Here is a 133,038-nt window from a genome sequence, read left to right on the forward strand (position 1 = left end):
ACACTAGGAAAGATGCCATCCCTTTAAAGAAACAAGCACCATAAACGTGTTAATAATTACACCTGAGATTATTTTCCCGGAACAGGTTGTTCATATCTTATTGACTTGTCACCCTTTATACCTGCAATTCACAACAACCTCTTACCAAACCACCAAAACACATTTTAAATCAATGCTGAGCTCAGAGCTGTCAGCTGCAACACAGGAAAGAGATCACGGCAGTGTCGGTGACAGTTCTCTGAGCCAGCGGCTCAGGGTGCAACGGCAGCCGAGAAAGCCGGCTGAACGCTGGCTGCTTTCAGGAGGGATACTGAGGTGAGGCCAAAGGCCTCGGTTTGCTGTTACAGAAATCCTCGGAGCACTCGCAGCCGGAGTGCAGTTCCGGCCTCAACTGCTCACGAAGAATGTGATGGAGTTACGGAGGGTCCAGAGGAGGGGAGGGATGAGCTGCCTTAACAAGGAGCCACCAAGAAGGCTGGGACACTCCAATTAAGGGAGAAGCCAGCTGAGAAGGATCTCACTGAGGTTTACAGCATTGTGAAGGCAGTAGAAGTGAATGCAGACTTGGTATTCACAGAAACCTGCTACAGAAGAACAAGGAGGCGCACTTTGAAACTACAGGATTAGTTTAAAAGAGAAGGAAGTATTTTTTTGACACGAGTCTGGAACCTGGTGTCACAGAAGACTGTGGAGACAGTATCAACAAGTTTAAAAGGGATTACAGAAATTCACAAGCGACAGGTCCATAAATGGCTGCTAAAAGGGCAAAGACGCACCCTGTAACATCTCTACGACGTGCAGGATGCTGGAGAGGGAAATGGGCAGCACCAAGTACCCTGGCTCACATGCTTGCCCAAACAGCATCTCCTGTTGCCACTACTAGAGACAGGCTACTGGGCTAGAGGTGTCATTGGTCTGACCCAGGAGGATGTTTTTAACATTCTAAATTAAATCTCGAAAACCTTACACACGATCAATTAACGCAACGTGGTACCTTCTAACTGCTACTCTCAGCTGCCTCTCAGCCCATCCTTGCTGGCGTGGCCTCGTTTGGACACTAATCCTCCAGGCAGATCCCTTTGCCACATGGAGCTCTCCTGAAACCAGCACAGCCAGACACTGCTGGGGAGAGGAAGCTGCCCATGTGGCATAAGCACCGAGGCTGAGGCTTTAGACTACCTTTGATGCACAGTTTGACTTTTTTTCTACGTTATTATTCATCACTGATTTTGATTAGCAATCTGTGAGCTGCTGTAATGTACATAAGTAGTGAGATGCATTGTTTTATCCTTGATACTTGGATAATTAAACTTACAAGCACTAACGCAGTATATTTTGTATTCCCAACATTTCCAAAGAACTCCTCCATCATACGTATGTAACTCTTAAAATGATCACTTTTATAAGTATGTATTCATAGAGAAGGATGACGACTTCTCCCTTTTGTTAAGTCTATTGAAATAATAATATTTTCTGTATAACCCTTAGTCAAAACAAATCACTACGGCATTTCTATGGATGAGGCTGCACATCGGTAAAGCGGGAATGGCTTGCAAAAGTGCCTAAACGTTGGCGTCTGGTGTCATTTGAGATGCCCCGTGGTGTTCCCATCACGAGAAAAAGGGGGGAAGCCAGCCCAGAGGGGTGCAAGCCTGTAGCGGTCCTGTGTTGTACCAGCCAGCCCTGTGCTGATGTCTCAGGCAGTGGAGAGCATCTGAAATGGCAGCAGATACCTCTCCTTAGGCAACCGAATCAAGCTTGAAATGTCCTGCTCACATAACCTAGATAAACATGCAATTTCCTGTACAAGTCATGCATTTAATAACAGCACAAATAAGTTTATCTGCCATGCTCTAATAACAGTGTCACATCAGCTCCACCTGGACATACCTTCAGCCCTCCAGTACACAGATCGCTATGCCATTTGTTTAAGCTATGAAGCCTGTAATTTATGAAGTGTATGTATTTTCTGGGCCATAATTCAGGCTTTTTACTGGAATGAGTAAATTTCACATGTCAATGCTGAGATTCCCGTACAAGTAATACCAGCATGTTAATTTTAATTAGTGACTTCCTGTCCTAATGGTCAGGGGATCTGGTGGAGGCTCGTGAGCTGCTCCGCAAGCGCAGAACAAGGCTGCTGGGAATTTGGGACAGCTCGAAGTAGAAGCGAGCTGTGCGTATGACGAAGCCCATGTTAAACTCCTGGCCTGATTAACAGCAGCAGTGAGGAGACGGAGCTATAGCACTGGTTACATGCAATTATTTTTTTTTTAAGTCAGGAATTTGGTACTTTACACATTATGAAGAATAACATGGAGAGAAAAATAAGGAAACACCTAAAGCTATTCCTGAAAGTACATTGTTCAGATAAACATCTTGAGGAGCCGCTGCGCTGGCTGGAGAGCGAGCGCTCGTGTCATGCTAATGAAGATACACAAACTTTCCAGTATCTCAGGAATGCAGGTTATCTAGTTTGGCTGCTGAAAACCCTTTTTCTTGTTTTCAAACAAACTACATCTGTGGGGGACACCAACACCTAGCACAGGCACTCATTCCTCTCGGCACACAGCCCTTTCTTACAACCTAGCGCCTTCCAGACACCGGTGAATCACGGGGCCGCTTCTGGAGGAGGCAACAAGCCGTGGCTCCAAGGCCCTTCACGCCACCCTGGCCTCGCCAGCTCCTGCGGGCCGCCGGAGCCCCAGCCTGCCCGTGTGCTGCTCAGGGCCGTACGTACCAGCTGCCAGGACACACCTGCGCGGGAGCAGCCCAGAAGCGGGGCCGGGAAACACCGAAAGCCCCCGTTTCCTCACGGCAGAGGAGGCCCTCGAGCAGCCGCCCACGCCCGCCGCCCTCAGCACCGCCGGGCAAAAGGCGGGAAGCCCACGCGCGGGAAGGAGACCCCCCGCAGAGCCGGGCGGGGGGCGGGGAAGAGCACCCCCAGCACCGGGGAGGGGGCGTGGCCCGAGGCGGCGGGGCGGGGCCGGGGGCGGGGCGGTGGCGGCTGCCCGGCGCCGCCGCCGGCGCGGAGGTGCAGTCGCCGCCTCAGTCGCGACAGGTGTGCGCGCGGGACCCGCCTCCTGGCCGCCGCAGGTGCGTGGGGCTGGGGGGGGGGGGGCAGGACCGCCGGGCCGGCGGGGGGCGCGCTGCCGCCAGCGGCCCTGTCAGCGGGGCCGGGGCGGGGGGGCCCTGCCAGCGCGGGGCCGGGGCCGGGGCCGCCGCGGGGCTGCCCGGAGCGGGACCGGCGCCGGTGGCTCCCGCCGGGCCGCGGCAGCCCGGTGGGGGGGTGCGAGCCGTGCCGGGCTGTGTGGGTGCCTGGGGCCCGTTACCCGCCCCAGAGGCGGGCTCGAGTGCGCCCCTCCGGGCTTCCCCTCCGGTGCCCGGCCCCGCCGGCAGCGCCCGCGGGGGGCAGCGCGGCTCTGTCGGCTCGCACGGTCCGGCACTGAAGGGGCTGGGCCGGCGGCGGCACCCCGGGAGCTCCGCTGCTCAGCCCAGCGCCTCCCCCGGGGCGGGGGGCGCGGTGCCCTGCTCCAGCGGGGCGGGAAGCGGGAAGAGCCCCGGCGCGCACGGCCCGGCGGGGGTTCCCTCGGGAAGGGTGCTGCAGGGGCACGAAGGCTCGGAGGGGCCTGCGGGCGGGCGGGCAGAGCCGGAGCCCGCTGGCGGCCGGCCGGCCCGTGCCCCAGCCGCTCTGGGCTGCCGAGCCGTTTCAGCAGGTGTCCCGTTCTGCGGAGGCTTCAGCCGTCCGTAAACCAACCGGTTCCACCTCGGGGCAGGTGTTAACCAAAAGTTTTTCTTTCAGAACCTTTCCAGATGTATGGATTTTTATTCTACTGTTAAACTCTTAGTTAAAGGTACTGGAGCTAGATTTGCTGCTAAATCGCAGCCCTTCCCTTCCTTAACATCTTGCACAACGCCACATTCCCCGTCCCCGTCCCCTCCTCCGGACGCCATGCTATCTTCAACATAACCTGTCTCTATTGCAATATGCAGAATGCTCGCGATCTCCTTTAAATTTTAATACGTACAATAAAGGGCTATTTCCAGAAATGACTGGGAATAAATTATTCAGAAGGAGCAGCGAAAAAAGTACAGAGATGCTTGAACGTGATGAGACTATAAACGTATGGGAAAGTGCTAAGAATGTGGAATGGCGTTGAAAACGTGGGAGCACAAGTTTCAGGGCGTCTTAGTGTTCTGTTTTATGTCTTTTCTAGTGACTGAGATTCCAAATATGCTACTTAACTTTCCATTTGAACATCCTAGCAGTAGCTACTGCCTTTATAAAGAGATTTTTGCCAAAACAGGCCTGATTGTCTTGAGGTACCCATGGCTTTAATGGAGAAAATGGTAGGGAAACTGGACAAAAACATCACAGGGGAGAAAATGCATCCACAAACAGCGATCGCTACAGGCTGCGATGGAATGCTTGCGCATCAAACCCGGGCTTATTTTCTGCACAATTAAACTAGATTTTGTTTTCTCACTATTTTACTGAATCTGTCCTTCCGTGTAAGGTGCGTGTCAAGGAGCAAGCTGTTATCTCTGCCAGGGGAGGCTCCTAGTGAATGCCCTGCTACCGTTTCCTGGGCAAAACTGGCTCCGTTTTGTGAAAGGCAATTAAAACTGCAAACTGGGGCTTCAGGTGATCTCCCCTTGGCTCGAGATTAATCATAAACCAAAGCTTAAACTGTGGCATGATTCAGAATTCTTTTTTAACACGGACTTTTTTTTTCAGGAGTAAATTCTATCTATCATCTCTGCATCTGTATTCTGCGGCTTTATTAGATCTATATGCTAAATGTTTGCTACTGGGCATGAGCACCAGGGACTACATCCTGTAATCACAGGAATGCTTATTTACTTGCATGTGCAATATGCTTTTTAAAAAGGGAGAAAATCAAGCGTTCCTATTGTATTCTAATTAGATCCTTGTTCTTTGTGGGTGATCATTTGTGCAGCTGGCAAAGGCTGGTAACTATTTTAAGCCAGCCAAATGGAGAGCATCCTTCTCTTAGTTCAGTCTGGACAAAAGTTTGCAGGTTAACAGAAGAGGGTAATGTGGAGATGCAAAATGTTTTCAAGAAAGCATGAATTTCAGAAAGTAACTCTGCAGCCTGAGTTTCTCTTGCCAGTTGAAGGGGCAATGGATGCGTTTCAGAGACGGCCTTAAGCGGAGATGCGAGTCTGAGGCTGCGGTAAGCTGCAACTGGAAACGTAACGATAAGTAGTTTCAGTGTGTTTCAACATGACAACAAAAATAGCCTAACTTTTCTCGTTTGCCACGACAGTTCCACCTGTGCGTCTAAAAGCACCATCTAAATCACTATCTTGAAAAAACACGTACTGGCATGGTGTGTCATTCTCTCCATTACATCAGGTGAATTAAGTAAGGAATGGTAGAGAAAGTCCCATTCTGCCTGCCTGTACCCACCAAGACAGCGACGTGTTCGTCTGCTGCCTGTTTTATCTCTAGGCAGCGGCAGGGTGCAGCACTAGAGAGGTTCCTCTGGTCCCAGCACCAACTGGGCACTTCACAGACCCAGAGCTCCCCTCCCAGCACTGGAAATCGCTGGGACTCACAACTCACAAAAGCGGTGAGACTCCGCTTGCTGCAGCTGAATTCTTTTGGACTGAGGCGTTGCAGAATCCCGAGTCTTTGTCATGTTTAAGCAAGCAGTTGCATTCTATGAGGATTCCAGAAATGTGGTCTTTCCTACCTTTGATGGACCGTTTATGTCAAGGTGTCTTAAGGTGCTTCCATTTGCAGTGTAACTAGTGGTCAAGCAGACCCGTACTCAGACTTGCAGAGTTCTGTGGCCTAATGGTGCAAATCAGTTAAAGAAATGGATGGAAAATATGAGAAAGAGATCAGCCTGCCCGATGGTAGCATTGTAGGATCAGTTAGTGCACTTGCTACAGGCATTGTGTGACATAAGACCAGGGATAAAAGAAAAGAGGAAAAAAGGAAAGGCGTTGCCCTACAAGCTTTATTTTTGTCTTATCAGAGAACTCTTTAAATTAATCTCCCCTCCTTTCCTCCTCCACAAAAGAAAACGAAGTATGTAAAAAGAAAAATCTGATGTAGTCTTGTTGGCTTCTGTGGTGAAAAGCTGTACAAAATCTCTTTCCCTTTACAGCAGGACAGGGTAGTTAAAACTATTCCTTTAGGTAACTGATAGCTATTGCAACATGAGGTTTACAGCTGCCTCCACGAACAAATGGCTTGTTTCAGCTCACAGAGGAAACGGCTGCTGCGTTAAGAATGAACAGCACAAGAGTGAATGAAAAATGTTTGCATAGGAATTACATCCTCTTAGGTTTCATAACTCAAGCCTTCTTACATAAATGCCAGCACATTTGGTTTAGAAACCAGAACAAGAGAGGGCATATTAGGGCTTCCTGGAGGCCGTGTGTGTATGGGAAACGCAGAGCTTCGCATTAGCATCCTCTTCAATCACAGCTCGCTTCTTACTCCTGTTCTGGCTTATGGCTTCTCTCTCACGCCTTTCACTGTGGCTAGTGTTTTTATCAAGGGCACCATCTCAATGGCATCGGCAGAGGAAATTATGATTTTAATCTGATGCCTTTTTTGGAGTCAGTTGATGGACAAGATCCTGAATGAGCAGGGCTTAGTGGCACTAGTATGCTGGGGCACCTGAATGGTGACTTAGTGTCGAATCCCTTTGTGAAACTGCTTTTCTGCTCACATAATTCCTATTGCTGACACTGTCCTTTCTTCCTGAGCAGGTATTTGTGGTGATAAGATGGAGCCTTCCCCGTTTAACAGGAAACAATGGACTTCGCAGTCTTTGAAAATCACTGCGAAAGAGCTTTCTCTAGTCAACAAGAATAAGTCATCAGCTCTTGCGGAGAGGTTCTCCAAGTAAGTGCCGTGAGGCTGCTGAGCGCAAGCTGTGTGTGTAGGTTGACAGCTGGTACCTTGAACGAGGACTGCTTCACTGACAGTTGCTTTGCTTCTTAAAAATAATATAGCTCTGTAGGCATCTAAGTTTCTGGTTTAATATGTGCCGGGCAAAAGTTTTTCCAGTGGCTGACATTGTATTGTTTCAGCAATTGGAATTATAACATCTTTTTTCTGCTGTCGGAAAATAAAGTAGAACGTTTTCTGTCAAACTACAAATTGCAATTTGTTTTTGAGGGCAGAGTATTGGAATGTAGGCGGCTATTGCCATTAGGGTTTTACTTCATCAGAAATGGTCTTTAACTGCTTGAGCATGAACTACATAGGTTTCTCTGCTAACATGGCATTTCCTGCCTGGTACTATGAAAAGTAGCAGTAATGCTTTACCAGTTAACTGGAGACCAGTTAGGAACGGCAGTTCTGTCAACTGCGGGTGCTAGATGTAACCCTCTAGTCAGAGTTCTGTCCGAGAATTTCACAGTAGCTATGTTCTTCACGGATGTCCCTTCCAGATGTCTCGCAAAACTTGTGTAGAGAAGGAATATTACCCTTCCCTTTCCTCTGAGAGGTGGGTGATGGGTTGCAGTCAAATCATCAAGTAATATTTTATACACTGAGAAAGCTGCGTGGTGGTAGCCTGTACATGTTTTCTGGAAAAGCTTTTATTTCCTTAAGGAAACATATAGACTACAGCTTGGATTTTCAGTGGGATTTGGGCAACCAGGTCTCCTAGGCTATTGCATTAATAGCGTAGCAAGGTTTTGGAGTATTTAAATCTTGAGTGTGGGAGAAACTTTATGGAGTCTATAGGGGAAGGATAATTGCAATCTGGACTTTACACAAACATAGCTCTTTAAGTACTCTGGCCTAAGGAGAAGCTGCTTGCTTTGACCACTCTTGTTAAGGTAATTTATTCACCCATTGAAGCTTGATTACAAAACCTGGTCATCTTGCTAAATGTTGATAATCCTTTGAAAAGGGCTTAGTGGAAGTAATCCAAACTGCTATTCCTTAATCAAGTAGGGTCCCTCTGCATAAGCGGTGTCAGTTCCTTGGAAAAACACAGTCCTACTTACTGGCTTTGCCAACACCGACACTCATAGTGAGGAGTATAATTTTTCTAAATTGCTGTTCCCTAAATATTTGTATGTGAAAACATTTTTTTCATTCCATGTAGTGTTTAGATTATCGGTTTTGTCAGGTCAGAGACACGCAAATTGCAACAGCAGAGACTTAAACAGTGTGCTGTGCTGTGCTAACTTCCAGAGTGAGCGCTGTCTGGGACTCTTCAATCCTTGTTTGTTTTCCAGTGTGGTACTTGACTTTCATCCCCGTGTTTCTCTCTGTTACTTCTTCCAGTATTGATCTCTTTTCCTCCATAAACTAACTTTCTCAGCATCTCGTTCAAATTTTGGAACCTTTATAGTACAGAGACATAGGTTCGTGTGTTTGTATTGATTAAAGAGGGCCAGCTACACTCCTTCAGCAGCTTTCAGTCTGTACAGTAAATGCAGCTTATAGAGCAGAAATAAGTAAGGGTACAATTTGCCTACTCTCTAGTGTAACAAGAGGAGAAATCTACATAGGAGCACACCAGTCACAGCAGAAAAAAAACCCAAACAATTGTTATAAAGAAAAATGAGTAATAGAGCAGGTATCTGCACGTAGGAACTTTTTTCTTAGAAGGAACTGAGCCCGTGATATACATTAGTTATTGGTCTGATACCAGCAATTATTTAAAGTCTGAAGCTGATGACTATTATGATATTAGCGTCTCGTTTACTGCCTGTAACATATTCACAGTTGCCTCAAAAGTAGAATTCCATGGCTAAGAAAGACAGAAACATTGATTGCCTGAGGAGACGTTGGGTGACATTTCTTCTCTCTGACAAGCAGAGCTCTACTTATAAATGGCAAAATTTGTCACATCTGACTAATTTGTGCATTTCAAAAGCAACGTGCAATCACCTTGCGCAGTACAGCAATCGGCACGGTCCGTGTGCTCCTAGCTGTGGAGGTACTTATGCCCAGTGGAGTGGTGTGCAGATTGCTGGGAGTTTTCTATAGCTTCTTAAAGGACTTTGATTCATGATCCAGGGTGGCTTATCTTCAGAGGGCTGTGATTACTGTTTCCACTGCAGGGATGGTTCAGCTGCTCATGAAGCAACTGCTGAATTGGTGCCGTTTACAACCCAGCACAGTAAAATAAACTGGCACTTATGTAGATTTTCTGCTTATGCCAAGCTGTAATTTGTTACGGTTCAGCAGCTGCTGTATAAATAGCTGAGTTATTCCTGCAAGGGGGCACAGCAGACAGCTGGGTGGCGGAAACAATACAGCTATTCCAAGGTAAATGGTCTATATTTGAGAATCGGAGTGCTTAGGTAATGAAAAATATTAATGTATGCTATTATTATAAACTGAATGAATTAAAATATGTCTGTCACTTTGCATTGTTCTGGTAGTATTTGCTACTATTTTTCCAGCCTGTGGTTTTATTTGATAGGTCTGGGAAGTGCACAGAATCCTTGGTGGGGGGAAAAAAATCTCAGCTGACTTCAAGAGCCTTAAGTATTCTCGTTAAAAACTGTTTGTGTTTCCCCCCCCCCCCCCTTTCCTCTTTCTCAAAGGTATCAGAAAGCTGCTGAAGAAGCCACTGCTGAGAAAAAAAGAAGTGTAAGTATTTGTTTCCTAGGCAATAAGCAACAGCCTGCAGTCAGAACCGATCACCTACATGCAATGTTTTGTGACAGTTGATTTTTGGAATATCAAAATTGCTGGCGTGTATCCTACAAAAAACTTGGCTTAGACATAGTGTTTGCTTTTGACTCCTTCCCCCTACCCTTTCTCAGTGCGAATGAAAGAAAATCAAATGCCTTCCCCAAAGCTACATCTTGAATCACCAATTCGCTCCTCAGCAAAAGGCAAAACAGGTTAGCCACAACGCATGAATATCCACCTCTTTGTTCTTAGCTGTAGGCAGTTGTGTGGTGCCTCTTCCTTTCTTAACTAAATTTAAAAATCTGCTTAAAAGAAGCTACCAGCCTCTCTGAAATCTAACGTGTGTATCTTTGATAGCCGTAGAATCCGTTAAGGGGGATCTTCTCTGAAGTGGCTTACAGGGTTCAAAATGGCCCTGGATGAAGGAGAGCCATCCTTTTTGGCTGTGTTACAGCCTCGCATTCCCTCCTGTGAGCTACATTCCACTTACTGTTCTGGGGTCAGGGACCCTGGCTGAAATACCAGGCACTAAGATTGCAGGTCTTTGTATAAGCAGATCCTCAGTTTAATTTTTATTTGAAAAGACCGGCAATATTTTCAGGATATGTAGGTAAGTCTTTGTTAGACCATGCTGCCTTGATCTCTTTAAAGCTTGGGGCGTCATTCTTTTTCTGTTTGGGATATAGGTGTGATAAAATAAGCATTCTAAACATTACTCTCGGGTCTTAAATTTTCTTTGTTGCTTGTGTGATCAGGGAACAGGCGAGTCCCAAGCGAGAATGACTTGTGTTTATGAAGTATGCTGGGACTCCATGGGCATGGCGTCCAGAGGTGTTCCTGTGGAAACCTGCGGCGCAATTTTCAGTACTTCTGTTACATTACAACATTTGCCTTATAACTTTAGTACTTTCTTTTAAACACAGTCAGCAAGCAAGCCGATCTTTTTTTGAAGTCTAGGTGGATTCAAGTTAATTTGCAAAGCAGCATTCAAAATGTGACCAGAAGAGTAATAGGGTGAGAGACTTAAATCCTAATATAGCTGCTAATCCTGTTTAATTCCTGTAAGCCTTGCAGACCTGTTCCACTTGCAATGAGTTCGATACGTAGTGGTCTGCATAACGGAGAGAGCGCAGAAGTGCACTGGTGGCAGGTATTAGACTTGAATGAATCGAACGTGGGCTGGTCTGTTACTCTGGGGAGAGGCAATTACCTGTAAGCAAAACGAGTCTGAAAAGCGCTTGAATGTGAGGGGTGCTACTGCTCCACGTGTTACCGTCGAGCTCACAGTGGTAAGGCAGCGCTTGTGACTTGGGTGCATGTTTCCTGCCGAGAGCTTTCGATGTGTTGAGTGAAATAGAAGAAAAATTCCAGCAAATGATCTGGTATTCGTAAATGGGAGCAAAAAACCATTTGTTGTCAGCGCTGGCTTGAGCCTTACACTGCATGGTATAAAATGCCGAAGACAGATCTCTTGTAACTAAAACGCTACTGTTAACTGATGGTAGAAATACATAACTCCCCCAAAGTAGTGGTTTCTGAAAGCTAATCTGTAGCTTTTGGGAAGGCCTACTAATTGTCTTCTGAACCAGCTGGAAGACATTGCGACATTTGGCACACCACCCACCTCTCAGATGGCTGCTTTCGCTATTGTTTGCTTGCTCTAGGGCTAGAGACCCTTCTTGTGGGGATTTTGGTCCCCTTTCCTTCATGTGTGGATTCAAGCCTTTTGTGTGTCATTTAACTCATTAGAGCTTGACTCCCTTTTTCCTTATAAGGCCATCCTGTTTGCTCACTTCCTGCTTTAGCTCCTGACTTTTCTCTTCTCCCCCCTCCTTCCTTTCCTATCCTGGATGCTTTCTCCATGTGGCACAGTTGTAACTATTCACAGCTGTCTGAAAAAGCAGAGAGCTGAGATCAGAACTGAGCCTTTAGCTTCCTTTCGCATAGAAAGGAAGTGCTTGAATGCTTCATCAGGCATATAACTGGAATTAACTTCTTGTTCTTTGTAGAACACAGAAAATCTTCCCCCTCATTTTAAAAGGGGGAATCTGAGTGTACTAAAGAAGAAGTGGGAAAATCCAGTGCTGGGAACGGAGTCTCGGAAGGAAACGCTACAAAGCAGCTGTGCTGAGGTTAGGCACAAGGTCGCCAGCCCCGGGCTCGCAGTCGGGAGCAGCCCTGCTTCTTCCCCAGACGCGGAGCAAACCCCGGGGGCTGGTGCTACGTCTGACGCCCAGGCCCCTTCCAGCACCCCTGGCCAGCTGCAGTGTGCGGGTGGTGACAGCGGAAAGTTTAAAAGCCACTCACCAGAGAGCAGTAACATGGAAAACTGTCTGAGAGAGTCCAGAGAAGTGGAAAAGCCTGAAGCCAGCGAAAACACGGACTCTTCGGGGAAGATCGAGAAATACAACGTTCCGCTGAACAAACTCAAGATGATGTTTGAAAAGGGTGAAGCGACTCAGACCAAGGTAAGGATCTGTCCCTTCAAATCTTAAGAGAAACTAAAACTCTGCTGCCTCTTGGGCATCAGGAAAAGTCCCTGGAGGGAGTGGCTCCAAACTATTGACTCTGCAAATAATTGTATTCATTGTTTTAGTTGAAACATAATGTAGGTGGTGTTAATAACTTACTTGAGCTATACAAATATGTGCAGAGTGCTTATATTTGTGGCTATTTGTGATTGCTCACTGGAGATGTAAAATGAATTTGCTTCTGAAAGGGGTACAATTTAAGAGGGAAAAATAAGTATGGAATTTATTAAGATTTTTTTTTTTAAAGGAAGTTGGGACTGTTTATATCTTGTCTTTAGATTAAGATGAGTTATGCAAGTATGAATTGTGTAAAAATATATATATGTGTATACTTATATATTTATAAAAGAAAAAGTAACTGTTTGAAGTGAGCTCAACAGTCTCAGGCGGTTGCAGTGGAGATGGAAGCGCTGCCGGAGTTAAGAGGTTTTTTTATATACGTATCAGTATGTGAGTCACACATAGGCACATACAGAGAGAGATACAAGTCCTGCAAAATACTCCCATCTTTTTCTTGCTATTCTCTCATCTTTGTATCTTAACAAATGTTTCTTATCAGAAAAAAACTCCTCACGGGGAAAAATAAGCAGAGATAGCCAGACAAGCTCCTGCCTTCACTAGTTTTGACTTGCAAATGCACAGGGCTTGCATTTTCTTACAACTGCTCATGAAATCTGATCCTGCATGTGGACTGCAGACTGTGTGTCCCCGGGGAGAATTGCTTAGCTAGAAAATGAGTTGCATATGCTAGTGACTTGCAACATAGTCCTGAGGCCTTGATGCTGGTGGATTTTCCAGTTTTCTCATAGTTTCCTATACTTCTGGCTTTGTTTTACTGCGGGTGGTTTTCTTGCAGTATTGAGTAAAACAAGCAAAATTTGTAGAAAAGTTGTCTAAATGTGTAACAATTAAGGGCTTCAGAGGAGCACTTCTGTGTTAAAGTGAGTTTTGGGTCTGTATATAGTAATTTCACAACTTAGATTTTCGTAGTCTTTGTCATTATGTAAGAGCTGCCCGTACTATCACCTCCGCTGAAAGGGTGGGCTGTGGCGGGTGATCTCCCGATAGCGCTCCTCTGAACTCTTGCTGTAGGATTAATCAGTCAGGATTCCACAGGAAAGTACCGTTTTGCAGATGGGCTTCAAGTAACTTTATCTTAGCCTGGGGAATAAATTGTTTCAGAGCTGACTGAATCTGGAACTGATGTTTCTGTCAAGCTTAGTAATTCAAATATTGTTGAAAACCAATTGAACACAGTAAATACCATACAGTAGGTATGAAACTGTTCAGGTTAGGTTCAAATTATATTCCTGTTCCAAGTTCGTCTGGTTACTTTTTAATTTTAGAAGGGAAAAGGCACGAAGCGCTCTAGAGTTTAAGCGTATGGGGGGGAGGGAGTGTCTTTGTAGTTAGAAAGCACTATTGTAAGATTTCTGGTTGTGGGAATTTATCTGAGGACTGGAGGATGATGTCATGCAGTCACGTACAATGAAGATAGTTAGGCGCCGTGGGGACACATCTTTTTCACTAAGGTAGGAAGCAACTGCGGCAGTGGTGTAAGTTCGGCTAGCTGCAAGCTCTGCAGTCGCCTCTTCCATTTATGCTTTTCCTGAGCTCTCCATTGATAAACCCCTGGTTTAAGTGCAAGCCAGGCTTCAGCTGAGAGATGGCAATTTTCCTTGGTATTTACTTCAGCCTTAAGGTGTAACTGCTGTCAGAGCTTTGCTGATGAAACATCTGTATAAGCTAAGTAGCAACATGGCAGTAACTTCATGGCAGTAAAGATAAAATGACTTGCCTGGTTGCGGAGCAAGTCTGTGGCAAGAATCCAGATTAGAGCCTGGATTTCCTGACTTAATCACCCACCCTAAACGAACCTATTCTCATTTTCAGGGTTATAAGCAAAACCTCGTAGTTTATTCATTTATTCATTCAGATCTTGTGCTGTCTTCTGCAATTTAGATACAAAGCAGGTATTTTTTAATTGCATCTTCATTGACAAAAATGCTCTAACCATGTCAGAGGCAGGCATGTCGGTCGAGATTGGTTCAGCACTAAGCAAAGACTGAACATCAGGTCTTTTATCAGTTTCAAAGAATTCTTCCTGTAAACAATAGTGAAAGCTTACACAAGGAAGACCAGAAGAAAAGAAAGAGCGAGCAGATCTGCAATACTTCTTAACAAGTTGTCTCCAGGTTGGTTTGTGTTTTTCCTTTAAGGCAAAAACTTAGTGTCTTGTGTAGCTAACCTTATGTGCAGGGTCACATTTGACACAGTTAGTATATAATGAAATAGGTGTAACTTGTATTTGGTCTTTTGCCCAACAACTCTTTGTGCCCCAGGCGAAATGCTGTTAAATCTGTTTGTGGTACCTCTGCACTCGCTTCTTTTGTCTTAGAACCTTGAGGCTTTCCAGACATGAGGAATATTTTATCTCATTTTGCAAGTAGCAGAAGCTGTGGCGTGGGAATTGTGGCCCAGCCAGGGCTGTAAAGGGAACTGAGTGGCATAGGCTAAAGCTGGGAGTCAGGGATTCCTTCATGTGAAAGGTGTTACCTTCCATGAGCCATAATCACCCTAATTACTTGTGGTTGGTCAGTCTATTGATTGTAATGGGAAAAGTCCCTCATCTTCCCTTTGTTAAACTGGTTTTTTTTTTTCCCCTATTACTCTGCTTTTTTTCCCAACAATATAAAACTGTTGATATAAAATCTACACAACATTGACTTTATATCTGTAGGTTTTAGTTCTAAGACGTGTACAGAAATATCTCTGAATTCTAACCAAAGCTTTTGTATTTTGGTGGCTTGGATTTTTACTCTCAAGACCTAGGCTAATTGTGTTATACAACTTAATCTACAGAAAAGTTCTTCAGGTGAAATTGTAGTGCCTGTAGATGTCTGAGGTGGCAAAGAGGACAGGAGGAGAGGAGCTGGCAGGCCTGCGGAGGTGATTCAGTTGACAGTTGGAGTACTCATTAACTCAGCCTGTTTTAGCTGGTCATGAGACGGCTGCCTCTTGTAACAGAACTTCTCCTGCTGCGGGGGATTGCACAGCAAGGTGGTACAATGGGGGGAAAGCTCTTTGCTCTTGAGTCGGAACTCGCCAGCCTTCAGGAAGGTCCTACCGAGTCAAGCAGAAGAGTCTGTTTCTGATGAATATTGAATCCTTCGCTGCTGCTAAAAATATGGAGGTTTTGGGTTGCTTGGAAGAAAACATTGATTTTGTGCATGCATCTAGATGAGGTAGGTGCTGGACCCTGCTCCAGAATTCCTGCTGGTCATAGCTGACCGAACACTTGTCATAATTGTTTGACAATGCACTGGCCCCTTGACAAGTCTTATTTAGAGGTTGAATTTGTTTAATAATTAATTTCAGCCGTAATTCAGAATTCTTTGTCTTCTAAACATGAGGGCAGTTCAGCATGATATTACTGGAGAAAGACTACAGTGAAAATAAATTGAAATGAGATTCTGAAACAAAGGAGGATGAGAAGAGGCAACCCAAACAAGTTTCCAGTCTTGATTTCTAACTGTCTTTTGCTCCTGAAAAGTGCTGATGGTTTCTTTCAGTGAGGTTGCAGTCCCAGATGCTGGATCTAAATTACTTGAATTTAAGACCTTTGTTCCCTAGTAGTGAAAACTTCCTTATGCACTCTGCTGCCAGTTAAACCTCCCATGTGTCTATATGGCAAATTTGTTTTTTCGTTTGTAGCTTTGTCACTCCTGCTGTGTGCAAGAAAATGTGTGTGGTGCCATATTATTAAAAAAAAAACAACGAAAAAATAAAACCACCAACAACAAAAATAAAAAAACCCAAACCCAGGGCAGCAATAAAATAGCTGGGGGTTTCAAGTGGGCTAATAAACATGTTTTCTCTTCTGCATCCTCAAAGGACCTTGTCTTCAAGTGCATTCTGCCTACAATGATCTTCTTTGTATACTAGTCAAAAGCTAGACCCTTTGAGCAACAAATTTGTGAGTTGTAAGAACTTCAGACTTGTGGGCTCAAGGTGACATTAAAGCCAACGTAGGCTGAATAAGAATCATCTAAGGATAGTTTGCACAGAATGAGGAATCTGCAAGTCCTTACAAGTGTGCAGACACTCCCAAACTGAACCTATCAACACATTCAATGGAAGGAAAAGACTTGTCATAGCTAAGCTCTTTTCCAGTAAGAAAAGTTACCAAAGTCTTAAACCACAGAAATAGAAAATATTTCCCATGCTAATGGAAAAAGAAGTTTTCCAGCTGCATTTTCCTTTCCTGGTAAAGTTGCTGTTTTGTATGCCAAAGCAGCCTGATTTTTCACAGTGATTATCTTACAGTGCAGTTCTGTTAAAATAAAACTTTGGAATTTCCTTCAGTTTGGTGACCAGCAAATAAGAAACTCGTTGGAAGTTGGGGGGTGAGGGGGGGGAATGTGTGGTTGGAGCATCTTGCCAAACCTGCCTTTTTCCCTACATTAGCCTCAATCTTCATTTCCAACTGGCTCTGTGATTTAACTCTTCCTAGGGAGGAACATTCTAGTATTTTATAGTTGACTTTCAGCTGTGAAAACGTCCTATCTTGACGAAGTCAAATTAAACTCTGCACTTCATGAGCATTTATCAAAGCTGCTGAAATTTCTTTTCACAATTTCTTATATTGAGCATTAGATTTTGGGGAGTTGGTCTCACCAAATGAGTATCAAATCTGATTGAGCCAGCCAGAGCATCTGTGTGGTAGTGCTACGAAACACCCTGTCCAGCACCGCATTGCCGATAGTGATTGTCCTGGGTATCTGAGAGTATTTATCTCTAGCGCTCTCCTGCTTAAGCTTCAGCCTTATCAGACCTAATTAGGGAATTTTTTGGTACCAAATGCGTGAGCTATCCAAATCAAAACAAGTAACTTTAGATAACTTTTATTACAATAGTATTCTTCTTTCTGTTGCTGAAAATCAATGCAAGTTTTTGATAGCTCACTCCTTTCATCCTTTTTCTGATTTTAAATCTTCATAAAATGGCCTTGAACATCAGCTTCAAAAGAAATTGTACGAAATGCAAAAATCTAGACTGAAGTTTTGTATTTGCAGTGGTAAATGCCTAAAAATCTGATCTTTGTGGTTCTCTGACTTTTCAACAAAGATAACTAATCAAAGGGCATCTACTGACCTCTTCAAGAAAGTGTTTTCCAGGTGACAGAGGGTCAGGTATTCTGTGATCAAACTTTTATATTGGTTAAATAAGATGTCACCTGCTAGACTTGTTTATTCCAGTAAAGCAGATTTGCTAGTGACACCTGTGCATCTTAAAGGATTATACGCAACAATCTTTGTTTGTCCGGGCAGCTGACGGGTGGGTCTTGTCTCTAACAGGTCCCTAGAGACCAGAGGAAGACAGCAGTCGGCAGGCGGATCTCTGAAAACAGCCTCTCTTCGGAGGACTTTGATGTTGGCCAAGGAGAGAAGAGCCATAGCACATCAGGTCAGTAAACCTCATCGTTTGTGTTTTGTTTTGTTTTTTAGTTTATAAAATAAAACTACTTTATACAATACAATGGAAATAACTTTTGCCTTTCAGAAATGGAAGAAAGTGCAGCCATCTTCTATCTGTAAAGTCCATGCAAGCATCGCATTTAATGAAATAAGTCTTGCTGTGAATTTTAAACCATTATACTCTTAAGCATGGGAAACCAAGGCACAGGAGATAACTAGCAAGTTAAGGAATGGAACCCATTTTTTCCCTGTGTCTTAATCCTAGAACAATCTTAGAACTACTTTTAATAGTCAAGCTAATTTAGAAAGTAGCGCACAGACAGACAAGACAATATGCTGCCTTCCTTCTTGCATTAATTGTTATCCCTCCTACCCCGTCCAGACACGGGTAACTACAGCTAACCTTATGACTTGAGCAAAATTATGTATTTCTTCATATGTTTGGAGACTCTTTTCTAAGAAAGCATTTACAATCTTTTGTGTTTTCAGCCTATGGCTAATATTATAGCTCACTGCTTAGTGATGCACATTCTGTTCTTATTTGAGCAATACTGGAGAGAATGGCAAGGACTGCTTACATTTGTTTATTGTCTTCAAGAGGGACCGTAATGATTCATAGAACTTTTTAGTCATTCAAGGCCACTAGCTAGTGAAAGGTTGGGGTTTTTTTATCATTTTTTATTGAAAAACTAAGCTATTACTGAAGACCTGACCATTATACAAGGAAGCTGGATAGCAGAGCAGCCACAGGAGCTGGCTTTTTGAAGTTATTTGTCTAACATCTGATAGCAAAAATGAAAGATGGATGGCAAGCAATGGGGCATAGTTCTGAGAGTCAGGAGATCTGCACCTATGCAAAGTCTTAAGGTCCCAAATGTTTCTTTCCTCTTGAGATAAAAACAGATGCTTCAAATGATTCTGTGAGACTAAACAGAATTATTTCATAACATGTTTGTTCTCAAAATCCTCATCTGTAACATGTCACGCAATAAATTATTTTCATGGAGAAGGTGGGAGTGGCAGGTGAGACTTCCTTCCTCACTTCCCATGTTTTCCCCAGCTATCCCCCTGCAGGAATGATGCATATTTCCATTTAGCCCCCGTAGCAGCTGCTTTCATTTGACAATAACAGCAAAACAATCTTCCCTGTTAGAACTGTTTGCTCTCATTACTTCTGAGACCACTGGCTGGACACTGCATCTGGTGAATATGCTACTTCTGAAACTAGCTGGGTTAAATATGAGACTTGGAGCATAAACCTTTGACTGAAGCATTTCTGTGCTCTTCAGATCTGGAATTTCTGTGGCCTTGGGCGTGGTGAAGGGATGGGATTTGTAAATCTTTCTGTAGACAGGTCTACTGGTGTTCCTGAAAGTTACCCTTCACTCATGTAGTTCTTTTTCCAGGGCATCTTGTAGATACCAGTCCAGCGCTCAGCCCAGATAAGGCAGAGACCAAGAAAAGCCTGGAGATGCCTCGCTTAACAGAAACTTCAATAAAGGATAGGCTGGCGAAGTATCAGGCAGCTGTGTCCAAGCAGGGCAGTTCCGCAGGCCTCATTACCACGGTAAGTCTGTTCTTTGGCTTGCGTAGAAGTGAGTTTTTGTCCCAACCTGAGACTGGAAAGAAGATCTTATGGGAACCAGGCTTTTTGAAGATAATGCCATCTTCTTTTGAAAAGAACTTTGTGCCCATAGGCGTAGTTTCTAATGAAGGGTTGCCTCTACATACTGCAGGAAGAAATAAGTATTTGCATCTTCCTGGAATAATCTTGAAAGTTTTCCAAGGAATTAATTGCTGGCACCCTGACTGAGTTCCTTCTGAAACATAGCTGACATTCTTTTTCTTTCTGCATGTCTGTAGCTCTCTGCATGCAAAACAAACTCAATTCTCTATTGTACATTAGCTATAAGCTAGGGGAAACTGAGGCACAGTAAGATGGAGCGCCTTTCAGTGTCATACAGTGCACAGAACCTGGATCTCTTGGCCTGCAGCTTTGGGATCTCCAGTCAGTTTTCCTCCCTTTCGCTTTTCACCTCCCTTCAAATCTTCTCACCCATTATCCGAATCCAATTAGACTCTTGCAGTGAATGAATCCGTGCCAATTTTGCAGATATTTGATCGGGAAACGAGCAATTAATGAATCATGGTACAGTATTGCAGCTGAAGAGACTGCAAGAATCTAAGCTTTTGTTAAAAAAATGCTTAAGTACATTTGCTGGAACTGTCTGATGCTTTTGCTTAATGATGGGAACTTTTATTGCTTAAGAGTGACTTTTATTAACCAGAGTAATAAATTTTAAGAGGACAGGCCCTTTTAAGTTAGGAAACTTGCACTGGAAATAAAAACCAAACATGATGATTCTAAGCTTTGGAAGAGTGCATGCTTCCTGTGTATCTTTCTAGAGAGGCAGAAGTCCCTACCCAGCTGAAATGATTTCTGAATTTCATATGCAGTGTGGGTCTACTTCTCCAGCCCTTGGGAGGAAAGTCGAGTAAACTTCACTGCATGAATGGAAAGTAATTGCAGCCAGTGCAACAAATCTGATTAACTGCTAATTGCTGATTTCTGCATCCTGTTTCTCGCCTGGATTCAGTTTGCTAGATTGCCTTTTCCAGTTTGTGCCTGGGAGTGGTAGCTGATCCACTAAATTATGTCCTAATGGCAAGAGATTTACTATAGATGTCTCTTGAGACTCTTGTTTGCAAATCCCCAACGCTATCAGTTTGAGTGTCAGTCCAGCCTGATGCTCTTAGGATGTCCCATTTGGCAAAATCTCTTTCGATTTCGACCTGGTACATCGACAAGGGCAGCACATAAGACGGAGCAAATAAGGGTTTCGGAGGCCAATGTTTGCAGTATTTCTGTGTTCCAATAGCAGCCATAACTCTTGGGTATTCCCCTTCCCTGCTGACAAAGCAACTAGGGCTCCTTTGATATGGTAGTGTGGTATTGGTACTTCCCTTCTCTTAAAATGTGTCACATCTGTGCTACAAAGGAAAGCCATAATCTCTCTTGGGAACAACTATTTTGAGGGCATTGTGGTGCAATTAGGCCTGGATTAAAACTGATAGACACTTTTACAGTTGGTTAGAGTAAGGGTGAGAAGCAATCATTTCTATGCATTGCAAGTGATAGAGGGAGAGAGGATGGACGGCATATTTGGAGATCGATACATTAAAATTCTAACATTCAGTTACATACCTGTTAGACGTGGTTGGTTCTGTGCAGACTTGTTTACGAAATCCGGTAAGATGCTGGTGCTGGCATTTGGCTGTTCCTCTTTCACAGCGAAGGTGCCTTGTGAAAGGCACAAGTCTTTCTCCGATTATCTTGTGTCCTGTGGCAATGAAAGAAAGATGAGGTTTCACTGGATTTTGTTTGTTTTTTAAGTCTGAAAGATTCTTTTGTGAAAATCTTAAACAAGCCAGTTTGTGAAGAACAAAAATCTCGGTAAATAACAGAATTATGTTTTTGACTAGTATTGAAGCAAGGGTAGGATTTGCTTTTATGTCAAATTGTATTTTCCAATTACACAGTGCTTTAGATAGTGCTTGTCTTGAAATCCTTGTACTTTCCAATGAAAAGATAACATTTCTGGAAAAGTAAGATGTGGATTGAGCAGGGGAAATGAGAGTTGATTTTAAACAGGAATCTGGACGTAGAGAAAAGGGGTTGTTTAGAAAAATGCTGGCATTACTTCTGTAGAGTATAGCAAAATTCTACAGCCCCATCTTTTTTCTTCATTGGAATGTATCGCTTACCAAGTTTGTATAGATTTTTATGCCCCTTCCTTTAATTATCACTCTCTATACTAGGAAAATAGTTTAAGAAAGATTTTAAGGAAAATAGAAAGCAAGTACTTTCCTAGGGGAAAAGAACCTGTCAACTTTCAAGTGCTTTGTTCTGTAGAATGAGATTCAAGCCAGTGAAAGTGAACTCAAGAATTACAAATCTGAGCAGAAGGAGAATATGCCACCAAGTCTTGAGGACTCCATTTCCTATCAGGATGGGGAGAAGGTAAGATGCTCATGCTGGTGAAGATGAAGGACTTCACTTTAAGTGGAACTAGTTGTAGGAGCGCAGCTGATAGACTTGTTCCACATGCCATCTAGAAATTGAATATGAGCAGCTGATACAGATTATTTACATGCTGCAGAATCCTGATTTTAATTATTTTTTTTAGACTGTATCTGAATTATAAGCTAGCAAGTCTCTGTGGAAGACTTTTAAGCAGATGTAGAGAATGTCTAGAGACAAATCTTGAATTTTCTCTGAGAGTTGCCCTGTCTTCTCAATCATGACATGCCTGTAGTGTGACAGAATCCTTCAATATCGTGCTTATGATTTTCTGATGGCTTCAGCAGCTGACTAGGGCTGAAACCTCTGATGCTTTTGGGGGGGGTTTTGTCCTGTGGTGGGTTTTTTTTTTTACTCTGCCATTAATTTTTGATGACTATGATGAAGCCACCTAAACTTTTTTGTGTCATATTTCCTAACTGTAAAAAGATGATTCACAGCTAGGTATTTGGGTTTTTTGTGGGTTTTGGTGGGGGTTGGTTTTTTGTTGGTTTGTTTTTCTTTTTTTTTTAATAAAGCAAAAAGGAAACCACACCAGAAAAAAAACCCATGAGAAGCTGTGTGTGACACAAGTAAAATGAGTTTGTCACTACTACTTCTGCATTTAGTGGCTAAATTTTGATTAAGGTAACTGAGAATGCCAGTTTGGGTTTGTTCCTGGTTTTGAGCTGTAAATTGAGACTAAATTACTCTGTGAATTAGAGACAATAAAGCACGCTCAAGCATTTGTATACTAAACTGGGGACAGCAGACGGGATAAAAGTAGCTGAATAATAATTGGGGTACTGTGTATTCCAGCCATTCTGAACACGTGGCAGCCTAATGCCAGGAGGGCTTTTAGAGCTTTCCAGCCTTCCTCGGGCAAGGGGCCAAATTGTTGCTTTCAGCTGTTCCTCACTGACAGCTGAGCAGCTTCATGTTTAACTGGTCGAGGCTGCTTTTTGCTAAAAGGTGAGTTAATTAAAGGAACACCTGTTAAATCAGAATACTTCCCTATTGTTGAATGGAAGATTTGAATAAAATTTCTTGTATTCAGCTGTAATTGTGAAGTTACTTGTTGAGGTGTCCAGGTGCAATAAAGAACCTGAATAGAACATTGTTTGAGAGCCAGGATTGTCCTTTTGAAATGACATGATGAACTTGGGAAATAAGCCTAATTAAAACTACTAGTAGTAAATGTCAGAAATGGGAATCTTCTGGCAAAAAGGAAACAAAAGAAACTTGCTAACCTTCTCTGTCACTTTTCACACTGAATCCGTGAAAGCTTTAGTAGCCAGACACGTGTGACTCTAACAGCCACAGAACACGCTGATGCACTTCCCAGTACGCTAGTGTTACAGTTATTTTACCACAGTATGTTAATATATGTAACAGTATGTTAATATATGTAACTTGCTTCCTCGTTACCTCATGAATTTGCAAACTTCAGTTGCTTGCAATGGACCTTCCAATCATTAAAGTGAAATAGTGATGATTTGCAGTTAATCTTGTCACAGTACTTTAGTTTCTCAGTGTAGCTATTTACAACTCTTTGATTTAATAGCAATAGTGCCAAATTTAATAAAGAAATATACATCAAGAGCGTTATCTGTAACATGTTTAGTATCTGAAACTGGTTTATATCCAACTCTTCTAAAAAGATTCTTTTAAAAAATATGAATCTGTTTCTGAAGGAGGATGAACAGGATAGGTCTAGGCGTGTTTGGCCCAGCCTGGGAACTGCAGACTTCTGGTTCTACAAAAGCTTTATTAACATTCAGCTGCTCTTTTTTTATATTTTTTTTTTCCCCAAAAGCACTGTCTTTGCTGGATGTTTAAATGCCATAGATTTGTCAAACGTTGGAGGGAGCCATGAGATTTCCAGTAAATGTGTACTGCTTGGTGTCAGGGGGTTTCTAAGTAAGAAAACCTGGACTGTACATCAACGAAATCAACAAGGATTTCCGAAGACTAATAGATAAAGGTGTACGAGCTGCAGGTGTTTGGGAAAACAAAATAATATGATGTTTGGGTGAGTGAACACTATGGCAGATGATCTGAATATTGCAAGAGCTGTAGAATTGAGGATGTCTACCTTGTAGCTAGGATTACCATTCTTGCCAGTCAGCTGGACTCTGCCTTGTGCCTTACAAAACAAAAAGTAGCTTCATGTGCGCCTCAATGTGGCCAGTGTCTTCCTGTTTAAGCACTTACAGTGTCAGTCTGCCTGTTGTGTTACTCAGGCCATGACTGCTCAGACTTCAGAAGGTCAAAGGCGCTCATGGTCTAATATTCTCTTGCAGGTTTCTGTAGGTGAGAACAGCTTGTCTTTCCACTCTGGTCTTCTAGAGGATGGCAATGGTAAGCACTTGTTCTCCTGCCTCAACAAGAGTAAAGCACACGGCTGAGGAAGAGCACTAACCCTGCCCAGTCGTGCGTAGGATGCTTCAGATCAGTCCTGTCAAATGATGAATTTGACCCAATAAAAATCTGTCTTGTACTAAAAATCTGTCCTGTGCCTAACTCAAACTTTATAAGAATTTCTCTCAGGTTTAGCAGTTCATTTGCAATTGTAATTCTAAGACATCTGTAACTCTTGTTTGCTCTGATTGAACATATTTAAGTGTAGCTTCCCCACCATTTGGACTTAAACTTATAGCTCTGGCAACTACTACCTCAGTCAATAGGCTGAAGTACTTATTAATGCAGGACAATTACCAAGTGTCTCCGGTGTTGTCCAGAGATAGCCGAGATCCTATTCAGCGAAGTACGTAAGCACGTTCTCATGTTGCCTTAGCTTTACGCCTAAATTCAAGCCCACACGTGGGCACTTTGCAGAAATGAAGAACAGTTCCTGGAAGTTAGATGTTGGATCCCTTTATATTAATTTCCTTTATATATCAGCTGAACTTTCCTAGTAAATTAGAAAAGTAGAATGATCATGTTTAAATATCTAGATCTAAAGGTTTAATAGCTCAAGAAAAAAATGCGTTAGCCCTTAGCTGGTAGGACTGCTGTCTGGTCTTATGAACACAAGCCTTCCATGGTTTTAAAGTCATTGTAATTACCTTTTCTTCTCCCTCTGCTCCCTTAGTTGGACAAAACTTGGAGAGCAAGACAGAAATTCAGAAACCTGTCAGCACAAAGCAGCAAAACTTTGGTTCTAAACCAGCTGGCCAGACAGATGCATCTCTGCCAAAAGCAGTGAAGGTAAAGCAGTGATTTATTCTCAAACATTGGCGATGGTTAAAACCAACTCACTTCTCTACTTAATATTGAAAAGCCTTAATGCAACCAGTGCGGTCACAAAGGGTCTGGCGGTAACTGTATCAATATCTGATCTGTCTTCATCAGACTGTGTTCATGAGGGAACTTTAATTCAGAATGGAAAAGCATCTCAAAACTGTCAGTTTTTCTTCAAAGACTAAGTTTGAGTTGCTTGCTGGGAGTTGCCCTGCTGCTGTTACAACAGTGTGCCCCTGCGACAGAGGCAGCTTCTCTTCAGTGTGGGAGAAGGGGTTTGAGCAGGGGATCGTATCGGGGCTTGTCTCTGCCTCTTGTAAAGTCAGTGCTCCTAGAGACTGGCACTGAGGTCCTGATACTGCTCTTCAGAGCCTTTAGGAGGCTGGGACTTGGCTTTCCACCCTCCTCTTCCAGCTCTTCCCAAGGTAACTGCAACTGGTAGCAACTTTCTAGTAAGGGCGCTGCGTTGATTGACTCCACAAAGACTGAGTCTGGCATTCTGAATAGCAAATCCTTAATGTTACATTTTCTTTAGCGGGAGCTATAAAGCGTAAAGCAGACGGAGAACTTCTTGGATAGGAATGTATTTGCTAATCTTATTAGACACACAAACAGCAGCGCTGAACGTTTTGATCACACTGAACTCTCTTGTCACGTGTGCTGTCTGGAGTTAGGATGCCTGTTCCCTGGGCTGCCACAGACTTCCTGGCTCACTCCTGAGGAAACAACTGTGCTTTTGTTGTTTTCCCCATCTTTGAGAGGAACAGCACTGACCTCACGAAGACCAGCGAGATGTGGCTTCCTAGTGTTCTGGAGTATAAATGCCAGTACGCGGAATTAGAGCTGCCTATAACGTTTTTGTAATCTCAGTCTGTTACAGCGTGCAAGATACACAGAACCTGTGTGTCTTGGTCCTCTGTGCTGTCTCTTTATATTATTAGAACCATTTTAGTCCTCTACCTTGTTACTGCTTTAGATGCTGCACTGCCGAGATAGAAACCTGCTGTTTATTCATGTAAGGTTCCTTTTTGTCTCTTCCAGCTTCTGTTTCCTGTTCTTGGTTCCTAACCTCTACTCCTGCCTTCTGCTTCCCTCCCAATGTGAGCTCAACTCTCAGCTTTCTCTCAAGTTTTTTAATATTTATTGGGCTTCACCTTCCTCCTGTAGCTCCTATTTGTAGTATGCCTGGAAAGGAGTTTCTCTCTCTTCACACCCCAAAACGCCTCTCCATCAGACAATAGGGCTCATTGTTATACAAGTAAGTTCCTCTTGTTAGATGGGGATGTGCATTGCAGAAGCACATGCCAGCACCGTAATGTCATCTTGCAAAATGAAGCTTTCAGGGAGAGTGGCTTTTTGATGGGCAAGCAAATTGTTGCTGCCTTACTCCCTGTGGCAAGCATGGATGGTTAGATTTGTTCGCAACAGTAAACCGTCATTTTTTGAGATTCCGTTTAGTGACTCAAAATTCAGAATTCATATGCAGTTTTGGCAGCACCTAGAAATTGTAGATTTTTTTTTTTCCCCCAAAAGGAACCCTGAACTTTTGTTCGTCAAGCTGTCATCATAATTAGAACTTTAATCTACAGTAACTTCAAGCAATGCCTTAACAAAATTGAAATACCTATTAAACTGGAATTAAATTGGCAGCAAACTTTATGGTTGTGACAAACTGGCTTCAGCTGGCTCTGTCTTCAGCAATCTGTCCCTCATGTATTCTAACTTTCATTGCCTAACCATTGTTTCTGGTCTGTTATAAATAAATTGCTGTAATTATGTCTTCCTGTGACCTTCCTGTTTTTTCTTTAGCCATCATATTTTTCCGTAAAGCTTTTTAGTAAGTTTGTAGCAGGTAATTCTTTGTCAAAGGAAAGCTACAATGTCAATGTGTCTGTGCAACCCCATGGTGCCTAGGCACTCTTTTACCCTGCTGCTAAAGTAGTTGTAATCAACATGCAGCCTGAGACTGCCAAATTTTCAACTGTAAGTTATTTAATTTTTTCCTTTAAAGCGTCTTCCCTATTGGCCAAGCTTAATAGATTCCAAGAAGTGAATGGCATTGAGTGACCCTTTTTCACGGACAATGTACTTGCTTCCTTGATGCTGTCTGAAAACAAAATCTGAAATCGTTCCCATGCAGTGCAGCAGTGACACTTGACTCCTTAGCATTTAAGTTGAGCCTTGCACTAAACTCTCAGGAAACTCTCTTAGTGAGCACATAAACAATTTTAGCTGTTTAACCTCAAAGCCCTGCTCACTTTAAGTCTTGAGCAAGTTTGAGGGCTGCGTGTCCTGAAACCTGAGTATCGTTTCTTTGCGATAGAACTGGAATTGCTTACAAATGAAGTCAGAAGTGTTTCCTGCTGCCTGCATCTGTGCTGAGACTATCTCCTCCCCTTTAAGAGAGGAGAGCATTTAGCAAAAGTGGATCATTTCAAGCTGTTGAGCAGCCTGTTCCACTCCTTTCCTCTCCCACCCTCTACCTTTTATTTTGAGGTTATTTCAGCTCTTTTCCTACGCTATTTTTGTTTTATTTTGGTAAGTCTCATACTGACTGTAATCTACCTGAATATTTCTTCATCATTTTCCTATAAAGAAAAATTGAGGTTGCAGAAATAGATTAGACAGCTTTTTGGGAACTGCTCAGTCAAAGTTATAACTGAGTTCCAGTATTTTCATTGTTCCCTCTCAACCATTGCTCAACTTGTGATGCTTCAGCTCTGGAATTCATTGGGGCAAAACCCTGGCTCGCTGTCAAGCCACAGCAATCCTGTGGGCCTGCCATAGCCTCTTCCTCGCTCGTTGCCCACCAGAACCCACTCTGCCATAATTAGCGCTGAGTTGCAGAAAGTGAATTGCTGCAATTTTTCTGAGAACTCTGGAAGCCGTGCGTGAACCCAAGCCAAGTCCCCTAGCAGTTGATTCATTTTCCAGTTAATAAGCTTTCTCTTCTTCCCGTAGAAGTTTCAGTTGCCAATGAAGGAAACCTGTGTTGGGTGTCAGAAGACTGTGTACCCGATGGAAAGGCTCTTTGCCAACCAGCAGGTGTTTCACATCAGCTGTTTCCGCTGTTCCTATTGCAACAGTAAACTCAGGTAAACACACTGCTCCATTTGGCTGCCATCTAGGAAGTGTAGCTTTCCTCTTCAGCAGCTGAGGAAGATGCTGTTCAGGCTTAGCTGAGCTGAAGACAACCATAATCCAGTGAGCTGGAGAGGAGCGTAGGAGTGGTAATACAGTCCTAGCTCTGCCAGTGGCTTTTGCACTTGGTGCAGTCTATTTTTAAACTCTTAATGTAATTTTACGTGGGGAAAAATATAATGTCCAGCTTTGTAAAGAACTTCTGACGTTTGAAAAGAGGGCCATACAAACTCATGAAAGCTGTAAGCTTGTCTTTTCTAAACACGTTGGAAGACTGAAATTGAATCTCTTCAGTAACATAACTAAAATATACCCCCATCTCGGTGGCTGAGACAGGGAATGCTAACATTTGACTTTGTATTTTCCTGAACAGTCTTGGGACATACGCGTCTCTGCGCGGGAATATTTACTGCAAGCCTCACTTCAATCAGCTCTTCAAATCTAAAGGCAATTATGATGAAGGCTTTGGACACAAACAGCATAAGGAATTATGGGGAGGCAAAACTGAATGTGAAGAATCCCTGGAGAAAACTGTCCACGGTGTAAATGCAGCAGAAAGTCCGCAAAGCTCAGGAGTGGAGGATGCCCCAATTGCAAAAGTAGGAGTGCTGGCAGCAAGCATGGAAGCAAAAGCTTCAGCTTTGCCTGAAAGAGAAGAGAGACCGGCAGAAACAAAAAAGCTCAGGATTGCCTGGCCGCCTCCATCTGACCAAAGTATTCAAGGCAGTGCCTTAGATGAGGGCATCAAAGTATTAAAACCCAAATGGCCCCCGGAAGAAGAGATTTCCAAGCCAGATGTGCTGGAGGATGTGGATCTGGATCTCAAAAAGTTAAGAAGATCTTCCTCGCTGAAGGAAAGAAGTCGTCCCTTTACAGTAGCAGCCTCATTTAGAACAATGTCTGTTAAAGGCCATAAAACAGAGAATTCGTCTTCCCCTTCTAAGGCAGAGAGAGACATGTTGAAAAGAAGTGAGGAACTGGAGAGAGAGGTCATGGTAGACAAAAAGCAAAAGGAGAAGAAGGTTGAGAACAGGAACATCCAGAGTGCTGAAGAGAAAAATGTAGAGGAAGAACGGGAATTGTCTGGTATCAAAACAGTAGAGCATAACTTTGTAGAAAATGGCCAGGTGAATGCAGAGACAGATGAGGAAGAACATGCTATGGAAGAGCAGGAAATTGCAAACGAAGAATTCCTTGAACCAAGTTCTCCTAAGCATTCCAGCTTAGCCAATGTTGTGACTGCTAAGGAATCATCTCCTAACCAGAATCGCAAATCCCAAGATGTTGGCTTCTGGGAGGGTGAAGATATGGAAGACCTATCTGTGGAAGAACAGATCAAAAGGAATCGTTACTATGAAGAAGATGATGAAGAATAAATTGGCCTTTTACTAGAAAACTTGCTGCAAGGTGCTGGGCCTTTTTAAATCGGTGTTCTTAGCTTTAACAAACAGCTGTCCTCCATGAAAGTGATGCTATGCTGCACATCGACATTAAGGGAATCCTAAGTACAAATTATCTCAACTAGAAGAATACTCTGGAAACCTGCAAAGAGTGTATTTAGGTGCATGGAAACAAGTATCTGGCTGTGGGATAGCTTCAACAGGTAATCTCTGTCCGCAGCACGAGAACAGGGCTGTTCTGTACTCCTACTGTCTTTTCCTTTTTGAGCTCCAATACATATTTCACTAACAATTTACAGAATTTCACTGTACTCACAATGGTGGTGTGAAACAGGCTTTCTGTCATACACTACTTTTGCCACTACAAATGCTACTGCAGTGCTTAGGGACCAATTTCAAAGGGACTTTCTGGCCTGCTTTAAAAATGGTGACTAAATGCACTTTAATACATGTAAAGGGCACAACTGGGATTTTTTTAATAATAAAAACTTTTATGTTTGTGCTTAATATCCAACAACTAAAGCGTCTTAAACCGAGTGCAACCTGATTTTCTTTCTCAAAACTGCCTATGATCAATTGAAGGCTCCCTACTCTCTGTATTTTTCTCTGTGCAACTGGAATGGTGTACCCGTTGCTGGAACATATGTATTTTGGTGCTTATCCAGAAGCTGTGCTGACTGACAGATCTCTTTGAGGACAAGTTAACAATTTGCAGTAGCCTGCAGGGCATTACTTTTGCATTTCATACGCATTTGAAGTGGGTTTTTTTGGTTTGGTTTTTTTTTGTTTGTTTGTTTGTTTGTTTTCCTTGGAGCTCATCATCATACATTTTAAACTGCAGATAATATTTTTAAGGCCTTTTGACAACAAATCCTACTTGTATCAAGCTGCCATAAATCTTTTCATTATGGCTGTGAAATTATGCTGCATTGCAAAAATCTCTGGAATAAAACCATCTGAACAGTGAAACTTTCTGATTGCTAGCATTGAAGCTTAGTACATTTTTAAACTTGACTTCATTTATTTTACAAATAATGAAACCTTGAATGGTGGAAGGAGGATGCCCTTTTATATTAGCTTTTATTTGTACTGTATTCTCATGAGAATTAGCTCTTAACTATACTTGAGGTGTAAAATATTCTGCTTTCTTAACAGTCCTGCTAACTACAAAACCTTCAATAAAGTTCGGTCATTTACATTAAAATTTAAGTCTGAAGACTGGATTCATATGGGTTTCACAAAGAGGCGGCATTTTAAAAAGGCCATGGGAAAAGGTGGGTGAAATACTGGTGTTCTTACTGGAAGCTGGAGACCAGACAGTGATTTTTCTGGTGCCACTAGGTGACACTGTGTGTCCACTTTTTTTTTCTGGTTGACTGTCAAACGGGCAGACTGAGCTCTCATGTGCAAGAGGGAGGGATTAGAACAGGATGGGCAAAAAAAATAAGGACGTGCAGGTATTTTACACTTCCAGTTCTGCCTTCAGGTGGTTCTCAGGCATGGTAGCTAAGGACAACTGAGGGTTCCTCCCCCCTCTTCCTATAAGCTTCTTTGTATTGCAGTTATCTTTGCTTAACCCTGAGGTGGGTTTGGTTCGGATAGACAGGGGCTAAGACCTGGAAGAAATGCAGTGAGTGTCCTGCAGCAGCATGAGAAAATGCACGTGTGTGACCTGTATATAGGGGAAGGAGGGGGAGAGAAGGGAAAAGAAGCCTGCTGTCTAGCTGGAAGGTATTAGCAGTTGCACATCACGAGGTGTACAACCTACTGCTAATTTTTCTTTCTTTTTAAGGGAGAAGTAAGACTTGATTTGTACAGATAGTGGTATTGCAAAGCTAAGAAGGCTGATGTGCAAGCACATGTTGCTTTCTGTAACCTTTCTCTCTTCCTAAAAAAATCCATTTGGTCTCCAGTTTCCTCAGATTACTAAGCAATTGGAGATCTTTCTGACTGGAAATTGTGCTAAGTGTATTTGAAAAGGAAGGGAGGAGTATTTGTTGTGGACTTGGATTTATTGAATATGCCTATTACTTGTTTCTTAGAAAATGCAATTTAATTTTACAATGCACCCCCAGTTACATGATACTAAAGCAATACTGGCTGCAGTTTCCAGAGACTTTAACATCGTTAGTTCTAGTTAAATCTGAGGCGTCTGTGAGTCTCTGAGATACAAGGACCCTTCACTCAGACTGGCTGAACATCTTCAAGGAGAAATTAGCACAAGTGGTACTTTTAAAGAAAGTCGTTGATTTAAAAAAAAAAATAAAATAAAAATGAACAGATCATGAACTAGCCTGTCCTTGAATCTATTAGTTATCATAGTATTTGAGTGCTTAATGGGCCATTTAATTTGCTCTCAACTGGACAGATGCCAAAAGAGCTATTATATGAGCTGGATCGTTTGCTACAATGTACAAGGAAGTTGATGCTGACCCACCTTTATGGAGTTTGACAACCTAATTGAAAAGCTTACACAAAGGCTAGGCTTTGTTACTTGGTAACCCTCATCTCAAGACTGTTGAGCTAAACCAGGGATTTTTCTGAATGTTTTAAAAGCTGTAAGGAATATCTTAAACTTTGCCAACCAGTGTACCTCTCGCTCTCTGTTTTGTGCTTAAATGTTAAACCACGTCGCCATTAATGTTAGTAAAGCTAATCCTTGGTATCTTACCATAAACTCTTCACATGAGCAGTTGCACTGTCCCGCTTGCAGCTCTGGGGCCCTTCCCTTCAGAGAGAGGTGAGTGAAACGGGCTGAGCCCGCCTGAGGAATCCTGCCCCTCGGGGGCGAGCGGGAGGTGGTTTATCTGCCGGAGCTGAGTAGCAACCGCCTCCACAGTGTTCAGGCTGGGCTCGGCGCCTGCCTCAGCCGGGGCCTTCCCTCAGGGGTCCCCCTCAGGAGCGCGTCCTTTAGGCCCCATTAAAGACGGTCTTGAGGACTTTTTTTTTTTTTCAGTCAGAACAACTCGTCTCTGTTCGTGGAAACCCCCCCCGAGGGCTCGGAAGCGCCTGACCGCCCGCCTTCGCGCCGCGTCCCCTCAGCGAGCCCTGAGGCGGCGGCGGCAGCGCGCGGGCGCCGCACTGCGCCTGCTCCGAGCTAACGGTCCGCGCGGAGGGGCGGGGCCTGGGGAGCCCCGCCCCCGTCCCGCGCAGGCGCCCTCGCCGCCGGGAGGGGAGGGGCGGGGCGGTGCTGGCGCGCGGCGCCGCCCCGCTGTGGGCTGCGGTGGCCGCCTGAGCTGCGGCCGCCGGGAGGGAGGCGGAGGGAGGCAGGCGGCGGCGGCGGCGGAGGAAGATGGCGGCGGCCGCGGCGGCGACGCTGCGGGCCTGGTTCTGGAATGAACGGTTCTGGCTGCCGCACAACGTGACGTGGGCGGACTTGGCCGGGGAGCCGGGCCCGCCGGGCAGCGGGCTGCAGTACCCGCGGGCGGGCCACGTCCTCTCCGCCTTCCCGCTGGCGCTCGGCATCTTCGCCGTGCGGCTGCTCTTCGAGAGGTAAGCGCGGGACCGCCCCCGCCGCGGGGCGCCCCCTCGGGCGGCTGAGGCGGCCGGGACGCCGCCCGTTCCCGCCTCGGGGCCGAGCGCGCGGCGAGGCCGCCGGTGTCTCTTAGCAACCGGCCGTGGAGCGCCCGGAGGGGAGCGGCGGGCGGCCGCGGGGCCGGGCCGGGGCCCGCGGGGCGGCTCGGCGGGGCTCCCGGCTCGGCGGGGCTCCCCGCTCGCCCCTCAGGCAGCGCCGAGGCCTTCCGCGGAGGCCGTGGCGGGCTTTCCGCCCGCGGCGTCTCCCGAGGCGCTTTTTGCGTGGAAAGAAGGGGAATATTGTGTAACCCGGCAGCCCCGTCCCGGGAACCGCTCTCCGTCTGTCGCGACATACACAAGCCCGTAGGGCTCCTCTCTCCCTCGGCTTTGGATCCCGAGAGGCTCCTCCAGTGCTAGCGGTACCTTATGCTGAGGCAGCGCAAGAAGAAAGGCTGGGGAATTCACTTTTTTTTCCTCTCCCGTCCAGGAGAACCTCGGCTGGGCAAGTGCAAGACAACTGCTGCTGCTCTGCAGTTGGGTTGCTTGTGTTGCAGGTCTCTGCCTTTATGGTACTTTCCACGCGAGTTCCTGGATGAGGAAATAGGACCGGTTCACATGGCCTAGTATATTATTAAACAATTTGCGGATCCCATGCATCTCGGGCACGATGGAAGTGCGTGCAGATCATCGTATCTGCCCGTAAACAGGTGTAATACAGTATTTCTCATTTACTGGCGTATCCATAAACATATGATATTAACTCTTCCCTGGGGCAGAGGTTTATCCTTTCCATGATGTATATCTCTTAGAGCCACACGCAGGGCAGACTGCGTGGGTGACATAGATACTAATTAGTAAAGCAGCTTATTTAGGGAAACCGTTAGGTGAAGCAGAGCAAAGACACCTTGTATTCCTCTTCAAGTAGTTCATTAAAGATTGATTTAATCTTAAATTTCTACATCGAAAGGGCAGAAGTATTTCTGAGCCTGAAAAGGGCTGTAGGACTAAAATGAGTAGGAGTCGAGTTGGTTTTGTTTTGTGGGTTTTCTGTAAGAAGCATGAATTTTCTTGAGCTTTCAGAAGTTAAATAAGAGGGGACTGGGGTGAAGTAAACAGCTAGGCAAACTGTGGAGAAAAATGAAGCAGGTCAGCAGAGTAGGAGAGAAATTTGAGAGGCTCTTTGTTTCTCCATCTTATCTTTTTGCCCTCAGAAGAAAAAAAAAAAAAAAAAAAGCTTCAGGAAACTACTGGCAGCTTAAACCAGTGCAGAGGACCCAGGAACACACGTGGCGGTGCCAAAATCTCATCTCAGCTTGGCGTGCTACTGCTAGTCTTGGCCAAATGTTCACGCTTGCCAGCAGACAAGGAAAGGAAGCTGTGAGACAGAACGATACCCCTGAAAGGGATATTGTAGGAAGGTCTCCTCGCTTTCCAAGCCCTGTTTGGTGCAGGTGTCTTAGTCTGGGGAAGAAGTGCAGAAGATTCTCTTTTTTCTGGAGTATGAGATGTTAGGAGAGATACAGTGCATCCTACCACACCTAGCAACACAGTCCTCCTGGTAGCAATTACTTTATCCTGATGATGTCTACCTGGTTTGTGAAATTTATTTTGCAGTTTTAATTTAGGGAGGAGTCAAATGACAGATTAAGTCCTCCGCCTACACAGCAAAACCTAGAGACCATGGCCTGGTTCCTGAGAGGGTTGTTCCTTTTTTTCAGCTGAGTCTTTGCTATAGTGTGTCTCAATGATGGTATCCTGAAGTGAAAACAGATTGTGAGAGCAACATCGAGGGCAGTTTCTAGTATGTTTATTTTAAAAGACCGTATTTTTTAAGAAATGCTTTTCTCTTTCCTCCTGCCACTTTGAATGTGTCATAAAAGTTCAGATTTGTCTTAATAAAATCCTGTTGTGCGCATACCCGGATTCAGGCTTTGGGGATGATTGTGTCAAATATCTTCCTTGCCACACAATTGGCAATTGGACTCGATGACTCAGAACTTGAATTATATACTTGTGCAGCTCTTTGTTTTAGCTTCTCTTCATTTCTTTTTCTCTCTCCTTTTGCTACAGATCTTCAGTGTGAGGAAGTGCTTTTGTGACACTGACGCTTGTAACGCTGACACGTATTTCTGTTAGTGAATGCTCCTATAAATTAACCTTTGCATCATGATGTTTGTAAAATATTCATTAGGCTGACTGTCCGTGGGAAGTATATGACTATAGGGATGAGGCAAGACTCGCAGAGGAAGGTAGAGTCCTGACTCAGTGGTAGGGGGGCGGATTTTTGTGCAGGCGAGATAAAGAAGGACTTCTGCCCACAAGCTTTTTTGGGTTTGGTTTTTGTTTTTTTTTCTTGGTTATACTTGCTGTTATTTCTCCTTACACATCTTGTCCCACTGCAGGCACAAAAAGAAAAAAAATCCCAGGTATTTGTGAAAACCTGGAGCCTCTTATTCATATGATGTGTTTATAATTACACTGGAATGCCCTTCAGTAACAGATATGCTTGTTACTCTACAGGTTTGAGGAAGGATCTGCAACTTGCTGCAGCTTGTGCTCAAGCTGGGGGGGAGAAAAAAGTGATTTTAGATGTTACTTCATCAGGTCTGCCTGGAAAATTGGGGACAGTTGTGGGATGAGGTGGCTTAATCACAGTGAAACGGAGAGATTTTAGAAAGACGAACTCTTACTTTGAGTGCATACTTTATAAACCTTACTGTTTCGCAGATTGTTCTTCCTCTTCAGAGCTCTCATAGGGAGTCACCAAACTTGAATGCTCCATAAAGAAGGCTTCTGCCTTTGGGTTTGTGAAGTACAAGATGCCTGAGAAATATTTGTTATAACGTATGCGTCTGTGTACTTGAAAATCGGTGTTGGTTTCAAAATCAGCCTATCTTGATAACTAGCGTGAAAGAGGTAGCTTGGTAGGTATGACTTAAGCCACTGAGCAGATACGTGTTCAGAAAAGTGTAACGCAAGTATTTAAGTGATGATAATTCCTTGCTGGGAAGGTGTGGCAGTAAGTTGGCCTTGGGAATAGTTGCTGCAGTTAAGATTTCTGTGGAATCATAAAATAATTTAGATTAAAAGGGACCTCTGGAGGTAACCTTGTCCAATCCTCTCCTCAAAGCAAGGCCGACATCGTAGTCAAGTCAGGTTGCTCATGGTCTTGTGCTGTTCAGTTTTGAATATCCCCAAGAATGGAAATCTGGGCAGCCTTTTTTTTTTTTTTTTTTTTTTGGTGCTTAACTGCTGTAGCTATGCAGAATTTTTTCTCTGTGGGATGCAGTGCAAAACTTGCACATCTGAAAATGTGTTCTGGGGCCAAAAATATAAAATGCCACAGAGGTTTTAAGTGTGAGTTTTCCTTAACGGACACCTAAAGGAAATAGCATGTCATCTTGATATTTTTCTGACTGACAAGAGGATTGATCATTCACGTCATATTCCACCTGCAAGGTAGTAACTGGTCAAAGCAATGGGACCGCGGGTGCTCAGCGGATTCAGGAGCGTGCGCCAGCCGTGCCCAGCCCAGGTAACACCACCTTGCACGGCTGGTCAGGCAGCCCTGCGGAAGGACAGTTGTCATTTGCGCTTCCATTGCGCGAGGCCATTATTTGTGGAGTTAGAGAAGCTACGTTATGGCGTTGGGTTAGACTTCCTTAAAAGTAATTGCTGCCATCCTTTTTCCTTCCTCTTTCTGTGTCTGGGACAACCTCTGTTGCCTCCATTGTTGAGACTCGTCTGTTCGCTTGCGTTGATGCCTGTCTGCTTCTGTGCACCTAGAAATGTTAGCGGGTTTTTTTTCGTTTGCTCTTTGGTCACCCGCATGCTTCACTGAGTAACTTGAGTCCTGCGCTCTATCTGTAGCCTGTGGCTTACTCTTCATTTTTTTTTTTTTTTTTTTTTTTCCCCCTGATTTCTGGAAACATCTGTATTTTTTCCCTAAGCCTGCTCGTGAAGGAAGCCTACTACTCAGGAATAGTTTCATGCAAAGTTTTGAGGGGTTTGGGTTTTGTTGTCGGTGGGTGTCGTCCCCCCCCCCCCCCAATCTTTGGGTCCCAAAGTGAATTATTTCTGCATCTTTTTTTTCCTGAGGAGATACTGTTTCTTCTTTCTTTAATGCTTCAGGCTTTGAATTCTAGAATAATGCCAACACTTTGTATGGATCACTATGAGCTTTCTTAACCATTCCTTCTCTTCTTTACTTGTTCTTAAAACAAAAGAAGACTCTTCTGAATAATAAATGAATTGAATGTGCAGATTTTTAGATTTTTTCAGGTTTCCTCTCTTACCTGAGGAAACAGACTCGAACTGAGTATCTTCAGGTCAGGATTTTTTTCATAGTGCTGTAAGCACTGTGTCCCAGAAAATGAAATAAAAATATTTGTCATCCTGTAATTCCACATGTGTACTTCTTTGCTGTTGTTGTGGTATATCCTGTAGGAAAGAAGAGTACACTTTTATGGGGGTCTAGCCAAATGTTTCGTAACATCAGAACACGATTTCTGGCTGGTGGTCTAGATTATAGAGGAAGCAGTGAGCCTTTTGAGCGAAGCTGAAAGGAAATCACCCTTTTCCTTTTTTTTTTTTTTTTTTTTTTTTTTAAGCTATGACTGTTGAAGTGAACAGGACGTATGAAGAAATGGGGCAGGACAGTGAAACCTGGGGCCACAGTGTCTATTACTTGTTTAGTATTGTCTGAGAGCAGGGGAGTTCCTTTAGGATTAGTCATGAGCTCATCTGTAATTTCTCAAGGGGAAAACCCTACAACCTGTGTCTTGAACACAGTCATAGCCATTCGTTACTGAAGTACTAACAATGTACTCCCAAGAATGATTGCTGTTGGAACACTTATAGTCGTGATTCTCCTGAATTTAAGCTCTCCTTTTAAACACAAGGAGAAATGGTAACAAATGTAGTGGTTGGAAAAAGCATTTTCTGCTTGATGGCACTCTGAGTCTGCTAAATGGAATACATGTGTGTAATTTGTTGTCTTCAATTCAGTTGTCTCTGAAACAAGCTTTGTTTCGAAGCAAAATAGATTTAATGATGCAAATGTTGGGTCCTTTTCAAAATCAGTTTTGAGAATCAGGTTCTTTATGCGTGCTCTCTCAAAATAATTGATTAAAAAAAACAATAAAAATTGCTCCCTGAAGCCCCCCTCTGTTGCCCACCAACAGGAGAGAAAACAATTCACATGTTCAGGTAACACATGCATTTTCCTTAGAATCCTGTGGCCATTTTGACACAAAGGTACAGCAAAACCTAATCATTTTTGAACATGTTTGCATTCATTTTAGCAGCAAAACCAGGCTTGTTTTCAGAGTGTCTGTGCTATAAAATTCACAAAGTGTTAGATCAGCTTTTGGAATATGTGGTGCATACAGGGCTGAGTGCGATACTGAGATCTTGGGTCTTTCAGACTGAGTGACTTCTGACGTCTTCCTCACTCTCCCGAAGGAAACAAACCACTTTATTTTCTGTCTTTGGGAAAAATAACCTGAAAAAAATGTGTGTCTTTTAGGAACTGTGTCGCTTGAACTTCCCTTTTTTTCTGAGCTATGTGACACCAAGGCACATTCTGGAAATAAGGCATTTTGTTCATAGGGCTACAAGGGCTCTAGCATTTATGCTCGCAGAGGACTCCTATCAGCTATCTATTATTTTATTTCTGAGTAATGAGAATCACCCTGGGGGAACACATTCTGATCCTTCCAAGCCAAGGACATTAAGATATAATTTTTCATTTTAGATGTGCGTACTGTATGTGCTGTCTGTAATTACCGTTTGATATTACTTCACCGGTGAAGTTTCTTTAAGGAAAGTGAGTGGAGATCTTCAAAAGTTTTTTGGATAGGTTTTGCAGTTGGTGACAAGTCAGGGTCCTTGTGATTTAGGCAGAGGAGGGAAATAGATATCTTGTTTTAATCTAGCTCTTTGGAACTCTTTCAGGTTTATTGCCAAGCCATGTGCCATAAACCTTGGCATTCAAGACAGTGGACCTCACAGAGCCCAGCCCAATGCAATTTTAGAGAAAGTGTTTACATCTATCACTAAGGTGAGTCATGCTTCAAATTCTGCTAGAAATGGAGGCCTGTCAGTAAGGGGGAGAGGGGGGCGGCTTTTTGCTTCCACTTTTCTAGTTTGAGAGCAATGCATTTCACACTGTGCATGCACAACGAGTGTGCTCTTTCTTATGTTACTTTGCCTCTGGCATGTCCTTCTTGTAGCAAAGTAAATTCTCTTTATGGCTGACCTATGTTTTTGTGCGCAGAAGAATCTTTTTTTTTGAATAAAAAAATGTTCTCTTTTTAGAAAGGTATGAGGCTTCTTCCCTGCCTTTGTCCAAATTGTAACTCCTGTAACAGGTGGTAATTCTTGGTTTAACAAGACGTTTCCCAGTACCTTTCACTTTCTCTTGGAAAAGTGCTACTCTTTTCCTTGAGATCTGTTCCTTTGCTGGCTTTATTGGCCAGCTGTGTCAATGCCTTCCTCTTACTTTTGCCATCTACTGTGGAACTGGACAACAGCTGTCACAGTGGAAGTCAGTTATTGAAGGAAAGCGTTCAATGGAAGCGTGCCCTGATAAGGGGTAGGACATTTAATGTTGACAGTAGGTGTTTCTTTTGATTGTTGCATGGCCTTTCTTTCACTTAAGCTGACAGTGCTCCTTCACTTCAGAATTACAGAATTCCACACTGTCTGTACTCTATTGAATGTTGACAGTGAAATCCATGCAGACAGCACGATAGATTTTCATTAAAGATAATGAAATGGAAAGTTTTATGTTCTGATTTGGTGATGCTGAACTTCGTTCTGAGTGGAGCAGATAAAGCACTCAGTGAATGGAAGGGAAATTCTATAAAAACCTTGCTAAAACTCGCCTCATGGGAACATTAAAGTTTGGAGGTATTTGGAATGACGTGTGAACTGAAAAGTCCCTATGATTTGATGCCGTTTGTGGGAAGGACTTTTATGTAGGGGATGTCCTTGAAATTAATGTTTAGGAAACCCATGAGGACGCATGCTGTGCAGAATTTATCTAGTTTATGAAAACAGAGCTGCGTTTAACTGTACCAGTATGCTTGTGTCTGCTGTTGGATTGGGAGAATCAGAATGTAGGGTGGCACTGATGCAGGGGAAGGATGTCTTTGCTGTTCTGAAATCGGAGCTCTGTAAATTCTCCTTTGAGGCAGGTTTACTTCCAATGCAGAAGTCTCAGGTAGCCTGAAGCGTTAAAGCCTCGTGAAGTGCAGAGAGATCTGGTTGTGCTGGAATTACAGGGAAGTCATGGTCTCAATACCGAAAATCAAATGGCAGATGATTTTGCTTTTCAGTTGAACAGTCTGGTGCCTCTTTATTAAATCAGCATTCTGCATAGTTTTTTGGGTTTGTATGTAACTCAAGTAGTAAAATGTGTTTATCATCTTTCAGTTGTAAGAGCTCCCTGGCAGAGCTTGTTAAAAGGACACTGGTCTGAAACTAACGTGGCTTATCTCACCACTGGGCCATTTTAGAGGTAGTTATCAGGTTTTGTTCACTTTGTCTCTTATAAATCCATTTATGTCATTATTCAAACAGATAAACTGCCAGTAGAGTTTCCAGTCAGAGAACAGTGATATATTCTTTATCATACAATTATTTCAGCTTGCAAATTGAGTTTTATTTATAAACTTTGGTAACGGAAATAACGCCATCTCTACGATGCCCTTTTGGAATATACAAAAATCTAGTATGTTAAACCAACTTTTACTTTAAAGTTTCCCTAAACTTGCAGCGAGTAGCAACCCTTAAATGTATTCAGCTTTGATCCTCCTGAGTTCTGGACTGTTTGAATTGATGTGCAAGTTTTAACAGGTAGGACAGGACATTTTAAAAGCTCCTCCCCCCAAATTAAGACGCAGAACAATTGCTTCCTTTGTCATGATGTGCTGTCAAATGATGAAATAGATGAGGAAATGTTAAACCAAAAGCATTCTGAATAATTAAGTAATTAGTGACTGATGAAGGTTAAACTTGAACGAACATTTGTGGCAACGTGTTCCTGCTTCTAGCCTATACGTAGTGCCTTCCTAGTGTGTGTTTTGTTATCTGTGCATCACTTCTGTCATAGTACAGAGGGGATCTCAGGCTGAAAGTAGGTTGAGAAGTAGGAGAAATGACACTTGTTTCATTTTCCTTCAGTCTCCAGATGGAAAAAGGTTAGAAGGCTTGTCAAAGCAGCTAGACTGGGATGTTCGAAAGATCCAGCGCTGGTTTCGGCATCGGAGGAACCAGGACAAACCCACCACCCTCACTAAATTTTGTGAGAGCATGTATGTTTGTGCAGAGGCCAAGATGTGGCTTCATCTTAAAGCTCCAGCTGTATGTTCTCTTTTCTAACTGAAACTGTGGTCAGCTGCTAATTTAAAATAGTGTCTTGGGGTTGGCTGGTGGAAGATAAATTCTTATATAAGCAAATGAAAGAAGTTAGAAGGGCTTTTTAGAATTCAGTATTCGAAAATATTTTGTATATGTGCATGAGAGACCAGAACGCATGCACAGGAGTTACTGCTGTCAACGATGAGCAGCTCTAGATAGTGGACCAGGTCCGTCATGCAAACGTAGCACTTCAGCGTGCATGTGTGTGCATGTACGCATATGCATGTGCACAACTTGAGTAATTATACTGAAGACAAGTCTGCTGTCTGCACAGTTATGTTGTAGACCAGCATTTGTTCCCAGACAGAATGACCTTATGGCTTACACAATGATGTATATACTTTTATACAGACACTTCTTGGATTCCTGTTCTTTTCATTTCAGTTCATTCCTTTGTTCTGTGTTTCTTTCTGAATGCTTGCAGTTACCTCTGTTAGTGTAGTAGCATCTGAATATTTTTTCCTGACTTGTTATTTCTTCTGTGCTGGTTTCTTTCCTTTCCAGTAACTTTCTTCATATTAATTCTTCCCCCCAGTATGGTTTTGTCTACTTAAAGCCACAAGGTAAGAGGGACAAATATATATATTAGGATACCTTCTGGATAACAATGGCTTATCTTGTTGTTATCTTGTTATTGTATATTAAAGCATATGAATGATGCATGTTCACTCTGAACTTTATTTCAAACTTGGCTGTTGATGCAAACTCGTGTGTGGTGTGAAAACTCTTAAATAGGTTTATCCTTACGTGAAATGTTTACAAATGAAGGATTACCATTTGGTGGGTGAAAGCTTTTCAGGTGTCAGAATTGGGTTTTTTCGCAATTGTTCCAGTTTTTATTACAAACGTTAACCAGAAGCTATTTCTATTTCTTAAGTTTAATTTTTCCTTCTTTTTCCAGGTGGAGATTTACATTTTATTTAAGTATATTTTTTTATGGAATCAGGTTTCTCTGGACGGTGAGTTGGTCTCTCATCCCCCCCCTTGTTGTTCTGTGTGGCGTGCAGCTGGGTTATGGCTGTCCTGCTGGAATACCGGGGGTTTGACTGCCTGTGCCACTTCTTCAGTGCTTGCACCTAGCTTAAAACAAGGGGGTTTAGTGGTGATAGTCATCTTTATGTTCCCTGATTTGAGACCCTGGGGTTTCTGTTTAAGGACCTTCTTCGCACTATAGGAAAGCTTTTGTACAGATCTGTCATTATGGAAATATTAGAAACTTATTTGTCCTGTTAGAATGGGACAGAACTGGTGATTTTTTTGCTGTGGAGAGCTGCTTATTTTTTTTCTCATCTCGCTTTTGAAGGGATACAGATTCATCTCTTTGGGTCTTTATTATTATTAGAGCTGTGTGATTATTCTTTGCATTTCCATTGCAGTATAGCTTGCCTTTGACTGCAGAAAGAATATTTTAAACCACTAGGATGTTTTACAATAAATATAGCTTGAATGGTAGAATCAAGATAAAATTTCAGTGAAACAGTACTGTAGTGATCAACTGCCTTAGATGATAGGGAAGGAAAAACCCAGTAGAATAATAACTTATCTTTTTCCCGTTAGGCACCCTGGTTTTGGGACACACGACAGTGCTGGTACAACTACCCTTTTCAGGTAGGAGATAAACACTTACTAGATTCCAACTTTTTGCACAATTTCAGTTTTTATTTTTTGTTAATGATAGCAGATTGAAACTCAGTAGACTTGAGTGCTTCTCATTATTCTGCGGGGTGGATGCTGCACAGGCTGCAACCTGGTAAGCTCTCTAGTGAGTGAATGGCCGTCCCTTTTGGAAGGCACAAAGATGGCATTTGCTCTTTGTCTTCAGATCCTGGTTAGGTTTGTCAACAGCAGTGTTTCCTCAGATAGAACTGACTTAGTTCATATTCATTTTATGTTTACTTGCTGCTGAGATTATTCAAAGTGAAAAAAAAAAAAAATTATGCATGAAATTATACCGGTAACTTATTTACAGCGTTGTTTTCATTATGCAGCAGGGATGATTGTAGAGAGGCCAACCAGTCTGTTTCAGTGCCTGGTTTTCCTAATCCAAGAGGCTGCAGTATGAGTTGTAATATTGACAAGGGAATTTTACTCCTTTTGAATAACGCTCAAACACACAAGTATGTTTGTGTGACTAAGCCTAGAGTAAGACGTCTGTTGCTTAAGCTTATTTTTACTAAACCTTAATTCTGGATCTTTTAACTTACGCCTCAGCATTCTGGGGGAACAGAGTGGGATGGGAAGGAAGGAAGGAAGGAAAAAGTCAATTTTAATGTAAATTTTAAAGTACTTTGTCTTCTAACTGTGCTATCTTTGTTTGTTTTCCAGCCTCTAACAACCAGGCTTTATTATTACTATATCTTGGAGCTGGCCTTCTATTGGTCTCTCATGTTTTCTCAGTTTACAGACATTAAACGGAAGGTGAGATTAACCAGAATTGCACTAACCACTTTGCTAAATAGATAGGACTAACAAAAAATGTGAGTGAGCCTGGCCAGTAAAGCTAAAGCGCACAGTAATAACTGTATTTTCTTCTTCATTGACATCTCTGTGTAGCCTACCTCCTTCTGTAATCACTACCCGGTCCTGGGGAAAAGGGAGGAGCGAGCCTGATATGCAAGCTGGTATATCCTTGAGAGTCTCTTTCACCTTCCAGGGGAAAGAACAGAATCACTCAATACCTCCCAATAAAAAGTTATCAAATCATTGCATAAAGATAGATTTATTTAGAAGGCTTGCAAGAAAACTTGAAAATGAGATGCTCAAAGCAGTACCTTGCTGAGCTGGATGAGAAAATGGCAAACATTAAAGCAAGAATAAATGTTGTTTTGAAAGTAATTTTTCATCTGTGTGTGTAGCGGAATGATGACTGGTTGCGATTGCCGGAATCTAATTCCGTTGCACTACATTCTGGGATTTGGCTTATTGTTGCTGTTGGAAAACAGTTCATAGTAAATCATGGTTTATTGCTTCTGTTACACAAACTGCAAAGTAGCAAATTATCCCAATTCTTGCATTGACTGTTCAAAAAGAAAAGTTTGCCTGGGATTTTTTCTCTGTACTGAAATACGAGCAGGTGAGGCACTACAGAATATCTGGGAGCTGCAGGAAGGGAGTGATTAACGGCATCTGTGATACTGTTTATAATGTTTAAGTTTGTACTCTGACTTCAACAAAGTGGATTACATTCCCCACTGCCAGCACGGTAAGGTGCATCGACACGGAAGTGGTGTAGCCAGGGCGCTAAACTGGAAAACAGCCCTGAATGTATGTGCACTGTAAACGTTTTTTAAATGAAGTGGCCTAGTTCTTGCTGTTGGGTTATCTTGTGTTCTGTGCCCGCTATGCTCTGGCAGGCTTTTGCATGCTGACAGCAGTAACAGCAGCATACTTAAAATTTGTGCCAAGAGCGGAAGGGACTAGCAGTATGACTGTAAAACCAAAAGGAGCCAAACCCAAGGGCCGTGTCTTGTCCCGTCAATCTTTTCAGTGGGGTCTGCGGGCATGCTTATCTTTACCTTGCATGCGTGTGCCAAAGAGACTGTGCTGTGCCTGTGTATGCAGAGTTCTGACTTCACAGGAGCACAGATGCTGGGAGAGACCTTTCTGGAACCTTTAGAGATGATGGTTGATGTGTGATGAGCTGTGCTTTATGTAAACAGGAGTCAGAGTCTGAACTAAAGTAATCCTATGACCCCAGTTAGTCAGTTTTGTGGCTCTGTTCCAAACCTTTGTATTTGTTTGACAGCCAAAGAGTCTTCATTCATTTTTTTTCTGTTTCCAGGACTTCCTGATCATGTTCGTCCATCATTTGGCTACAATTGGACTCATTACATTCTCGTATATGAATAATATGGTGCGGGTTGGAACTCTGGTGCTGTGCCTCCATGATGCATCAGATTTCCTTTTAGAGGTGAGTTTCCTTGCAGATCTTTGTGTACCTCATGCTAGTGTGGTCTCAGGGGAGCGAGCTGACTTTCCCATTCTTGATAAACTGCATTAAATATGCCATAAGACTTGTGCTGCTGATCCTGCCTTGTCAGCTTTTCCTCATAACTGCTTTAGTGCTGAGAATAATCCCTAAATGTTCCAAACTCCTTACAAATGTGATGGCTTCAGGGTTTTTGAAGCTCTACAGCCTGGTAATTATACATGAGTGCGCAAAGGGAATAATATTCTCATGTTTCTTGTCTCTTTTAGGCTGCAAAGCTAGCCAATTATGCCAAGTACCAACGTCTATGTGATGCTTTCTTCATGCTCTTTGGTGTCGTATTCATTGTTACACGGTTGGGCATTTATCCTTTCTGGTAAGCACCTTGAGCTGTAAGGTGGTGTTTGTTCTTCCGATCCTTTAAGCAAAGCCTTTGTATTTAGACTTCTTGCAAGCATTCCAGCCCGTCCCTCAAGGCAGCCTGAAGCTGCAGACAACCCAAGTACTGTTTGGAGCAGTACGTTCAACTAGGCGTATGAAGAAACCTCTCAACAGTCAGCTGAGGGAGTGTGAAAAGTGTCTAGAATCCTAATGCACAGCTGGCCCCTCTCCTCTTACTGCAAAGTGATGACAGTGCTCCGAGCTGGAGCCAAGGCAGCCGGTATCTGCTCTGAAAGACTTGAAGGGTTGTTTGCTTCTCTTAAGAACTTTTGGAAATAGTTACAAATGAGGCATGGTCTCTTGAGGTAAATTTGATTTTTGAGTATCTGGCTTAGTCACTGTTGCAGTTTCTGATTCTTACGACAGTCATGCCCTATCCTTGTGTCGTGACTGTTCAGAGCCTGAAATAGGTTTCTTGGGAGGTAAAACCCCAGCTAAATGGCTTACAGCTAATCATCCTATAATGAGATTCCCTCTCACCTCAATAGGTCAGGCTTGCTGAGGTTCTTCTGTTGATGAGCTGTTATCCACTTCTTGTTTCTGCTGAAAGAGCATGCTGAATATCTGGTTACACCTGATCATTACTCAGTTTATTTCAGTTTTACTGCGTATATTTATTTCCTAGGCAATGGACAGCTTGCATGCCCATTCTTTTTGGGTACCTTGACGGTAGGCGGAAACAATACTTACGCTTTGGTATCAGCATTGCGATTAAAGCTCTTGCTTGTTTTCCAGTAAAATGCATCAAAGGAGTCTGGATAAGGAAGAGCTTTAATTCTTACGTCTTCATAGGCTCCTTCCAGTGACAGATGAGATCGTTGTCATTGTTTTTATTGCTGTTGTCTGTCATGAGGTGATGCTCTTGCATCATGCTATTGCTCAGCTGTCCTGTAAATCTTTAATGTGTTTTCCACTGGCTGTAATGTAATTCCTCAACTTTGTAGAGAAATCTGGCAAGCTTGCAGTGGTATTGCAGAGCCTATGCTATTTCACTTCACGTATATTCCCTTCCCTAATTAGTAGCATAAACCATCAACAGATCTGTGGAACTGCATTTAGTTCATCCATAGACTGGCTATGAGTTAGATGTTTCTGTAGCTGCATTTTGGGGGACTTGGGTTCTTCCCTGAAAGGCTTGTTTTTCTTTTCCTGTGAAATGTTAAAAGCTATGTGAAATTAATGACGTCTTTAAAGGTCTCTCCATACCTCTCTACTCCATAAAAACTAAAGTGTTTATTAAATTACTTAAGTACTGGCAATAACTCCCAGCGACAAGAACAGCAAAACAGTAATGAAAGAAAGCACAAAGCTTTGTCCATAAAGCAGTTTCTAGTCCTCCAGCTTGGCAGGAGGAATCTATAAAAATCTGAGGGAAGAGAATAGCGCGCAGGGAGGGAGGCCTACTGGGAACAAAATTCCTTCCTGATATTTAAATATGGGTGAAGACTGCCCAAGTATGAATGTGTTAACAGTTGTTTTGATGACCAGTGCAGCTTGACATCACTTCCTGTAAAGCTGTTATAAACGCTCATGCTTTTGAGAAGGAAATTGGCAGCAGATCTGTATGTGTAACCGAATTGCAGAACATTCATATCTTCTCCTGTTTGTTGCTCAGTTCAAATGTTTCTAATTAGCTTTAGTCTGTCTCCTAACTCTGGCAAGAGACTAGCTGCATCGCCGCCCTGACAGGAGCAAAGCAACAGATGCTTAAAGGAGACACAAACTGTTGTGCATCTGGCCAGTCATCTTAATTTAGAGCTGGAAGCCATGTTACCAGCACAGCCGATCTGTAATGTGTTTCTGGATCTCTTTTAGGATTTTGAATACAACCCTATTTGAAAGCTGGGAGTTGATTGGTCCTTACCCTTCATGGTGGCTATTCAATGGGCTTTTGATAACCTTGCAGATCTTGCATATCATCTGGTCTTATCTCATCATTCGCACTGCCTCCAAGGCCCTCGTGCGGGGAAAGGTAAGATTGCTGGTGACTGGTTTGGGTCCTCTTTCCTATAAGCCCCATTAAGCGATCATGAGAAACTGGGCCCTTCAGTGAGGGCTGGTACTAGTTTTCGAGGGACTTGCATCAGGAGTGTTTTGTAGAATGGTGGTAGTTGTTTTGTTTTTTTTTACCTTGGTTGCTCTGCAGACTTGAGTTGCCAGGTGCATACAAAGGCAGGGACGCTTTCCTCTCTGTTCTGGTCACCAGGGAAATAACACCATTTTCCAGTATGTTCAGATGTTGTAATAATAGCGATGACGACAGACTTGTTATGTACTTTGTTTGGAGTTTAAGGTGGTAGTAGGCTCTTTTTTGAACAATCGTATAGGATGTTTTCCAACTTCCCAGCTTCAGCTGGTTCTTGGGACATGATCTCCCGCTTGTTAGCCCTAACACGGGCTTCTGGCTGTCAGTGCAGGCCAGGCATTGAGCTGCAGCGTGCAGAGGAGAAAGGGTTATCAGAGCTGCAGTGGAGTTTGCTGGTTGCCACTGGGCTCATAGGGTGCAGTCTAGCTTCAGTCCTGAGTATTCTAATTTTAAGTTGTGTTGGGAGTCTTAGGGAGAGGGAGGGTGCAACTACAGCAGCTGGTTAGCAACGGATACTGCCCTAAGAGTGAACAGTGCTGACTTTCAGCTGCAACCTCCGTTGCCAAGCAAAAAGGTGTAGTTCAACTTAAGTAGCATGAGACAGGGCAAGCCAGTCTAGGAACTCATTTGACACCCAGCCTCCCCATCAAGAGAAGCCACTTCCTTTGCAGCTACCAGAGAGCAACAGCTGATTTCATACCACAAATGCTTTTTTTTTTTTTTTTTTTTTAATTAGCGATTTGGTATTCTGATCTGAGTTTCTCTCATGGCTCTACTTTATTTTGTGTTTGACTTCTTAGCTGCCCCTACAGATGGAATGTAACCTTGAAAAATATTTATATCGTAGTTGTCTGTGGCAGTGATTGTCAGGGGAAGGCATGTTTCAGAGTATGCACAGAATCTTTTCATCTGTTCCCCACAGCTGCTACTGCACATGTCTTATTTTCTGTCTGCGCAGCTGTTTCTGTATCCTGAGGTCTACTTCTTTTCCCTTTCCTTGGTTCTCTCCTGCCCAGGTGACCTAGCCAGAGAAAGGACTCTAAGCTCTGTCTTCTTCATTCTTTTCTCCTTTTCTCTGTGCCAGATTGGAGCTGGACAGTTTCATCCTTTGCATGTAAGTGTGATCCCTGCTTCTGTTTGTCCACTGAAACACATCTGTGTCTGTGTCAAGGCTAAGACAAGCAAAGCTATGGTCTTGGGGCTTTAGATGGCTGGTGCCTTCTCTTAAAATGTTTCTCTCCCTGGTTGATACGGTGCTGGTTCTGACAGTATGCTAAAATGCAGGTTTTTCCAAAGGTCAAAGCAATGTCCTGGGGTTTGTTCTTATCTGCTGTCAGCTGGCTGCATGACCTTCACCTTTCTGCTTTTGTACACCCACAGAGACTCTGGTATCTGTCTCTAGTGCTCATTAACACTGTGCTGAGTGGAAGAGGACAGGAGAAATGCAATGCTTTTTGCGAAAAGGAGTAGAACAGTCACGTGTCCCCCAAATAATGGGAAAAATGTCAAGGGACTTCTGCTTCCTTCCAGTGACCCTTTGAACTTCCAACATAGCAGGAGAGTGGGGAAAGATACCAAAAGTTCTGGCAACAGACAGAAGCCAGTACATCCAACAGGCCTCTCAAAACCGATCCTGGAGATCATTAACTTCACTTGGCTTTCCGCCAGATCTTCCCTAGAGTTCAAAAACTTCCTGCCTGGTGCTATTCGAAAGCCCTAACCCTGACTCAAAGCAAGCAGAGCCGAATGAAATCCTCAAATCCTTGGATTTGCTAGCCGCAAAGTGCTTGCGCATTAAGTAAATGAGGGCTATTAGCTGCAGAGGCAGAAGTGTGGAGAGCTTGCCTTGGGGCACGCAAAGCCCGGGCCGATCTCGCAGTCGCTGCTCGGCACTGCTGAGTTTATGGCTCTGGCACCCCGCCACCAGCCAAGGTGCTTGTTTGCAGTTAGGGCCGGGCTTAGGATCTCTTCCCTTCACCTTCTGGAGCCGTTGGCTCTGCGGTGCTGGTACAGTGCCCTCCTGCGGCAAAGTGCGCCTGGATCTGCTTCGAGAGGTTCAAAATCCCACGTACAAATCAAATTGAGCTGGATTTGCAGTCAGTCTTTTAACTAAAGGCATAACTCTGTAAAGCAGATCTAGATCTCTGGGCTGAGGTGCTCCTTCTGCTCCTGAACGGCTGTTTGCTGGATTAGATAGTTGTCTTTGTTCTACAGCCCACTGCCCAAACAGGCTTTTGCTTATAAATGAGTTCTCATGCATGAACCACAAGCTGTGAAAATGAGAGGCACTTTGTGCAAACAGTAATGTGATAAATATAGCTAGTTAATTTTTAAAACATCAAAGCTGCTTCCTGTAGGACTGAATGTTCTCTATAAAACTGATAGATACATGCTTTTTGGTCATCATACCCACTGATGATTATGGTGTGAGAAGGTTTTTGATTCAAAACAGATTTGTTGTTTGGAAAAGCGGCCTTTAACCAATCTAGAACGCAGCTCTTGGAAGGCAAGAACAACCAAACATCTATGGTGTCCTCTGATCTGGTGAGAGCAAAAAAAGTGTAGTGCTTTCACAGATGTACAGAGTAGCTGGAAAATGGAACTCGTATTTCCAAACTGTCATTTTCGGTGTCTGTCTTGCACTCTGTATGTGATGACAGGTTCCCCCCTCTGAGTTTGAAGTGATTCAGGATCAAATGTAGAAGGTAAATGCAACTGACTGAAGCTGGTTAATCACACGGACACAACCTTCTAACTGCTGTTTTCTGTGAATTTTTCAACTTTCCCTTTCCACTACCAAATGTCATTTGAAATGTTTAGGTATCAAAAGATGACCGCAGTGATGTAGAGAGCAGCTCTGAAGAGGAGGATGTGACTTCTAACAGCACAAAAGGAGTTTTCAGCACTTCGAGTAACGGCTCCAACCGCATTAATGGCCACGTGGCTAGTGGCCAGTGGACAGAAGAGGAGTAAGGCTGTGGGTTGGCCTTGAGCAAACACGAACTTATCTTTAAATATCAAAATGTGTTGAGCTCCACATTCCCAAGTGATCTTTAATCAAGATACCCCTTCCCCAGAAACCTCCAGCAAAGCTGAGATGGGCACAATCCAGACCAGTCAGAGGCTTTGCACAACAGAAGGGTTAAAGCCAATGACTAGGGCAAAAACAAAGCTGCAGATTTCACTTTAAGCCATTTCATACTTAAATCTTAGTCCCATCGGTATTTGCAAGAGGTATCTATCTTTGTGACAAACTGGTTTTTACTAGGATCAACTCAAGGTGGGACAAGTTTGGACTGGGCTGGCTGCCGACCGCAGGAGGGTTTCGGTGCCATTTCAGTGACGGTTTGCTCCAGCGCAGGTTCACCATCTCTCCTTGACGCACTCCAGAAGCAACTCAAGAGCACGGAGAGCGCAGGGGCCCGTGGTTCCACGTCCAAGCTACCCTGGCTGTAGCAGAGACTTTTTCTCGGTCCTGTGAGCGCTCTGGACTACAGCCAAGCTTTGAATTGGACTGTGCTACAACAGAAACGTTGTTCGAACTTGCCACGGGGGTGCTATATGCTAAGGAGGTTATAGCTTCCATCTCTGCTGTCACGAGGGACCAGGCCAGCGTTTGCTGCCTATTTTGGTGCTGCAAGCCCCGCTGGAGTCTGGACTACAGCCTTCTGAAACGGGGGAGGGGGTTGGTTATTGCCCCTGAGACAACTATCACAATACATGCCTTTTAAATTTTTTTTTCTGTTGCAACTTGTGGTTTTGAAGATGTTTCTAGACCTCCTGGATCCACTTGGCTGAGCTAGGCCTCGAGGGTGGACCAGTACTGGTGGGCTGTGCTTAGCTTTCCAGAAAATAAGATGTTTTCAGGCCTGCTTGTCTGTATTCCAGGACAGAAGGGAATGTTGCTGCTCTGATGTTACAACTGTGCGGAGGGATCACGGGGCTGGAAAGGCAGCCGCACCACAGGCTTCGCTTCTTTTTTTTTACTCAATGGTACTTGGGGGCAATGGAAGACCCGTGTGTCAATCATGAGCAGAAATTGGGAAACTTCTTGAGTTGTTACCATTTTATACCATTGTTTACTCTTATCTCCGATTAAAAGATGCTTCAGAAACTTAGTTGATAGGTTGCATCTTGAGAACATAAAATGAAGGACCCTGTCTGCCCCTTTTCGGTCATTCTGAGCAGCTGGACCGCTGCCTGACCCTCAGAGAGGGGCACCAGGGAGCTGTTCCGCGCTGCCGTTAAAGACACCACCCCGCTTTCCCGTTTTCACACGGTTTTTATTGCGCTCCGTCCCCTCCCGCTGCCCGGGGGGGCCCTGGGGCCGTTTCCCCGCTCCCCCCAGCCGGGAAACGCGGTACGGGGTCCCCGGCCGCCCTCAGGTGTCGGGGCCGGCCGCGGCCTGCCGCTCCCGGCGGCGCTGGAGGAGGCGGTGGGCGCGGACGCCGCAGAGGTACCCGCCGTACACCGTCAGCAGCACCATGGAACCGGAGAAGGCCTTGTAGCCGAAGTCGGCCAGCTGCTTGGCGGACACCATGGCTTCGCCTGCAACAACAAGGCGGCGGTCAGCGGGGCCGGGAGCGCTCCCTCCGCCGCCCCATCCCGCCGGGACGCCCCCCCCGCCCCCCCCACCCCCGTACCTGCGCCGTGGGGATCCGGTACCGCCGGCCCGCGCCTCCGTTGCCGTACGCTTCCGGCCAGCGCCCCGCCTCCTCCCGTCACGTGGGAGGGCGGGGATCCGGCGCCGCTGCCGCGCTGCCTGCTGGGAGGTGTAGTCCGCGGAGGCGGGAAGCTCAGGCGGGAGCTGCAGCGCCCCCTCGCGGCGGGCGGTGGCGCCGCCGCTCTTCCACCTCAGGCGTCGCTCCCGGCGCCCACCGCAGCCGTCGGGGCCGCGGCCGCCCGCTCCGCAGGCGCCCCCCGGCCCCGCTCTCCTCAGCGCGTCCCTCCATCCCGGCCTTTCTCAGCGGGGCCTTTCACCAGGAGGCACACCGCGGGTCACCCCGCGCGAGGCGGAGGCGCCAGCAGCCCTGAGGCCTGTCCTCAGCCGCGCCGGGGATGGAGCCCAGGCCGCGCGAGTCCGGCTGAGGCCTCGCCGCCCTCCCCCAGGGCCCAGCCTGCGCTCGCAGCCAGCGAGGCTCCTTCAAGAGGGCTTTCGGAGGCCGCGCTCCTCCAAAAGCAGTAGGGCAGCTGCGGGCACCGAGCGGTGCTCTGCTCCCAAGCCCCCAGCTCCTTGCTAGCGTTCGAAAAGTGCTGCGACAGCACGGCTCCGCTCCGCCGGCTCTGTCAAGCACTGAGGCTGCAAGAGGCTGCCCCCCTCGCCCTTGTCCTTTCCCCAGGCCCCTGCACAGCAGCAGCTCCCCAGGCTGCAGAGCCCTGCAGTGCCTGGATGTGCTGAGGCTGCAGAACATAACTCCAAATGGCAAAGGGAAGACTTTTTATAGCTCGTGAACTCTAGCACTAGTGCAAGGCATGGGGTGGCTAAAAGCAAGAGACTTGTGCACTGGCCACCCTCAGGTGAGACTTGGGACCTCCAGCGAATGCTGGGAGGGCCTGCAGGGACGCGGCGCTGCCAGCAGCACGTGGTGTCAAAGAAACCCACAGGAGGAGGGATGCACAAAGCACTTCCGTGGCCGAGGAGCTACGTGCAAGTCCAAAACACAATTCCAGAACCTGCTGCAGCTCCAGGCAGGTGCTGGGAAGAGTTTAGCAAGCCAAGGTGAGGGACTGCCGTGTGTCGAGGAGAGCTCAGAGACCCGCTCTCCTCCACGAGCCTCACGTCCAAACACTCGAGCTGGGATTCCTGAAGCACTTCAAGACAAAAAGAGAACTAGAAGTTGTGCCAGCCCTGCAGGAACACGCTGGACTTCCTTTATCCTCCCTCCAACCTCAACAAAAAGTTCCTCATTAGAGGAAGCCGATGCTGGCTACTTTCCGTACGATAGCTCAGTTGAATTTAAAGGTCGTAGGGTGCCTAGTGAGAAAGCGTGTCTAATAAAAGGCACAGAAACAACTGCAGTGCCAGCAGATTAAATTCCCCTAGCAAGAGGCTGAGTGGAGGGCTAACAGTCCTGGAAAGGTCACTCAGTACGAGATGCATTTCAAAGAAAGACAGGGACAAGGCAAGGCCAGGAAAAGCAGTTGGGAAGCGATGAATAAAACAACACAGCATGTCCCAAGAAGCCAAGCCATCAGAGAAGGGGAGGCCTGGGGTACTTGGGGCGCAGTGGGGCCCTGGCCCGGCTCCTGCAGGCCCCAGGTAGAAGAGGTAGGAGTCTGTACCCAGTTCAACATTGCAGTCTCAACCCTCTTCGGTCCTACAGCCAAACTTTAACACTGGAACCACTGCTGAGAAAAAGCAAGTGGGACACTGCGTTATGTTGTGACTGAACAGTGACCTGCAGGGGCATTCTTGCTGTTTCTGGGACAGCGCACAAGGGTGCAGAGCCAGGAGGGAACTGACAGTGCCCTGTTCTGCACTCTTAGCAAGTCCAGCAGGCACCAACCCAAAGACAATGATGCACCAGAGCCACAGAGCAAAGAGCGTGTCTTCCCTCTCCTCTCCGAGTTTATTATTATTTTAAGCGTTCATAAAGCACACTGCTAGTCAGAGAGCCAGCAGCGCTAGGACCCGGAACGGGGGTGGACAGCAAGACCTGCAGCAGCTCTGGCCTGCCAGCCCAGACAGGGATCAGTGAACCACCGGACACGCTGGCCTGAGCAAACACGAGCGGAGTGAGCCAGCTTCAGAGGACCGGAGAGGCACGTGGCACCCGGCCGGACAAGGGGCAAGTTTCAAAGGCACAGCACGAGGCATGAGACCTCTGTCCTCTCCTGTGATGTTGGAGGTCTCCTTGTACCTCCTGTGGATCACATGTCCATCGCTGCCCCGTGTGCTAGCGGCAGTTTCCAGCACCCTCGCAGGAGCGGCAGCAGGGAAAGTGTGGAACCTGCTCTCTTAGCTCCTATAAAGCCATGTAGAAGCAAAGACCGGGCCAAGGCACAGACTGGAGCGAGGCAGAGAGAAGGCAAAAAGCTGCTGTGGATAGTTCATCTAAAAGTGACATGACCCACCTGCTTTGTCAGGTACGCTGCCAAGGGCTACACAGCCTGCCAGCTGCTCAGAAAGACTTGGGGGCAGTTGGTCCCTGCATTGCCAAAGCCAGCCAGAGGACAAACCGATTCGAGGGAGAAAGGCTGTCCAGGGACAGTCAATGGGCACGGAATTAGCGCAGGCAAATCTGTGACAACAGGGGAGCTCGCCGGGTGCAGGGGCCAGGTTTGATCACGAGAGCAAAAAATCTAAATAAATAAGTAAGTTCTAAAGTCTTGCTCTGGGGCTGCCCTCACACGCAAAGCATTGGCCGTACCGTTCGGCAGGAGCAGCTGGCGGTGGCTGGGGAAGCAGTGCATGGCAGGGTGGCAAAGAAAGAATGCTGTTTTCTGTGCTGGTGCTTCTTCGAAAGAAGAGTGATTCTCAGCCCCTTTGAAAGTCCTTAGGAGCGTCATTCGCCCTGGTGGAGCCTGGCAGGGAACTGTGCCCTCTCCTCGAGACGGTTAAGCCAAAAGCAACAGCAGCAAGCAGGAAAGGGCTGGTATCACGCAAAGTGGCCCCACAGGGCTAACAGCAAAGCTTGTCCTCCCAGGCAGCGCCTCCTGCACAGCCCGTATCGATCAAGACGACCTGGCAGAGTCCCTCCAAGAACTGAATCCATCACGGCGAGAGAAAGTGAAAGGAGGAAGATGCTCAGCCCCGCGCAGGACAGACCCTAGACAGCAGCAGAAGCTAAACGAGCCCTTCAGAGAGAGAGGGAGATCAGCAGGTACCTCTGTGCAGATGCCAGGCTCAGGCTGGCAGTGTCCAGGGCTGAGAAAGGGAACCTCTGCCCTTCCAGCACTTTGCAAAGGCTCCCAGGAAATCCAGACTCCTTACAAAGCTGTAGCAGCAGAGCAAGTCGGTGCGGGCGGGAGCTCTCCGCTCATCTCAGCAGGATCAGTGGTTTTGCAGGCAGTTTTGCAGCACTTACATGTGCTCAGGGTGGTTCTGGAGACACTTGATGACATCAGTAACAGGTTTGCCCTCGTAGCAGATCCGATACACAGCTGTGAAGAGGGGGAACCTGTGGGCAGATGAACAAAGTCACCCCTTGCCCTGCCACCACAGCCGGCAGAGTCAGAACACTTCAACTTCTGTTGCGACGAGCAGGACCACTGGGCCGGAGCAGGCGGGACGGTGGCGCGGTGCCTCATCAACAGGCCGTTCCTGCCCAGCTGGTTTGGTGTGGGCAGCGCAGAGATTGACCTGACCAGCAGAGACACCGCGGGTGGGTATCCCCTCCCACAGCTGCAGGAAAGATCCCAGCCCCACCCCAAAAGAGCAGCCAAGGGAGATGAGAGCACTCACTTCTCCACTATGTTCTTGCTTTTAAGGATGCGATGCAGCTCAGCAGACGTCGGGGGACCCTGCAGCTTCTGCCCATTCAACATCTCCTTCTCCAGCTGCTCAATAGACTGAAACAACCCAACAGTGAGGGAGCTGGACCCTACAGCCCCATCCGCCGCCCCACGCTCCTTCCCTGGAGCCAGGCTGCGGCACTCAGCGAGTGAGGGCACGTTGCCGTGGTTCTAATTAGGTCCATCCTGCTGCCAGCTCAGCAGGTTGATGCCGATATCGATGTTGCCCGCTCCCCGCTCCGCTTACCTTCCCAGTCTTGGCAAAAGCCTCAGCCACCTTGCGGTTGCGGCCACCATAGCAGGTAGTGATGAGGTCAGCGACCCCGCAGCTCTCCAGGAAGGTGGAGGAGGTGACAGGGCCCTTGCAGAAGAGTTTGGCAAAGGCAATCATCTCCATCAGTCCCAGACGGATCACGGCAGCCTTCGTGTTGTCTCCATAGCCGAGCCCATCACAGAAACCAGCTCCTACAGCCACAACGTTCTGGAAAACGACAGCAGCATGGAGGGATCTGTTCCCAGCGGAGCTCAGGGCTTTGCTGTCTCCATGAGCTGCCTGTGTAATCACAAGCACAGGCTCCTGCCTGTGCCAGTGATCGTCATCCCTCCCAGCAGCTGCAGGACACAACCACGGTTCCCTCCAAAGTCTGGCCTTTGACCAGCGAGCCACCGTGCAATATCCAGGGGGGTTCATTCAGCTGGCAGCCTCCTCCCCAGGGCTCCCTGCAGAGCCCTGGAGAACCGCAGGCTCTGCTCGCCAAGACCTGCAAGCCCCAGTGAGCGGCTCACCCACCTTGAGAGCCCCGCAGATCTCTACGGTGTCAGCTTCCTGCACCACCGTCACGCGGAAGTTCGGTGTCTGCATCAGGTCCTTCAGCGTCTGCCCGTGCTGCATGTTCTTGCAGCCTGATGAGACAAAGGGAGGAGGAGGAAGACGATGGGGGAGGCCCTAAGGTAGGACTGTGCTGCTCTCTTGCCCGGTGCTGCGTTCCTGCCCTTACACCTAGTGCAGCGAGAGGAACCTATTGCCCAACTGACGGACATTGCTAAACATTTGCAGGTCCACAAAGTGCCAAGCACACACAGCCTGGCAGATAAGCAAGGTTCAACTTTGGAATTCCCAGAAGACAGGGACAATCCCTACCGCTGTGTCAAGCCAGACAGAAATGACATGCCCAGTAAAGGCATCTTCAAAGGTTGCAGATTTGGGTTTGGAGACCGCTGTTCTCTCTGTTCCTGCAGTGTTTCGGTGTGCTCGCAGTGATAGCATGCTCTGCTTACACCTCTCCCATCTCTGCAGCCTCCTGCACGGCATGTTTGCTTTTCTTTAAAATACAGACACTTTGAATCCCATAACTTCTAACCCAGCAAACTGTTCTGTTGGTTTTGGCTGCCGTGCGTGATTTACAAACAGTGCGGAGGATGTTAGGAACAGTCACCAGATGAACTTTCGAGCAGCCCTGGCTGGCTGAGCTCCAGGTGAGCGTCCCTTGAAGCCCAAGGAAATGAAGGCAGGAACTCTATTTCTAAAGGGCTTCTTGGTGTCCACCCCTTCAATTTGTGCCAGGCAGACTGCCTGATGCTCGGAGTCCGTGCTGGCAGGAACTTTTAGACACACAACTGTTTTTAATGAAGCGAGCACTCACATCGTAAACCCTGTGAATGAGTTCATCCAGCTCCTATGGAGTCTCACTGCCTCCGCAGGGAAAAAGGGCCGGCTCACCCTAGGCAGCAGTGGTTTAAGCTGCACCACACTCACGCCTTTGCCTCTTCCTACTCGTCAGAAACGAAGGCTGCTAACGAGGAGGGATGCTGGCTCCTTACCGATGGTTGTTTCACAGAACTTCTCTTCTGCCACTTCACTAGCAATGTTGGCCCCCATGAGGACGCTCATCTCTATTCCCAGTTTCTCGTGGATAATGTCCGAGATCAGCCTCAGCCCATCTGGTCCTTCATCCACCCCCTGGGAGACGACCAGGGACAGAGGTGAGCACCTGCCCCAATCCCGTCATTCCCTGTGCTGGAACGCTCCGACTCTCATCCCAACGGCCCCCAGGGCTCCGTTGCACCCCGCTCCTCAGCGCTTGAGATCCCCCACATGCCCTCACCCTTCTCCTCCACCAGTACCCCTCCAAATCCCCACAAAGACTCTGCCCCCACTTCCCACTCTCCCCATGCCCCCCCATAACCCTGCAGCCCCGTTTCTACTCCAAAACCCTGGGATTCCCCTTTGCGGCCTCTCTGAGCCAGGCTGCTTCCAGCTAAGCCCCCTTGGGCCAGCGCTCCTCCTGCTCCCACCTTGATGAGCGACACCCCAACAGCATCTTTCTTCACGTGGCCCTTGAGCTGGTCACAGACTTTGCCGATAAACTGGTGGGGCACCACGAACAGGAGGACGTCAGCCCCAGCACAGGCTTTCAGCAGGTCTGGCTCTGCTACCTGAAGAGAGTATGACTGTCATCAGGGACCTGTGTCTGTAGTTGTGCGTGTCCTGAATCCAGGAGAAGGGGAGCAGGGGCTTGAGAGCAACTGCCGGGGGCTTCCCTGGAAGGGAAGGAAGGGCACAAAGTCGCTGCCCCGAGGTCCCCTTCCAGGGCTGGCAGGGCAGAGGGGCTGGGGCAGAGCAGGGCGAAAGCAGCCCGAGCTGGTCCCACAGGGGTGGTGCAAAGAGCTGGGATCCTCCTGGGAGCCCGAGCAGGGCAGTGCCAGCCGAGGGGCTGAGCGCGCAGCCGGGGCAGCAGCTCCGCGGGCTCCCTGCACGCTGCCGACGCCAGCTCGGAGGCAGCCACGCAGCCTCACACCCAGCCCGTGGGATGCCAGAGCGGGGGCAAAGCGGGGCAGCGAGAGCAGCCAGGGCTGCAGCTCGTCCAAGCACAGATCGAGGTCGCCGGGAAGGCGTAACCGGGTCCCGTGCAGCCCGGTGCATCCCCTACCTTCGCACACCCAGGACAGCAGGGCTCCGGCAGCTCCCGGCAGAGCTAGTTATTACCTCTCACCAGAGAGCCCGGCTCTCAGCACCGGAGCTTGTGCTCAGCGGAGAGGCCGCCGGCGAGCCACACTCACCACGTTGGGGGGCAGCTTGTGCCCTGGCAGGTACTTGACATTTTCGTGCTCCGTGTTGATGATGTCCGTGAGCCGCCGGCCGCCCACCTCCTCCTCCAGCACCCACATGTTCACCTGGTTCTCGAAGGTGCTCAGCCGTGCCGCATTGCTGCCGGCGATCTTGGCGATGGCTGAGCCCCTGCGTGGGCAGAGCAGAGCCGTAGGCAGCGGGCACCGAGGCCGCTGGCACCAGGGAGCCCAGCACACCACAGGTGACTGGGGTCCTGGTGAAACGGGGATGGCTGCACCGGGTACCGTGGGCACCGGGGAGGACGGGGACCGCGCCGTGCTCGAATTTGGGCGCCGGGCGCCCAGGCGGGAGGTGCTCACCAGTTGCCGGAGCCCACGATGCAGACTTTCTTGCCACCCATGGTGCAGGGAGCCAGGGCGCTGTGTAGCGCTGAGCCCGCCGCTGGTATTTCAAGGTCGCCCGGAGCAGGGGCGGCCCCGTCCCGCCTCCGGCCCCGCCTCGCCCCGGGGGGAACCGGGCACCCCGGGGTGGCCCAGCCGCCGCTCTCCCAGGCACAGCCGGTGCCCGCAGCTCGGCGTGCGGCGACGCGGGGCTGCGCCGTGGGTGCAAATTGCTCCCCTGAAGCCAAGGTGAAATAGCTCGGATCGCAGAACTGGGAGTCCTGACTGCTGAGCCTCTCTCCCCCTTTTTCTGCATAAAAGCATTTTCTTTTCCCCCTCGTCCCAAGAAGCGCCGTTTCCAACCCCAAGAAAGGAATATGAACCATCTGGTTGCAGACCCGGGACACAACTCCCGCCCTGATCTCACAGCCCCGAGCAGCGCACGACCTGCCTGGCCTTAGGCAAACTGCCCTTCTACGTACAGAGGATCTCCTCCCCTCGCAACAAGGGCTTCCAGGTTTTCTGCAAAGCATTACATTTCCACTTTTGCAACCAAGGCAGGGTGAAGAGCGCAATGCCCCTTTTGCATAGTTTTAAACCCTTGCATGTAAACTTTAATACAGTTTTCTCAAAATTATGCCCGACCCCCATGGGGCTTGTAACACAGCGCTGCAAGGCAGCGGCGTGGAAACCGGGCTGTCTACATTTTACCAGCAGCTTGGCCACTGGATTTCCAGTTTTGCTCAAGTTACTTTGTTTACCACAAAAGCACTTTGCAAAGGCTCAGCAGACTCTGCAAGCCAGGAGATCCTTACATGAAAAGCTCTCTATAAAAGGCCAAAACATGAAGAACATTTTCTCTCCAGTCTCTTAACCCAGTTGGCTTTGTTAAAAAAAACACACAAAAGTACAGACGAGTACATGAAGTGTCATCCACCAAGGCAGCTGCTGAGAGAAAGCGTGCTGTCAGCACAGAAGGAGGGAGGACAGCTTCCTTCACAGGAGGCTTTTATTAAAACTGGGTGACGTCTACAAGGATACAGTACAAAAAAGAAATTTTGGTCCATGGAAAAAAACATAATATTCAGTTAAGAAAAGCAGTTATTCTGCAACAGCTATGTTTGCCTACGCAGTACTCAGCATCCTTCACGTGTGATTACCCTGAGGAGTCAGTGGGCTGCTTCGTCAGCACCAAGACCTTCACCCCAGTACCACAGAGGAGCCATTTCCTAAAGGGGCAAAGAAGGGAAGTCGAGAGTCTATTACTCACAGACATGTAGTAACACAGACACGAGGAGTAGGGCCACCCAGGCTCCCAAACTCATAGCAACCTTCCCAACCCCACCAAAGCTGGGTGTGGGGATGAGGGGGGTTTGTCAGTAACACGATTTTGCAGCTATTCCAAGAGAATATGACCAACTTTCAAGTCCGTTTGCATTACAGTCCCGAGCAGAAATACTGAGATCCGGGTTAAGAGAAGCCGTTCTCTTACACCTGACCGCTAGTTCGCTAGTAATTCATTCCATGAAGAGGCGTCTGGGCTGCTACTCCCCACAGTAGAGAAAATCTACTTGTACATTCCTGAACCATGCTGGGCCTTGTGGCAGCCCCAGAACCTAAAACTTGACTAAAAACCACAGGAGCTTCAGCATGGCAACACCTACTAACTCGCATATGCTTGGAGCTCCGTCCATTCCCAAGGACTGTCCCGTTACACCCTCAGATCCACACGAAGGAGGCTCTGGTCCCCACAGCAAGTGACACAGGATAACTGTCCCGAAGGAATGAGCCTACACCGCTGCGCCCCTGCACAATTCCACCAGGCAGCTGCTGCATCCCCTCGCCCTGGTACGGGGAGAACAAGCAGCCGGATGGCTTGCTGGAACCACAAGCGTAGGTCTTTCGAAGTGCAGAGAAGTCTCACCACGCCACAATGCCTCATCTCCCCTGTGATCCCGGCCTACGACAGTCTGTCAAAGAACACGAAGGGAACGGGGCAGGGAAAAAGGGACAAGGGAAGAAGCGATTCTCTACACAGTCCAGTAACTTCCTCAAGGAGGAGAGTGACCTGTGAGGCAGCCCAGTGCAGCAGCACCCTCCGAGCGAGGGAGTAAGGGCAGGGAGGTATGTCAGCTCACGGCATCCTGCCCACTACGTCTCCTGGCACCTTGCTATAGAACGAGGCAGGGAAGAGACCCGCGCCAGAACTCCACCCTTCCAGCAGATCCAGGCTTCCCAGACCCAGGTCTCACATGTGCCACAACTAGATGCTAGTTGGGGAGGAATGGGCTGTGGTTTCTGAAATCGAGAAAGGCTCCAAGTCAGCAGTCGTACTGGCTACCGGGGACACTACGGGCAGCGCGGAGTCAAGGGGAGGCTCTGGGGAGCCTTGGGACTGACAAGGCAACAGTCAGGAAGAAAACCAGGTAGAAATGTGTGCTCGTTGGAGCCCGTCTGCTCGCCACACCCCAGAAGACCCCAGGTGTCCTGGAGTTGCCCCAACAGGGACAATGCCAGGATGAATAATGATGTGGGCCTTGCTGCCGGAGTGGGATTACGTGAGCCTTAACAGCGTACTCTGCAGCTCTCTGTCTCCACAAATAGCTGTGATGCCTTCTGGCTGGGGAGGAGCGGAGCAGCCTATGTGTTACGGATGCCCAGGGCCTGCTCCAATTCCTGTCGTCTTTGCTGCACCTGCAAGAGAAGCCAGAATCACAGCATTAACATACTCAGATGGTGCAGCACCACAGCATCTGAGTAACACAGGACCCAGCTGGAAAAGGGTGAACTCAAACCGGGACCAAGATGCAGCAGCAGCGTCTTAGTGAAGCCTGGCACTGCCAATTTCCACCGTCAGCACGGAGCGGCAGGTACTCTGAGCCACTGCGTATGGAGAGGGACCCCTGCTCGGGGACGCTCACCTTGGAGTAGAAGTATCTGCAGACGGCTTCCTGAGCCCACGGCTGGAAGTAGAACTCAGCTCTACGCTCCTCTTCAGGATTCCCAACAACATCAGTCATTGTCTGCAGAGCACAAAGGACAAAACAGTTCAGGGAGCGCAAAAGCTGTGGCTGTGCTGAGCAAACCCACCCCCCCCCCCCCCTTTCCTCAAAGACATTTCAGTACAGTCAGGTCAGGTTCTTACGCTTGACTCCAATTCTAGTCTTGCTTTCTGAGCAGGAAATTGCTTCTCTCTCTCTGTGGGAGCTGGTTATAATGAGGGAAGCGTGTGACTGGATCCACCTTCCACACAAGACAAAGCTTTTACCTTTAAATCCCGGCACTGGGACTGTAGCCAGTCGTTGATGAAGCCCTGAGGATCTCGGGCAAAGCTCAGCATGAACTCACGCTGGGTCTTCAGCTGGTTAATTGTCTCTATTGTTTCATGAATCTGAAGGAGATAAGCACAGCAACTGAACTGCTGAATAGGGGAAAAAGTCAGACAGAAACATCAAGAGACCCAACACATGAAGGTGAATTCTTATACTCCCTGCTTGACTTATACCTATCAGATAGGATTTTCAATTCCCAGTTTCCTGCTCTAAATATTACCTATTGTCCCACTGACCGTTTGCCTGAAACCTACGCTTCCAGGTAAAACCACCTGTTTGTAAGCGTGGCTGACCCCGCTCCAGCTTCCAAATGCACAACAGAGCAAAGCCGAACTCCTGTCCTGTTCGGGGCTGGCCTCCAGAGACACGTTCCTACCCAGCAGCGAGGAGGGCAGAGCTGAGGGAGCTCTTCCTACCTTGTTATCCAGAGCAGCAATTTCCTGTTGACTGGCTGTGGACAGCAGAAAGGAATTCATCTGAGTTTTCAAGGTATCATCCACCTCCACATCAATGTCATAGCAAGCTGTTTTCTTCTGGTCATTTGGGTCAACACTAGGGGCATCGACAAGAAAGAAGCCAAAATAAGCGAGTAGCTCAAGAAAGCCCCAAATTGTAGCTCCTCCGGGATGACGCAGCATACGGACTGCAGGCAGGGACAAGCCACAGGGCGTTCAGCTCTGACACCAAGCAGCAAAGCTCCACCGATGGCTTTGCTGCACAAGGACCAAGCGATTGCTCCAAGCAGATTTCTATCTACCAAAGTGTAATGCAAAGGACAGCATGAACGTGGGAGTGCCTTGTGGAAAAGAGGGATGTGGTAAACGAAAGAGGCGGCTGTTCTTGTACAAAGAAACAATGACAGGCAACATGGGAACTGCTGCTGAAAATCAGAACGTTACATCGTCTTCCTGTGCCAGCCTCATCCACCCCTTCCACTCTTCTTCCTAGAAATGGGAAGTCAAGTGGACCCGTCTCACCTGATCACATGATTAATGATGATCGGTTCTGGGGGCATAAGCAACGCGTGCAGTCTTTGTGGGATTTCGGAGAACTTCATCCGCTGGGATTCAAATATCTGTGACAGAAACACAGGGCTAAGGAAAGGAAGGGGAGCTCAGGGCCAGCGATCCCTGGCTGCTGGCAAAGGCAAGCTGAAACAGTCGCTTGTTCCAGCCACGCTGTTACCTGCTGGAGGTATTTGTCACAGATGACATACTCCCGTTCGTGGGGGTCCTGGAGCTTGTGGGTCTTGATATATTGCCACAGTGCCTGGATGATCACTGGACGGGTCTGAGTGTGAATCCCCAGGAGACGAGCCAAGCGGGGATCCAATTTGAACTGGGGAGGCTGAAACAAAGAGCACAGAAAGGTGAGATGGCCACAGGCACAGCAAACAGTACACGCCCAGCACTGCTACTCCCAACATCTTACCTGGTAATCCAGCATCAGAAGGACAGTACAGCGCACGTTGACATCTCCTGGCCTCTTCACCTGGAAGCCATCCGTCTCCTGAGTTGTAGCAGTCCTGTGCCACTGGAACAGGAGAGGGCATTGAGAAGCACCCTCACACTTGGTTCCCTTTGCTCCTGCTGCTTGGTATCCAACAAGCTTGCCAGTAAATCCCACCCACCTAGAGAAAGGTCACCTTATTCCCACTTACAGCTTGAAACAAGAGTTAACACATTTGTTCAGCCCCCCAGCAAGTCAAGGAAAAGCTAAGATAAGAAGTCAAGAGCTCCTGGCTCCCAGCCACATGTTCAAGCCTTAAGTATCCCCACCTCTCAAGTTACAAATGATATACAAACCCCGTCTGCTGAAACACCAACCCATTTTAGAGGTAACACAGCAAAAAGAAGCTCACCTCTACTAGGTGATTGTCAGGGCCATACAGGTCTTTATCAAGTTCAATGACCAGAGATTTAAAGAAGGATGAGAACTTTCTTTTCTGCTTGGTGGCATCATATTTGGACAAAGCAGACTGCAAGCAACACAGGAAGGAAAAGTGTTAGGACAGCAAGTCTCAGCACTCAAGCACAGCCACCGTGCATGACAGTGTTCCTTTAAGTTCTGAACACCTAAATTCACCAACGTGTGCTTGAAAATCAAGTTCCAAGACAGAAAGTGAAAGACTGAGTTGAAGATGAGCTTGCAGGAATTAAATCGCTCAGCAATTACATACAACGCAAGTGCCCTGGTTCTCAGAGCCAGGGTACACAAGTGCCACTGATAGGCTCTCACCAGTAATTCTTATAGCTATAAGAACTTTGTATAACTCATGTCCTGCCATGGGGATACCCATCGGTCTCCAAGTTGGGCTCTCGGTCTCGTCACCATCAGACTCCTTGGAAAACAGAGATGAAGGAGGATATCAAGCCCTTCGCTATGCTCTCAGACACTAAGAAACTGGTTTCATTGCCAATTCCAGATCCATAAAGTCACCTCTGTGGTTGGGTATTTCACACTTACATCTTCCAGCAGCCGTCCTTCCACCCGAAGCTCCCAGGAGGCGACTGTTCCTTCACCATCCTCTGCGTCCGACTTGGCTGGATTGAAGGTATTGGAGATAAAAATACGTAGCTTTCGTTTTTGCTAAGAGAAAAAGCATCGGCTCGGTGTTAATTCTGAAATAAAGGGCTGACTATCTTGCTTATCTTTTGCTAAAACGAAGCTCCATGTTTTAGCTGCCTCATATTCCCCCTCTCCCAGGGCAGACAGCAAGGAAAGAGGCATTTCTGGTTCCACTCCTTGGTCATGTCTGGAGCGTTAAAATTCCTGATACGCCACGCTTACAGGGACACGACCCAAGCTGCAGTGCCCTCCTGCTGTCTTAACTAAAGTAAGAGCCTCCAAACCTTGCTTACGATAACCATGAACGCAGCCCTCCCCTACCTTAATGGGTCGCTTCAAAGCCTCCTGGATATCCAGGCGTTTCCTCATGATCGTCTGGTCCAACTTCCTTTCAAAGGCCAGCAAGTCCATATAGGCCTGAGACTCGGGTACGAGTTCACGAATCTACAGCCAATCAAGAATGCAAATCACCGTCAGCTCGCCCGCACTTCTCCCGTCTACTTCGCATCAACACGGGCTGCAACTGCATGAGCCACTCACCCTCTGAGGTAGAATTTTGTCAGCCATCTTCTTCTTTTTAGCGCTGTTAAGGAAGGAGATGCACACACAGGCATTAAAATGGCAACCACTTTGTGCAAATTAACTGTAGGTATTCACAAGGGGAGCAAGAGGACGGCTTATTCTCTGGTTTAGTACTGCAGCATTAGCAGTGCCCTCAGCCGGGATGCCAGTCTCGGGCCCAGGCTCTCGTTTTCAGAGGCACTCGTCGTTACCGTCAGTGCACGCAGAGCCGGGCTCTTTATTCCCCCCAGCCCCTGCCAGGCCTCCAGCACCGCAGAGCTGACGAACCCTGCAGCAGTGTGACTAACCGACTACCTGAACGTTTCACATCCCCTGCGAGAGCTTCGAAAGCGGGGTTACATCACGTTGGAAAGGGCCTAATCAAAGTGACTCTCTAGCCTCAATTACCTTTAGATTGACTTTTCTAGGAGACGCATTTTAGATCAAGGGATGAATTACCGGTGCTACTGGGGAATCACATTATACTGCCAGAAACGTTACATAAACTTGCTCTTGCCTAGCAGCTGCACGTTAAGTCTTTTATCTGCTGGAAGCTCCCCCCTCCCAGAGAGGAGGCTGCGGGAGAAGGCTGACGGCCCTTTCAGCCACCCAACGAAACGAAGCCGTGAGAAGCCCAGCACGAAGGGAGAGCGCCCCGACACAGCCGAACAGAAGTGCTTTGTGCCCCATGACCCCCAGCCGGTGACCGACGCTTCCCGCTGCCCCAGGCCCGGCCCGGGCCCCGCTTCAGCGAGGACTCACCACTCCCTCTCCCATTTCGGGGGTGCCTGTCCGCAACCCCCAAACCCGGCCTCTCCCCGCGGGGCCTTTGGGGAGAGAGGCAACGCGTCTGTGCCCCTGCCTGGGGATGCCCTGGGACACCGGGGATGCCCTGGATGCCTGGGATGCCCCCGCTGCCCGAGATGCCTCGGGACGCCCTGGGACACCGGGGATGCCTCGGGCTGCCGCGGGATGCCCGGGATGCCCTGGGACACCGGGGATGCCTCGGGATGCCCCCGCTGCCCGGGATACCGGCCCTTACTTGTGGTTGCGGTTGGGGACGGCCTGCGGTTGCACCTGCTGGAGCTGCTGCGGCGCCGGCCTCTTGCGGGCCTGGTCCAGGCTGGCCTGCGCCATCCCGGGCCGCACCGCCGGGCTCCCGCCGTACCCGGGCGGCCCCATGGAGGGGCCCTGCGGCGCCAGCCGGCTGCCCGGTAACATTCCGGGGCGCTGCGGAGAGAAGAAAACCGGTCCAGCGCCCACCGGGAGGGGCCGGCCCCGGCCCCGGCGCCCCCGCTCCCTCCCGCCCCGCCCCGCGCAGCGCCGGTCCGCGCGCCCCCGCCGGCCCCTCCCCCGCCTCACCGGGTAGGCGGCTCCCGGCAGCGGCGAGCGGTACAGGCTCTGTCCCGGAGCCGGGCCCATGCGCACCGGCCCGCCCGGCGTGCCCGGCCCCAGCGCGCCGGCCCCGGCAGCGGCCCCACCGCCGCCGCCGCTGGGAGTCACCGACTGGAATCCCGCCCGCGCCGCCATCTTCTCCAGCACAAAGGGGAGCGGGCCGGAACCGGACGCACGCCATAGAGAGCTCGCGCGGGTGTCGCGCTAGAGAGGCGCCGCCCACAACCGCCGCCCTCTGCCGGCCGGAGGCCCGCGCTAGGGGGTGGTGGGAGGGTGCGGGGTCCCGGGGGTGCTGGGGCCATGGGGGTCCACGGGAGGGTGGTCCTGGGGGGATATGGGGGGTGCAGGGTCCCGGGGGTGCTGGGTCCGGGTCTGGGGGGTGCTGGGGCCACAGGGGTCCACGGGAGGGTGGGCCTGGGGGATATGGAAAGGTGCAGGGTCCCGGGGCAAGGTCCCAGGGCTATATGGGAGGGTGCAGGGTCCCGGGGCAAGGTCCCAGGGCTATATGGAAAGGTGCAGGGTCCCGGGGCAAGGTCGTGGGAGATATGGGAGGGTGCAGGGTCCTGGGGGATTAGGGAAGAGTCTGGGGTCTGTGAGGGTTGCTCTGGGGGGAGCAGGGGGCAATGTTCATGGGGAGCCTGTGGGGGATGCAAGGGCCACGGGGGAGTGGGGAGTCCCATGGGTGCTAGGAGCAGGGTGGGAGAGGCAGGGGTGGGTGCTGGGGGTCTCATCTCTGCGCAAAACCACCTGTAAGAGAACTTGCAGCTCCTTGAATCCTCAGGCTGGCAGCCACCGAGCTCTGTTCAGGCGGGCGCAGGGGCTCACCTACCTGCCTTGGCTGACATCGCACCCATTCTGCTCTCTCCTGTCCTAACTTAGCCGGGCTGATTTCCATCGCAGCCCTCAGAGTTACTGCACTGTTACAGTCAGAGCTGCTCCGGAGTTGAGGAGGGTCGGGGCGTCAGTCCCGCGCTTGCCAGGCCCTAACTGTAGCGCTCCCTGTTATAAATGTGTGTGTGTTGCAGGAGATGCTGGTCCTGAAGCCTCCCTTGCTCTGGGATATGCTTGGAGTGCTGGGCTTTGCCTGCCCCAGGCATGGAGGACTCCAATGTGCAGACCATGAATGGAGTCAGTTTGTTCAGGTTTTGGCTGAGCACCCAGGAAAGGGATTCCTATCTCCCTCGACAGTGACTGGCATTGCTACAGAAAGCACGATGTTAGAATTAAAGGCCACTTTCTGCAAGTATTAGCATTAAGTTCCCTATTCCCCGGAGCGCTTACTCTTGCGGTTGTTCAGAGAGAAAAAGGGACACAAATCCCACCACCGTTAATCTGTGAAAAAAAGCCAAGGGAGCAGTCACGCCACAAGTATTAATTAAGCAATTAATGATGATCATAGGTCATTTCGGAGGCTGTCCTGTACAGTGCAGAGCATTGTTGAGTGAGTAAAGAAGTGGGGATGTGTTGGCACCTTTTCTGCCAGATACGGCATTTCCTACCCTTGATGAAAAACACGAAGCTTTGAGCACAGCCATTAACTGTTGTCTCAGCATCCATGTGTCCGTGCAGTTAATTTAATGCCACCACTGACAGGCTTGGCGCCCAGCAGCCTTATGAAATATTCATGGGGAGGAAAAGCAGTGGAACTTATCTGCTCCGTATTGTTCAGATGCAACTTTGACTGAGACTTGAAGCCTGGCAGGAGCCTTTTGGGCAGGCTGGAAAGCTGCCTGGCCCTCCTGGGAGGGACACACAGAGGGAGGCGGGATGGGAGTGGGAGAAAGCAAGGACTAACCTGAGAAGCGGAGAGAGGGAGGTGAGACTCGGAGAGCTGCTCAGCTCGGCACAGGGAGCAGGTGAGCTGCGGGGTCCTGAGAGACCCCACGCTGCATGAGCCGAGCTGGGAGCGACCCCGGCCCTCTGTCCCCAGGGCTGGTCTCTGACCAGTCCTCGTCCCCTGGTATCAGCTGCATTTTATAAGAAGCACGGGGATAAAATAACCCCAGCTTCCTTGGCTCAGCATCTCCTTGCACTTGTCCTTTCTCCTTTCCTCTGCCCTGAGGGTTTGGCTGGTTCGCTCCTCCCAGTGGAAACGGTTTGCAAAACGTTACCCCGTGCACCTTCGCTTTACTGCACCTGCTGGCGCGAGGCAGCGCCTCCAAAACCTTCTTCCCCAGTCGGTACGGCTCTGGCTCCAGGCAGCCGAACAGCATCCAGGACTGGGTAATTATGTCTCAGCGCCTGTTTCTGCTGGCAGCTTCAGCACTGAGCAAGTGGTAACTGGGAATTATTGCCAGGGAGGAGAAGAGGTGATGCTATCTCTGCCGTGGTTATATGCGTGTTGCATGATTAATCCTTGCTCTGTAGGGTTTCAGCAGCCACACAATCTGCAAGGTAAACACAGCGGCGTGCAAGCAGGTGCTTCCCAGCATCTCTGGCCTAGGTGTGTCACACCCCGTCCTCGCGTGGATCATCAGAGATGCTTCCCGTGAAATGTAATTAACTCCTTGTCTTGTGCCCAGCGTGAGTCTCGCACCACCGAGTGACAGACGTGGATGCACACACGCTGCCTGCACCACACACCTTGCAGGCTGCCAGCCCCGTGCAGCCTACGCGCGGCGCGCCCAGCCGTGCCGTAAACCCGAGCAGGCTGGAGCTCCCCGGCCCGCGTACCCTGCCCCGCCGCGCACGGATCGCGTGCACGGTACAGCCTTGAGTCTGAAAATGTGCAGCTTTTCCAATTCGCATCTGAGAGCTGCTCACGTTGGTGTCCTGGCTGGCTACTCGCCGTACGCCCCTGGGAATTGCATCGGCTGTGCTGCCTTTGGGGTCCAGGCGCCTCCTCTGCGCGGCCGTTCCAGGCTGCGGCTCCCAGGCATCATGTCCAGCGGCAGCAGAAACCTCAGACCGCCGCGCTGGGGCTGGGGATGCGCCTATGCAGCGCGAGGCTGTGACAGATGGATGGGGTGACCTGCTCCCAGCACAGCCCAGCAGGTTAATGGGGAGCTGTGGCAGAGATTACAGCTTGCAGAGACAGGGTCAGCGCCTGCCCCCTGCAACAGGAGCTGCTGCGAATGCCGCTGTGCAGGGAGCAGGCACGGTCAGCTGCTCTGGCTACTCACAGGGGCTGGCTGCAATTAATTTAGGTTCATTAACTCCCTTCTGGGCTTAGCTATATTATCTTGTTCCTATTCAAAGCCCACCCTGTGGCCTTTGCAGCACCAGCTCTGGCAGAGAAGGACCAGAATAGCACTAAGACCGTGCTAGTTTAAATGCAAAACGCCCATCTGCCATTTCCAGGAGCGACAGGGACATGGGCAGAGCCAAGTGACCGGGGGAGTTTGGCATTTCAGTATTCCCTGCCCACTGCCCACTCGCTATTATTCAGTCTCCATGGGGTCCTGAGGGCTTTTTTGGATGCCCAGTGTTGGATCTGGCATGTTACTTTTGCTCTTTGTAGCTGGAAAATTTTAGGACAAGAAGCGTGTTTACATATGGCTGGTGCTACAACTGCTACTAACTTGGTTAAATTAAACCCAGGTGCTATTCAAGCTGGTGACTCATTTCTGCTGAATCTCAGGTGTCTGTCCCAAAGCACAGAAGTGTTAGAGTTGTCAAAGATTAGCAGCTGTGCATATGTTAATTCTCCTCCCCCTGCTTGAGAGCAAAAGTCAGTTCCCATCCTCCAGTCCTAAGGGTCCCTCGGGGCGCGTTCCCGTGGCAGCGCGGGACCAGGCAGCGATGCTGGAGCTCGGGTACCCGGAGCAGCCGCCTTAGCGCAGCGCTGACGTTAATGGGACTCTGTTCCACACCGGCTCCGATGGTGCTGGTATTCCTGTGCGCGTTTAAAGACAGCACTGGAAGCCTGGACCAAAGCTTAATCCTCCCCCCTCCTTTTGGTCTTGGCTCCAGGATTTCAGCGCTGCCTTCAAGAGCACCCTGGGATGACGCCGTCCCCACCTGCCTCCTCGGGGAGCGTTTGCAGCAGCTCGGCAAGAGAGAAAGGCTCAGCGTTCAGGAGTTATATCATTCTTTATATCATCGTTAAGAGTAGCAGGTATTGATGTACAATGCATCTGTCATCTTATTGTGCTTCCTATGAAAATGTGTGTACATAGTACAGATACCAGAGAGAATTCAACACTTTATACACTTGAAGGCATTCAGAGATCAGTAACAGAAAAAAAAAATAGCACAAGAACAAGGCCTAAATGCTACTAGATGGGTATCTACACTGATATGATGCGTATATAGAGATATATATATATGTACACATATATATATAGTCATATATATTATATATAAGAAATATAAAATGCAGATGACATAATAGAAACGAACGAAAGAGTGTATGCTTCAACAGGTGAGCGTCAAGGTCAAATCCCAGCCCCATCTTTAAAAGCTTTAATGGGAAAGAGAAAGAAAATAAATAAATGAAACGCAATGAAACATTAGGAAAAATCCATAAGAAAATTTATGGATGTGGCTGACCCGTCATCTTTGGGCGATCGCTGGATACAAAGGACTGACCCCCAGTTCCTAATTTTGGTCAGGAAGCAAATAATAATAATAATGACAATAATAAAAACAAAACTGCAGTTTAGAAATAATAATTACTAAAAAGACTTATTGCAAAAGCTTTAAAGATAAGTAGCACTTCAGCCCTGGGAGGGCTCTTGCTCGATGTGTGGGGCCTGGGGGCTGGCAGGGGCTGGGGGAGGCCAATTTCCACTGGCCCTCGAGCGAAATGGCGGTGCGCTTGCAGGCCCGGGGAGCAGAGACTCGGCCAGTGCCGGACGGCCGGGCCCGGCTGCCAGGGCTGGTCTCTGCGTGCCGGGGAGAGGGCAGTGACGGGAGGAGCAGCGGCGGCCCCGGGGCAGCGAGCCGGCAGGCGCCCCGAAGACGCCCAGGGCTGGCGGTGCCCGGGGGCAGCTGCTGTCGGGGGGTTCGGCGGGGTGGGAGCCTGCGGTCCCGTGGACCAGAGCACCCTTTGCCATGGGGCGTCCCTCAACCTAGGAACCCTTTCGGTGTTGGGGCTCCTCTGCCCGCCTGGCCAAAGCGGTGCCAAGGGGCCGTCCCTCGTGGTGCCCCTGGCCGAGCCGGGCCGGTGGCTGCAGCCGAAATGGGGGCCAGGAGTTTTCCTTCCGCCTTTCTCCCCGAGGATGGCTGTTTTTGGGGGCCGCACGGGGTAGCCCCAGGTTCCCTGGGGACAGGAGGGACTGCGGGGCAGGGCTGGCGCTGGCCAGGCTGCGCAGAGCCCAGGAGAGATGGGCAGGGAGACCACACCATCGCTCGACCCGATGAGGCCGAGGGAGAGTGCCCGGGCGGCGGGGTCTTCAGTGCCGAGGTGGCACCCCCTGGCCGAGTCCCCTCGGGTGCTCGTGGCCGGCCAGCGAGCTCGGTGGCTGGGCACCACCGTCCCTGGGGCAGGGTGCCGAGGAAGACGTTTCGGAGAGGTGGAGTCGCCCCATCTTCATGCGCATGGAGTGGCCAGGAGTGCCCGGGCAAGGGTGGGCTGCGGGCCACCACGGTCCCAGGGGACAGCGAGGCTCTTCTGGGACTGCCGAACCTGCTGCCGTGCCTGCCGGGCACGCCGTGGGGCTCCTCAATGATCCCTCCTGCCGGGCACAGGGGTCCCAGCAAGCGCTGGCCAAGGCGTTGGAGCAGGATGGTCATGGAGACAATGGACGGACAGACGGACAGGGCTGTGGATGGAGACTCTGCGGCCGAATGGCTGCTTCTTCTTGGCTTCTGGGTTTCTAGTTAAAAAGGCCGAGGGGAGCCGAGGGGAGGAGACGGGGCAGGCCCGTGCCCCAGCCCGCTGTGCGTGTCGCTCCCCGCGCCGCGAGGATGGCCGGGCTGGAGCGTCCTCGAGTCTCTGAACTAGCGGGGCAGGCGCGGAGCAGCTGCCACGGGGGCTGCGCGCCGGGTTCGAGCGTGACCAGACCCGACCGCCTGCCCCGAAATCTGAGGCCGTCGCTCTTGTCCGTATCCCACCGTGGCGAGGAGCAAGGTCCCCTAGATGTGTCTCTCCGCTGGCGCTCACAGGGAGAAGGGCAGCTCTCCGGAGGGCTTTGGTAGCTCAGGTTGTACATCCAGACGTCGGTTAGCAGGTGAAGTCCTCAAAGGTGCCCCGGGCCGGGTGATGAGGTAGGATGTTGGCTGCGTACGTCATGCCTGCCGGGTGGCCCCGTATGCTTTCACAGGGATTCTGCAGGGCAGAGGATGGACGGGACACTGGGGTCACTGGTTTCACCCAGACCCCTGCAGAGAGAGAGTCCCATCTCCCCACAGCATCTCTGCCTGGTGCCTCTGCTCCTTTCCCAAGCGCTCCCCAAAACGGTGACCCCCCACCCCACGACACATCTGGGGCAGCCTCCGAGCTGCAGGAGGGGACCAGCGGCTCCCGTGGCTTGCCCGGCACTTACGTGGCGTTTCACGTCGTCCATGCTCAGCGCGACGCCCTTGTCTGTGTTGTTCCTCTTGTGGTTCTTGCGGCACTTGCCCCGCCGGCACAGCCGGTGCTTTATCACCTGCGAGAGCCAGATTTCAGTACCGGGGGGCTCATGGGCGGCTCTTCCCCATGTCCCACACGAGCGTGTCGGTGTTCCAGGATAACCTGGGACCCCTGGCAGCCGTGGGACGGCAGAGCCACTCACCTCGTAGGCGTAGTCGAACAGCTCGAGTACTGTGAGGATACTGGCCCCAATGAACAGCCCCATCTGCCCTCCAATGTCACCTGCAGAGGAGAAGGAGGTCATCAGGGTGGCACGAGTCCGGTGTCCGGTGGCAGAGGGAGCAGAGAAAGGGCAGAACTCGTCACCGCTGTGACTGGTGCCTGGCCATGGCAGCGGGGTGCCCCGCTCTGCATCCACGCTGTCGGCGCATCCCGGTGCCTCGGGAACAGCGCCATGGTGCACGGGGCCAACGTGAGACCACCTTGTTGGAGGATGCCGGCTGGGTGCTGCCGCAGGGCCCCCGGCACAGCCACCACCACTCACCCAGCAAGCCGGCCACCTCGTACGCCTTCTTCTGCTCGATCGTCTCGTAGTTCAGGGCTTCAAAGAAGATATCCAGCACCAGGATGTTCTCCCTGTGCGGGACATAAGCGACGTCAGGCTGAGATTTGGGATGGGGGGACAAGGTGCCGCCCCACCGCGGTGGCCGCAACACGTTACCCGATGTACTGCTCCGACTTGTTGTACTTCTTGGCCAGGTACTTGGCGGAGGCCTTGCTGGGGATCTTCACCATGGAGAGCTCTTTGCCGTAGCGGGTCACGTTGCAGGGCATCTCGCAGACGCAGTACTCGTTGTCCTTCTCCACCAGGAAATCTGGGCAGGGAGAGAGGGAGATGGAGAGATGGAGAAACCCAACACCCACGGCTCAGTCCCACAGGGCCGGGCAGCCTCACCTAGGGCCGGATCCGCACACTCCTTGTACTGCTCCGGGGTGCAGTAAGGGGCATCGCCTGGAGGAGAGAGAAAGCAGGTTTTCCCGGTGGGACCGCGCCGGCGGGCTGAGCGCGGCGGGGGCCGGACCCTGCCGCGCGCGGGGCTCACCTGGCATGTGCACCATGCGGCAGTTGCAGTTCTCCACCAGGTAGCGGGTCTCGCAGTCGATGCGGCAGGCGGTGATGCTGTAGGTGTCGTAAAACTCCGAGTCGCCCGCCACGGCCTTGCAGTCGCCCCAGGGAGGCGGCAGGTAGATGAGCTGGGAGGGGGCAGAAGCCAGGAGTGAGGAGAGAAGCCCACCAGCCCCCGGCATGGCGGGGGGACAGACACCCTCGTCGCGTCGGTCCCCGGGACCCGGTCCCCCTCTCCCTCCGCCGTGGGGACAGGGGCACGGGGAGGAGGCTCAGCGTCCCACAGCAGGTCTAGCCCACAGCGCGGGGCGGGAGGGAGCATCCCAGACCCCCCCAGTCCCTACCCGCTGCTCCTGGCAGGACACGAAGGTCTGGAAGCCGGGTGCCACCCCGAAGCCCAGCTGGTCGATCAGCGGGGGCTCGTCCTGGCTGTGGATCTGCACCTTGATCCCGGCTTCGAACGAGGTCTCGTCTGCGGCAGAGAGAAGCGGGGTAAGCAGGGACCAAAACTTCTCCTGTCTCCCACCCTTCCCCTGGGCAAATTCATTCGTTCACGTGTCCATCCATCCGTCCATCTGTTTGCTACACCACGTCCTTGTCCCCTCCGCCTCTGACCCTCCTGCTCCAGCACCCGGGGAGAGCGGCAGGGGAAGTGTTTGCCTCTATTTATAAACAAGTGATGGCTGCTTGTTTAAACTGATGGGGAGTTGCCATGGCGAAGAGCAAAGACAAGGAGGAAAAAGGAAAGAAAAGGACCCAAAGTGATGAGAAATGGAAGGAGGGAAGAGAACAGAGCCTGAAGGATGTGGACCTGTGGGGTGGGGAGCTGGGAAGGGGCTGGGAAGCACCCCAGGAGCTGCCAGTGACCAAGCGGACCTGCTGGCAGAGCCGCTGGGGCAGTGGGTTACCTGTTTCCCCCCACACTGGCAGGTACTCGTCCTGCTGAATGTCCAGCATGATCTCCAGGCCGTTGCCGGTGCCCCCCTTCATGGTGATGAGCCGGGGCTTCCCGTCCTGCCCCGCGTTGAAGGTGTAGCACTTCCCATAGCGGGTGAAGACCTGCAGGAGAGGCCATGGGCTGAGGTTGGGGCCCCTCTGCCGGCACCAAACCGCTGCCGGCACCACATCATGGAGCCAGGACGGCATCGCCAGCCCCGAAACACAGCCGTCCCCAGCCTGGGGGCGCGATCCCACCCAGGCTCCTGCCCTACAGGGTCTCTCTCACTGTTGGAACTGCCCGCCTTTGCCCCGGTAGAGGAGGAGACGTTCCCCACCAAGGCACAGGGATGGCAGGGACTCGGAGCACGCACTCTGCAGATTTACAGCACCTCGACCCCACAGACCCCACGGCAGCCTCAGCTCCCCGAGACGGCGGCACTCAGCCCTACACCTGCACCAGTGCCTCCTCCAAGCCCTCCTCCGTCCCCGCAGAGGATGGGCCTGGACGGGATCCTGAACCCCCCCGTCCCTCCTCGGCCGTTCCAGCTCTCGCCTCCGGCAGACGGCAGGTCCCCATGCCGCTGAGCTGCTGCCAGCCCGGGCAAGGGGCAGGTGAGGCCAGTGGGCTGCAGACCGCACGGTGCCCCGCGGGCGGTGGTGATGCTGGGATGGAGGTGCGGGGCACCTCCTCTGCAAGCACAGCCCTGGGGCTGCTCTCCGTGTCCCACCAGCGGGTCTCCGCAGCCGGCACCGTCCCCAGCTCCAGCGAGACGCCCAGGTGCCAGCGGTCAGGGCTGAAATATCAGCCTGTCCCTGAGCGAGCTGGCAAGGGCAGCATCGCCCGCTGTGCCTGATCCGACACGATGCTGGCCGGAGCTGCTCCCCGTGCCTGGCCGCCCTGGGGCTACTCACCGCCACGAAGTCGCTGGGGCCGCACTGCTCGCCCCGGTAGCTGCAGCTCAGCAGCATGTCCTCCAGCTGGTGGCAAGTGCGGTTAAAAAACCTGTACAAATTTAGGGGCTCGTCCTCATCCCCGGGGTCGGGCCGGGCCGGGGCAAAGCCCAGCTCCATCCCAGGCTCGTAGTTGACCAGGGGGGCCAGGTAGAGCAGGTCCTCGTGGCTGAGCTGCGAGACCCGCACACGGTTGATGTTGCAGAAAGTGATGGCGGGGAAGGTCATCTCGGGGCTCTCCTCCTCGCTGAGCAGCGTGACGTGGTGGTACTCCAGGTAGTAGACGATGCGGTCGGCCACCTGGTAGAGGAAGACGGAGAGGGAGAGGAGGAAGGCCAGCGCCCAGAGTGCCTGCCGAGCGCCCAGGCTGCCCTCCACGAAGATGTGGCTCAGCCCGTGCAGCGTGCAGCTGCTGGCAAAGGCCACCAAGTCCGTGGCTGCCCCCGCGTCCTCCTCCTCCTCTTCATCCTCCTCCTGCCCATACAGGAACTCGTCCGCTCCATCCTCTCCCCTCCCGGTGGCTGCGGCATCTCTTGGTCCTTCCTCACTGGAGAAGGAGATGGTGCAGAATATCTGGAGAGGCATTGTCCGGCGGGGGGGTCCCAGCTGCAGCGTGGAGGTCCCGGCTCTGGCGTGGGGGCCCTGGCCCCTGCCCTGCCGCAGCCTGGGGGTCTTCGATGGTGGGTCGGTTCCTCAGGGTGTGGGGGAGAGGGGCTGGGGGAGAGCAGGGAAGGAGAAAGGGGCAAGTTCAGAGAAGAGAAACGGAGAAGGGAAAAGGAGCGAGAGGCAAGCGGGAGTGAGGGAGAGGAGCAGAGGGATGCTCAGAGGGGACGGAGAGAGGAGGGTATATCAGGAGCAGGGAGGAGGAGAGGAGGAGCGAGAGGCGGTTCTGCGGGCTCCCCAGGTCCCCCGGGACCGGCCGGCTGCGGCTGGCAGGACGGAGCAGAGACGTCGCCAGCTCCAGAAGCACCGACGCGTTGGGAGCTCCTGGTGCTGCCTGGGGGGCCTGCGGGGCGGCCAGCTCCGGCGAACACGGGTGTGCACGGGTGTGCGCGCAGGCACCCGGCGTGCTGCGTACCCACACCGCATCCTCCATCCTCACCACGGGGCAGCACGGCCCTGGCAGCCCGGCCGGCTGCTGCAGCCAGGCCCTCCCCGCCGGGTGCCAGGCTGTTTCCGAAGCCACCATATGCCGGGCTCTCTGGGCTCTTTATCAGGGCAGCTGGAGCCAGAGGTTTTCCCAAAGCGCCTGTGACGCTGTCCTGCTGCAGCGCCCGCCCCGGTGGTGCCAGCGAGGGCGGAAGGATGCTGTGGTGTCCCCAAGCTCTGGCGGTGCTCATCCTGCCCTGGCAGCAGCCGCTCCTGCGGGCTCATCTCCCCGTGCCGCGGGGCAGCGGTGGGTGCACGGGAGCACCCAGCGAAGGCGCTGTCCCAAGCCGAGATCTCCCAAGCGGTGCGAGGTCCGTCCTCCTCCAAGCCAGGGCTGGTTTTGGCAGGATTTGGGCGCTGCCGTGGTTCAGGTGACGATTCCTCCTGCAGAGCCCAGCCAGTGCACGGTGCATCACTGGGGCACGGGGAGCCACCGCTTGCCCCGGGGGCCGGCGGCCGGGCCCTGTGCAGCTGAGCCGGCTGGGGCTGGGGGTCCTGGGAGGCAGCCCTGACGCGGGGCGGTGGGATGGAGCTGGCGGCCAGGCTGGCTGCTGGGAGCAAAGGCGTCTCCTCCCTGCAGCCCTGCAGCAGCACAGCCCCTTCTTGCGGTTTGCTTTTTTCCTGCACTCAGCACTTCATAAAAGCATCCGATGTGACCACAGAGCAATCTCCAGCCCCATCCCAGCACCGCAGCCGCCATCGCCGGCCCAAGGGGAAGGGGAGCATCTAAATATGGCAGCACTTTGATGCACAAGAGCTGGATGGGGGGTTTTGAGCGATGCCCGGGTGCGATGAGCATGCCCCAGCCTGCCAATTCAGCTGCTGTGCCTCCTTCCCCCCATGCCCTGCGGGCCCCTGAGCACATCCCGGCTCGTAGACATGGGCACCACCAAACTGGGCGAACAAATGCAACCAGAAAACTTGTACGAATCTGATCTGATACCAGTGCAAAGTTATCTGCTCTTCCCGAGCAAGTGGCACCAGTGTAACGGGCAGGGCGTGCACTGGGGATCCCTCCCAGGGCAGGCTCAGCCACGAGGACGGCCGATGCTGTGGCAGCGGGTCGTCCCTCGAGGGGCCGTCCTGGAGCTCCCCAAGCTCAATATTCCCAATAGGGCCCTTGCGTAAGAGGGACGCTGGCGGTCGCCACAAAGCTGGGGATGCTGTCAGCACCTGGGAGAAAGGGGGGTGACCTTGGGGACGAGCGCCAGAGCCACAGGATGAAATTTCATAAAGCCGAGAGCAAGGTCGCACCTTTTGGGAGCAACCCAGAGAGTGCGAGCTGGAAACTCATCCTGGGAGATGGGGCCAGGGAGGCCGACGGGGTGGCTGGGAGCCACCGTGCCCTGGGGAGCGGGTCCCATCCCGGCCCTTTGATGGGGATGAGCTGCAGCTGCACCATGGGCAGGGCTGGGCTATAAAGGCATCGGGGCTTCACCTGGGAGGAGGCTGTGGGGCATTGGGCTGGCTCAGCCCTGTGGGAGCAAGCTGGGAGCAAGCTGGGAGCAAGCTGGGAGCAAGCTGGGAGCAAGCTGGGAGCAAGCTGGGAGCAAGCTGGGCTGATCATGGACTGGCACTAGAGGATGCTTTTGGCAGGGAGCGAGCAGGTACGAGCTGGCTGAGGTCGGGGTGGGATTTCTGGTGTTCCCCAGCTCCGGGACAGGGAGTTTCTGTGCAACGTCTGTAGAGGGAGAGGAGAAGGAAAATGGAAGAGAAGGCTGGAGGGGGTTGTTTAGCCCTGGCAGGGCACTGGCGGGTGAGCGGTGCTGCCCGGGGCCCTGTGGGACGGTCCCTGATGGTGTGAGCGAGGGGCTGATCTGATCCCGTGGCATGGGGAGCTTTAATGTGTCTTCTTGGGAGCAATTGCAGCAGGGAGAGCGAGATGCTGTAATGAAAACACTCCATCATCGGCTGGGGCCATTAACCTGCCTCGCTCAGCTTAAACAGCTTGCGGAGAGTGCCGGGGCCGGTTCCCAGCAGCCGTGCGGGGCGGCGAGGACGGGCGCTGCTCCGGTTACCGCCGCCTGTCCCAGGGCTGACACTCGAGCTGGGGTGAAGGTGACCGGGGACGGCCGCAGCCAGGAGCACGGTGGCACCGGCGCTCGGGGGAACGTGTCCTCACTCCATGATAGGGGATGAACTGCGGCCGTGTCCCCGCAGGCAGGGTGGTGCCGTCCCGGTTTGTGCAAGTTTTGGAGATGCTGGAGGAGTCCTTGGGCTCGTGCCAGCTCCTCCCTCGCCGGGAGTTATTTTTACCCTCTCTCAGGTAAAGCTTTGGCGGGGGAGAGGGACGGGGGAGGCTATAATTAGCCGTGACATCAGCCCCCGTGGCGGCGCGTGCTGGGATGATGCCGCCGCACCCCGACCCACCGCTGGGGCCCAGGGATGCTCGATGCCCTCCTCCCCGCTGCAGCGAGGGACGCAGGATGGTGGAAGGAGCCCGTTTTTTCCTGGCTCTGGCGTGGCGTTTGGCCGCTGTCCTGGGGCGGTTTGGCCCCGCTCGCTGCTTTGCAGCTCCTCACGGGCCGGGAAAGGAGGTTCCCCGGAGCGGGGGAGCATGGAGGCGGCGGGGGGGAAGCGGGAGGGGGATTTGACGGCAGCAACAGCACATTTCACAGCCTGTCACGCTTTAATGGCAGAGGAGATCAAAGCTGGGATGGAGTTATTCATAGAGAGAAACCAATCCCCGAGGAGGCGAGGAGAAAACAACATTGCAAGCTCTGTTATCCCAGGCCTGCAAGCGGCAGCCCGGCCCCGGGGAGGCGTCGCAGAAAGCGACCCGGGAGCTGGACCCGCTCGGTTCTGTAACGGGGCACTGCCCGTCCCTGCCAAGGACCGGCTGAGCCGGGGCCGAGCTGCCACCGTCCCTGGGGGTGCCCGGAGGCTGGAGCTGACCGGTGGGAAGGGATGAGATGGGGTGTGACCCCACCGCGGCCAGGAGCAGGATTTGGGGGATGGATATTTGATGGGGCAGCTGGGCTGCCCTGCTCCCCTGATGCAGCCGGGTGCATTGCACTGGAGGCGGGGAAAAAAATCAGGTTTGCGATGTGCCTTGGACCATGAAGGTGCTTTGTAGCTCCCAGAGCTGCCAAGATGGTGGTGGCGGCGCCCGCGGTGCCTCCGTTGCTGCTCTGGGCAGGATGAGCCGCTTTGGGACGGCTCCTCGGCTGCAGGTCCCCTCCCCGGCCCCAGCGAGAGGCAGAGTCGGGGCAGCCAAGCAAGGGGGGATTGCCCGGGCAGCCGGGACTAATCCTGCCGCCCCTTATCAGATGCTGCCACCTTGCCTCTGCTCACTCCGCCAGCCACGCCGGGCCAAGCTTGTGTTATCCGGCCCTTTATCCCCCAGATTAGACGCTTCACAGTGGATTAGCATGTCACATTCTAATGCTGAAAAATTGATGATTAAAAAGGAGTTTTTCCTCTGTATTATTCCCCACCTCCGCCTCCTCTCCACCCCGTCCCCGCGGGCCCAGGCAGCCCAGCCCCAGCTGTGGGGACCGGTGATGCCGCGGCGCTGGGTGATGCGGGAGCCTCGTCCCTGGCTCGCACGGGGGACGGGAAAGCAAAGGTCCCGTTTTGGGACCAGGCAGGGCTGGCGTGCTCCGTCCCGGCGGCTCTTGGTGGCAGGGCTCAGGGTGCTCCGGGTCCCTGTGCCACCCTGCCCTGGGTTATTGGCTGCAGACCCAGCATCTGCAGCACAGGACTTTAATAAAAAGCACATTATGGTGAGTAATGCGCTAAGTGGACTTCATTATGGACCCGGGGCCTCCCTGGCTCCCGTTGTTCCATATGATTTCATATCAGATGAGCCTTATCTCCTCTCCAAACGCTTCCATTTAAACTCCATTAATCTTTTAAAGCTTCCCAGCTGGGCCAGTGCTGCTGAGCACTTCCCAGCCAGCCCAGCTGGGTGCCAGGGCTGCCGCCCCGAGCACGGAGGCCACCCGCAGCCCTGCTGGCTGGGGGTCTCCGGGGGGCTCAGCCGGGACCCCCGCAGCTCTGTGGGCGGTCGCGCGTGCACCTGCAGCCGGGCCCTTTGCCGTGCAGCCGCTGTGATGGCTCCCACGGCCACCTTATCCTTCTTGCTGGGATCTATTTACGCTCCTATAATTGAAACAGTTTGTAACGCTGAGAGCTTTCTGGGTGATTTAACCGCTGGTGGTGTCCCGTCGTGGCACGGAGGGGTCACCGGGACCGCGCCGGCTCCTGCCCCGCTGGGATGCGGAGGATGCCGCTGAGGTGCTGCGAATTCCCAGGCGGCTGGGATTATTCTGTGTGGACACTTATCCCAATGCCTTTCAGTGGTTCCTGCTGATCACGAATTACCCATAAGCAGGTTGCAATTTTTTCTGACATCCTTCACAATTGCTTAGACAGTTCATGCAAGCAGATTCAAGCCGATGGTTTTATTGGTGGGGGAAAAAAAAATTGTATTCCTATCTGGTTTTCTTGCTATGTTTGTTTGCTCTGGCTCTGCACACATCACGGTTTTCAAATCCAATCTAATCCAAGCAGGGAGGTTACGCAGCCCCGGCGCGCGGCTGCTCTGGATGAGTCCCCCTCTCGCTTTGCTGGCCACGAGGCTGCCGGGAGAGCAAAGCGCAGGGGGCTTAAAATCCCCGATAATTCAGGGGGTGAGTGGGAAGCACCCTGCCGTCCTGTGCCCCGTCTCTGTCCTTACGGTAAGAGCCTGGATGCAAACGTACCAAACCCTCCATACAGAAAAAAAAAAAAAAAGAGTCCAGAAAAATAAATAAAAGGTTATAATATCCAAGTGTCGGGGCTTGTATAAATAAATAAGAGCCTGAGATGATGAGGAGCTTCTTGAGTCACGGTTGTTGCAGGAATTGCAGTGATGCCTGCTGCTTAGAGAGCCCCGGCTCCGGCCAAACTCTCTGCAGGCGATAAAACAAAGGAGTCTATCAAAAGCCAGATAAATTAAAACCCAAGCAAAAGGCTGCAAGACCGTTAATTTCCCAGATCTCCCTGTGGAGATCTCTGCCTCCTGCGCGGCTCCGCGCGCTCCGGGACCTGCCCCGCTCCGTCCTGGCTTCTCCCCGCTGGGTGTCGCGGGCAGAGGGGGAAAACGGCGCCAGGAGCTTTCCTGGGCGGATTCTTCGGAATGCCCACGGCGGGCAAAGGCGCCGTGTGCCTCGCTGCTGCTCAGCCTGGCTCTCGGATGAAGACCAAAGGGAGGTTAAGGGGGAACAATTCGGAAAAATAGCATGTGCTGGTGGTGGCCCAGGGCTGCGTTTCCAGCCTGCGGCTCCCACGGGGCCTGGCGTCCGTGGGGCACGTGTGCCCAGGGCACCCCATCCGCAGCCGTGACGTCCTTGCCTCCGTTGTGGCCGGATAGCACTCGAAAGCCTCCTCATCTCTTCCAGCAGCCACAGATGCCAGTAAAGCTTATTAATAATAATTAATAATTCATTTGTTAATGATTCTTCATGTGCAAAGGCACCGCAAGGGGAGCAGGAATGGCCTGGGGTGCATCTGAGTCACTCCGAGCTCTTGGCGTGACACCTCCGGGCGCGCAGAGTGCTCCTGGGTGTGTGTGATACCTCCGGGCGTGCAAAGTGCTCCTGGGTGTGCGTGACACCTCCGGGCGTGCAAAGTGCTTTGGGTGTGCGCGACACCTCCGGGCGTGCAAAGTGCTCCTGGGTGTGTGTGATACCTCCGGGCGTGCAAAGTGCTTTGGGTGTGCGCGACACCTCCGGGCGTGCAAAGTGCTTTGGGTGTGCGTGATACCTCCGGGCGTGCAAAGTGCTTTGGGTGTGCGCGACACCCCGGCTGCGCGTGGCATATCTGGGTGTGCAAAGCGTTTTGGCCGTGCATGGCACCTCCGGGTGCGCGCAGCGCTCCTGTGCGGGGGGTGCTGCTGTGCACCGCGGCCCTGGGCACGGCTCTGCGTGCTGCTGGGGCTGGATGTTGTCCCTGGGCAGGGCCAGGGATTAAATGACCCCCGGCTGGGCCTGATCCTGCGTGTCCTTCTCTCTCCTTTCCTAATCGCCTGCCGGGGCGGGTGGGAGCGATGTTGTTCAGTGCTTAGAGTCTTGAGGCGCTAAATGATTTACCTGCTCCGTTGCAGAGCCGCTAATGAAGCGGCTGTGAGGCACAGGCACACGCTGGCCTCCCACCATGCCGTGCCCAGCGCCGATGTCCTCAGCCCGCTTGTTCCTGACCCTCTTCCGTGCCAGCTCAGCCGAGATCGCGGTGGGTTCAGTGGCACTGCTCCCACGCGGCCACGGCGCCGGGGTCACACCACAGCATCGCTGGCTTCGAACGAGAGTCACCATCTCCCCGTTAGCGGCAGCATGGGGTGAGCAAAGCCGCAAGCAGCCGAGGGATCCCCGGTCCTCCTGCCTGCACCCCACGAGCGGCCGTGTCTGGAAAAGCTTGGATGAAGCTGGGGCAAGGAGGCAGCTGAGGAGCAACGCTCGCCGGCGTCTCTGCTCCGCGCCCGAGGGCTAAACGGCTCACGGCTGCTTTCTGGATGATTTGCTTTGAGCACAATACCATGATACTTGAAAGTCTCCGAGCTGCAGATGAGCTGACAGTGTCGGGGCGCTCCCGACCCGCCGTGCTTCCCGGGAGAGCCGAGTCACCACCAGCAAACGGCTGCGGTCCCGTGCACGGCTGCTCCTCTGCTCCATCACCTCCGATTATTTTGCACCAGGCAGCCCGTGTCCCACTGGGTTTGCTTCGTTCGTCTGGAAAATGATGCAGCCTCTGGGGTCAAACGATGCTGCTGTTCGACAGCAGAGAGAGGCTGATGCGGAGGGTGAGCCCGGTCGGGAGCTTGCAGATGATGCAGGTGGGGATGGGCAGGCGCCGGGGAGAACCACGGGGATGCCGGAGGTGAATCGCCGCTCAGAAGTAACGGGTACATGTGAGCAGTTTCAAACACTTATAAGTTATTTAGGAGCTCATGTGCCGCTTTAAGAAGTGATTTACATAAATCACTTGAATGTCTTACAGAATTTGTAAACGCGCCGGCTCCGTTGGGCACCGTGGTGGGAGCTGCTGGGGCTCAGCGTGCCACCGGGGACCGGCCCCCAGCCAGGAGGACGACGGTGTCTGGGGCCAGTGGCCGTCCCTGCCGCCCATGCGTGGGCCCCAGGTTGTTTTTCTGGAGCCAGATGGGCCCGTGCAGTTTGCCTATTAACTGTCTAAAGCTCCAGGAAATATCTGGGTATCAGTAATTCCCGCGCCCGGTCTCTCCAGCTGTGTTGGAGATGCTTTTCACTCTGGCTCTATGATTATCCACTAACGCTGCACCGCGGGGGAGCTCCGCTCACCGTGGGGCTCCCGGGCTCGTGACTGCCGCAGCTCCACGTGGGGCCATGGGGTGCCGTGGGCCGGATGCCTGGGTCCCCTCGTGGGTGCTGGGGCGTGGGTGCCGTGGGGCTGAGGGTCGAGGTAGAGCAGGGAGACCAGCAGCATCCCCTGGTTCAGCACCCTGAGACCAGCAGCCTGAACGTGCCCCGCTGCACCCCTCCCTCCGAGCTCCCGTGGGTGCTACAGGGCACCCCGGCACCCAACAACAGGGCAGGTTTGAACAACACGAGGGTGATTTTGCAAGGGAAAAAGCCCTGCTGCTCCTGGGGTGGCAGGAGCTGACTCCCACGGCACACCAGCTGGAGCGAGGTGGGCTAAGCGGGGGTTCAGAGGGGTGCAGAGGGGCTTTGGGGGTGCAGAGGGGCATGCGTTGGGGTTTAGTAGGGTACGGGGGCACAGCGGGGTGCAGGGGGGCACAGCAGGAGCTGGTGGGGTTCAGAAGGGCGGTGGGGAGGCTCAGCAGGGTGCAATGGGATACAATAAGATGCCGCTGGATCCGTTCTCCATCACAGCAGCTCCTGCATTGCTCCAGAGATGGGAGGAAGGAGGAGAGGAGGAGTGTGGTCAGGGTTTGCCAGGGCTGCTCCAGACCTCTCCTGTTGCCTCCCTTGCTCTTCCTCCGTGCACTCGGTATTTCCAGGGCAGCGGATGCAGAATCCAATGCAAAAGGCAGCAGCGTGATCTCCATGTCAAACTCAATTCTCCCCAGTGCCAGCTCAGCCCCAGAGCCTCATGGAAATGGTCCAGAGGTCTTAATCCTCTGCAGCTGATCGAGGATGTCCCGTGGGCTCTGCCCCAGGGCTCCCAGCTCCCCCGCCAGGCTCAGCCGCGGAGCCCTGGAGCAGGACAGTGACAAGGAGCTGGGGATGGGGCTCTCCCCCGGGACGGGCTTGCGGGGTGTGAGAAGGAGAAGCTGCAAATGCACGTTGCACCGTGGCAGGCACGGCTGCTCGCATTACCCCTGGCTGCACCGACCCCCGAAAAGGGGCTTCACGAGCAGGGGACACCGTCCCGAGGTTTAATGCCGGTTTTACATGGGGCAGCCCCAATTCCCATCCCATCAGCCATACTGGGGCGTGGAGAGGAAGCTTATCCTCCGTGTTTCTCCTTTTTCCCTGGGATGGAAAGAAAATTAATGGGGTTTGGAGCCCAGAGACAGGACTCCTGGGCCTTTCCCTTGCTGGGCAAGGAGCAGATCCACAGGGGATGAGCAGGGCTCCGGGGGCCCTTTGCCGGCGTGGGGAGGGAGGGGAAACGCAAGCTGGGAGCCGTCGGGGCCGCACATTCCCGCAGAGAAGCGAGGGCTCGAACTTATAAATAATGAAGTAGCAAGTGTGAAACATTGATCTCTGCTGCTAATGAGCACGTCGGGGAGCGCAGTCCCGAAACGGAGGCAACAGCGAGGGCGATTCCCCTGTCCCCGCAAAGGGGAACCGGGCGGCCGCCCCCTGCCCACCCCATGCGTGGCCCTGGGAGCGTGCAGCTCTGGGCACAGCCCCGAGGATGGGGACATCTTCAGCCCATGTCCCTCAGGGCCGTGCCCTGAGGGGGGTCAGGACTTGCCCCTCCGCCTTGTGTTTGCCCCTCTGGGCTTTAAGATTGTGCCAGGATTTTGGGGCCGGGGAGAGGAGATGGCTGCACCTGCCTGTGCGTCCTCCTCCCCATCCTGGGCCGCTGCAGTGGGGGAGCTTTGGTGGATGCCAGGCACCTCCATGGTGCTGGAGGGGCTGCGAAGAGCCAGGGGTGGGCCAACTGTTTCCCCCTGGGTCTTCTTAGAGGGTTCAATCCCCAGTACGGGATGAGTTCAAGCCTGGTCAGCTCCGCTTCTGCCTCTGGAGCATCCCTGCATCCCGCGCAGCGCCCAGCCCCTGTGGTGCACCGGCCAGGGTGGGTGGAGACGGAGCGGGATGAACAATGCCAGGGACCCCCTGATGTGGCCTGGTGATGACGCAGGATGAAAGAGGAGGTGGGAAAAGCCCGTGTAATCCCAGGATGGGCTTCCCCATGGCATCCGGCACGAGCCCTGCGTGCCGGGGGATCCCGTCCTGGCTGCAGGGTGATGCTGTGCGCTGGGGTGGGGGTGCTGAGACCCAGCCCACAGCTCCCCTGGGGTGCTCCTGGGCGGGTGCGTGACGGGGGGCAGGCGGGCAGCGCTCCCAGCACTGGGGGGGCCCTGGGCTGCTGCGGCTGCCCCCCGGCGATGCTCTCCCACCGTCTGGCAGTGCGAGGGGGAACGCGGGCAGGAGGCAGCTCCTGCTGCCTTATTGCCACCCCGGATATTTTGATTACGGCAGCCCCTCATTTGCATTCGCCGCGTCTCCCCCGAGCCCTCCCTTCTGCCAGGGACAGATAACGCGGCAGCCGCGGCGTGTCGGGGCCGCGGCGCTGGCGGCAGAGCCGCGGCTCTTCCCATCGCCTCCTGCGCCGGCCAGCATCAGCATGCAGCCAGCATCGCCTGGGCGGCCACTTGCCCCCCAGCTGTCCCCATCGGCCCCCCGGCTCTCCCCACCGGCCACGGCACTGAAGTTAAATGGCTGCAAAGGGGACAGGCGCAGGGAGAGGACTGACACGCATCCCTGCCTGCCTGCAGGCAGCTCCCCCCAGCCTCCGGGGTCTGGGCAGCCCAAAAATCCTCCCTGGCGGGGGCCCTCTCCGGACACAGCATCTCCTCTGCACCAGCGAGAGGAGAGGGGCAGCGCCGGCTGCAAAAGCACCCGCTCGGGGCACCCCGCTAGCCTGAATGGTGCAAGGGGCTTCCCGAAAGGCAGAAGGGAACGCAGCCCCTGCACGGGGCGGTGGGACGCCCATCGGGGCGGCGCGGGCTGGGGGGATGATGGTGCATCACCGGGTGATGGTCGCCGGCACCCACCAGCCTTGGCCGGTGCCACCAGGCCCAGAGCGGCACCGAGCCTGGCTCAGCCCCGGCGGACGCGGTCCGAGCTGGGAGGAGGGAGCAGCGAGGCGGCAGGAATTACCCTGTCAAACAAAGCCCTCTGAAAGCTCCTGCGAGCCCCGGGACCCCTGCGCGGGGACGGGGCAAAGGTCTCCTAAACAGCTCAGCAAGACGGGGCGGCTGCCGGGACCCCGCCTGCAGGCAGCACCGTCCCCAGCCCCGCCACTCACAGACCTGCCTGTGCAAGGCTGCAAGGGGAATCCAGAGAGCAACATAAATACCGCACAGAGCCAGCTTTTTCTAATCAAATCCATTAAATCATCCCAACCTGCTTGCAAGGAATAATCCAGGCAGGAATAACAAACCAGCGAGTCTATTTTGCTTTTGCCAGTTGGAGGGGATGCAGAAAGCAAGGTATTTGGACCCCGACAAATGAAGGTAGGGAGCCGGGATGAGGATCCCTGAGGATGCTTCGGCGCAGAAAACACGACCGTGCGCCGGGAGGAGCCCGGCGTTGAAAGCGGCCGGTGGCCACGCGCAGGCTGGGACCCGGCCCTGCTCGCCAGCCCCGGCTGGAGAGGATCCAGCCCCCTCCGGGCTGCAACTTGCCTCCATTTAACAAATAAAACGCCTGACGGTTGACAACAGAGAACTGCTCTATGTAAAGAGCCTGTCAAGGGAATTTAACGCAGATGATTAAAACCACCCGAATTGTGCTGGGACCTGGGCAGCAGCTCCGCGGACGCCCAGCCGGTGCCTTGGCGTGCTCGGTGGCTTCGTCCTCGCTCGCTGTGGGACGCGAGTGGGACAGCCCTAGGCTGGGGACAAGGCTGGGGACCCAGAACAGCCCCGAGCCGCACGCTCCACGCTGGAGCCGGCTTGGGAACAGCCACCCCGGCTGCCGAATTTATTAGGCAGCACCCGAATAGCCGGCACTGTTTAATTCCCAGCTGGACAGGGGAGAGGCAGCCGCAGGGGGATAAAGGCTTTATTGTGCGCTGGATCCGTGCACCAGCGCGAGACGCAACCTCCGTGGCGGGGCACAACGCTGTGCCGTGCCACTGGGACCTGCTTTCCCCGAGGGACTGCGGGGCTCCCTCGGGTCCCCGCCGGCCATCGCCGCAGCTCTCCCTGCTTTTCCACTGGAGCCTCCTCACCGTGCGGCAGTTTCCAGCGTGAGGTTTCCAGCCCACCATGCACAACCTTGCTTTGCAGAGCCCAAGTGATCCCGGGGAGCTTTGCCCATGCGGGAGCACCCCGTGCAGCTGCACCAAGCAACACGCGTTCCTGGGGAGCACCTGGACCTCTAAAACCCAGCGACATCCCCTGGCATCCCCTTAATGAAGGTGCTGCCAGTCCTTTCCAAGCTGAAAGGAGGCAGGAGCGGCTACAGGCGGGCAAACGCCCTCCCTGCGCGGGGGAAACGCGGCATCGGGCCGGGGCCGCGGGGGCACTCACCACTTTGAAGTCTTCGGGGGTGCATTGCTCCCCGCGGAAGAAGCAGGACAGCAGCATCTCCCGGATGTCGTGGCCAGCCCGGTCATAAAACTCCAGCATGTTGAAAGGTTTGGGCTTGAAGTTTCGGAAGTTTGCCTTGTCCTGCAGGATTTCCAGCTGCTTCTCATCGGCGGTCTGGGTGTCTGGGATCTCGTATCTTAGGGGAAAGAGCAGGCAGAATCTCAGGCCTGGCCATGGCGGCTGCTCCCGCTGGCAAAAGCCGTTTGAGCTTCACATGAGCTACTTCTGCCCCGACCCTGGCACGGGCTCGGCAAAGTCCCAGGCACTTTGCACGTGGCATTTTCAGAGCATTCAACAGCACAAAGTGGCCCAGAGGCACGCGAGAGGTGGCAGGAGGATGGGCGAGGAGGAAAAGCTGGGCAGCGGCCACAGACCAAACCCATCCCGCTTGCCCCAGCGCCGGTCCCGTGCCACCGGCCCTGGTTGAGGCCAGCCCAGCCGCCTGCCCCGTGCCTTTGGTGGCATCGCGGCTGCAGGCGGTGGCCTCGCTGGTACGCGGGCTGAGTGTGCTGGGCCTCAGCCCCTGCTCTCGTGGCTGCAAACCCCTCCCCAGGGCACGAGTGGGGGCAGCGGCGAAGCCCCTTGGCAAGCGGCATGGGCAGGGAGTGCGCCTTGCTGCCGGCACCAGGCTCACGGCAGCGGCTTGGCAGCACCAAGGAGCCACTACAGCCGTGGGGATGGGCTGGGGAGGGCGGGCGAGGGGCTTCCCCGTGAACCCTGCCGCCGCAGAGTCCCACGGCCCAAGGAATGGCACCGACCTCCGGTCCTGGTGCAGGAGTGATGCTCAGCGGCTTCACCTGCTGGCATCCCCAGCCTCGCTGCATGTGGCAGGCACCCGGGACATGGGGCTGGAGCCATGCATGCTGGATCCGCCCCGCAGGCCCCCCAGGGTGGCCCCAGCCTTGCTGCATGTGCTGTGCACTGGGGACGGGAGCCATGCGTGCCGGATCCTTCCAGGGCAGCTCAGCGTGGGAGCCACATACCCAGGAGCAGTAGCGGGACCTGGCGGCTCTCGGCTGCTGGTGTTGCTGCACAGTGGCCACATCCAGCTGCAGAGCTGAACTAACTCGGGATCCGCTTCCTCACGGAGACTAAGGAGATGCTGCCCACGCCAGTCGTGGAGCACACACCTCTCCAGCGCTCGCTGCCCCACGTGGTGCGGGGCTGGTGTGGTGGCTGGGGCCACGCGCGGTGGCCTGCGCTGGCACACGGAGACGGCACCTGGGGCCACCTCAAAGCGCCGGCACCCACCTGTTATTGAGCAGGGCGAGGAGCTCGCCGGCGTGGTACAGGTCGTTCTTGGTCACCCGGCTGAAACGGAACTCGTTGAGGTTGCAGAAGGTGACAGCGGGGAAGGTGAGCCTGGTGGCCGCCACCTCGTCCAGCTTGGTGACGTGGGGGTAGAGGAAGTAGTACTGGATGCGGTTGGTGCAGACGAGGGTGAGCAGCGCCAGCGAGCCCATGAAGCACAGCGCCCAGACCACGCGCTTCAGCGACAGCCGCTCGTACGAGAAGATGTGCGAGAGCCCGTGGAGGGTGGAGCTGCTGGCGAAGGCCTGGATGCTCACCGGCTGCCCGCTGTCCACCTCCTCCTCGTCCACCTTCAGGTCCATCATGGTCCGCGCTGGCACTCCGGGGTGGCCACTCTGCCAAGAAGGGAGCCCGTGGGTGCTCGGTGCCGCGGCGGCCTTGTGGGTGCTGCCGCTGCCCGGCCCGCGGCGTCCCCGTGCAGGGATGCTGGGGGTGCACCCGGCCGCCCTCGCGTGGGGCAGATGCTTTGCTGTGCCCTGCTCTTCCCCCCGAGCCTATATACATATATATATGCACGCACACATACATGTATATATATATTTTTTTTTTTTATTTGGGTGCAGCCTCTTGCATTTCCTCCCCTCCCGCCTCCTCTCTGCCCTCCCCATCCTGTGGCAGGACTGGGGTGCCGTGCCCCCCCAGCACCCCGCCGTATCCACCCCTCCCCTCCCACCTGCCCCCCCTCCCCGGTCCCCCTCCGCCTTCCCCAAATGGCATTGGCGCATCGACAAATAGATGAAGGAATCGAGGATGCAAACCTGGAATCAGGGCCGGCGGCCGCGGCCGGAGCTGGGCTCGTTCTGCTCCGCGACGGCGGCTGCCGCTGCGACGCGGGTGCCGGGGCTGGGACGAGCCTCCCTCCACCTCTCGCCGCTGGGTGGGAAGACGGGAGCGGGAGACGCGCAGGCACGGAGGGTGCAAGAGGCACCGAGCTCGGCAGCGGCGGGCGAACCGGAAAAGAAGGGGGGGAATAAAAATAGCCTCGGCGGTACCTTGGTGCAAGCGTGGGAGCGAGGATGCGCTGGGGCCTCGCTCAGCGCCGTGCGGGGGGACTGGAGGCGACCATCGCCGGAGAGGAGGCAGCTGCCGGGTGCGAGGAGAAAAGAGGGGGAGAAGGAAGGAGAGCAGGAGGCTGCTTCCCTGCCAAACACATGGATACCTCCCCCTGTGGCTATCTGGGAGCTGGTGATTTCTTCAGATGCATAATCCGCATGAAGTCATTGTCTGTGCGCTGGTGGGGCCGGAGGCCGCGGAGGGGTGCCGCAGGCCGGTGGGCAGCGAGGAGGAGGAGAAGAAGGAGGAGGAGGAGGAGGAGGGAGAGGCGGAGGAGCGGGGCGCTCCAGCGACTGCAGGCTGCTGGCAGGGGCTGTTGGTGCTGCTGGCGTGTGCATGTGGGTAATGTGTGTGTGCGTGTGCGTGCGTGTGCCGCTCCCATCCCCCAGCGCCTGCCAGCGATGCTCCGGCTCCTCGCTCCCCCGGAGCCCCCCCAGCACCCCCATGCAGCCCTGACCCGGCTCTCCCTGCCGCGGCCTCCACCACCCTCGCAGGCTTCACCCATGGGTGGCCCCAGCGCTGGGGTGGGCGCTCAGACACACTTGGGTTGGTCCTTTTTGGGAGGACTGAAGGCGGGCGCCTTCCAGCCTCTTCTGTCCGCCTGCTCGGGGCGGCCGTGGGGCACCACGGTGCCTCGAGCGTCTGTCCCGGGCTCACGGGGTGCAGCCCCGCTCCTCGCTGCCTGCCGGCACGGTCCCTGGCACGATGCTCACCGCGATGGGCACAAGACCCTGCCGGAGGCGCTGGGCTCCTGCCCCTGCCCCGCGCAAGACGTGCTGCCCCTTTCCCAGCTGTTCACCTTCTGCCATTTACAGAGTCATCAGAAAGGTGCCGTTGTCCCCAGGGTGCTCCCCGGGGCAGGCGGCACTGGGTGCTGGGTGCTCTCCTCCTCCCAGGGCAGAGTAAGAGGGTTGCACGGTGCTGCCCAGCCTCCCCCAGCGCCACCGCATCTCCAGCCCTGCTTCACCTCCATCTGCTCCCCATGAGTGCCCGGGAGAGCAGGGTGCCCTCATCACCCGAGCCGAGCTGGGGGACGTGCACCCCGCTGCAGACCTCCGCGGGGCGGCAGCGCAGGGAGCAGAGGCTGCAGCAGGCGCCTGCCCGCTGCTCCCAGGAAGGCGACTGCAGTCAAATGGAAAAGAGCGTTTCCATGTCCTTTACAAACGTGGTGTTGCAAAGGGACAGCCAGACGCCGGGGTCGTTCTGACAAGCTGGGTCCCTGCCCAAAGGTGCCTTCCCCGCGCGCTGTCCCTGCCTGAACTCCAGCTAATGGGAGCATGGGCGGTTTGGGGTACGGCAGGGTCAGGCGTGTGTACCTTGTCCCCGAATCCAGTGTCTTGGACACGCTTGGTTTGGTCCTTTTCTGGAGCATCCTCTCCCAAACTGAGTCCTTGCCCATTCCTCGTCGGAGCAGGAACGTGGGGTTTTGCAGCGGGACCTGCTGGGGGAGATCTGGGGGGGACAGAGGTGGGGCCAGGGGCACCCCCGGGAGCCAGTGCCCCCCCTTGCTCGCCGCTGGGCACAGGGATGACCCTGCCAGCACTTGGAAACGTGGCTGCAAGGCCAGGAGAGCGGCGTTAGCGTTTCCAGTTGGCACCAGCTCTGCCTTTCCCTTCCCCGCTCCGTTCTGCAGCGCGTCGGCATTACTCCTTGCCTGGCCGACGACTGCCTGCTGATAGCCGTCTCTCCATTAGGGCTCCCGATAGAAGCCCGGAGAAGGATGTGCTGCTTGGATAAGGGATAAGAACATTTGAAAAGAGGTTGTTTTTTTCCTCCCCCCATTTTTTTTTTCTTCTGGATGAGAAGTCTTTCTCTGCAGTGGTTTTATTGACAGTAAATCCACCGGCAGCGGCAAGGCTGCACGCAGGGAGGGATGGGGTTTCAGGCCGGAGCAGATGCGCATGTGGACGTACTTGCAAGCCCTTGCTTTCCACCGCACAAGAAACCTCAATGAAGTGGCTCCGCATCTCCGAGGTGCCCGGGCTGGAAAGCGGGATTCCCGGGGGCCTCGGGGGGCCGGCGGGGCCCCTGAACGCCCCAGGACCCTTTCCTGCGGGAGCCGGGGAGGAGGCGAGTGGTTGGAGGAAACTTCCTCGCCGCTGGCCGCCGGCCAGGAAGGATGCAGCTGCATCCTTGGAGTCGAGTGGAGCGTGGGGAGCACGAGCATTTCCGCATTATTTTTCCAGGGAGCCACGTGAGGGTTGTGTTAATTCCTGCTGGGAGAGGCAGCGGGGCCAGTTGAGGGCTGTGGGCTGGCGAGGAGCTAACAATTAGCCCCAGGTGATAATTGATAACAGCAAGGCACCAGGCACCAAGGCTTAAAGGTGGGTAGCCAAGGGGTGGGCTGGGACCTGAGAGTGCTGGGCAGCGGGGTGCGAAGGGCAGGAGGTGAGCTGCTGCGGCCAGATCCTGCCTGCGCAGAATGGGTGCTCAGCCCTGGCTCAGATCCAGTAGCCAGGTCTCTCCTCAGGCATGCCCACAGATCCAATTAGTGTGAAAAAAGTAATTAAGGGAAGGTGCTGCAGTGCCGAGGCTCCCAGCTTGGGCTCCAGCAGACAGGCAGGCACCGGCGTGTCTTGGGATCGCCTCGGGAGCTTGGGCCAAGGGATAACTCAAACCCTGGGGCTATTTTTCTCGCCTTCCAAGCAATGTTTGTCGCCGTTCCACCATGCACATCTCTGTTATGGAAACAAACTTCCAACCTGCTTCTTGGAAGAGCACCCACAGGGCAGGGATGGGCTCACAAGGATAGGTAAGAGATGCTTTTCCATGCTTTTTGGGGGTTATGCCCTGCTATCGCTCCCTCTGTTGAGGCAGCTCTGGCTTGCAAGTTGCTTCTTCATCTGCACCGGCCGCCCAGCGGCTGTATAGGAGGCAATTTATTTTATAATGGTCTATTAAGTGCTGCGGGTGCTGGAGGTGCAGAGCACCGCTGCTTCCCTTCCCAGGGTGTGACGGCTCCGGGGCTGACTGGCCCTGCAATCTCCAGGGTTGCACTGTGTATTTAAGGTGAGAGATTGAATTAAAAGGCCACCAGCGTGGCAAGCCGCAAAGCCCTTTCTGCTCGCTGCCGGGCCCACGGAGGCAGAGCTTTGGTGTTCAGCCGCTTGTTGGGAGGACGGTGCCGTCGTTTGCCCCGCGCTGTGAGGCTGGTGTTGCTCTTAACCCTCGATGTCGGTGGGTTTTGCAAGGCTGGTGCAGTGTCTGGCCTCGCAGCCCTTTCTGTCACCCCATCCCACCCAGGCGAGAAGTTCTGGGGGAAAAATTCCAGCCCCCCTCAAACCTGGGCTGAGTGACACGTAAAATACCTTCGCAGCCCATCTCTGCTAATGGCTTGCAAATTGCTTCCATCAGCTCTGGTATTACAGATTGCTCATCTGAAATTGCTTCCAGGAGCCCATTTTGGGGCCAAACACTTGCTAGCTTGGGGAAATAACCATCAGCATCATTAGCAACAGTAAATTGTATTCAAATGAGGCACTGTGGGGCCTTACTAGGACTTTTTACACGTGCCTTCCTCGCTGGTGGGGGAGCTCCAGCATCAGGGGGCTGTTGCATCCGCATGGGGCTGGGTACCGCTTCTCCCAGGCCCCGTTGGTCATCCCCGTCGCTCCGGGCTGCTCCTCAAGGCGTTGCTTTGCTCCAGTTCTGAACCAAGAGCAGCTCCGTTGCCTCCACATAGGCCCTGGTAGAGGTCCAGGGCTTCCTAATTCATGAGCATATCGTTAATTATCTGCCAAAGCCTTAGCATCTTGGTGAGACTAACGAGGCTATTAGCAGAGCTGCTTCTTGCCATTGCTGGCTCCGGCTGGCCCGGAGCACGTTGCCATCCCGGGTCAGCAAATGGAGGAAGAGATAAGCCTGGCGTTGCATGTTTTGCCTCCTATTTGCTCTTGCTGTTTAAACCGTGCCTGACCATTTCGGAGACCTTTCCAAAGGAAACCACCATATCTAAATCCTGAGAAACGAGAACCCGGCACGAGCAGTTTGGTGATACCGTGGGATTTCTAAATCAAGCACATCCCCGTCACCCGAGCGGTGGCAGATGTGAAGGGTCAAAGACAGCCTGGGCGGAGGGTCGAGCCGCAGCACCCGGAGCCCTGCTCGCAGGAGTTACCGACGGGGTTATCCTGAGTAAAAATGCTACTGTTCAAAATCAGCAGTTTGCCTGCCTCCTCGCTCCTCGCTGCTGGGTCGCTCGCCCCTGTGCAGAGCGTCTCCGTCTGATTTATGTCTTGTTGTGCTGTGCTCTCGCTTGCACCCGCTTGGCTCTCCCGGCGCGAGGAGCAGCCAGTCCATTAAACACTGAGTCATCCTCAGCGGCATTTAATTTTGTGAGGGGCAGCAGTTTGGATAATTAAAGGCCTCCGTGGCCAAAGCTGGCGGCTGTGGAGAGCAGGGCTGACGGGGAAGGCGAGGACACCCGGCAGCGCCGATTAATCGGGTGCCGCCGCCGTGGCGGCGAGGCCCTGGCAGAGAGGTGGCTCCTCTCTCCCACCCTCCCCTCTCCCCTCCTGTTTTGGGGTGTTTTTTAACCTTTCCCTGCCTCAGACGAGGGCTTCCTTGGTCAGGTGAGTGCAATGATGCTCTGTGCTATTTCTGCCTGCATTAACCATGTCCTGATGGGATCTCCCATGGGCAGATATGCTATCTGGAGGCCTTGGCTTATTAAAAGGACAAGCTGTTCGGGGAGCTGATAATAAAGCCATGAAAGCTTTTACGAACCAGAGTTGAAGGCACTAATATCGCTGTGCTCTGCGTGGGTGAGAAATTAGACAAGAGTTCCTCCGTGCTGATGGTTTTTTTTTTTCCTCCCCCCTATTCATCTTTCTCAACAATTATCTTTTATTTTGATATCTTTCTATTTAAACCTTCAGAACCGCGCTTGGGATAAAAAGGAGGCTGAACAGCTTAACAACCAGGCACCTTGCAGCGCGGGTGCGGGGGACCCGGAGGCACGGAGAGCGATGGGGAAGGTGGCTTGGGTTCTCCTGGGGTTTCGGCAGCGGGAACTGGCCCCGAGGGCCGGGAGCCAAACTCCCCGGCGCCCGTCTCCCGCAGGAAGGCGGGTACACCTCCTCACCAGCAGCCTCGGGAAGAGCCGTGTCGCTGCGTCTATGTTGCACCAACGTCGCACACCTGGGTCTGAATATCTGGGATTTCCTCCTCTTGCTGCTCATCACCCTCGGATCTGGGTGCCCCTCACCTGCTTCGGGGCTGCCGTGTTTTCTACGTTCCCTTCAGGGCTGTTTCTGCGCTCTTGCCATCCTGGAAACCTTGCGATCGATCAGCCGCGGCTTTCCAGAGTTGTGAACGGCACATCGCAAACCCAAGGCGGATGGAAACCCTGCGGAAAGTCACTGAGCAGAGCGTGCAGCTTCATTAGCTCGAGCAATTAGCGTGAGGCAATGCAAAACCGCTGGCTACTGCTCAACGACTGTCCTGAAACACTTTCCTCGTGCACCAGCTCCATCTCGGCTGGCTCCTGCCATCCTCACTTGTTTTACCCTGTGTCCAGAAAAAGCCTCTCATCTGGGACACGCACAGCCCGGAGGGTCTGAAGATACCCAAGCTGGACAGGACCCATCTCTGGAAGTGTGGAGCAGAGACCAAACAAACTCATTTCACAGGATGCCAGGCTGTGGCTGGGCCAAGCAGGGATCTGTGCAGTTGCCTGTGGTCCTGCAGCGCTGCCCAAGGCCCTCCCTCCCAGCTCCTTGCTCTCTTCACCACTCTGATTTCCGTATCGGAAGCTGAAGCTGTTTTGGGGCTACATGAGAGGAAACACCCCGTGCCGTCGGTGCCCACGCAAAGGCAAACACCTTCCTGCAGTCCCAGGCCACGCACGGGCGCCGGGACGGCGTGTGCGCGCGTGGAGGCGGGATGTGGGATGCGCGATGTGCGGTGCAGGGCGAGAGGATCCCCCGCTCCTCCCCGGTGCAGATCCAGCCCGTCCCCCTGTGCCGCCCCGCTCGGCCGAGATCATTTCTCTGCCTGCGCTACCCTGGCTTTGCTGGCGGCTGCTTGTCCCCGTGTCCTTGTCACTGCCATAGAGCCCGTTCAGATCACATTTTCTTTTATTCCCTCTGACACTGGTTGTGGTCACAACAAAACTCATCTCATTAAGGAAACGCTGAGGGTAGCTGGAAGGGGAAATGGATCCCCCCATCTGGTAAGTGCCAGGTCGGGCCAGCGGCACGTGCTTGCTGGGGCCCCGAGCACTGCGGAGCTGGGATGGAGAAGGCAGCTCATGGGTCTTGGGCGTGCAAACACGCTCCAGCAGCCTGAGCGATGGCGCAGGAGCCAAAGGGTTAACGCTGCCAGCGTGCAAACATCCTCCAAACAGCACCGATGGGAGCAGCGAGCTCGGCTCTCTGAAAGCTGGCAAACAAATTAAAGCAATGTTGCAACTAATGCGTTTCTTTGCAGCAGAGAGGAGGAAAAGCACCGCTCAAAGGCTGAGGAGACAAAGGCAGTGCAGATGGGTGCTGGGGGATCCGGCGAGCGCCACGTGCTCTGCGCTGCTTTGCTCCGAGCTAAGCTGAGATTTGCTGCTCCAGCTCCGTGACAGCGGCTGGAATAACCTGGGGAGGATTTATGGGAGCCACATCAGGGCCAAAGGGGGAACCTGCCTCGGGAGGGCTGTAGCAGGAGTTACTCCGGTACTGCTGCTCCTCAGTGTTTGTGTCCCATTTCTCCAGGAGGAGCTGTGTTGTGCAGGGAGGGAATACAGCACTATATGCTCCAGGCGTGTAGATCAGTGTGTCTGCTTCCCAGCAGCTGCCTGACACGCAGCAGGCCAGCATCTCCAAGAAGGAGGTCCCACTTGGCTTCTTGTGCTCTTATTTGCCTTGAAGAGAAATGAAATGGAGAGATGCAAATCCCCCAAAACGATTTAATGAAGCCGGTGGCCGTGGTGGCCCCGGCGGAGCCGCGTCCGGGGCTGGTGGGTGCCTGGGGGAGGAGGCCGGTTGGCACGAGCGTGGTGCGTGGTGAAAGGGCTGGCGGAGCTGGGCAGCCTGGACCTGCAGCCGCTGTCGGGGGGCTGCTGCTGGTCCCCGGCGTGGCCTTATCCCTGTCCCCCGTTCACAGAAATGACGCGTTTCGTTATAAACGGGGGGGTTTGCTACCCTCTCCCCGGCAGCCAAGCCCGTGCAAGGAGCAGATGGAGCCCATCTTGAGTGTGCAATCTCAGCAAAAGCAAAGCCAATAAGTGAGTTAATTACCAGCACGTTATGTGAGAGCTGGGGATTCCCAGGGGATCGTGGAGATGAAGCAGCCCTTCACTCGCCATCCGCAGCTGCGGGAGCCGCGTGTGCCGGAGGGGCTGGGGGACCTGGCTGGCCACCAAGGGAGCTGAGCTGCCCTCCCTGGGGACGGCTCGCCTGCAAAAACCCTCGGCGGACCGACTCAGAGCTCTGCAGATATTATCGAGGTCATGCCCGTCCCTTCCCCTGCGGTTTTCCTGGCTGTGTCTTGCGAGGCGTGTTCACGGGGTGGCTGCGAAGTGCCAAGCAGTGCCTGCTCTGCACAAGACAGTTGTGGCTCTGACTGCGAAAATACCAATATACCTGCGGGCAGAGCATCTTTCGCCGTTGTCTCACTGCTGAGCAAAATTGGGAGAGAAACAGTAGCAGCTCCTAAACTCCCTGGTTTAAAAGTGAATTTTAACTGGGCTTGGAAGACCGCCGGCCCCTTACCTGCTGCCTTTGGGGCAGCTTTGCCGTGGTGCCCCCCAGCCGTGCAATGCCTGCCCGGCACTGGGAGGGATTTTCCAGCCGAAATGCCTGCCTGGAGGCAGCGTGCTGGGCTCTGGCAGCCCGAGGGCGCGGATGTGCTGGTTTGCCCTCCTTGGTGCTTCCGCTCTGCTCCCCATCCGCTGAGCTAATAAACTTTGGACTCGTTAAATCCACAAATGGTTTCAAACTCGATTGCCCTGGGCTGGCTCGCAGCTCCCGTCCACCCCTCCCCTTGCGTATCTGCCCGGGAGATAAGGACGGCAGTGGCTTTAATTCCTCGCTTATGCATCGACTGCCAATTCTCCTGTCCGCTCACCCTTGATAAATATTGCACAAAGATTTGGCTGCCAACGTGCTGGAGATAAAGGTCCAGTCCCGCCAGATCTCCTTCCTCCGTGCCTTTTGTCTCATTATGTGTCCAATTTGTTAAACAACCCACCTGCTGCAAGAGAGGCTCTTCCCGTCTCTGCTCCTGCTTCGGGTTATTGCTGAACCTCTGAGCGAGCTCCCTCCTCCCCGTGCCCAGCCTCGGGTGGGAATCGAGGACTAAGAAAAGGCGCTGTCATCTCCAGGCCTTGAATTGGCATTGATTGGGGGATCGATAGCGGAGCCCGCCTTGGCTCAGCGCTCTCCGGGCCTGGCAGGATCCTCTTCGCTGGCGTCGCGCGGGTGCCGAGGTGCTGCCGTGTCGTCCACAAGCCCGTCCCCAGGGGCAGAGCCCAAACCAGGGTTTGGGGACACTCCTGCGCAGCAAACCCACAAAACACAGAGCACCAGCGGCTCTGGCTGGGCTTAGCCTTGCTAAAAATCCTCTTTCCACCCCTGCAGCCAGGCTGGATGAGCACAGTTTGGGGTGCCAAGAGAAGGGCTAGTGTTTGGGAGGCATTGCCGGGAGCTGCGCTGCATCTTGCCCACCCACCGTGTCTGGGATTGCTGGAACTGGCTCCCCCGGCTCGGAAACCTTCCAGGAGCTGAAAGCTGCTACCTGACGGTGCGCAAATGTCTTATGGAGAGCGCAACAGCGACGGGAGCTGCTCAGCTGTGCGATGGGGAGCGGCTGTGCAATGCACGGGGAGGATGCCCGGTGCTGACGGGCTCTGCGAGACCGTGCGGACAGAAGTCCTGATGCTGCAGCAATGGTGAGCGCTGCTCCTGACCCAGCCCCAAGTTTCAGGGCTGCTGTAGGCGAGAGGACAGGCAGAGGCCATCGATTGGGGCGAGGAGGGAGAAACAGAGGAGGGGAGGTCTCAAGCAACCTTATCGCCGTGTATAGATCTGGTTGGCAGCATCTGTTAGAGCTGATATTCCCCCTTTGCGCCTTCTCCTCTAGCATCCTTAGTCTCATCTCTCTCATGAGAAGATCAAATTAAAAAAGAGATGAGTGACACTCAGATCTGGAAGCGTTTGAGCTCAAATGCAGCACGTACGTCTGTTATTCGCGCTGTCCTGCTGGAAGAGCAGCTGTCCCGGGCAGCTTCAGATGCTATTTAGCTCACAGGTCTCTGGATTCCCCAGTTTGGGGGTGGCTCTGACAAGACGGTTTGATCACTATCACTTCTAAATCCATAAGAAATGTCATCTAAAGTGCAACAAATAACCCTCTGATTATCTGCTGGATCCTAATGCTACTCCCTGGAGATAACAAGCTGCAATTTTCCCCCTGGGCCATACAATAATCGCCTCAATTACTCCCGAGCAGTGGTTATTAAACTCACGGCACTGCTTTCGTTTACAAAGCAAAAATAATTAAGCAGGTGTCTATATTCACCGTTTGGCTGGGAGTGACCGGGGTTATTTCTGCTTTGTTCTGGGAAAGAAACTCTCGGCGGCTATGGAAAACCTCCATGGCTTTTCCGCTCTGTGTGGCACAGTTCTGTCAAGAGAAGTAGAGAGAAGCTGCCGGATGATCGACCAAATAAAATACAGTTGGTGTCTGTTAATGCCAGGGTTGGTATCCCAAAGGATGTAACCTCTATCCAGCTATAACATCAGAGGGATTTAGGGAGATAGCGTGGTTAGCGAAGCTGAAACGTGATGGGCATAGGAAATCCCACCCTAGGCCCTTGCAGAAGTTGATGTGCTGGTTTGGTTTAGCCGGACTGGTGTTGGGTATGGCCGGGCTGCGTGCGGGACAGCGGTGGCCCGTCCCAGCACGGGCTGCGGCGGCGTTGTACCCCGGCTCTGTCAGCCTCCGGGCAGAGGGGACAACGTCCCCTTACCCCGTCCCCGGGCAAACCTGCAAAGGGAGCTACGCTGCAGCTGAGATTTGCACGTTGCTGCTGTGTCTCTGGACGCGCAAGCGTGCTTGCTCCCCGTGCATGAGTGTGCTTCTGCACCCACGCACGCGGCCAACGCGCGCAGGCTCGCACGGACAGAAGGCTCCCAGTTTCTGCAAAAGAAGAGTGGCGAAAGCAGAGAGAGGGATGACTGGGACGGAGGGAGGCAGTGCTGGTGAATTATGCATGACACATGGACGGACAAAGGCCTGTGCCAGGCAGCCCGGCTCTCCGCTGTACCTGTATCTTCCTTTTGCCCGTGCTTTATCTCCGCTCCCAGCTTGTAATTCAGCCCAAATATCAGAGGAAGCTGGAAGATTAATTTTCTGTGTTTGCATGGCAAAGGAGAGGGGACGCGCTCTCGCTCCAGACTCCCAGCTGCTTAATCCGCCGCCGAGGCCTGCCGAAGGAAAAGGCAAAAATTTATCAGCGTTGGCAAGTTGCTGGTGCGGGGAGGGGTGTTCGGCCCCGGCGGCTGCGCCGAGCCCGAGACTGCACGCTGGCCCCCCGCAAGCAGGGCGCGGGCGCTCGCAGCAGGGCTCGGCGTGCTTGATGCGTGTGCAGTTTTGGGGGGCACCAGGACAATGCAAAACCTTCCCCCCGCCCCAGTGTTGGGGGCCGGAGGAATGTGCGGGGCTCGGGAAAGCAGGAGTCACTCCCTGCCCCGCCACCGAGCGTGACCTGCGCGTCCTTCCAGCGTGGGAGCGTTCACGGCTGGGAGTTGTTCAAATATTTAAGAGATGACAACTGTATTAATACAAAAACTAGATAAAGATCCCTTGAGTGTGAAGCAGGAAACATCAGCTCAGCTCTTATTTTCCAGCCCTCTCCCTTAGCTTACTCCCTGGCTTAAATGAAATCATAAATATCAGCCCACAAAGGTCCTTTGTCACCGCACGCAGCTCCCGGCGACAAGAGGTCATTCATTAAAAGCCAGATGAAGGCAATAGAGACTCCCATTGTTTTTTAACGAGTTCAGGATAAGGCCGTGGCTTCTCTGCTGACATTAATGCGCCATTTCACCGCACGGAGCCGAGAGGAGGGACCGCGTGTCGCTGCAGACAGGTTTGGCCGATCCCATCCGAGTGCTCTTTAGCCCGATGCCAGTCGCTGCCGGAGGAATTACCCCGGGTTCACGCAGGCAGGAGGTCGCAGGCAGACCCGGTTCATCGTTCGGACCCGTGGCGCAAACGCGGCTCTTTGGTACCCTCCTCGCAGCCGGCGCGGGCGATGCGCCGAGCAATATTTCGCAGGGAGGAGTGATGGCTGAGGCCTCGCAGCTCCCGCTCCCGCCCAGCGGCATGAGCGTGATGCCATCTGCCGGCACTTGGCTCGGGCCAGGCGCCAGAAATTAGAAATGAATTCCCCAAAATGTCCGGCTTCCTCCGGCTAACCCCAGGCTGCCCTCCCCGCTCAGCCCGCCGGCTGTTTTCCTCACACTACTGAATCGTTCCTTTTTGAAACAATTCCTTTTTGTATTAACACATCAAGAGAAATGCACCTAAGATAATTTCTTCTGTTTTGTTGTTTGTTTTTTTTTTCCCCCTGGAGAAAGGTTGCAGTCTTAAAGTTTCTAGTTCCACTTTCTTTCCCCCCCCTTTTTTTTCGAATGGCTGTTCACGAAGGCCATCACACTCTAACTGGTTTTGGATTAAAAGGAACTTAATAAAGGTTTCCCCTGAGCGCAAAGCTGCACAAATGGGTTTGCAATTCTGGAGTTAATTAGGCAGGAGCTGGGCAGAGAGATTTGTGTTTGCGAAGCTCCACCAGAGGATGAGGCTGGGAGGGGAAGGTTTGTTATGGCGGGGCTGCTCGCTAGCACAGCGAGGCACCGGGGCAGATTTCTTTGCATCCTGCCTCAAAAGATCAAGGCATGGGGTCACCAGTGACCCCGTCGGCATCGGCGTAAGCAAAAATCCCAGTCACGCCGTGGGGTCCGCAAGCGCTGCCCAGCAAGGGAGTCTCCGGCGGCTGGAGGAGGCGAATGGGCTAAAGACCAAATGGAGCGAGACTGCAGGAGGAACTGGAGGAGAATTTCTGCTGCCTGAAAATGTGAAGTGCTTCCGCCAGTAATCGCCGGAATCATCAAATTAGCATAAATTCTATTAACGGTTTCCCAGATGAGACATTTCAAGGCTTCTCCCTCCCCTCCCCGACACAAACAAAAGAGAATATAATTACTTTGCAATAAAGGAGCTCCTGAAAAGGCCCTCAATCCTTTTGCCTTTTCTTCTCCCTTGAAATAAAGCTATATACGAAAGGTGCTTCTGACCTCTCTGCTCTCATCATGCATCAGTCAAGAAGGAGGAAAGAAAAGCTCTGCAAAGCTTTTAGGGACCGGGGCTGGGACGGAGCGAGCGGCATGTGCCGTAGGACATGGCCCGTTTGCCGTGCCCCCATCACAGCAGCAGGCGAGGGGGTTTCTGAGAGGCTTTTTTGGGGTACTCGGTTCCTGATGCCCTTCGAGCTCCCACCCGTCACGTTTCAGAGGAGGATTTGGAACTACGACGTCTGAACACATATGGAAGAAATCTAATTTGCTTAACACTGAAACCCAGTACCTAACGCAGTAACTCACTACAAGCACCATGGGGGCAATAATCTAAAATAATGTGCTTTTTATTGGCACGAGATTGCGGATGACAATTTAAAAGAGAAGAGAAGTTGCTTATGAGCAAAAGCCTCCTTAACTCTTAAGAATGACACTAAAACAACTCGCCTGCCTATAAATACGATCTGCCAATAGAGACATCTTAGCTGCGAAGATTTAATTACAGGCAGGAGCTGCAGGAGGCCCCGGGGCTGGCACCGAAACAGCTGAACCTCCTCAGAAATGGGTGTGCAAGAAGCGCCGGGACGGGACGTGCGTGCACGAGAGGCTCTCAGCAGAGCCGGGGCTAACTACCAGCCTTCGGCTTGCTTTCCAGACAGGGGCAAATTGGGCTTGTGGGTGATTTTCTGTGACGTGAGGTCAAATTTCAAGGTCCGTGCCTTTCTTTTGCTTCGCTGTTGACTCGGAGGATGAGTCGCGTCTCTTCTGGGCCTCAGTTCCTCTATAAAATGTAGATAATTTTGACTGTCTTCTTCAAGGAAGCCTCATTAATGTTTACTTTTCAGAGGACCTTGAGGCTTTTTACAATCCATTATGAATTAATTATTATTAATTAAGTTAAAGCAGACTATATAACCTAAATAAAGCAGTTCTGACAAAGCAGCTGGATGTTGGAGAGCAATCTGCTTTATGAACTCCCTTTTCCACTTTAGCAATTTTAAGCATTTAGTTCCGCTTTCTAATTGCTAATATCCATTCTTCAATTACCCGCTGTTTTGCTTCAGATTTAAAAGATTAAAACGCATTGTTATTTTATGATTATGTGATTTTGCTTCTCGTAATTGTTGGGTTTGGGTTTGGGTTTTATCGGTTTGCATATTAAACGTCTGGGAACGGAAGACTTGTAGATGGCTTGAAACGGGGTTTCACCTTTGGGCACGCGGGACGGATCGCCGGCTGTTACTCAGATCAACGTTTCAAAGACAAAAACCAGTCGAGGCATCAATTCTCAAGCGAGAACACTTTAATAAAGGGCCTCCCGGTGAAGTACCGATGCTCTGAACCAGCTGCGGGTTGCATCCAGCACCTTGCACCTTAGGGCGCTCTGCGGAATCAGCGCGTGGGACGCGCAGGCCCACCCGCGCCATGCACCAGCGGTGTTGCTTAAAATTGCAACGGGGCCTTGGCCTGAGAACAGTTTTTTCGCCCCAAAACAGCCCCTCTGGTGGCAACGGCTGCGCTTGGGCTCCCAGAGCGGCAGCAGCCCTGGGGTCCGGGGGCCCAGGCCCTGCCGGCGTCCCCGGCCTGCTCTGTTGCTAAGCGACACGGGCTGGGGCCAGCAACCAACAGTAAAGATGGCGCCCGGCCGGCTTCAGCACGCCGCCGTTCGGGCCCCGCCGTCCGCCCTCGCGACGGGGAGTGGAGCAGAGAGGCCACGCCCTCAGCAGACATGGCGCCGGCTTGGCTTCAGGCGCCCAGTGAACAGAGCCAATGAGAGGCCGGGAGGGCGGGGCGCACGCTGGGATTGGCTGGCGGGGGGGATTCAAACCGAAGTGCGGGACGGTTGGGCTGGGCGGTTGGAGCCGGAGCTCGCGCCGGGCCGGCGGCCCAGGTGAGTGCGCGGGAGCTGAGGGAAAGCGGCGGGGCCCTCGGTACCGGGGCCTCGCCCAGGCCGCCGGTCCCCGGTACCGGGCCTCGCCCAGGCCGCGGGGACCCCCTCCCGGCCGAGGGGAGCTGCCTCCCTGGCGCGGCGCGGGCCGGCGCCATGGGCGGGCCCGGCCTGGCGCCGGCTCCCTCACAGGCCTTCTCCCTCGGAGGCCTTTTCCCTCGCTGCCTCCCAGGCAGGGGTCGCGCCTTGGAGGGCGGCTGTGGGTGCTTTACGGGCCGGCCTCGTTCCTTCGCCCTCCCCGGCTTCTGCCGTCGAGCTGGGCGCGGGGCTGGCGGTCCTGGTGCTGGTAATTAACTATTGAAGCGCCCCTTGCCATGAATTAAGCAGACTACGAGGAACAGAGTGGGGTCTTTTTAGTAGAGAGCTTTTCCACACCTCGTAGTCCACGTAATATAGAAAGTCCCGAGATATCTCTGTGTCCGTAGAGTCTGTGACTGTGACTAGAGTACTTCAAAGCTTTCCACAGTGGCCTCCCAAGTGCTAAGTGTGTTGTGCTCCCTCCTGGCACCTCTCCCAACCATGGCTGCACCTGCTCCTAGTGCTAATTTATTAGTCAAGGCTGTCCTGTGTGCCCCAGCAACCTCTTCTTGCATTAGCGAAGTAATTTCTGTGCTGCTGAGCTGGAGACTTTCCTCTTCATTGCTTCTGTTTATGCCATTGTTGCTGCTGTTTGAGGAAAATGTGCTGACTGTCTGAATTTTAACAGCTATTTGCAGTAGGAGCTGTAACTTAAAATGCAGCTAAATTTAAAAATGTATTAAAATTCCCCAGAATGTTGCTCCTATTTTTATCTTATGAAGCTCTGAAAACTTGCAGATTTTTAGTGGCCTATATAGTACCAAGGGATTCGTAGATGGGGCATGAGCTGTGTTCTGCAGCCTTCCAGAAGGAGAATGGTTTGGGATCCCTCATCTTGCCTTGGGTTCTGAGCCCTGTGGTACACTGCAGATTATTTGAAGCAATAAGGTGGGGAGCTGTACTGCCTCTCTCTGCGGCTCTGCTATGCACAGTTTATACTGTGGAGGAGTGAGGATCTTCATTCCCTAGGAAAAAATTTAGATGCATAGATCTCCATAGAACATAACTCCTACTGTATTTTTGTTTGTGCAGCTTCTAAAACTCACCTTAAAATAATAATTAACTCTGAAGCTGATTCTCTTTTCTTTGGGCTGGTAACACGCTCTCTGTTTGGAGGTGGGAAGAAAGGGCTGGGCTGTTTATTTAGCTTTGGTTTCTTGGCAGGAAGATGGAGGCTGCGATGCTGAACTTACGGAGCCGCTATGATCAACTTGTGCGCCAGGCTGAAGTTTTAAGTGAAGGAAATGAATGCCGTAAGTCCTGTTGCTGCAGTGGGTTGTGCTGTGTTTGCTATAAGAATATAAACACGCAAACAAACATTATTAGCTGTTATCGAAGAATCTGTCGATGATGTTATGGGTAATAAGAATGCTACAGGTAGTCAGATTTGAGGGTTTTTTCATTGTCAAGAAACATGAAGTCACAGGCTGGACTTCTAGGCAGGGCCGCGTTCTGCTTGTAGCAAGCTGACTTCATCCACGCAGGGTCTCATGCTCTCGCTCTTCTGGTTGGTACTGACATGGAGGACTTGGTCTGAAAAACTGCAAGATCTCATGAACACCTAGAGTGTAGGTGGGTTTGCCGCAAAGGCCGGCTTCTCCACTCTTCAGTCGGGAGCAGATCATAGTCATAGACGTCTACTGTCAGCGAAGGGAGGGCTGCTGCATCTCGTCTGCTTGCCTGGGTAGCTAAAGATGCATATGTCTTCTCTCCAGAGTTTATTCAGTTAGCAAAGAACTTTGAAGAGTTCCGGAGAAAATTGCAGAAAACAGAGCATGAGCTTGGCAGGTACAAAGATCTATTCATGAAAACTGAAGCTGAACGTAGTGCTTTGGATGTGAAGCTGAAACATGCTCGCAATCAAGTGGATGTGGAGATCAAACGAAGGCAAAAAGCTGAAACGGACTGTGAAAAGCTGGTGAGTAATTCCTTTATTACCAGTTAGCTCTCTAGAGTGTGGAGACAAGGTGATTAAGCTGCATCGATCTATGGAAAATAAGGACTGGCGCTCATGATAACTTTTTCCCCGGGCAGGAAAAAGCTCAACAACAACAAATTGGCTTGGCTCCTTGTAGCAGCCCTCTGCTTTGGCCTGTAAGAAGGCGACTGGCTGCTGTTTGGAGCTGAGCTGCCGTTAGCTGTCAGAGCACGGGCTTTGCAGCCATTAGCAGTCTATTGACACAAGTTCTGAGAGCCTATCTGTGTGGTATCTCAAACCCTTCAGATTTGGTTCATACAGTAATTAAACGCGCTTTGTCCTGTGGCAGCTTCCGATATTATCTACCTTTACAGGAGCGGCAAATACAACTGATTCGAGAGCTGCTCATGTGTGATGCATCTGGGAGTATTCAGCTTAGTGAAGAGCAGAAGTCTGCCCTCGCCTTTCTTAACAGGCCACAGGTTTCTATAGGGGGTTCCGGCAACAAAAGGTAGGCGACATAGGTCTGAGCAGCGTAAGTGCCAAATACCAATCCAGCCGTGCACCTCTGTGATATGTACTGCCCCCGTATCGGCAGAGTTTTTATTCCAGTTTGAATACAGCTCTTCTGAGTCAGTAAGATTGTTCTGGAACCATGGCTGACTGAAAGCCAAACTGATACAAGTTTCTTCTAATTTTTGATTTTTAGGCTGTCTACAATAGATGAATCTGGCTCAATTCTGTCAGATATCAGCTTTGACAAGACTGATGAGTCACTGGTAATGTAACTCCAAGCTTTAAAGTTTTCCTCCACTGTAAAACCTTAGGGGTGTGGGGTAATCTCTAGAGACCCCTTGTGTTTAGGTTACTGTGGTATTAAACTGGTAGAGCTGATTTGCATTTCTCTGGTGTGCTATTGGCTAAAAATTAATGAAAGTCCTGGCCAGAGGCTGTGTGGTATTTACACTGAGCTAACCAGTGTTGTGTATTTCCCACAGGACTGGGATTCCTCTGTGGTGAAAGCTGTCAGACTGAAAAGGAGAGAGAAGCGGGTACGTTCAATTCTTCCCCTTCAGATAGATTCCATTGTTAAGCCTTAGCTGACACAATGTCACCATCTGTCATCTCACAGCCACCTATAATGATGTCTGAGCTACTAATCACAATCAACCTTCAGGTGGATGTGCTTCTGCTGTAATTCAGACCCGCTGTGTGGATTTAGATTGAAAGTTATTTCTGATGTCGTTGTTTGTCTGCTGAAAATGACTGGAGTGGATTTCCGCAAATCTTGTTCTGTTATGGCCTAGAGTTTGCAAGAAAGCACTTGAAGATTATTAACAGCTACCAGATCAGGGGAAATCATGTAGGAAGTTAATATTTTTCTATTCTGTCAAGGAGCTTGTGCTTGTTCTGGTCTGCTGTTAGTAAGCAGCAGGCACAGGTGGGAAAGGACAGCCTGAAATCATCGCTAGCAGAGTTGGGGAGAGTCTGGGATTTGCTTAGTTGTCCCTCTTTCTTCTTTTTCTTTTTTTTTTTCTTTCTTTTCTCTGAATTGGATTATAAAGCTGGCTAGGAAAATGATTTGAAAGAGCAGTCTGTTGAGGCCTCCTGATACTCTCTGAGGTTGCCATGAAGAACAGGTACCGTGGAAGAACTTAATGCATCTGTGGTGTGTGCGGACAATTGTTCAGCCCTTCTAGTTATACCGAACTAGTAACACCAAGTTAGCAGTGTACCTGCCTCATAGACAAAAATATACTGTATCTTTTCAGCGGTCGTCCAGGCAGTTCATTGAAGGCCCTCCAGGTCCTCAGAAGAAAACCAGATCAATTAGCTCCACAGTGGATCAGGTATGGTGGTTCCAGCTGGGCTTGTGTGCATTTAAAGTAGTTGTCACATTGCGCACCTGTTTCTGGGGCCAAGGGAAGCTGTCAGTATTGCTGTCACTAACCGCGTATTTCTCATTACAGGGAAACGAATCCATAGTAGCAAAGACAACTCTCACGGTCCCCAACGATGGCGGCCCAATTGAAGCTATCTCTACTATCCAGACTGTGCCGTATAGCCTGAGAAGCCGGAGGAAGAGTGGTAGGTGTCATGTCTCCGTTTGTCCCGGTCCTGAAGCAACTGCTTTGTAGGCCGGAGGCTATCCTGAAATGTTCCCGTTGCCTCCCTCCAGGACCCGGGCAGCTGCCTGTGGTTTATAATGCGCTTGCTTTGTGAAGCAAGGGTTCCGCAAGGGGGTGATTCCATTCAGTCAACGCTCCTCCTCTTCTGCCTTTCAGGTCCTTTGCAGCCTTGGAGCAGTGAGTCAAGCATGGGCAGTAAGCAGCTGGAATCTAAATCGGAGACTGATGGCTCTGCCACCCCGCAGAACAACGGCGGAGTGAGACTGCATGACTTTGTTTCAAAGACGGTAGGTCTACAGGCAGGAAGAACTTGAAAAGGCATCTCTTTCCATCTTTAAATGCGTGTTATATCAAGCTATTGATAATGGCTACCAGCCATTCTGTCTCAAGTCAATATTAACTGTACCGGTTCCCTGCGTGGATCAGGGAATATGTTATCCTGTATGATGGTCCAGTTTAAGTCCTGCTGAGTTACTGCATTGCGCTAATCTCTTCCCATGTGTATGCTCTGAACCACTAGGTTATCAAGCCAGAATCGTGTGTTCCATGTGGAAAGAGAGTAAAATTTGGAAAAATCTCTCTGAAGTGCAGAGACTGCCGTGTGGTCACTCATCCGGAGTGCCGGGACCGCTGTCCTCTTCCCTGCATCCCCACCTTGACAGGGACTCCTGTCAGAGCTGGAGAGGTCGGTCTGTGGGGTGAGCCTGGGGCAGCGCAGCTGCCAACGCAGGCGGGCTGATGTTGGGTTGGAGTTAGAACATGCCCAGGCTCCAACAAGCCTGCTCTCTACAGAAGAGCTCCTGTTGCTCAGAGCTGCATAATAAAATGCAAACGAGCTTGCTAATATATCATTCAGTAACCAGGGTAGTGGGTGGTAGGGATGCGACGTTGGGAGGGTGTCGAGTTGTGAACGTGGCAGCTCTGGGTAAGCAATCCTGCAGCGTTGTGCTGATGGATGTAGTGTTGCTCTTCCCTGGGCTGATGAAGAAGAAACAATGCTTGTTTCTTAAGCCTAGATCTCACTGTGAATTCCTGAGAGAGTATTTTCCATGTCTTGAAGACCCGAGTATCTTTTTTTTTATTTTTTTTTTCCTTTCTGCCTCTTAGGGGACCTTGATGGACTTCGTCCCTTCTACTCCTCCAATGATCCCTTCCATCGTAGTGCACTGTGTTAATGAGATCGAGCAGCGAGGGCTGCATGAGGTAAAAAGAAAATGAGGTGTGAAACAATGCTAATGAAATGGGTTGTGGTGTTAGGTAAACAAATTGTTAACCCAAATATCTATTATTTATGGTGTGTATAGTGCTGCTCAGTGGGTGACTGTGAGTGAGCAACAGTGTCTCTGTAGAGTGCTCAGGTGTGGAGAGAAAGTGGGAGCGGAAGAATGTCAGCTTTATACGTGCGGTTGATATTGTGCCTCTAAGCAATGCTTGCTGTTGACAGACGGGCCTTTACCGGATATCTGGCTGTGACAAGACAGTGAGGGAACTGAAAGAGAAGTTTCTTAGAGGAAAAAATATTCCTTTGCTCAGTAAAGTGGATGATGTCCACGCTATCTGTGGCCTTCTCAAGGACTTCCTACGCAGCCTGAAAGAACCCCTTCTCACTTTCCGGTTAAACAAGACTTTTATGGAAGCTGCAGGTGAGGAGTTGCTCAATGACATCTCCAGCTCATTCCCTAGGCTTTGACGGTGACCGGTTTAGCTGTCGCGTGACCGGGCAGACCGCAGGGCTCTGTGGAGCCCTCGTGCTTGCAGCTGTGTTGGTGATGCACAATACACTGGCAAGATCTCTTTTTTTTCTGCTGTACTGTTTTGGAAGAGGAAAGAAACAAGTTCTAGTGCTTGGGCAGGATACAAAATTATTACAACAGCACGTGAAGTTTCTGGCTTCCTTTGTTTCTCAGGCCAGCTCTTGCTGGGAGGGGACTATTACAGCTGTGCCTCTGGGACCACTTTCTGAGGTCTAAACTTTTTTTCTTTTTTTTTCCCCAGAAATCTTGGATGAGGACAACAGTGTCGCTGCTATGTACCAAGCAGTTGGTGAACTTCCTCAGGCCAATAGGGACACCCTAGCTTTCCTCATGATCCACCTGCAGAGGTACGTTCAAACGGACTGGTAGTACTGAGAGGGGGATGTTCCACTGGCGCTTTCTCTAATTGGCCCTCGTTACTGCTTGTGAGCATAAAGTATTCATTCTGGAAAAAAATCTGCCTGTTCAGAGGCTGAAGCGTGTGTGGGACAGGGGAGTTGTATGGCAAGTGAAGGGGAGAAGCTACATTCTTTCTTAATTTTTTTTTTTAATATAGGGTGGCTCAGAGCCCAGAGACTAAAATGGACATTACCAACTTGGCCAAAGTCTTTGGCCCCACAATAGTTGCCCATGAGGTACCTGATCCGGACCCTATGACACTCCTACAAGACACGAAGCGGCAGCCCAAGGTAGGTCAGCAGGAAGGACTGACTTGGGCGGATGTATTCCATTAAAGAATTCAAATTGCTGGAGGGAGCTGAGGCGATGCCTGTCTGGTGTCACTGTGCTGGTTTGTAACATCAGCGGCTCCTGGGCGTCTCTGTAGGTAGTGGAGCGACTTCTGCTGCTGCCTATGGACTACTGGAGCCAGTTGATGATGGTGGAGCAAGAAAACATTGACCCAGCGCACGTAATTGAGAACGTCAATGCCTACTCCACTCCGCAGACACCAGATGTTAAAGGTAACCCCTGGGTTCTGCTCTATTGGCTGTGCAGCTGCTGTAGTCAAAATAATGACCCTCAGTCAAAGCTGCTTGTGAGACTATTGGAGCTAGCCATTCCTGCACGCTTGATGGAGGAAGAGGAAAGAAAAGCATGCCAGGAAACACCAGATTTGTCTAGTATTTTTGACAGATGCTAGGGAATGTCTAATGTTCCTTGCATGGCAATGAAAACTTCAGCTGTCCTCATGTTGTTCACTTTGCTGCCTCTTTTTTGACAGTGAGCATGCTTGGACCTCTCACTACTCCGGAACAGCAGCTCTCCAAGACGCCGTCGTCTAGCTCCCTGTCCCAAAGGGTTCGGTCTACCTTCAGCAAAACCACCCCCAAGTAAGTGCCAATGGGTGCTATCGTGGAGATGCTGGCATGAGTGCGGGTGGTCTGGGTGTTCAAGGAGAACTAAAAATAGACTTTTGGACCTGGTTCTGGGAGCAGCCTGGATCTAGTACTCGGTCAACTCTCGCTTAATCAGTGCTGTAGTAACAGTGCAAGCTGCATAATGGCTAAGGAGCGTCGTCTTATGGTAGGGAGAGAAACACTTTGTTTGGGAGGTGGGTAAAATTTGGGTGAACGGCCCCTGGGAAAGGGAGAGTGTTAGACCTCTCTATCCCAAGTCCAAGCCTGATATTTTTCTACTTCTCTTGAACTAGATTTGGGAGCAAAAGCAAGTCAACAACCCAGCTTGGGCATCAGGGCAACTTCTTTGCCTCTCCTATGCTGAAGTGAAGTGGACCTGGGAGTTAGTGTCGTCCTAGCATTTGCACACCGATATGCATGAGTACTACAATAAATGCAAGTCCTCTCCGCGGCCCTTGGCAGCTTATGTAATAAGATTGTTTTCCTTTTATCTTTCAGCTTAACTGAGACTTTTATTGGGATTTTATTGTGCAATGTATTTTTATTATCTAATGCTGTGCTGAATTTAGTATTGGTGAAGAAAGTAACTAGCAGGATTTGTTCAAAGTGTTAATAAAAAACTGCTAGAGGAACTCGCTGACGCTTTTCAATAGCATCCAGTCTCCTACCCATATGAAGCGGAACAGTCATACAAGGATTGTAAGTGGTTTTCTTTTTTTTTCTTTTTAAAAAAAAAACTCCATAGGTTGTTCTTCACACAGCAGTGACACGCCGAGGGAACTTTGTCAGAATCTAGTCTTTGAAACAGCACGCAGGTCTGTAATTCTTGACTTGTGCTGTGGTCGTGCAGCCTGTAATCCTGAGGATGGCAGTGTTGCATTTGTCTGATGGGCAAACGATGCTCGGGTTCATTAACTGCTGGAGGGACTGGCTTTTTTTCTAAAGAAACATTTCCCGGTACTGTGGTTACAAAGGAAAATCTTGTAGGGGACTGTCTGTAGATGCAAACCCTGGATTTGCATCTACAACAAATCCAAAAAAAGGATTCCTGGGTAGTCTAAATGAATTACTTGTGCTGCTCATACTGGCGAGGGGAATGAGGGTAGCTTAATAGCAGCCTTGCTTTTGGGAGCCCCTGCTTTCCCAAACTGGGATATGTGACCTTGCCCAGTGCTGTGTGAAAAGGCTCGTGGAACACGTACAGAAGTTTTATAAAGTGACTGTTTTTATTGAGCTCTGGAAAACTGTCCTGATCTGTGCAGTGAAGTAAATCATGATCTATGTGACCTATGATTCTGTACTCTGGCTAATGCTTTTTACTTGTGCTATAGTTTTAACCGGGGCCTGTGCGGCCTCACAGGAGGCTGTGATGGTGTAATGCTGAGGTGCTGTGCTCCGAGTAGCTCCTGCCCCGAGGATTAACGAACCTGGCGGTCTTTGCTGCTGGGGTGCAGGATTGTGCCCTGGGCTGTGGCTCGCAGGTGCAGGGGGGGAAGGAGAACAACAGTTTTGGTCCCCAATATTGTACCAGGAGTGAAATAGCCGGGGCTGAACGTGGTGGCCTGGGTTGTCTCCCTTCCCCTTGGTTGCAGGGTCTGGAGGGTGAAGTCCTCTCCTGCCATGTTTGCACCCTTGCTCTGCCCCGCTGCAGGAGATGGGGCGGCTGGGGGCTGCCGCTCCCCTTCCCCAGTGGGGCTGGGGCCCCAGGGCAGGGGGATGTTTCTGGCCTCTGCTGTCTTCACGCACACCAGATGTGCACGAGGGGGGCCCTAAGGCACGTTCCCCTTCCCCAAATCCTGTCTCTTGGACGTGCTTGGCTTGGTCCTTTTCTGGAGCATCCTCTCCCAAACTGGGTCCTTGCCTGTTCCTCGCTGGAGCAGAAACAGGGATTTGCTGGGGGACATCAGCTGCTCCCTCTTCTTACCTAAGACAGAGGCCCTGGGAGGGACTGCAAGAAATGGAAAGAGCAGAGCCAGCCACAACCACACGATGAAAACGCCTTTGCTCCCCGTGGGGAGGAAACAGGGGCTGTGCCTCCATCTGAAGGATGCCTCAGCAAAGAGAGGGTCCGACCGAGAGCCACGAAGGTGTTGGACTGGAGCATCTCTTAGATGAGGAAAGGCTGCGAGCTGGAAGAGCAGGCTCAGAGGGATCTTAGAAATGTATATAAGTACCTGAAGGGAGGGCGCAAAGGAGACGGAGCCAGGCTTTTTTCGGGGGTGCCCAGTGCCAGGACAAGAAGCAGTGGGCACCAACTGAAACTCGTGAGGCTCCATCTGGGCATCGGGAAACTTTTTCTCCTTTGAACCGTGAGGATGATGCAGTCCTGGCCGAGATCGCCCAGAGAGATTGTGGTGATTAAACCAGGAAAGAAAGTATCCTGGTCTCCCTGTCTTGAAGCTGCTGCCTTCCCTTCCCAAAACGGGACTGGGGTCTGGGCAAACAAGAAAGGAAACCCAGCGGTGGGAGCAGCAGGGTCTGAACTCACCCCTGGAGACCTTCTCCCCACTGGAAAGGACGTCGTTAGCATTAAAGCTTTTAGAAAGCAACAGAGCTAAGGTGATAGGAGAGGAGGATACTGGGCTGCAGAATGTGAATACAGCATTGCCGTGAGCGTTAAAAGGCCAAAGGCTCGGAGTGACTGTGTAAGACCTTGGCACCGGGGCTCGTTGGGCTGGTTTTGCCTGGATCTGTCCTGACCTGCCTGGAACTCTGCTGTAGTTTGTTTGGCTTGTTTACCTGTAGCAGCGACTGCCTAGCGACAAGGTGGCTGTTTGCTAATTGACTTCTAGCAATTGAATTTGCATAGGTTTGTGTAACTGTGAGATACAACGGCTGTGCTGTGATAAATCTGATGGATGTCCTGAAGAGCAGGTAGTGCTACCAGAGGGTCAGTCTGCAGCTGTTGAGCAGAGGATGGCCCCAGGGCTACCAGCAACTCATCGGTGAGCCATTACGACCGTTGAAGAGCGCAGTTTTGGCAGGTGACAGAAACCGGTCTTAGAGGTAACAGAAAAAATATAGGTAAAACATAGGAGACAGAGTATATCTGGATGTAACGTGGAATTGCAGCTCTGTGAAGAAAGATTCAAGTATAGAGAGTAATAGAAAATACATTAAAAAAAAAAAAAATAGCCCCAAGTAGACCCTAAACGGAGGAGGAAGAAACCCTCCACCTCGTCATCGTATTCCTCCCAGCAGAGAACAAGAACAAAGCCATCAAACATCGTTTTGCCCCCTCAGGATGCTGCTGAGTCACTGCAGCAGCGCAAAGGAAGCAGGGAGAATTTATCGTTGGAGGAACGGGGTAGATACTTTTGTCTGTGTTTATTTTTTCTATGAGTGACAACCTTCAATAGAAATTGAGTCATTCGGGTGTTAGTTGTTAGCTCTGCTGTAACTGGATGAATGGTAAGTGATTGCTGTATCTTGATTAGACTGAGGCATTAATTAGACTACCACTAAGTTCTCATGCTTGAATCCTCGTGCAAGCGTGTTCTCTCTGTGCGCTTTGGCTTGCACGAGCTGCTTCTCCGTTGCCTGCCGTGGCCAGGATGGGGCTGCGTGAGTTGGGTGATGGACAGAGGTTTTAACTCCCTGGGGCAGGGGCTGAGCGGAACGGAGGAGGAACTCAGAGCTCAGGTCCCTCGGGCCTTGGCTCTTTCTTCTGCTAATATTAGGACTGGTTTGAGGAAGATTACGGTCCTGTGAAATAGCTATTAATATCACACAAAGCTTGGATGGAAGTCAAAAATAACAACAAGTGAGAGAACTACAAACCACGCAGCCAAACGGGAAGTACAGGCAAGGCTTGGTGTTGGGAGAGATAAACGGTGGGAAGGAAAAGCAAGCGAGCTGCAATAAGGTGCAGAGAAGAACATACAAATAGCCTTGGAGAGAACTTGAAAGTAGCCCTTGGCTCCAGACCAGTTACTGGACATCAAATAGATGTCAATAGACTTTACATCGATGGATGCCCAGAGCCTGGGGAAGGATCGCAGGGGAGCAGCTGAAGAGCAGCACGAAGGAATTCCAGCCACGGTCGGCGTCATCGGGGCCCAGCTGAAATGCCTCCGTGCGAATGGGGGAATAAACAAGAGGAGAGAGATGTGTGCGCGCCTACCGGGCTATGACCTTGTTGGCATCACGGAGACGTGGCGGGATGGCTCCTGTGGCCGGAGCGTTGGAACGCAAGGATCCAGGCTCTTTAGGAAGGACAGGCAGGGGAGGCGAGGGGGGGAGACCTTATAGCAGCCTTCCAGTACCCGGAGGGGGCTTATGAGAAAGCTGGAGAGGGACTTTTTAGAAGGGCCTGTGGTGATAGGAGAAGCGGTAATGGCTTTAAACCGAAAGAGGGGAGATTTAGATGAGATGTAAGGAAGAATTCATCCCTCTGAGGGTGGTGAGGCAGGGGCACAGGCTGCCCAGAGAAGCTGTGGATGCCCCTTCCCTGCAAGTGTTCGCGGCCAGGTGTCTGCCCGCGGCAGGGGGCTGCAACCAGATGATCTTCAAGGTCCCTTCCAACCCAAACCATGCTATGAAATAACGCTTATCGAATTCCCTGAGCTGATTGAAAGGAAATCCTGGCTTATTGGCCCAGGCACTTCCTGAGTTTGGGAAAACACCCGTCTGGAACGAAGTCCCTCCGCTGCCTACTCAAGAGCGGAGAGGGCTTGAACCAGCTTGGTACTCTAACCCCCTCCGTGCCTGGGAAATGCGTCTGCTTGTCGTCGTCTTCAGTTTGTTCCTTCACCTGCAGCAGTCTGCTGCTGTCGCTGGCCTGAGACCTGGTTTTCATCTTTCCAACAGCTACTGTAGTTGCGATATTCTGTGAGTGGAGATGTGGCATGGGCTGTAGGAATAAGCGATCTTTATAAGACCAAGTGAAGTGGTTAGGAAACGCAGACAGGCCGGCAGGCTCCGAGTCCTTTATCAAGCAGGAAAAGGAAGAACAAAACCCCTGACTCAGCCCGATTCTTCTTGGACACAATGGAGGGGCTCTGGACCCCCCCGGTGGTCTGCAACATGAAGCTGGAAAGGCCGAGCCTGGAGATGCTGTTCCAAAAACAGTGCTTGGGGGCTAGGACACTTCAAGGAGATTCAGCTGAGTAGCAAAGACCAAAACTAAAGATACACGGAGGGGGGGCAGCAGGATTTCCCTGTTGCAGCGTGAGTCCTGGCTGAATGTTTAAAATCTTTCTCTTGTTAACTGCGTCCCCTTTCTTTGCTGGCGTTGAAGCACAGGTGATGCTGCTATGAGTAAGAAAACAGGTAACGAAAAGGTGGTTTCAGTTTCTATGACGCCTTTTCAGATCGCGTTGACTCTACCACCCCAGGCTGTGCTGCTTGCGGTTCTGCGTGCGGACGTGCACGCTCCTCCAGGGAAAGAAGGGGGCAAAAGGGGGGTTGTGCCAGGATTTCTGCTTGCGCGGAGCCATTTGATCCCCGCGGCTGCTTTGGCCACTGCACAACTCCCTGGCCAGGAGCTGTGCTGCCAGACGCCTGTGCTCCCCGCCTGCTCAGAAGCTAGAGGATACGCAGAGGCCTGCAGTAGCTTTTACTGGACCAAAACAGGTAACTCTTCTCCTGGATAAGGGTTTATGCCTGTTTTCCCCTACTGCAGATGGGGAGGCAATCGCTTCTACCCACAGCCTGACGCGTACCAGCAGATGGCAGCGGGTTCCCACCGATGCGGCACCCTTCCCTCCCCAGCCCGCGCAGCAGCAGCTGGGCCTTTGCACCACTTCGAGATCCGCCACAGCTGGATTATTTTGGGACAATATTCCCATTTCTCTCCCTGCCCCCTTATTTGGATGAAAGGACCTATATTTGGAACTGCGGTGGCTTCCCTTGGGTGTAAACAGGGAAAGAAAACAGGCCAGGACCGCAGAGAGCACGAGCTGCCTGGGGAGGGCATTCCTCCTCCTTCACAACCGAGCTCTGAAGGGCCCGAGAAAATGACCAGGCAGCAAGTTTAAAATGAAAAGGGAAATATTTTTTCCATGTAACGTACACTGAAACTGTAAGAGCAACATTGTGCAAAACCAGCCCCTGCCTCGCCAAAATATTTGACCTCCTTCTTTTCAAACGCTTTGAACGTATAGCAGAGAACAGCCCCTGTGTGCGTGCCCTGATTCTTACGCTCATCCAAATTACCCGATACTGGAAATGAGATCTACTGAATTCCTCCAGACACAGGCGGCCTGGACGTCCTGCTGTACGTGAGCAGCAGGCGACCTGCCGCCGCCAGAGACTGGACGCGCTGCCGCGGGATGGCGCAGGGAGCCCTGTCCGGAGATGGCAGTGACCAGCTTCCCTCCAGGCACCCCTGCATCCCCCAAACCGCGCAGGGGGTGCTTGTGAAACGGCATCTTCTATAGTGCGCAGCGAGAGCTGGGCAGCTTCTCACGCATGCAGAGAGCAGAAAAAGGGAGCCGTTAAGCATTTCAGAGTCTTAGGCTGAAATACCTTCCTGAAGTGCCTCTCCTGAATTAATCTCCAAAAATATGAGGATTTGACTGTCTGTTTACAGCTTGGCGAGCCAATGAGGTCACCGCAAAGGCTTGATCAACACGAGAAAAATAATTCTAGGGAAAAGCAAACAGATAATAGCGAGGGGTTCAGTTAACTGACCTCAAAAACACAGCCCTCGCTGCCTGCTGTCTACGTGACCGCCTCACCATCTCGCACGTACAAAGGGTACGTCTGCGAAGTGCTGGAAGACGCTCTGATACCAACGAACTCCCCTGGCTCCTCAGGGAGGGCTTCTTATCTCCAAGAGCAAAGCCTTCCCTTCTATCAGCGCTTTGAGAGACACTCAACTGTCTTCCAACTGCTCTGATGCGGTGATAAGCCCAGAGCATTCGCTGCTCAGCGAGGCCGGGAAACTCCAGAGCACCAGGGGCTGATCTAGGGCAGGCAGCGTGGCAGTGGAGAGCAGCACAAACCCTGCTGTAAGCATGTGGAATAGCTGGAATCCAGAGAGCTATTAGCTCTCCATTTTGACCCGGCTCATTCCCAGCAAGGGGCCGTAGCCTTCGTGCCATCTCCCGAGGCCGCGTGGTGCAGAGCTACTGGCAAGCGCAGGCAGTAAAAGCCAAAAGCGGCTCTTACTGATGCAGCCCTTGCGCTGCCTGCAGTATCTGTCGCTTCGTTCAGGTGCCTCTTAACGCCCGTGAGGACGCGAGCGTTGTGGAGCAGAGGCTTTCCAGGGGTGGAGTGGCCAGGACCCAGTCGCATCATCCAAGGGGGCTGGGGATGGTTCGGCTGGGAGTGTAACAGGGGCACGGAGCGGGTGCCTGGTTCCTTCTTTAGAAATGATTGCGGAGATGGGAGAAGGACGTGTGGGGAAGCCGGCCGGCTGCCGTAGCTCGGAAATAAGACCGAATCTTACGCTCCGCAGAAGGCAACGCATTGCAGAAATCTCAGTTCCTATCTGGTACTGATTCTTCCCACAGCAATGACGGCCTGGGGCAGGGGACACAATGTTCCAGCTGCCTTTATTCCAAACCAGCTCTTTGTCTAGCTCTGTATTTCTCCCGCTGGATTTGGGATCTCTCTTCTTTGGCTACAAGGGGCTCTCTCCTGGTGTTCTAGATTCGGAGTCGCTGCAGGTCAGCAGAGGGAGGCCCGCAGCGGAGCTGCCCAGGGGAGCAGCGACTCGCATCTGAGATGACCTGCGCTGGCAGCCTCCCGCGTTGAGAGCGTTCGTGGCTGCCGAAGGAGGCAGCAAATGGCCCTAACTGGCAAAAGGGCTGGGGCTGAATCCCAGCTCCAGACCACAGGGAAGGGTACAAGAGGATCCGTGGGATCTGCAGGGTGGTTAACTAATGAAAGCCGGAGCGCGAGAGAAAATCAGATCCTCTGATTCCAGCAGCCAGCAGCTGGTCCGAAGGCACGTGGTCCTACGATCGTGGCGTAAAAGTAATGAGAAATTGTGGCGTTAAGATTTTGATAAGATTGCAGGAGTAATATGCTGCAAGGGTTCTGAGCCAAACTCTGAGAGCAATGGGAAAAGAAGAGAAGCTGAAGTGATGACAACCCAACGTAATGTGTAGAAAGAAAGAATAATAGCCAGTGGATGATCTAAACAATGTGTTAATTAAAATAATATAGATATTGAGGGACGACACAACTGCACAACTTAGAGAAAACCAGAACGTGGTACACTTGGACTAGCTAACGGCAGCTGTGGTAAGAGTAGGCAAGATCCTCTCCAGTGAACCGCTCAGGTGCTTTGCATGGGTTTAAAAGTTCTGAAATGCGGCTGAGCTTATAGAAAGTCCCACGGAAACAAAAGAAAAGGGCCGTTGGACATCTGCGACCAGTCAGTTCAGGACAACCTGCTATTCTGGGTGTATCTGAGATGAACCGTAGCTGATTCTACAATTCCTTGGATTCTTCCTTGGGTAGGAGATTATTTCACTGGTAAGTAACGGAGAAATTTCCGTATGCGGAGAGGGGAGACCAAGGAACTGGTAGATCTAAGTCTTTCTCAAGAGAAGCAGCTAATGGTGGGTAATGCCAAGAAGGTCGAAACGTGTCAGCCTAGCTTCAAAGGGCGATTGATCAGATGAGCATCATAATTCACATGAGTGGCAAAGAGGGAAGAAATCTCAATACAGTACGGAAAAAGCAAGCTAGAAATGCACTGATATTCATTATATGCTTTCAGGTCATCTGGGCAAGGTTAAATTCACTCAACGAGTAGGAGAAAGCTGAGAAGGGAGCCTCCACTAACCTGGGGAGGATGGAAAATGGTCAAGAAAAATGCCGAAAGTTCCTATTAAAAAGGAGACTGAAGATCCAGAGAGAATTATGTGGTGTCGGGATCTGGGAAAACAGTGGAACAAGCAGTTAAACACGTTGTTTGTCAGCACCTAAAGAAGAACACCAAGGAAAATGAGTAACAGGCAATAGTAATTTGGCAAGATCCAACCATCCTGAGCTAAGATAATTTACTTCTACAACGATGTTATGAGCGCTGCACTCCAAGAAGAGGCAGTAAATACAGTTTTATGGCTTTTGACACTCTTCCACATGGTACACGAGCAAGCTGAAGCAACAGTTCAGATAAAATCACTCCAGAGTGGATCCAAGACTGAGTGATGAGCCCTGGGCAGAGGAGAATTTTCAGTGCTTTCCTTGCAAAGTGGAAGGATAGAAGCAAAGCAAGTTTTTAAGAGCGGGTTAAAGAAATGGGTTGGGAACGATGTAACTGGTCCTTGATCGGGCAGGAGGATATTTCTCTCTCACCGCTACTGATGGAGGCTTCTGTAAGTATTTTGGAAAAGAATGTAATTTTAATTGCCATGAAACTTAAAAAATTACTGTTTTGGTTTGGCTTTTTTCTTTTGTTTTGCAAGCAGGAAACTAAAATGCACCTTGAAACAAGAAGCTGTCAGCAATTTTAACTAATTAAAGATAAAAATCTAGTGGAAAGTAGCTACAGGTGGGAAAGATGCTTCTAAAAGTGTTAATTCATGAAGAAATAAGTGAAACTGAGCCTGGCTGCCTCCTCTCCTAAAGAGGGATGGAACCTGGGTGTTTCTGCAAACAGATCTCCACCGTATTGGCGGTTCCTGAAAAATCCCCGTTCCTTCAAATGCTGTGTTTCTCTTGGGACTTTGCTCCCCGAAATGTCAGCGCACCCTTGCTGAGAAGGAGGATTTTACCCTTGGCCGAAGTCACAACCACGAGATTCCACGATGTGATTTCCTGTGCGAGCAAAACGGGGTTTGACGACCCACTGAACCTCTCGGCCTTGAAGGCTGAAGCTTGTTTTCTTGGGCTTTAACTTGGAACCAATTCAGCAAAGCCTTTTTGTCCTAACTTTTATCTAAACAAAAAAAAGAAGGGGGGGAGAATAAAAACATACAGTGTCTTCTAGAAAAAGAAAACAAACTCTACCACTCCCTAATTCTGACTCTTCCTCCATCAGCTTTCAGGAAACCAAGTGACAGAGGTGAAATTGTTTTATATAAACTATAATTCGCACCCGGAGAGAAGGCAGCTCCCTGCTCGCTTCTCCATCAAGTGGAGCTGAAGTTGGCCATTCCTCACCCAGGCAAGTCCGATGGCCTAATCCTGTATGAGACACCTCACCGGGACGGCAGGCTTTCCCGTGTGCCTTCAGCCGCTCCCAACAGCATCTCCTGGAAGCTTCTGCTTCGTCCGCTTGTTCTCATCCAGGACATATCTCAGCCAACAACTGCCACCGGTGCACGGCAAAGACGCGGTGCCGTGTATATCTGCCAGCACCATCCCACCGGCTGGTTTAGTGGCTTCACATATACGTTGAGTTAGACAAGAAGAAACGCGTGGTACTCGTGTTGTTTGGAGCGTTTTTGTAGCCCACATCTGGGGACACAACTCGGTGCGACCACGGTGGACACTGGCTTTGTATCTGCTGTCTGCGGCTTGGCCAAAGTCTTCTCCAGGGTCAGGTGGCACCCAGGTGGCCCACGAAGACTTTATCTTCTTGTGTTTTTTCCCTTTTTCAGTTCAAAGCAAGCACTGAGAAGGCTGTCAGAGCCTCCCCGAGTGGTTTATTTTTAGCACAGCGCCAAGAGCACGTTCTGTGCCCTGAGGCACGCCGTTAGGTGATGCGAAGGCACTTGAAAATATAAAACTCCCCCTTTTCAACAGAAGTGAGCTCTTAAACCTGCCCAGACTTTCCAGTGGCTTAATTCAGTCCTTGTGATCGTATTTCATTTGACGGGCTTTTATTTGACGTTTCATTTTCAAGACATTGCTCCCCACGTAAGTATTTATCGAGTCCCTCAACCCCCTCTCTCTAAAGCACTGAAGTCCCGAAATCTCTTGCCCTAAAGGCTCTGAACGAGTCCCGTGGCGCTGGGATGATCCCAGCGGCGACGTTGGCCCCGCAATCGCTGACTGCATGAAACAAGAACCCCTGATTATTTTCGCAGGCGGCGTTCCTGAGAAGCGGCCTCGCAGCATCTCAGCCCCTCGCTTATGAAACTCTCAGCGTGTGCAGGCAGGAGGCGTTTCATCCGGAGCTGGAACACATCAGCCAAGCAGAATTTCCTTTGAGCTGCAGATAAGCAGATTCTGGTGATAGAGAGGCCCTGCTCAAACAGACACTGGGCTTCCAGCGTTCAGAACAGCCTCCAGGGCCAAAGGGGAAGGAAGTATTTAATATTGTGAACGTAGGACATATAGAGAAAAACAACACTTCAAGACGCAGCACCCTTAAAGCCGTACGCCCTGAGCTGTTAACCCGCCGCTGCCAAGGGTGCGCATCCCCAAGGCGGCCTTGGAGCTCAGGACACGCGCGGCAAGGCTGAAGGTTTTCTAAGCCTGTGCAGGATTTGGTCAGAATTCCTCGGGAATCGGCAACAAAGAGTCGGCTCGTTGTGCAGGAAACCTTGATCAGCCATGGAGAAATCTGATCACGGACTCGCACGTATTGAAAAATCTAGTCGTCTTTGTGAACGACCTGAATGGTCAGATTACAGAAAGCAAAGCCCCACAAAAAAACAATTCCAGCCCCTTCGCTGAACGCTGCGGAGCCCAGCTTGCTTGGCGCTGAGTTGTGAAACATGTCAGGGCACGCACAGGATCACTTCTTAGAAATCGTAGCTCTTTTCAGCATCGGCAGAATTAAAAAATATAATAGTCTCCACTTTTGGGAGCAAACAGAAGCGGCGCTCTGCCTTCCAAATACTATCAAAAAGATAGAGTGGGATAATAAAGTTGTGGTCAAAACCAGGAGAAGATATAGGCAGACTCTTAGGCAGCCTGCCTCTTGAAAGAAAATCTTAGAAAAATCGATAACAAATCAAGCACAGTAATAACAAACCAAGTATTTCTGGAAAAGCGACGGAGAAGCATTTCCTAATTCCAGGTAGACCCACGTGCGCTCCAGCGACAAGCGCTAATGAAGAGCAGACAAACGTAGGCCAAAAGTTACACCGTGGTCCCAGATGTAAAAGCACAGATTAGAGTCGGCAGAGGAAAAAAGTGCGATTCGAGGGACTCCCTCCTGGTTTCTAGGGACACAGGAGAGACCGACTGTGAAAAAACCTCAGCTCGGGGCCGCCTGCCAGATTAGCTGGTGACACGGCAGAGTATCCAGTAACAGAGACTTTGTCCAAGGAAGAATAGGATAATGCCTGCTATTCAAGGACCTTGAATCACAAGGTCAGGCTGGATCCCTGTAGCTGTTGCTGGGATGGGAGCTCTTCAGCCTGGCTGGACCCGGCTGCAGCCCGGCGGCTCCCCGACGGTGTGTGCGTGTCACCCCCAGCAGCGCTCGCAGAGGGTGCTTCACCCCCATCTTCATCCCCCCTCGCCCAGTGCAAGGCGTTACCAGAGGTGCTCTGCCCACAGCTTCCAGAACCTGCCTCAAGATGGTGCTCCAGCCGGTTTTCTGGGGTTCTAGAAGCATTTGCATGCGTTGCAGATGGCTTTTCTGTGCAGGTCTTTGCTTAATAGTAGCAAACGAGGGTGGACCGGGCTCAGTCCTCGCAGGGAGCCTTCAGCTGCCTCTGCCAAGCCATTCCTCCCTTCGAAAGGCTCCGTCGCTTCCAGCTCATGGACTGGAAGCCCCCGAGCGGCTGCCGGGAATGAGTCACAAACAAGGTCTCCATAGGAAAGGAGAACTATGGATTCGTAACCTTGACCGTTCTGGGTAGGAAAAGTTTATTTGTCCAACTTGCTTTATAAATAACCCAGAAAGCAGCAACTTTGTTTTCATGATCTCGGACTGGACGTGCGGAGGAACCTCAGCAGAGTGCCTGTCCGAACCCTGGCAGCCGTGCCCAGGGAGACCAGTCCCTGGACAGGCATTTATTTAATGGCTCACAGCATGCAAAATACCCCAACAGGATAAGTCCAAGGAGCAGGATCTGAGGCATGGGAGCGCTGGGGGCACCGAGGACCTTCCTGCTCCCTCTGGCCCTTGGATCTTGCCAAAATATATCCTCCAGCCATCTGTGTTTTGCAGTACTGCAGAGAGAAACATGAGCAGCCTCCCCGCGCTGCGACTCGATATTGCTGTGTTGCATCCCGAGTGAGAAAAAGGGTTAAAAAGAAACCGGAGCAATTTTGTGGAGAATGGAAAGAGTTGAGGTCAAAGAGCAAAGTGTTAATGGAGGGATTCATGCAGGGGACCTGTGGTGTCACCACACAGGTGACTCCAAGGAGAAACTGAAACCCTGAGAGGAAAATTAACCCTATGCAGACAAGGTTAACCCTTGCATTTTAAGTCTGTCAGCAGGGACAGTCTTCCAGCAGTCATTTGCTGCAGGGATGAGGAATCAGTGACGTTAAATTGGGAAAGGTACTTATTGTTTGCTTCCAGGCTGGAGGGATGCCTGGCTTCCCATGGCAGCTGACGGGGCAGGGTGCCCTCCTGGAGTCAGGCAGAGATGCCATGGCCAGGGAGGAGCCAGGCCTCGTCCTGACTGCTCTCCCACAAGAGACTCCTTGCTGGTCCCATTCCCAGCACTGGAAACATGAGGTACAAGTGGTATGGGGACAGAGAACAGCATTAATGAAGAGCTGATCCTTCCATTAATCATGTGTGTTTTTTTTTTTTTTTTCAATCCCTCTATAATATAATATTTTTCTGCCTTTTGCAGGGCAGGAACAGCTCCAGCTGTTCTTTTTATTAGAGGCTCTGAACCGGTGCTGGAAAGGGGCAAATACTCTTTTACACCAAGGAATGAAGCTGAGAAATCGTAGGATCCTAGAGGAACGGTACCGGCAGGCACCACCCAGGCACCTGAGCCCAGCAGCGTTCCAAGGGAGACTTTACAGAGCCTGATGGCGGTCAGCTAACGAGCGTCGAAATCCTGTAAGCCTCAGTCATGGGATAAGCATTGGACACAGAGAACTTTGCAAAGTATGTGGAAAAAGAGAAAAAGTGGAGGGCGAGTAGAAACCCTGTACTCAGCACTTCAGGGATGTTTAGCCTGCTTCTCCCCTTGCAAGCAGCTCTTCCCCAGGCAGCTTCGCCTCCCCTAGGTCTGCAGAATGCTAAGGACTCAAACAAACCTTTACAACGAGATACTTCCCTTACCCAGCCCACTCTTCCTTCAGCCCTTATCTGCCCTTACCTGTCTCCACTAGGTCGCTTTAAAAGTCCCAGACACTTCCTTCCTTTGTTTGTCTTGGCCAGAAAGGGAAATGTCTTGTGTGTCAAAGGTTTAGTGCAAATTCCTGTCCAAGCTCTTTAGTACCTCTGGCCTCAGTAAATCAAACTTCTTCTCCCGACTCGGGATTTGCACCATCAATCAGACCCTCTCCCCCCATTCTCCCTCTCCTGCCTGCACGCAGGGTCGAGATGGAAGCAACAAAACAACAAGGGGTTAAATCCCTATGGCTGGTGCAAATCGGGGACCGGAAAGCAGTCCTGGGTTTCCAAGGCATTTGCACAGAGCCAGAGTTTCTGAAGGTCTGTGCCACTGTCCCGGCTCTCCAAGGGCCTGGCTGAGATGGATGAAGAGCAGCTGGCAGAAAATGAGCCCTGAAGAAGTGGTGGCTGATAGGGAAAACATGAGCTATTAATGGTCAGGTTTCAACCTGTGAATGATCAAAACGGGTGCCTCTCAGGGAGCATGGGGTCCACCAGGACCTCGTGGAGACCTCTCCCGAGAGCCTTCCCTCTCTGCCCTCCTCTTGTGTCCACATTCCTGTCACCACCCAGGTTTTGTCCTATAGTTTCTGCATCCCGCTCGATGCCTGTGCCCATGTGGCAGCGCCCAGGACTCAGAGGAAACTGGAAAAACACCCGTTACTGAAGCAGGCAGAACGGGGAGAGAAGTTTTAATGCTCTCTGTGCAGAGTACGTGGTACAGGACTTGAGGTTTCAAAAGAGAAAGGTCCCATTCCCAAGCCATCCGATGGCCCTCAGGTGTGAAGCCTCCCCGGTGGGGGATGAAGATGCTCAGAAGAGTCCCCACTCTCCTGGTTTCACAAGAGGAATTAGTTGTGGAGCAGGAATTTAGGATGGGATTGGCACAATGGTTTGGTGAGAGCAGAGATTGCTGGTAGAAGAAAGCTTGAGGAGCGTGGTGCTCTGGCGCGTTGGCCTGAGCAGCTCGGACAGGACGCAGCACTTGTCTTAAAACTGGCGCAATAAAGCCGGGGGCAAAATGGAGTGTGAAGGGGGTGATTTGCAGGAATTCCTGGCAGCTCTCAGGCCTGAGTTAGCTTCCAACGGACTGCTGCGGGCTGCGTCTGAGCAGCACGTTAAGAGGATGGAGTGAACAGATCAAAGAGCATGAGCACCCTTGCCTGGGATGGGTGACTTCTCTGAGCCTTCTGCTCATCCCTTCCTCTTTAGGAAAATCATCTGAACTTAGAGACTCAAAGCCGGACGCTGGGGTCTCGGCTAGAGATGTGGGCAGGAGGCACGGCCTTTATGAGCTCTGCCTGACTGCAGCGGCCCCCGGCAGCGAGACTGACAGTGCCTGTCGTCCTGGAAGAGTGAAAAATGCGGTAAGCCTGAGACGTGTTCTAAAGAGAGATGCTGCTCTCCCATTTTCATCCCAGACCTTTGCCTGGGTTTTGCTGAAAAGAAGAAGGGACCCCTCCATCGGGTGAGCAGTTCAGCGGCAGCAGGTGCAGAACAAGAGTTTGAAGCTCTCCGAGCCTCAGCAGGGAGGGGTGAGCTAGCTAGCCACAAGCCTACCACGCAGGCAGCACTTCGGTTGGAAGCTCCTTCCTTTGCAGATGAACACCTTGATCTCAGCTGCCCCCTCTTCTCCTTCTCACCGAATCGGCCCCGTGCGGTTGCTCGAGAGCAGCGCACCTGACTGCGAGGTGCCTGGTGCCAGCAGCTGCTGAAACCACAGCTTGAATGAAGCCAGCCTTCCTCTCCCTTGCTCAAGAGAAGGCTGTGCTGCACGAAACCAAAACCGAATCAGGCTGTTCTCACCCTAAACTCTGCTGGCAAACAGGAAGCTACGAGCAAGGGTGGGAGAGCAGGTTGACGGGCTCTTGGGTGACACCAGGAACATACCCCAGGCACCACCTGCAGTGAAGGGAAAGAAGTGTTTTCCAGGTAAACACATGCATCTGGGTTTACCTGGCCAGCTGATGCACTGACATCTGTATCCCAAAGAGGGGACGAGGTGAGCACTTGCATTCCGCTCCCTGAGCTTTGTCCTCAGACGAGACGTTAAACTGCTGCACCATCTGCCAGAGCAGCGGTTCAGGTGCAAGCGGCTGTTGCCAGAGCTGCCGTTACAGCCAGGGAGGAAAACTGATGAGAAGCCCAGAGATCAGTGGCCAGCAATGAGCCTCCTCCATGCCAGTACTGCACTAGCTGGTGCCAGCTCTTCAGAGTAAGTCATCCTCCCTTGGAGAGGGAAGGTCTTTCCTCCCCCAGGATGCTCCTTCCACCTCTGAACTCCTCCAGGAACGTGGACTAAGTCCGTCTAAGAGGGATGGCCACCTTGTCGTGCCCCTGGCTAGGGCTGTTCAGGCTCAAGTCTGCGAGGCTCCTTAATTGCAATTTGTTGTCGCAGGAGGCAGGGATCGTCTGTCTGCAGGCTGATGGAAAGAGGGCGGGAGCAAGCATGTGCCCAGGGCAATGGGACCGGGTCAGACAAAAGCTGTTTTGCAGTGAGATACACCCGACTGTGGAAATATCTGCCCAGGGAAAGTCTAGATGGGAAGACAATCAGCTGAAATAAATTGATATTAAACAGTACAAATGCCTAAGGAAACATGCACCCAGCAGAAGCCGGGTAGGTTATGCTTCTGTAAAAGTGCCGGCACTGATTTAAGAGCAGGATCTATCCAAACTAAATGCACCTACAGCTCCCGCAGCTTTCTGCTGCACGTGCACACTGAGAGGCAACTTTCCTATGCCTGGCACTAGAAGTTCAGAGCCCTGGCTGCTATCATAAGCATTTCTTTTTAATCGTTAGGTGCTTTTCAGGCTGATGCAGAGGCCAAAGAGAAGCTTTTGTGTGCAGACTGCTGATGCAGCATCGTGCCCGGTGCGTACCTCCTCGGCAGCTCCAAAGTGAATCACGATGAGGACCAGCAGCATCTTCTGCTGATCTACGCCGAGAGGCCGCTGGCTCGTGCGAGCGCAGGCAGAGCACAGTGGTCTCAGCAAGGCACCTCCACGTTTTTCCAGCTTTCCTTTTTCATCCTGGTCCCCTCCTTCCCTCCCTTAGCACCTCGGTTACACATTAGGTATGTGTACGTTCAGAGTTTTTCACTGCTACTGTTGTAAGCTTTTCATTACCAGGTATGCGCAGGGTCAGTATTGGAGCTCCCTTGATTCGGCACCTGCCTGTTCTTGACATTTAATCTATCTGTAGCGATCAGGATCCGCCACGAAGGCCCAGCAAGAGATTGCTGATGGCAATACGAGAGCAAACAGCCGTTTTTGTAGGCCTTGCTGCCGAGTCCCCCCTGGAGATGCTCCTGCCTCGGGCAGTCGCAGCCTGCCACCGGCGCGCGGGCCACCGCGGGCCACGGTGGGATGATGGATTAGAAAAGTGGCTGTGAAATTTCTCATACATTTCCTGCAAGTTTTGAAGTCAGGCCTCCCTGTATGACATCTCATCCCTCCTCTTCACAGCTGCTTCTCATTTCCCAGCCATAGTCTTCCTGTTTTGCTGGAATTTTTTTTTTTTTTTTTTTATTTGGGGGGAAGGTGGGGGGCTGTGCTTAACAGCTGCACACAATTCTCCTCTGGCCATGCCTGCTCCCACCACTATATATAGCCTCAGACAGGCCAAACAAATGGAGCAGGGCTGGGGTTAATAATCACAAAATGGAGTTCAGCTGTCTCTGAACTGTGATTTACTGGGACCGAGGCCAGGCGAGTTCCTCCTCATGCCCTTGCTGCGGAGCCGTCCGCAAGGGACCAGCCTTTTCAAAAGGGGAAAAATTGTTTGAAATGCCTTTTTGCTAGCTGAAACTTGAGAAGATGTGAAATGATTCAGGCAGGTCTGCTGCTGGATGAGGTCTCCGGGGAGATGCTGGTGCGATGTGGAGGGGCATCGTGCCTGCTGATGTGCCACCGTCTCCATCCTTAGAAGCTTGGAGCCAGGAGAATGGGTGAGTTTAACCTGGCGCTTGCTCTTCGCTGGGGCTTGTGGTGGCTGAACAGTTGTAATGGAAATACCCCACGAGGAATACAGTTGTCAGAGTTGCTCTCGGGCAATGCGCGCATCCAGTGGGAAGGGCTGCTCTGGGGTTAGAGGTGTGAGGGTCTGTCCGTCTGCGTCCCCTACCCGTTTCGTGTCACGTCCCAAACTGTTTTGGCGTTGGACCCCTGGCCTGTTTGCCGCAGGCACGGCTGCCCCCTTCCTGAGGGGTTTTAGCCTCGCTGGTGTCCCCTGTGCTGGGTGCCGCTCTGTGCTGCGCAGGGGCACCGGGGCCCCCGGGGTGGGCGGCCTGCGGGCTCGTCTCTGTCCCCTGCACAACCACAACGCCGATGCGAAGAGCCTGCGCGCTGTAGCTGGGGCTCAGCTTACTTTGGGTACTAATTATTAACAAACAGGCTGAGCCAGGCTGCTGCGTTCGCTTCAGAGCCTAAACCAAGGGCCAGAGTACGTGGGCAGGGTTCAGAGAGCATCCAGTTGTGTGGGTGTCGGACACCCCAATCCTGCCTCTTGGGTGTGCTGATCGTCACCCCGGGGGCTGGAAGGAAGGCCGTGGTGCCACGCGTGTGGCATCGCCACCTTTCCCCCGGGCACGGGGCACCCAGCACCCGGTGACGTGCTCTCCCAAGCGACCTCTCTCGCACGCCCTGGTCCTCAACAGCTCGGAGTATTTTTAGCCGGCGTGCCTTGCGGACATAACTCTTCTCCTCCTGAAGAAACAAACCTGCTCGTTTCCTGCCTTCTATGGAGAGACGCGGCTCCGGGCAGCTCTCCTCCCCCTGCCTCGCACACCCCCTGCCTGCGCCCACGCTGCTGCTCCTCCAGCTTTTAAGCCGCTGATGCCCTGCTTAGCGTCTAAGGGCAATTCTGGCAGTCCCCTTCTCCGCTCACCTTTCAGGCAGGGAGGTGGATCTCGGGTGATGCGAGAGCGGGCTCGTGGCTGCTGGAAGCAAAGACCAAGCTCCTGGAAGCATGCCAGGGCAGGTGGGACGCCTCTGACGCAGCTGGAGACCCTGGCACCCAGCGGCACAGCTTAGGTCTTTGTGCTTCGACGGGAAGAGAGCAGGTCCTGAAGGCACGTTC

The 133,038-nt window shown here is 51.6% G+C and overlaps 7 protein-coding genes across 11 annotated transcripts; 3 read left to right on the forward strand and 4 right to left on the reverse strand.

Moving 5' to 3' along the window:
- The first annotated feature begins 3,025 nt into the window (after window positions 1-3,025).
- On the forward strand, window positions 3,026-30,665 carry LIMA1 (LIM domain and actin binding 1). 3 transcript variants are annotated; one of them, XM_082332448.1, is made up of 12 exons: window positions 3,036-3,096; window positions 3,803-3,854; window positions 6,751-6,886; window positions 9,556-9,601; window positions 11,656-12,114; window positions 17,535-17,643; window positions 19,061-19,221; window positions 21,568-21,675; window positions 24,018-24,075; window positions 24,809-24,924; window positions 27,919-28,052; window positions 28,472-30,665. In XM_082332448.1, the coding sequence occupies exons 2-12, from the start codon at window positions 3,818-3,820 to the stop codon at window positions 29,472-29,474; spliced, it is 2,367 nt and encodes a 788-aa protein (XP_082188574.1). In that variant the 5' UTR covers window positions 3,036-3,096; window positions 3,803-3,817; the 3' UTR covers window positions 29,475-30,665. The 3 variants fall into 3 exon arrangements, with proteins under 3 accessions (XP_082188575.1, XP_082188574.1, XP_082188576.1); XM_082332449.1 differs by lacking the exon at window positions 3,803-3,854 and having other exon boundaries at window positions 3,026-3,096; XM_082332450.1 differs by lacking the exon at window positions 21,568-21,675.
- Window positions 30,666-32,733: 2,068 nt separating this feature from the next.
- CERS5 (ceramide synthase 5) lies at window positions 32,734-51,991 on the forward strand. 2 transcript variants are annotated; one of them, XM_082332475.1, is made up of 10 exons: window positions 32,734-32,990; window positions 38,967-39,072; window positions 41,199-41,329; window positions 42,337-42,394; window positions 42,993-43,043; window positions 43,761-43,853; window positions 45,217-45,345; window positions 45,633-45,739; window positions 47,620-47,776; window positions 50,711-51,991. In XM_082332475.1, the coding sequence occupies exons 1-10, from the start codon at window positions 32,791-32,793 to the stop codon at window positions 50,861-50,863; spliced, it is 1,185 nt and encodes a 394-aa protein (XP_082188601.1). In that variant the 5' UTR covers window positions 32,734-32,790; the 3' UTR covers window positions 50,864-51,991. The 2 variants fall into 2 exon arrangements, with proteins under 2 accessions (XP_082188601.1, XP_082188602.1); XM_082332476.1 differs by lacking the exon at window positions 43,761-43,853.
- A 144-nt stretch (window positions 51,992-52,135) lies between these two features.
- On the reverse strand, window positions 52,136-53,294 carry COX14 (cytochrome c oxidase assembly factor COX14). The gene is made up of 2 exons (XM_082332482.1): window positions 52,534-53,294; window positions 52,136-52,438 (listed from the first exon to the last, which is right to left on the reverse strand). Exon 2 carries the CDS (start codon window positions 52,428-52,430, stop codon window positions 52,272-52,274), a length of 159 nt encoding a protein of 52 aa, XP_082188608.1. The 5' UTR covers window positions 52,431-52,438; window positions 52,534-53,294; the 3' UTR covers window positions 52,136-52,271.
- Window positions 53,295-54,414: 1,120 nt separating this feature from the next.
- Window positions 54,415-60,389, reverse strand: GPD1 (glycerol-3-phosphate dehydrogenase 1). The gene is made up of 8 exons (XM_082332463.1): window positions 59,774-60,389; window positions 59,405-59,582; window positions 58,640-58,780; window positions 58,166-58,304; window positions 57,135-57,247; window positions 56,592-56,825; window positions 56,295-56,401; window positions 54,415-56,010 (listed from the first exon to the last, which is right to left on the reverse strand). The coding sequence occupies exons 1-8, from the start codon at window positions 60,325-60,327 to the stop codon at window positions 55,914-55,916; spliced, it is 1,563 nt and encodes a 520-aa protein (XP_082188589.1). The 5' UTR covers window positions 60,328-60,389; the 3' UTR covers window positions 54,415-55,913.
- Window positions 60,390-60,477: 88 nt separating this feature from the next.
- Window positions 60,478-67,799, reverse strand: SMARCD1 (SWI/SNF related BAF chromatin remodeling complex subunit D1). The gene is made up of 13 exons (XM_082332479.1): window positions 67,618-67,799; window positions 67,298-67,485; window positions 66,235-66,277; window positions 66,016-66,138; window positions 65,593-65,715; window positions 64,988-65,104; window positions 64,558-64,659; window positions 64,312-64,473; window positions 64,104-64,201; window positions 63,543-63,678; window positions 63,063-63,185; window positions 62,716-62,817; window positions 60,478-62,488 (listed from the first exon to the last, which is right to left on the reverse strand). The coding sequence occupies exons 1-13, from the start codon at window positions 67,783-67,785 to the stop codon at window positions 62,435-62,437; spliced, it is 1,539 nt and encodes a 512-aa protein (XP_082188605.1). The 5' UTR covers window positions 67,786-67,799; the 3' UTR covers window positions 60,478-62,434.
- Window positions 67,800-73,756: 5,957 nt separating this feature from the next.
- On the reverse strand, window positions 73,757-91,637 carry ASIC1 (acid sensing ion channel subunit 1; the record flags this gene model as incomplete). 2 transcript variants are annotated; one of them, XM_082332474.1, is made up of 11 exons in its annotated part: window positions 73,757-73,861; window positions 74,079-74,183; window positions 74,310-74,389; window positions 74,652-74,743; window positions 74,829-74,982; window positions 75,063-75,119; window positions 75,211-75,361; window positions 75,578-75,705; window positions 76,142-76,292; window positions 89,962-90,157; window positions 91,273-91,637. In XM_082332474.1, the coding sequence occupies 11 exons, from the start codon at window positions 91,635-91,637 to the stop codon at window positions 73,757-73,759; spliced, it is 1,584 nt and encodes a 527-aa protein (XP_082188600.1). The 2 variants fall into 2 exon arrangements, with proteins under 2 accessions (XP_082188600.1, XP_082188599.1); XM_082332473.1 differs by lacking the exons at window positions 89,962-90,157; window positions 91,273-91,637 and adding an exon at window positions 77,085-77,708.
- Window positions 91,638-108,487: 16,850 nt separating this feature from the next.
- RACGAP1 (Rac GTPase activating protein 1) lies at window positions 108,488-114,226 on the forward strand (the record flags this gene model as incomplete). The annotated part of the gene is made up of 15 exons (XM_082332601.1): window positions 108,488-108,616; window positions 108,991-109,127; window positions 109,326-109,395; window positions 109,615-109,668; window positions 110,389-110,466; window positions 110,587-110,704; window positions 110,902-111,032; window positions 111,266-111,430; window positions 111,853-111,948; window positions 112,190-112,388; window positions 112,741-112,846; window positions 113,056-113,188; window positions 113,326-113,461; window positions 113,722-113,830; window positions 114,151-114,226. Exons 1-15 carry the CDS (start codon window positions 108,503-108,505, stop codon window positions 114,224-114,226), a joined length of 1,722 nt encoding a protein of 573 aa, XP_082188727.1. The 5' UTR covers window positions 108,488-108,502.
- Window positions 114,227-133,038: the final 18,812 nt, after the last annotated feature.

Source organism: Platalea leucorodia, assembly GCF_965183815.1.
Source record: "Platalea leucorodia genome assembly, chromosome: 23".
Classification (NCBI taxonomy): Eukaryota; Metazoa; Chordata; class Aves; order Pelecaniformes; family Threskiornithidae; genus Platalea; species Platalea leucorodia.

Coding starts and splice junctions, on each gene's coding strand:
- LIMA1 (XM_082332448.1), top strand. CDS start 3,818: ATGGATTTTTATTCTACTGTTAAACTCTTAGTTAAAG. Junction 9,602..11,655: donor CTGCTGAGAAAAAAAGAAGT/GTAAGTATTTGT, acceptor TGTTCTTTGTAG/AACACAGAAAATCTTCCCCC. Junction 19,222..21,567: donor CCGCAGGCCTCATTACCACG/GTAAGTCTGTTC, acceptor TTTGTTCTGTAG/AATGAGATTCAAGCCAGTGA.
- CERS5 (XM_082332475.1), top strand. CDS start 32,791: ATGGCGGCGGCCGCGGCGGCGACGCTGCGGGCCTGGTTCTGGAATGAA. Junction 43,854..45,216: donor TTACAGACATTAAACGGAAG/GTGAGATTAACC, acceptor TTCTGTTTCCAG/GACTTCCTGATCATGTTCGT. Junction 45,346..45,632: donor CATCAGATTTCCTTTTAGAG/GTGAGTTTCCTT, acceptor TGTCTCTTTTAG/GCTGCAAAGCTAGCCAATTA.
- COX14 (XM_082332482.1), bottom strand. CDS start 52,430: ATGGTGTCCGCCAAGCAGCTGGCCGACTTCGGCTACAAGGCCTTCTCC.
- GPD1 (XM_082332463.1), bottom strand. CDS start 60,327: ATGCTTTGCAGAAAACCTGGAAGCCCTTGTTGCGAGGGGAGGAGATCC. Junction 57,248..58,165: donor GTTCTGTGAAACAACCATCG/GTAAGGAGCCAG, acceptor TTGTCTCATCAG/GCTGCAAGAACATGCAGCAC. Junction 56,826..57,134: donor AGATCTGCGGGGCTCTCAAG/GTGGGTGAGCCG, acceptor GTCGTTTTCCAG/AACGTTGTGGCTGTAGGAGC.
- SMARCD1 (XM_082332479.1), bottom strand. CDS start 67,785: ATGGCGGCGCGGGCGGGATTCCAGTCGGTGACTCCCAGCGGCGGCGGC. Junction 65,716..66,015: donor CTTTGAAGCGACCCATTAAG/GTAGGGGAGGGC, acceptor TTTTTCTCTTAG/CAAAAACGAAAGCTACGTAT. Junction 64,660..64,987: donor CTGACAATCACCTAGTAGAG/GTGAGCTTCTTT, acceptor CTCCTGTTCCAG/TGGCACAGGACTGCTACAAC.